We start from the raw sequence: 144,179 nt of genomic DNA on the forward strand, positions 1-144,179 counted from the left end.
AGATACTCAGAGTTAAAACTCTGGTGTATATACTCCCAACATACGTTACAAATATGTTGGATGACTTCTATGTGCCAAATATTTTACTGAGATTTTAACAGGTTTCATAATTTTATTTAATGTACAAAACATCTTTATATACTATAATGACAGAACAAACTTTTATATATATTTGTGAATGCGTGTGTATATATATGTGTATATATATACATACATGTGTGCATAAGTGACTATAAGTGTACATACATGTATATAAGATTTCGCTTTTATCATTGTCTTTTTATTTGTAATGAAATTTTTCAGAAAAGAAATTTATTTTTATTTGAAAAAAGCATATGTACTTATCATGTACAGCATATTATAAAATATGTGTACATTGACAAATGACTAATTTGAGCTAATTGACATACGCATTGCCATACATATATATCACTTTTTATAGTGAGAACTTATGAACTCTGCTGTCTTAGCAGTTTTCAACAATGCAATTCATGTTATTCACTCTAGAAACTATATTGTACAATACATCTCTTAAATTTATTTCTCTTATCTAAGCTAAAATGTTGTATCCTTTGACCAGTATCTCCCAACTACACCCACTTCCCTGCCCCAGGTAACCACCACTCTACTCTCTACTTCTTTTTTTTTTTTTGAGACAGAGTTTCACCCTTGTTGCCCAGGCTGGAGTGTAATGGTGAGATCTCAGCTCACTGCAACCTCCACCTCCCGGGTTCAAGCAATTCTCCTGCTTCGGCCTCCAGAGTAGCTGGGATTACAGGTGCCCGCCACCATGCCAGGCTAATTTTCATATTTTTAGTGGAGACAGGATTTCACCATGTTGGCCAGGCTGGTCTCAAACTCCTGACCTCAGGTGATCCACCTGCTTCAACCTCTCAAAGTGCTGTGATTATAGGCTCTACTCTCTACTTGTATGAGTTCAACTTTTTTAGATTCTGTGTATGAGTGAGATCATGTGGTATTTGTCTTTCTGTGCCTGGCTTGTTTCACTTAGCATAATATTCTTCAGGTCGGAAGTGACAGAATTTCCTTCTTTTATAATGCTGATCAGAATTTCATTGTGTATATATACCACATTTTCTTTCTCCATTCATCTGTTGACAGACACTTACGTTGATTCCATCTTTGTTACTGTAAATAATGCTGCAATGGACATGGGTGCAGATATTGCTGTGACATGCTGATGTTATTTCCTTTGGATATACACCCAGAAGGGAGATTGCTGGATCTAATGATAGTTCTATTTTTAATTTTTGGAGGAAACTCCATACTGTTTTCAATAATGGCTGTACTAATTTACATTCTTATCAACAGTGGGCATGGGTACTCTTTTCTCCACATCCTCTCCAATGCTAGTTAAATTTCCTCATTTTGGTAATAACCATTGTAACAGGTGTGAGATGATACCTCACTGTGGATTTAATTTGCATTTCTCTGATGAAAAGTAAGATTGGATTTTTTTATATGCCTACTGGCCATTTTAATGTCTTCTTTTGAGAAATGTCTATTCAGATCTTTAGCCCATACATCAATTGAGTTGTTGTCTTATAATTGAGTTTGAGTTCTTTATATGTTTTGTATATTGACTCCTTATCAAATGTATAATTTGCAAATATATTTTTCCCATTCTGTATGTTGTCTCTTCACTCTGTTGATTGTTTTCTTGGCTATGTATGTAATCACACATTCATTTCTATATCCACGAGAAACACACATGTAGAAGCTTTTTAGTTTGTTGTAATTCAATTTGTCTATTTTTGCTTTTGTTGTGTGTGCTTTGGGGCTCATATCTAGAAACTGATTGCCTAGACCAGTGTTACAGAACTTTTCTTCTAGTACTTTACAGTTTCAGATCTTACATTTAAGTCTTTAATCCATTCTAAGTTGATTTTTATATGTGATATGAGATGAAGGTCCAATTTTATTTCTCTATACATGGATATCCAGTTTACTCAATAACATTTTTGAAGAGATTGACTTTTCCCTATTGTGTATCCTTGAAACTTTTATCAAAGGTCAATTAACTGTAAATGTGTGAGTTCATTTTTATGGATTTGTCCCATATGGCATTTATTATGTTGAGGAAAAATCATCCTATATGTAATTCATTGACAGTTTTTATCATTTAAAAATGTTGAATTTTGTCATATGCATTTTTGGACCCTGTGTTGAGATGGTCATATGGTTTTTGTCCCTCATTCTGTTGATGTAGTGTATCACATTGAGAGATTGCTGAATGTCAAACCATCCTTGCATTCCTGGGATAAATCTCATTTGACTATGCGAAACCACACACAGGATTTTAAAAATACTTTTCCTATTATTCCCTTCTAACCTTTTTTTAGTCTATATGAAATGCACATTAAAGAGATGTTTGGTTTTCCCTGTTGCCCACACTCTCCCTTCTTTTTTACTTCTCTGATCTTACCCCTCAAAGTCCCCCAATCTGTTAAGGTAAGCAACAGACAAGCAAACTTCTGTCTTGGTAAAATGCATAGTCCCTCAAAATAGAACTTCTGTGCATTGCTGTATTAGTGTTCCCACTTTCATGAAGGGTAGGGGTGAGGAAGAAAGAAGTGGATAAAGTTACAGAAACTTCTGCCTATAGCATCTATGTCTATATAGTAACTATATCTATAGTTTCCTGAAGCTTCCAAACTTCAGGAAATCTACTGAGTAAAAATTTTACTTTCCTTTTTTTTTTTTTTCTGAGTCAAGGTCTCACTCTGTCTCCCAGGCTGGAGTGCAGTGTTGTGATCTCAGCTCAATGCAACTGCTGCCTCCTGAGTTCAAGCAATTCCCATGTTTCCACCTCCTGAATAGCTGGGACCACAGAGATATGCCACCACCCTCAGCTATTTTTTTAATTTTTATTTTTAGTAGAGATGGGGTTTTGCCCTGTTGGCCAGGCTGGTCTGAAACTCCTGACCTCAGGTATCTGCCCACCTCAGACTTCCAAAGTACTGGGATTACAGGCTTGAGCCACCATGCCTGGCCAACTTTATAATTTTTGAACACCCTCCATGTGGCAGACACTGTGGGAAACGTCTTACAGCTCTTACCTTCGATGATCATCATATCCAAGGTAGAGATTCTTGTCACCCCCTGCCCCCCACCACACATACACATAGATAAGGAAAGAGAAGCACAAAGCATTCCAAGGTCACTCATTGGTAACTGGCAGAGCTATGATTTGAGCTCAGGCACTCTTCATCTAGAGATCACAGGTTTCACCATTACTCTTCCCAAACACTTCTGGCCCTAATTCTATTCCATGAAATTTCTGCAGCTGCTGCTAGTGTGAGTGTGTGCAGGGGTGTGGTATGAGGAAGAGGATGTGTAGTTTTCTTCTCCTGGGCTCTTCTGCTTTCTGTGTGATTGCAAACTGATTTTTTCTTCACCAACTCATCTACATGGGAAACTTATTTTCTCCAAATTCAATGGAAACAATCCATTTAAAATAAAAGATTTCAGTCTCCTAAGACAGTATCCCACTCAGTAATTCACACATTATACACATATTTATTGGATATCTACTGTGTTCCAGGATCTGACATAGAAATGTGGGGTGCACTGGTGAATAAAATAGAAATAGTAGTTTTCCTTTTGTTCCTTATATCTGCTGGAGAATGACAGTAACCAATACCCATGATAAATAGGTAAATAAAATAGTAAATCAGACAGTGAATAGTAAAATAGTGCAAAAAACAACAAAGTATGAGTATATAATTTTTATAATTTTGAATGTTTTCATACATTCCTTTTATTGATTATTTTTGTAATAGGAAGATAGCCACATCTGTCAAATGCTTTTCTGCATCAAATGAGATTATCATGTGTTTTTCCCTTTATTCCATAAATATGGCATATTACAGTGTTGTCATTTGTTTACTGAAATATCCTTGGATTTCAGGAATAACTACTATCTGCTCATGGTGTATCATCCTTCTACTATGCTATTCAATTCAGTTTGCTAGTATTTGGTTGAGTATTGTTGCATTAACAAACCTAGTAGCAATAATGCCAACTGTCAACAGAATGGTGTGCAGCTGCACCTGGCAGTGATTTAATTTTGTGTTCTAGTGGAAGTTTAGGTTCCAATGGGCTTCATATCAGACGAGCAAAGCCTGGATGTCGGACAATTTATGGTTAATGATTGCAACATGAAAGTATGCCTCATAGATCTATACTCCAGACCGGGAGATCCCAGTAGGTAACCAGACATTCATTGTTTTAATAGAGTATAGCATGAGGCCAAGAGGGGCATTATTTTTGCATCAAAAGCCCTGGAGAAATTGATGGCTATCATGAGTGGTGAAGAGACTCCAACAGACATGAAAGAAGTTGATGAAATTTATATAGAGTAGGTATTTTTGTTTGTCTATTCATTTGAGGGCACTAACAAGAGTATTGTTTTTGATGATGTATAAAAGAATATGTTGCCACTAGCATTTAACAGAAACTTAAAGGTGTTGGATTATATGACATTAATAAGTGTGTCAAATGAATCTGCTTTAAAAATGTTGTTATCAATGTAATGTCATCTCTGCCCTCCTGAAGAAAGGTGGATGCCATTATTGATATTGAGACATGATCCCCACTTTAGGATGGAGAGTCTTGGTAGCATTCCCAAAAGGCAACACAAAGCTGAAGAAAGCAGAGTACAAGAAAGCCATCAGGGTAATAGCTCTTCCAAGTGGTAGAGCCCATCAGAGTAGCAAATTAGCAATCCATGAGCATTCAAAAGTTATCTCTTAGGAACTTTCCACCCTAGTTTAGAACGATCCCATTCTCATTGCCATTAGTGTTGAAAATGGTAGAGTAAGTCCTGCTGATTGGGTCTATAAAGAACACTCTAACATGGCTGTGAAAATTTCATTTGGAGAGGCATATGAAGATGAACAATTTATTCTACTCACAGTTCCCAGAGAGTGGGGTATGGCATGCCAGGTAGGAAGCCATATGGAAGGAGCTTCCAGGAAGCAGGCTCAACCAAGCAAATGGGGAAGCAAGAGAGATTGGAACCCCAGGCAAGTGTCTTACTGGGAGTTAGGGTGGAGGACACAAACAAAACCCATGATGGGATTTACTGGTATATTTTAATGTCACTACTTTACTAGGTCACAGTAGAGGAAGACAAAAAGGGGAATTGTGGCAGGGACCAGCTTTATCACACTGCTGTACCTGGTCATTTAGTAGGATGCTCACAGCTTGTTTCAGGGATGTTGAGGCATCAGGAAAGTATGAATTTTTTAAATGTACACCTAACTAGACATCTTTGTTTCTTCATACCACTTTGAGTGCCCTGTAGCATCCTTTCATTTCCACCCAAAGCACTCCTTTTAGCATTTCTTGTAAGTGAGGTTTAGTGGTCATAAACTCTCACCACACCAATTGGTGTGGTGGTGGGTGCTCATTTTCATGACCTGATGCCACCCCTTCTACAGATCAGGGAAGTTTGGGCCTGGAGACATCGTGCTATTCACTTAAGGATCCATGGCTGAGGATTTATCTGAGAATATCTTAGTTTCTCTCTTGTGTTTGAAGGACAGTTTGCCAGGTGTAGAATTCTTGGTTGATAGGGTTTTCCTCTTTCAGCATTTTAAACATATCATTCCTCTGTCTTATGACCTCCAGTGCTTCTGATAAGAACTCAGCTGATAATCTTATAAGGATCTCTCGTGTGAGAGGAATCGCTTCTCTTTTGCTGCCTTCAGAATTCTTTCTTTAATTGTCGACAGTTGAATTATAATGTGTCTTAACGTGGGTTTCTTTCTTTCTTTTTTTTTTTTTTTTTTTGAGACGGAGTCTCGCTCTGTCGCCCAGGCTGGAGTGCAGTGGCCAGATCTCGGTTCACTGCAAGCTCTGCCTCCCGGTTTACTCCATTCTCCTACCTCAGCCTCCCGAGTAGCTGGGACTACAGGCGCCTGCCACCTTGCCCGGCTAGTTTTTTGTATTTTTTAGTAGAGATGGGGTTTCACCATGTTAGCCAGGATGGTCTCAATCTCCTGACCTCGTGATCCACCCGTCTCGGCCCCCAAAGTACTGGGATTACAGGCGTGAGCCACCACACCCAGCCTAACGTGGGTTTCTAAGACTTTATTATTGAGTTAAATTTGGGTTTCCTTGGCATCTTAAGCTTGTAGATTCATGAATTTTATCAAGTTTGGGAAGATTTTGTTCACAATTTCTTCCAATAATCTTCTGCCCCTTTCTCTCTTCCTCTTTTCCCTGCTAGAACTCTAGTAATGTGTATTTTTATCAGTTTGATAATGTACCACCATTCCCTTAGATTCTATTATCTTTCATTTTTGTTGTATCTATATCTCACTCTCAATAATTTCTATGATTTCATCTTCCAGTTTCCTGATTTTTTCCCACCTGCTCACTTGTTGGAGAATCCCTTTAACAAACTTTTAGTTGTAACACTTTCAACTATTAAGTTCTCGTTTGATTTCTTTTTATAATTTCTCTTTATTAGAGTTCTTATTTTGTTACTGTATCATAATTCTGAATTATTTTAGTTGTTTGTCTATTGTTTCCTTTAGCTCTTTGAACATGTTAAAGACAGTGGTTTTAACATCTTGGTCTAGTATCAGGGTGGGCCCAATGTATCACATGAGTCCTTACAAGAAGGAAGAAGCAGGAGATTAGGAGTTAGAGAAGCACGTGTGAGGATGCAAGCCAGAGGCTGGAGTGATGGGAAGATGTAACTATGAGAAAAGAAATGTTACCAGCCTCCAGAATTAGTAAAGGCAAAGAACAGAGACTCCAGAAAACATATAGCTGTACTGATACCTTTTTAAAAATTGTGTATATCTGAGGCAGGAGAATGACATAAACCCGGGAGGCAGAGATTGCAGTGAGCTGAGATCCAGCCACTGCACTCTCCAGCGTGGGTGACAGAGCGAGACTCCGTCTCAAAAAAAAAAAATTGTATATATGTAAGGTGTACCACATGATGCTTTCATATACATATACATAGTGTAATGATTATTATAGTCAAGCAAATGAACATATCCATCATTTCACATAGTTACCCTGCATGTGGGTGTGTGTCAAGAGCCTGTGAAATATACTCTTTAAGCAAAAATACTAAACTCAATACAATATTATTAACTCTACTCGTTGATATATGGCATGTTCAATCTCTGGACTTCCTCATCTGACCTATCTTCAATTATGTATCTTTTGACCTGTATCTCACCATTACCTCCCTGCACTTCACCCTGGTCACTATCATTTTATTCTTCACCTTTACTTACTTGACTTTTCTTCTTTTCTTTTTGACTGTAATGCAGTCACACAACTTTGGGCTTCTGAACTCCAGAACTACAATATGATGTATTTCTTTTGTTGTAAGACACCAAGTTTTGGTAGTTAGTCACATCAGCATTAGAAAACTTACGCTATGGGTGAAAAACTCCCAGGGGCTTAAAACAATGTTATTTCTTTTTAAGCTGCATTTTCATTGTGTGTTGGGGATTTTGCATGTCACTGTCGCTCAGGAATCCAGGCTGATGGAGCAGACCCCATTAGAGCCTTGTGGGTCTCTGTGTAAGGGAGAAGGTGATCCATAGAGGTTCTTGCATTTGAATGCCCAGTCCACGTATTATACCCATCATTTCTACTTACAACTCAATGGTCTAAATCAGTTACATGGCCTCAGTCAATGAAATGGTTCAGAAAGTGCAACACTCCATATGGCCAGAAAGTGAAGGCAAAAATATTTAGCAAAGCATGACACTTTCAAGGAGGGCTCAGGAGCTCCATACGGGTCCTCAACCCAAAGCTGTATCATAAAATCGAACCTCTCTGTGCCTCATTGTCCTCACTTCTAATACAGTCTCATGTTACAGGCTTGTTGTGAAGGTTAAACGAGATAATATATGCAGTGGGCTGAGCTCAAGCCCTGCTCCTGATGTGCACCCAATCAATGAAAGTCTTTGATACACATAAGGAAACACACAGGATTATGTAAAGATGAATAAATGACTGCTTTGTTGTGAAAGTGAAAGCTAAGGAGGAGTTGCAGGTGATTCAGCCTGAGAAGTTCATGTCAGTCGCAGCTGGAGAGACGTCCGTTCTGCACCACACTGTGACCTCCCTGCTCCCTATGGGGCCTGTCCAGTGGTTCAGAGGAGCTGGACCAGGCCAGGAATTAATCTACAGTCCAAGAGAAGGCTGCTTCCCCCAGGCAACAACTATTTCAGACTAGACAAAGAGAAACAACACGGACTATGTTCGAGGAGCTAAATAAAAGCTTCTCAAACAGAACCACTGACCAGAGAGCCGGCATTTCTCCTTTTCATCAGTTTCCCAAGGGCTCAGAATGCACCTCATATTCAGACACTAAAGCCCATTGGTGGTTGGAAAAACTCTTCCAAATATAAGCCCTATCATTCCTTATTGATATTCCATGTCAGGACATAGAGAGTTGTTCCACTCTTTAATAGCTGCAGGGTGCTCCAATTTATGAAAATATCAAATTTGCTTTACAGTATTCTGTTGATAAATATGTAAGTTGCTCCCAATATTGAGCTATTAAGACAATCCTGCAGTGGGTGACCTTCTACATGTGTTATCCTACTCAGGTGACAAATGCCCACTGGAAGTGGCATGGCTAGGTCAGAGGGTGTGTGTGTTTTCATATATAAGAATACTGCCTAATTTCCTTCCTAGATGATTAGGAATCAAGGCTCCTAACAACCCTTAAACACAGATGGAGAAGGTAGCTTTATCCTGATTTTGCACTTATTACAGATAAAGACACAAGTTCCCAGCTGATGTGTTCCCACCCTAGGCAATCACGTCAAGTAAGTGGCTCAGGTGTGACCCCAATCTGCTACCTCCTAGTAAAGTGCTCACTCCTCTTTGTCTTATTATCAGCCTAATTGATGCACTGGATGAGAAAGGAGGGAGGCAGGAGGGAAGCAGGGAGCAGCAGCTGTGCCAGAGTCTCCTTATAACCAGTGCTAGGAAGGAGGAGCCATTTGTTGCTTCTTTTAACCCATTTACAAAGAAAAACAAAGTGCAGCTCCCTGCCAGAGCTCATTTAATTTTACATAAACATGCTCTCAGAGGTTGAAGTAAATCTGACTGATATTCAATGTGAAAATAAAATATAAAAACTGTTCTTGGAGTTATTTCTAAACAGAACTTGTCTCTAATTCTAATGTAACATTATATACATTTCTGTTACATTAGGATTAGAGACAAGAGTATTCTTGGGGCAAACAGGGTATGGGTTAAAGATGAGGCACTAAAGCTCAGAGAGGACACCTGAGAGGTGAGCAGGTCAGGGAGCCAAGGTCTGATCCCCACCAGTCTGACTCATAGCCCCTGTCTCTGCAACCCTCAGCTATGCTTTTTAAAGTGTGAAGAAATGCTCCAACCTCATTCTAAACTCTTGCATTGCTCTGTTCTACAGCGAAAAGCATTCAACATAAAACAAAAGTCCTGTAGGGGTAGGAGGGGCTAGCTTTACATTCTCTTTAGAAAGGTTCTGCAGATGGCTCATTCTATGTCATGCCTGTTCCTAAAGGACAGGTCTCAGCACACATGAAGCATTTAGGACTCTTCCCCCATGTTGTGCTGTTTCTCCTTCACTGAGCAGCATCTGTGGAGCAAAGTCAGGCCTCCTGCAGCCCAGCAGAGCATGTGCCCACCCCTTCTTGGTGCTGAGGACTAAAGATGAGGAGATGAGGTATTTCGTAGCGGGTGAGTGGGGCCACTGTGAGCAAGAGTTTCCATTCTCCCCTCGGGCTGTCAGGAGCCCACAGTGTTTTATGGCTACAGGGTATCTGGGCCTGGGTATCCAGGAGGCAGGCTTCTCTCTAGAATTGCATGAAGTCAAGAATCTCAAAGGGACAATTGGGTGTGCGGTCAGTGTTGGGACTCAAGAATTCAGGGCACTTACTTGCTCTGTTAATGGACATAAGTGCTTGGTGGGACACAGGAGGTGCCCACTGGGACACATGGAGGACAAGGAGGCAGCGCCTTCATTTCTCTCAGCCTCAGTTTCCTCATCTGTAAAATGGTGACCATCACGACTCCTTTAGGAAAGGGGATAGGATTTGAGGTTCTCTCTGTAAATCACCTAGCACATTGTAGGCACCCCTAAATCAAGCTGTTATTTCTTGTTATCTTGGGCCACTCTTGCCTTCCCTTGAGTCCTCAGTTTCCCCATATGCAATGGTGATAATCATGCACCAAACTCCCTCTGGGTTCTGTGAAGATGGGAGAGGATGTGCACAGCGTCCTGAATGGTGGTGGTGTTCAGGTTATTACTGAGTTTCCGCAGAACAGTGGTTAGTGCAGGGCAGACAGGAGCCCAACTGCCTGGGCCACTTCCGGGTTCTGATACTTCCTGGCTCTGTGACCTGGGACAAGGTGCTCTACCACAGTGAGTCTCAGTGTCTGCACCTGTTGATGATGACACTGACCTCACAGACTGGCGACAGAGACTGGAGGAGTGAAATCCTGTTCAATGCTCATAGCAGCACCTGGAGTGCAGTAAATATTCCATAAATGTGAACTATGTGATGCTGAAGCTATGAGACCTCAGATGGGTCAGTGCTCCTCTAGGCCTCAAGGATACATGGGGTTTGGGGTGGGGTCTGGTGGCTTTCCATCTTGGCTGCTCATTAGAATCATCTGGGAAATTTGAAAAACAAAAATTTAATCAAGCCCAAGGCTCCCTCCTTAAAAAATGCCAGTTTAATTGGTCTGATGTTAGCCTGGGCATCCAAAGTTCTTAATGACTCCAGAAGATTCTAATACACAGCCCCCTAGCAAAAGTGGTCCCCCATTTTGCTGAGCATTGAGAGCAGTTTTTCTGGGTGTGGATGCTTCAGAACAACATGGGCCAGAGACATCTCAGAAGGCCCCAGTGGCCTGGCCAGGACCCCTCCCATGGAGCAGGCCTTAGGGGCTGAGGAGGAGAAGCCTGGTTTAAGCTTCAGGTCCCAGCCTCAGTGTTTGGAACAATTTCAACATGTTTGTGTTTAAACAAGCACTGGAATCCCAGCAAATACTCACTCCTCAGCCCCAGGATCCTCCCTGCCCCCCACACACCAAGATGTCATGGAGGAGTCTGTTCCCTATGCCTTCCAAAATGCTTCCAGCTTCTGTAAATAGTTCCTCTGGAGAGAGGCATCTGTGATGTTGTTTGTGTTTTAAAAGCCAATTTGCCAAACTTGTTTCCTGAGGGGACTGTTCAGTAAAGGGGAGAGAATCCTCACTCGGTTTCTGCTCCTATTGTCATTTGGGTTTGTCATGAGCTGCAGGGAGCAGGGTTTCTTTGTTCTTCTGCCTAAAGGATAAATGTGTAGATTCAGAAGCAGTAATGACCAAACCTCCTGATAACAGTCACAGAGGTCATTTGTTAAGCACCTACTACATGCCAGGCTCTGTGCTTTTCATTTGTCTTCTCTTATCTTACCAGGGTGGGGTTTGTATCCACTTTTGGCCCTTGGCCAGCCAGGCCTCCTCTCTGAGCCTCATCCTATAAAGGGGCTCACACGAGGAGCCCCTCACACGGATGGAGGGGGATTAAAAAGATTAAAGAGAGGTATAGAGGCAGCAAGCGGCACTGGGCTCCCATAATTGGAAATTGATTACAGCCTGTCATCCCGCTAGGGTCCCCATGCTGGTGGTGTCTCGATAACTTCTCTTGTTCAAGTGACACCCTCCTTCCTGTGCCCTCAAAATGTTTGACACATGTTAGGGAGCAGGTTAATATGTGCAAAGGCAAATATGTGTGATATATGCTTCCTTGTGATTGTTGTAGAAGAGGTAGGGTAGTAATTAGCAATTTGGAGATGCCCTTTAGTACCTGTCTATGGAAAGAAGCTGCCCTCATTTTTCTGATTCTCTAATCTGTGTGCTTTCAGGGCGCAGGATGGGTTCCTGCCTGCTTAGATGGCCTGGGTCTGTGTTTCTTGTAATTAACTAATGATGAAAAAAGTAACCACCTTTGGCTTTCTCAGTACTCAGTAATCTTGTTTGTCAACCCAAACCTGACCCAACTGAAGACCCAGATTCCAAAAATGCTCCGTCTTTTGAAAGGCAGCACTTGGCACAGATTAGGCCTGCTAACAACAACTACAAAAAAATATTGGCAGAAAGGCCCAAAGAAATAGCATTTATTCGAGAAATAAAGAATTGTACTTTGTGTACACAGAGTCAGAGAAGCGCTGAATACAGTCTCATACGGCGGTGCAGGAAAGGTTTTATATAGGGGATTTTCAAAAAAGTTGGTTTTAGAGAGAGTTCATTGGCTGGGCAAAAATTCTAAACTGCAAACCTGTTTTCATTGGTTACTTAAAGTACTCCAGGATGAGAGAGATCAAAATCCAACATACCTTGACTTCAGTTGTTATTCAGATCTACGGCAACATCCTGTGGCTTGACCTTGAGCAGGTGTAGGTGCAATGCTCTTACAAACTCTTGGCTCTACATTAAAGCTTTAGCCTTAATTACTTCATTTTCTTTCACAGATCCTGCTGGAATATTTGTGAAAAGTATGAACTATATGGAACACATTAATAAATACCTAAGAGAGATCTCTGTGTATTCATGAAATTTGGGTTAAAGATAGAACTTTGTTCACTTATATGAAGCATCCTCTGTGTTTGATCCAAAGCAAACAGTGCCCCATTTAATCCTCACTGCATCCTTGGAAGCAGAAATGCTGTCCTATTTTACAGATGAGGAGCTGGGTGTGTCAGGCCACCCGTCTCCTGGGCTGAGCAGCCTGGTTCCAGCTCTCACAGTGGCACCACTTCACCATTGTTCCCTGTATTGGCTTCTGTAAATGCCCTCTCTTGTTGAGAACAGGCCCCCCAAAATCTGGCTATAAACTGGCCCCCAAACTGGCCATAAACAAAATCTCTGCAGCACTGTGACATGTTCGTGATGGCCATGATGCTCACACTGGAAGGTTGTGGGTTTACCGGAATGAGGGCAAGGAACACCTGGCCCACCCAGGGTGGAAAACAGCTTAAAGTCATTCTTAAACCACAAACAAGAGTATGAGTGACCTGTGCCTTAAGGACATGCTCCTGCTGCAGATAACTAGCCAGACCCATCCCTTTACTTCGGCCCACCCCTTTATTTCCCATATGGAATACTTTTTAGTTAATCCATAATCTATAGAAACAATGCTTATCACTGGCTTGCTGTCAATAAATATGTGGTAATATGTGGGTAAATCTCTGTTCAAGGCTCTCAGCTCTGAAGGCTGTGAGACCCCAATTTCCCACTCCACGCCTCTATATTTTCTGTGTGTCTTTAATTCCTCTAGTGCCCTGGGTTAGGGTCTCCCCAACCCAGCTGGTCTCAGCACTGTCTGAGATTGGCGAACTCTCCAGGGGAGGCAGGCTAGGACCAGTCAATACACAGAGGGAGACCAATCAGTAACTTTTTTCCTGTGCCCAGGGTGGAAGTCACCCTGTTTAGAGAGGAGAACTTTGAACTCAAGTCTGGACTTCCTCACCTCTCAGAGCCTTTCCAACCTGGTTTGTAAAATGAGGACCCCGCCCTCTCTGTATTATTAGAAGGATTAAACACTAATGTCCATGAAGGTTCTTAACATGTCACATGCTCATCATTGGTGATGGTCATCTCAGTCATGTCTCCTGTTTTTCGATGCTCCTTTTGTAGCCAAACCCTTTGCCTCCGTGGTATCATGCACTGCAGTGAGGACCACAGATGAGCACACAGTGAGCTTCACCTGTGAGTCCCACAGCTTCTCCCCCTGAAACATCACCCTGAAATGGTTCAAAAATAGAAATGAGCTCTCGGGCTTCCAGATCAACGTGGATCCTGCAGGAGAAAGTATGTCCTATAGCATCTGCAGCACAGCCACGGTGGTGCTGGCCTCTGGAGACCTTTGCTTTCAGGTCATCTGTGAAGTGGCCCATGTCACTTTACGGGGGGCCCTTTTTTGTGGGACTGAAAACTTGTCTGAGGCCATTTGAGGTAGAGAATCCTCACTCCTAGCCTCACCCCATATCTGGCTGCCAAGCCTGCTCCTCCCCTCTGGCTTTTATTCCAAGGCGTGGATTTCCTGGAATCTAATTCCTAACTGTGCTGCTCACCTTCCATGCACCTAGATGTACTGGTCACTTACTATCATTGTCATGGCAGCAGCTAGATGTCTACCCACAAGGTGCCAAGCTCTGTGCTAGATAGTTTCATTTATTTCACCAAGAGCAACTACAATTAATGAGCACCTGCTATGAGCCAAGCCCCTACGTGCTTGGTGATTTCATTGATTTTGCTGCAATTATGACATTTCAACTGTATGCCAGGGGTTGTGCTTGTAGATTTCACTCATTCTTAGCCTAGTAGGAGCTGCCAGTCCTTGAGCACCTACTATGTGCTGGGTGTTGTGCTTAATAATTTCACTCATATGCAAAGAGCGCCCTCAATGTCTGAGCACCTGCTGCCTGCCTAGCACTGTCCTGGTGAGGCCCTCGCCATGGTGGTGGGAGCTAAGTTATGAGCCCTCCCTGTGATCTGTCTGTGCCGCAGGATCAGAGCTTCTGCCCTGTCCTGTTTCAGTTCCACCCTTCTTGGATGTTACTCAACAGCCCATAAAGGCAGGGAACCAGGTGAACCTCACCTGCCAGGTGAAGAATTTCTACCCCTAGAACCTACAGTTGACTTGGTTGGAGAACAGAAACGTGTCCCAGATAGAAACAGCCTCCACCCTCACTGAGAATAAGGATGGCACCTACAACTGAACAAGCTGGCTCCTGGTGAACGTATCTGCCCACAGGGATGATGTGGGCAGCTGGTGGGCAGAAAAAGCCTTGCCTTAGAGGTCTCAGCCCAACAGAAGGAGCAGAGCTCAGAGGCCACTCTTGGTGAGGTTACTCCTGGTTTTAAAATTTTGTCTGTTTCCTTAATGTTAACAGTAATAGTCATGCTTATTATAAAATAAACTAGAAAATGTATAAATATAGAGTAGCTTTTTAAAGTCAGCTGTCTACCCCAAATCTCACACTCCAAGAGTTGCCATTACTAAGAGTTTGATGCAAAACTTGGTAGATCTTTTGACACAAACATATATTAAAGGAGGAAGAGGGATACAGGGAGATCATCTGTTCATGGAGTCCTGTGTTTTGCCTTCTGTCTCAGACGGTTACTTATGTTCTCCATTCCTTGTCAGATCAGCCTTCCTGCTGTTCTTTCTCTGCCTCATTTTTGTTCTGTCCTAAACTTTTCCATCACATCTGCGACCTCATCCCAGCAGACTCTGGCATCTGCTGTGTGAAAATCAGAAAAGGCATTTAAGACTGGACCAGGCCCCATGTGGACCATGACTGGTCACAGCATGAGCCTCTTCTCTGTCCTGATGCTGATATTTGACCAATAATAATCACGACATCCCTCTGCACATTTACTACGTGCAAATTTCTGTTCATCTATACTCTCCTTTCCTGCTTCAAACATCCAGTAGTTTGGAGTTTTACCGAAGGGAAACTCAGAACTTGAGGAGCAATGGGGGATGTTGAGACGTTGTTGAAGATGTCTCCTCATTAGACCAGGAGATTAGTCTAAACGAATCAAGGTAAATCTGAGTCGCTGAAGACAGGGCCAGTATCTGTCTATACAGCAAATCTGTGCTAATTAGAGAAATATTCCCTTCTGCTAGGCATTGTCCCAAGGACCTGAAGTTGGCCGATATTCCCCTCTCTCTGACCAAAATATGCCCTGTTTCCCTCTCATACAATACCAGGAGGGGTCTCTGCTCCAGAAGACTTTTCAAAGGCTCAGAGTCCTCCTGCATGCCGTAAGGCATTAGCCTCATCTGCTGGGTCCATGCTGGGTCACTGATTTGTCCATGTCCCTGCCCGCTGGAAGAGTGAAGACAGGAATTGGAGGACAAACAATTTCCCCTATAATCAGAGATGCATGGAAGGTGCATAGTCACGTCCACTGCTCACTCAGTCATGCATGCACCTGCAGTTGCAAATGGAGTCCATCCTGGGTGATCTGATGACTAAGGACGTTTTTCTACAAGATCAATATTGTTATCACAGCTAATAAAATTAACAAAAATTTCCTGATATCGTCTAAATTGGGTATATTTTACAATTTTCTCAAATCTCCTTCATTCCTGTTGTGTGTGTGTGTGTGTGTGTGTGTGTGTGTGTGCTACAATTGGTTTTAATTCCTCTTTAATTTTTTGGTAAAATATTCCTGTGAAAGGCCGGATGTGGTGGCTCACGCCTGTAATCCCAGCACTTTGGGAGGCCAAGACGGGTGGGTCATGAGGTCTAGAGATCGAGACCAGCCTGACAACATGGTGAAGCTAAAAATACAAAAATTAGCCGGGCATGGTGGGCATGTGCCTGTAGTCTCAGCGGCAGGAGAATCGCTTGAACCTGGGAGGCAGAGATTGCAGTGAGCTGAGATCATGCCACTACACTCCAGCCTGGGCGACAGAGCAAGACTCTGTCTCAAAAAAAAAAAAAGAAAGAAAAAGAAAAATAAATGAAGAAAGAAATATTCCTGTGAAAATATCTGGTCTTCAAGAAATATTTCAGAAGTGTTAAAATTATCAATTCAATTTCCTTAACATGTTCATGCATTTCATAATGAGGGGGATACATCCTGAGAAATGCGTCATTACCTTGAGGGAGGATAGGTAGTCAAAGAAGTGACCATGTTCTCATGATGCAGCAACAGTGGTGGTAGAACAGTCAATACAGTAAGACTCAGCACTGGCATTCTAACTGAGCTGATTGAAACAAAGCTATCTATAGTAGGGACTTCCCCTCTGTGCATTTTGATTTTATCTGTCCTCAAACTGACCCTTTTCTCATTATAATAGTAAAAAACACATCCCTGGGTGGAGATTTAAGATGCTAATGAGCTATGCAATGTATGAACAAGCATGTACAGCTACTACTCAGGTGCACCCAGAGGACCGCCCAGAACATGCTTACTTGCAACACCTCTTTCCACCTCCTTATGAATAATCATTGAAGACTCCCATAAACGGAGCCTTGCTAGTGCCAGTCTTTGTTGTCTTATCCTTATGAACAGCCCGTCTTGAATCCTCTCTCTCTCTCAGGAAGTACTGTCTATTCTGCACCTAACTTTCAAAATATTATTTTCCTTTTACAATAAATTACTCTGTGCTGCATCTCCTTTGCTGTGTGTCTCTTGTTTAAATTCTTTTAAACTTAGAAGACAAGAACCAAGGTCAAGGTCTCACAACAGCTTTCAACAAGCTAATTTGCTTTTGGTGTGACCATCACAGAGTGTGCTTACGCCAACCTAGACGGGATAGCCTACTATACACCTCGGCCATATGGTATGGCTCCTTGCTCCTAGGCCACAAACCAGTATAGCATTTTACTGTACTGAATACTGTAGGCAATTAGAACACAGTAGTATTTGTGTATCTAAACATTTCTAGCCAGATATTTTGGCTCACACCTGTAATCCCAGCACTTTGAGAGGCCGAGGCAGATGGATCACTTGAGCCCAAGAGTTCGAGATCAGCCCGGGCAACATGATGATGCCCTGTTTCTACAAAAAAAGTTTAAAATTAACTAGGTGTGGTGATGCACACCTGTAATTTCAGTTACTTGGAAGGCTGAAGTGGGAGGATCACTTGAGCTCAGGAGTTAAAGGGTGTGGTGAGCCGCGATCACACCACTGCACTCCAGTCGGGGCAACAGAACAAGTCTCTGTGTCAAAAAAAAAAAAAAGTAAGTAAATAAATATTTCTGAACATTAAAAAGTGCAGTAAATGTATGGTATAAAAGATTTTTTTATAATTTTTTAAAAGATTTTTAAGAATGGTGCACATGTATTGGGCACTTCTCATAAATGGAGCTTGCAGAACTGGTTGCTCTGGGTAAGTCAGTGAGCTAGTGGTGGATGAATGTGAAGTTCTAGGAAATTACCCTGTGTAGACTTTATAAACACCATACACCTTGGCCACACTGAAAGTATATACATTTTTTATTTTTAATTTTCTTGAAGAGCTGGGGTCTCGCTGTGCTGCCCAGGCTGGAGTGCAGTGACCACTCACAGGTGTGACTCCACTGCTGATCAGTACGACAGTTTTCACCTGCTCCGTTTTTGACCTGGGCTGGTTCACTCCTCCGTAGGCAGCCTGGTGCTCCCTTCTCTTACAGGAGGTCAGCACATTGATTCTGAACTTAGGGTACACACTCAGTCCAGAACTTCTGGGCTCAAGTAATCCTCCTGTCTCAGCCTCCTGAGTAGCTGGGACTACACACACGTGACACAATGCCTGGTCTAGGCTATGCTAAATTGATTTTTTAAATATTTTGCCTTGTTCAATAATATATTAACCTTAGCTTGCTGTAACATTTTTATGTTACAGAGTTTATAATTTTTTAACTTTTTTACTTGTTAGTAACAACACTCAGCTTAAAACAAGCACATTTTATAGTTGTACAAAAATATTTTTTCTTTACATCCTTATTCTATGAGGCTTTTGTTAGTTTAGAACTTTGTCTTTTGTTTTTCTTTTTTAAACTTTCTTTATTAAAAACCAAGACATCCCACATACATTAGCCTGGGCCAATACAGGGTCAGGATCATCAATAGTGCTGTCTTCCACCTTCGTGTCTTGTCCCACTGGAAGGCCTTCAGGGGCCACAACCTGCCTAGAACTGTCATCTCCTAGGAGCACAATGCCTTCTTCTGGAATCCCTCCTGAAGGACGTGCCTGAGGCTCTTCTTGAGGAGGCATCCCTCCTTTCAGAAACAAGTCCATGGCTTCCTTGCATTGTATGAATACCTGAGTACTAGCTCTCTCCGCCCTCTCCTTCCAGTAGGAGAGCCTGGCACCGGGAGATGGGATGACTGGGAAGAAGGAGCCTCTTTCCCCAGCTTCTGCCTTGGGTTGGATCCAGGGCATCCAGGGCAGGACTCAGATTCAAAAGTTTTGAAGCCTTGTTGGGCCCAGGTAGCCTTGAATGGGGTAAGTGGAGGTCCATCCCAGGTGGCCCGTCTCATGGCTCCTCCTGTCTCATGATTTCTAGGACTCATGCCAGCTCCTACTACCCCACTCCTTGTAGCTCTCCTCCTGGACCCCAGGGTGCTGCTTGGTGGTTGATGTCTCTGCCATCTAACATCCACTGAAGCAGAGGACTGACTATAAGTGTGGGGATAGAACGGCTGGCCAAGGGTTGCCCCACAAGGGCAAGGCCAGCCGGAGAGCCCAGCTCACATGCCTTGCAGCATCAGGTTCAGTGGAGTTTACAGAAGGTAACCGAGCTCCCTCCACACCCTCAGGAGTCTCAGGAAACCCTCTGAGAGGCTCCCAGCCCCAGGAAGTGTGTGGGTGCTGCAGGAAGTGGGTTACAGCAAGGCTGTTCAAAGGTGTCCACGGTGCCTTAGGGGCCTATGCGGGAGGTGAGAAGAAGGTGCTAAGTGAGGGGCAGCTCTGTGGGTGGTCCCTTACAGGCCATCTCCAGATTATTTGATGCTGAACTCCATTCTAAGGAATCCCCACTGTAATGTTGAGAAGCCCCAGATAGGCAACTCTGAAAGCTGTTCCCGCTCTATCCTCTGAATGCCTGAGTGGAAAGGATGCAGGAAGGGGTGCCAGGACTTAGGAGGAGGACTGAGCTGGCACAATCCTATGTCAGAGCTGCCTGTCCAACCACCACAGACATCTCAGGAGGAGACCAGCACCAGGAACATAACAGGCTCTCCGGAAACATTTCTTGAAGGATGAGCAGATGATTAAAAGTGGACATATTTCCCACAGCTCCTTCCTTCCTCCCCTGCCATGTGGAACCCTCAGTTTCTACCACCTTGATGCCCTAGAGTGGAGTCTTCACACATGGTACTGAGAAGGGGCCAAAGAATGGGGCTCTGGGCATTGACTCACAGCATCCCCCTAGAATGTGAGAAACACACCAAATCTGAACACACCAGGATTCCTCGCATCCATCACTTTGAGACAGGCCATAAACCAGACTCTCTCCAGCCTTTCAGTAGTTACTCTGTCTTCTGGATTCCCGCCTACTCCATCTCCCCAGCCTTGTTGAGGTTCTCTCTGTCCCCTGAATATCAGTGAACCCCCATACCAGTTTTAAGGAAAAAGACAATTCTCTTTCCTCTTTGTTTAAGCATCCAAGATAGTTTGAATATTTGTTTCCTTTAAATCCCATGTTGAAATTTGATCCCCTATGTTAGAGGTAGGGCCTGAAGGGAGGTGTTTGGGCCATGGGGGCAGGTACATCATGAATGACTTGGTGCTGTCTGCAATAATAATTGAATTCTTGCTCGATTAGTGTTCACAAGATTTGATTGTTACAAAGAGCCTAGCACCTCCCTCTTCTCTCTCTCTCTTCCTTCCTCTCTCACCATGTGATGCCCGTTCCTCTTTGTCTCCCACCATGAGTAGAAGCAGTCCAAGGGCCTCATCAGAAGCAGATGCTGACACCATGCTCTTGTACAGTCTGCAGAACCACAAGCCAAATGTATCTTTCCTTTATAAATTACCCAGCCTCGGGTATTTCTTTACAGCAACACACATGGACTAAGACAGTATCCTACTCCTCCCACCTACAAAGAAAGCAGTTCTCCCTCCTCTCTCTGGGATGGAAACACTAGTTGTTTCTGACAATCTGCAACTTTCCTAACCCTGTTGCTTATGGCAGGAATGCTGTGACAGTTCAAAAGCTTTGGAGTCCTCCTCGATTTCGTTTTCATTTACATGCAATATTCAATTCTGCTTCAAAATGCTTATGTCCACTGGTGAGATGACAAACGTATAACAGTTGACTCTTCAAAAGGATGAAGAAGGCTGATTTATAACGTTTGCCAATTTTGGTAGTGTAAATACTCCCAATATGGCCAATTTCAAGCTTCCAACAGTTTAGCAACCGGATTGCAAAATTCCTGAAAGTTTGACAATTGGCTCTCTTGAACCAGCCCAAGCCTGCTCCAGTATACCACTGAGTTGTGTTTATAACCTGTGTGCTTCTCACCTCCATCACTCCTTCCTGGTCCCAATCAGTATCATCTCTCAAACTGTTGCTATCGTCTCTACTGGATTGCAATTTTCAGTCACAATGATTTTTTTTGGAAAAGTCAAATCGTATCATTCCTCTGCTTCTTCCCTAAAACAGCTACATGGCTCACTCTCTTCTTTCCTTTAAGTAAGTTTCTGTTCAAATTTCACTTTATTAAAGACACATTTTGTAAACCACGGTTACGAAAAATAGTCATTTTCCTCTCTTATTCTAGAATTTCAGTTCCTCTTATCCTGATCAGTTTTTCTACTTAGCACTGTATTATATTACCACGTGTGCTTATTCTGCGTGTTCTTACTTTGCATGGCAGTGCAGGATTGTAAAGATAACTGGAAACCACGAAGTCCTGGAAAACAACTCTACATTCAATGGGAAAAATAGTGGTTGTTCTGTGATCCTCATACTTTTTGTCAAAATATTAGAAACTGTCATATTGTCAGTTAGAAATGTAGCAGGAAGTTCAAACAAATATTTAGTACACTAGAATTCAAAGCATTGGAAACATTGAGTGTCAAATTGTTTTATTTCTTTGTAAAAATGTATCAACAGTAATTGGAACAGTGTTGCCTTTGTCTTGTGTATTTACTATATGGAACAAGCGAAAGAACAACAGGACACTCTGGTATATTTTTAAATGATTGCTTTTCCTCTCCGTGTCCTGGGAGCACAAGTGAGTATTTCTCCCATATTCACTCTGAGGAGCTAATCAAGTTCCCAGAGGTAAAACTCACAAAAGTGTGGGAGACCTCCATTATTGGGTCCTCCTGGAGTCTGTTTCTAAGACTGGCCCACACTGAGCCTCAAGAAATTCTTCAATTGCAGTGCAGCTTTTCCTCCCCGGTACTGGTTCCCACAGAGGCTTTGGCTTTAGGAAGTTGTGATTCTCTATATCACCCTGCCCAACTCCCCAGTTCTGGGGACAGTGGTTTGCCCTGTGACCTCATTTTTTCTGACAGATCTAAGAAGAATTGTCATTTTTGATTTGCTCAGCTTGTTCCTTGGTGTTGGCTTAAGGGACTTTTGCAGGGGTTGTCCAGGGGATTTGGTTTCATCCCAGAAGGTTACTACAGCCACAAGCCCTCAAATGTGCCACACCTAGAATTATGGTCTCTGAAGCTGCAAGCTCAGTCCTTAGCTGCAGAGCCCTCTTGGTCTGGGCTGTCAATGAGGAAGGGTCATGGGACCCCTGGCATGAGATGAGTGCCTCTGAAACAGAGAGCAGGTTGTGGAGCAGTTGACCTCTCTCCAGTACTAGCTAATGCTCCCCAGGCCTGGGAACCCCAAGCACAGACATTGACAACTTCCCAGAGGTGGCAACTGTGTCCGCTTCCTCTTTCCCAATGGAGGATGGTCTCAGTCTCATGGTCCTTTCTCCCTACAGCTACCTCACTCCTCAGACGACATAGCAGGTGAGCAGATGCCCTCCTTTCCTGCAGAGCAGAGTCTGGGTTCTCTCCATGAGACACAGTCTGACAGGGCAGGCCATGTCTATCCCTGTCTCCCAGCCCATCTGGACAACCCCTGCCACTTCCTCTGCTGCCAGGACTCACAGGTGAGTGCAGCCTGCTCTACACGGATGTATTTCTACATGATGCCTCCTCACCCTCTCAGCCCATCTCACCTGCTCCTATTGATTTCCATTTGGGAGCATGTCTTCTCTCACATCCCAGCAGGAGACAAGATTTGGAACAGCTTTTCCATGAGCATTTGCGTAGACCCTTATTGGGGTCATATTGATTCCCCCAGACATCATGCCTGTACCATGCCCCTGGTGCTAGTAATGACTCTATGATTCTAGGGCTGGGCATATGACCTCAGCTCATTGTCGTGGTACTCCACCTCCGCCAGCCACTGGCCAAGGTTGTCACACTGCATCATAAGTGCTTGAGGGCAGAGGATCTGTTTTTTAAAATTGTTGCAATAACCAAAACACTACCTAATCACAATAATATTTAACTACTATTTATAATGATAAAGGTAATACTGAATATATAACTTTTGGGGGACACGGTCAGATAGTATTAAGTAATTTGCGTATATTGGTTCATTTAATTCCCATGACAAACTTATGAAGATGGTATGATTATTCTCTCCGTTGTACACTTGGGGAAACTCAGGAAACAGGGAGGTTAATACTGACCCCAAGATCACACAGCTGGGACCTGTTAGAGCTGGATTTCAGACTAGGAAGTTTTGATTCCTAAGCCCACAGTCTTCCATCTTTAGTCTTCTGGAGCATCCAGCTCCCAGTTTCTCATGTGTCCCATAGTCGTCCCTGGTTATCTGCACGTGCTGTGACGAGTCGGGGTGAAACATGGCAGACAAAGAAGAATTTTAGCTCATGGACTCCCAGGCTCCTGGTCTTCTCAAACATTCAGATTTTATCCATGCTTCCCCAAGTCAACCTAAATTGAAAACTCAATTCTCCACATGATTTCCACAAAAATTGTAAGCATCTATTTACTTAGTTGATCTTTACTGAAGGATTGAAGTTCACAAGAAGGCATTTGCTGCTCTAAGCACAGATTCTGCCATCTTCCTGACACCATTCTATGTATTTTTGAGTCATATATTCCCAATTCTTATTTTTGGAGACATAATACTTTATGACTCACACCTCTCAAGGTAATGTAGTAATGTGGCTAGGTAAAAATAGAGCAGTAGGAAAAGATATACCACAGTATTGTGGTATATTTTTACCTATCCACGTTACTTTGTTTGGTTGTCTCTGTGCTGTATCACAGGAGATTTCCCCTACATAATCACCCAGTTTACTAACTTACTATTACACTTATTTATGTATAGTCAGCTAGTCAACCTATTAAGTTTTTTTTTTTTAATGTCAGCACTGATTATGTTTTCATTTCCAAAGTCTGTGTTTTGGTATTTTTTCAAGAGGATTGTTGTTACTTCATGCCCGCCTATTTCTGTTTCATATTAACACATGCCTGATGTTGGTTTATGAATTTACTTCCCTCTTCTTTTCCTTATAAGATCATTAAGTATACAAATTTTAAAGAACTTTACACATTTTATTTTTTCATATTTGCTCATGTGTGAAGTTCTTTTGATTGCCATTTGTTTTTGAGTTACTGTTTTTCTTGAATTTGTTAGCTGCAGTGCTGTTCCTCAAATCTTTGGTGATTCTTGCTTGCACTGCAATCTTCCCAGGAATAATTCCTCACGTGATCATGGATTGTCAGGGCCTCATGGAGCATTGCACCTGCCCCAGCCTCACTGCGAGGGCTGCTCCTAATTGAGACTATGGCTTCTTCTCTGCTTTCTTCCTGAGGGATGCCTCTCCCTTCCTATGAGAGGTATCATAGTACAACCATTAAAAGTGAAGGCTGTGGAGTGTGCCAGCCTATGTTCCAGTTCTAAAAGCTGGGTGATCTTGAGCAAATTCATTACTCTCCATATGCCTTGGGTTTTCTCACCTGTGAAAGGAAGTTAATGGTTGAGCTTACCTCATGGGGTCAGAGCAATGATTTAATGACATTACCAATGGAAAAATGCTTGGCACCATATCTGGAGCACAGGACACTCTCAATAAATGATAGCTGTTGTAATTCCTTCATGTCATATAGAGGCCAATTGCTTGTATTCAAGTGTAACTAGACATTGATTCATATATTCTTTTCATTTTGTGTTTTCATTACTGTGGATGTGGAGAAAGAGGGGAAGATTTCACCCTGTATACATCTGCCACATTAAAACAGAACTTTCAATTAAAACACGATAACATTTACAATTTGATTTGACAATTATTCATGACAGATTAAGGATCTAAAACCCACATGTGAAATAAGGATTCTGGACAGGTCTTTCTTAGTCATAGATGCTGGAAGAGAAATCATTTATTTTAACAAGGTGGCTTTTCTAAAGCACAACCGTGGCAGAGAACCAGTGGACCCTTACTGTACACAGAAAATAATTATAGCCACTTTTTTGCTTATAATTAATTATGATTCAAGCATTCAGTATGGCTTATATTATTCCTACCATAGCTCTACAAGGTGCATATTCTAACCTTTATTTACGTATAATCAAACTAAGGCTCAGAAAAGTAGTGTCTTTTTGAAAATCATACAGCTGGAAATTGTAAGAGGAGCAATTAATCTATGGATGAACAAGGAGCAGGATTTAGAGAATCCAGAGGAAGACATTGATTTCAAGGTGGCAGGGGTAGTCCAAATATACCATATAAGCTGTGTCTCAGGAGGCCTGGGTTGCTGGGAGAAGGTCACTGGTGGGTAACTCAGCATGCAGTAGGGATCCACTCAAAAACAACATTTGAGTGCCTGCTCTTCACCTGGCACCGTGAGTATCAATAATGACCTACTGGGTTTCAGGCATGATATAGTCATTATCTCTTTCATCGTCACTAAAACACTGCAAAAAAAGACTTACTATTCCCAGTTTAGGAGACTGAAACTGAGCATAGAAGGGCCCAGCGACTTCCCCAACTCCTTGGCACACACTCTTGGAGGGAGCATGGATTTTTCCTTTTTCCTTATTTCCTATCTGAACTCAGTGGTGAATGAAATAGGTGCTCTGTAGGTAGAAGAAAGGGTATTGAAATTGATGTGACAGCCCCAGGAACCTGCCCACCATAATCTTCCCTCATCGTAACCCTATCCCCTTTCCAGAACCCACAATGCCCACCTCACTCCACAAATCAGTTGATTATTACCCCAAACCCAGTTTCTCTCCTGGAAGGAGTCAAGAAATAATTCCTTCTGCTGGGTGCAGGTAAATGAAAGTGCTAAGGTCCTCAAGAGACTGAATTTGGGCTAAGTTTTGCCAATTATAGGAATAAAAGGTTGGAATAGAAAATCATTTCAGGAGAAGATCTGGTTCCTCTCCAGTGTTGAGCAGGTCCTGTGAACACTTCTCCTACCTCCAGCTGAATGGCATTTGGTTGAGGCTGGTGCAGAACGAGACCACAAGCCAACCACATCCTAGGGTCTTAAAATAAAGACTTTAGAAAACAGTTCCTAACAACAGATCTTTCTTGGCTTAAAAGCCCCTAATGGCAAATCACCAAGAAGACCTGAAAATGAGGTTGGGGTCATGAGGAGGGAACACAGGCCCCAGGCAGGCAGGAAGCATTATTTCTGCTAACCCTGTCTGATTCTCCTGAAAATGGAGCACGAGTAACTCCTTGCTTTGTAGCTGCCTGCTGTGCCTGATTTGTATGTCACAATCTAGAAGCAGGTTACTGTTGCACTCCATCACAGCCACTTCCTCTTGAATTGAGGGAGGCAGGGCTTGTCTTCTCTCTTCAGAGCAGGGCCTGAGATCTCCCCAGAACAGACGTTTGAACAGAGCAGGCTTCTGAGGTCTCCAGGATGCCTGTCCCAGCCTCCTGGCCCCATCCTCCTGGTCCTTTCCTGCTTCTGACTCTACTGCTGGGACACACAGGTGAGCATTGCCTTGGGCTAGAACCCTTTCTCCCTGCCTTCTGGACCTAGCCTTGCCCCTGGACTTGCAGCGATTTCAGATCAGCACAAGCACTGCCAAGGAAAGTCAAGGACTGGACATTGTCCAAAAGCAGAAGATCAGGGAGCTGAGCACTTTCTCTGTGGATCTGCAGTTGGCTACCAGAGGCATCAAACCTTGTGATGCTTCTGCCACCATCACAATTACTTACATTTTTATAATATTTTATTTGATGAACACAGAAGAATCATTATTAAATCTTTACCTGTCTTGAGTCCTCCCACCCATTTTTCTAGGCCCTCCTCCTCTTTAAGAAGTTCCACATTTTGTGCTTACAGCGCCCTATATTCCTTTCCTAGGGCTTCCATAACAAAGCACCACAGGCTCAGTGACTAAAGCAATAGACATTTGCTTTCTTTCCTTCAGTTCTGGAGGCTGAATTGCAAAATCAAAGTGCCAGCAGGGTTAGTTTCTACTGAGGTCTTTCTCCTTGGCTTGTAGAAAGCTATCTCCTCCATGTGTCTTACACATGGTCTTCCTCTGTATGTGTCTGTATTCTCATTTTCTCTTATGAGAACATCAGCCATATTGGATTAAGGCTCCCCGCCAATGACCTCATTTAACTAAATTGCTTTACCTATTTATGCCTAGTGCTCCATTATTGGATCACTAAGCTTGCGGGAGTTATTTACATCCTACTGCTCAAGGGCATCGCTAAGTTCTGATTTTTCAAATTAAAAAAATTGCGACCTCAGGCATAAATGGATTAAAGACCTTGTCTCCAAATATGGTCACATTCTAAGGTGCTGGGGACTGGGGCTTCAACCCATTTGCTTTGGGGACACATTCAGCTCATAACAGGCACCACAAACTCCCTTAGTCATCTTGACTTTCCTCTGGAGAATTTATTTTCCCTTCCCCCAGGCAGACAGGATTGGGAGGTCTTTTCTGGTGCCACTTGGGAGAGCCCTGTTCACTGCTCCCAGACAGGCTGCCTGTCCTCACCCCTTTTCAGACCATGCAGCTGACCCCTGGTCACAGGACTGGGCACAATAGCCTCTCAGTTGCCCAGTGGGCCTTCCTGTGATATCACCTCACAGGTCTTAGAGGGCAAGGGTCTCACTGTTCAAATTATTTTTCTTACACATACACTGTACCCAAATGACAGCAGTAATAGTTCAGCAATTGCTCTCTTCCTGTAAGGTAGACACACTTATCATTTTGCCTGTATGAAGTCAACTAATCCTCACAACATCCCTGTGTGAAAGCTACAACTCTTGCGCCCTATTTGCAAATGGGGAGTGAGGCAGAGGGAGGAACTTGTTCATTGTCCCCTACCTCAGTCCATGGAGCAGTTGGGATCAAGTCCAGGTTGACCAGCTCCAGAGTTTATCACCCTTTTAGCCATGTTATGCTATGTGCATAAATATTAGAAAATGCAGGGAAGCAAACATTAGATTAATAGTCACCCATCACGCCAGTCAGAAACAATCAGAGGTAAAATGCTAGCATATGTATGTATTTCCAAAATGTTGTTAAAAATATGTTGGAATATTTCTATGTGCCAAATATTTTACTGAGATTTTTATATTTGTAATAACTGTAATTAATGCACAGAACAACCTTATGTACTAACATGATAGGCCAAACTTTTATATATATTTGTGTACACATTACATATACACATATATATATGCACATGTGCATATGCATGCACATATGAGATTTCATTTTTAATCATTGTTTCTCCAACTTTTTATTTAATTTTCTGTTTTCAGTGAAATTTTTAACAAAATAAATATTTTATTTTATTTTTATTTGACAAAAGTATGTATACTTACGTACAACATATTATGAAATATGCATTCATTGTGGAATGACTAATTTGAACTAATAAACATATGCATTACCTTATATATTTATCATTTTTTATTGTGAGAACTTGTAAACTCTGCTATCTCAGCAGTTTTCAAGAATACAACTCATATTATTAAGTATAAACACCACATTGTACAATAGACATCTTGAACTTATTTCTCTTATCTAAATTGAAATTTTGTATCCTTTGACTAATATCTCCCCAACTGCATCCCCTCTCTAACTCTGGATAAATACCATTCTACTTTCTACTTCTATGAGTTCAACTTTTTAGATTCTACATATAAGTGAAATCGTACAGTGTTTGTCTTTCTGTGCCTGGCTTATTTCACTTAGCAGAATGTCCTCCAGGTTCATCCACGTTGTTGCAAATGACAGGATTTCCCTTTTTGTAAGGCTGATTAGAATTCCATTGTGCATATATACTACATTTTCTTTCTCCATTTACCTGCTGATAGAAACCTAGGTTGATTCCATATCTTTGCTATTGTAAATAATGCTGCAATGGACCTGGAAGTGCAGATATCTCTGTGACATGCTGATGTCATTTCCTTCGGATATATGCCAGTAGTGAGATTGCCAGATCAGATAAGAGTTACATTTTTAATTTCTTGAAGAACCTGCATACTGTTTTCACTAATGGCTCTACTAATTTACATTCCCACCAACTGTCTGCAAACGTTCGCTTTTCTCCACATCTTCTCCAACACTAGTTAAATTTCCTCTTTTTGATAATAGCCATTCTTACACGTGTGAGATGACAGCTCACTGCAGTTTTAATTTGCATTTATCTCATGAATAGTAAGGTTGGATATTTTTAATATGCTGACTTGCCATCTTAATATCTTCTTTTGAGAAATGTCTATTTGGATCTTTGGCCCATATTTTAATAGTTGTTTTCTTATGGTTGAGTTGTTTGACTTCCTTATATATTTTGTGTATGGACTCCTTATTAGATGTATGCTTTGCAAATGTCTTCTTCCATTCTGTAGAATGTCTCTTCACTCTTGATTGTTTCCTTGGCTGTGTATAAGCTTTTTTAGTTTGTTATTAATGCCATTTGTCTGTTTTTGCTTTTGTTGCCTGTGCTTTGGGGCTCAAATCCAAAGACGTATTGCCAAGACCAATGTCACAAAACTTTTCTTCTAGTTCTTATACAGTTTCAGATCTTACATTTAAATCTTTAATCCATGTTGAGTTGTTTTTGTATGCGGCATGAGAAGATGGTCTAATTTTATTCTCCTACACATGGATATCCAGTTTTCCTAACACCACTTTTTGAAGAGACAGATCTTTCACCATTGTGTTTTCTTCACACTTTTGTCAATAGTCAATTGAGTGTGAATGTGTGAGTTTATTGCTGGGTTCTCTGTTCTGATCCATTGGTCTAAATGTCTCTTTTTATGCCAGTGCCATGCCTTTTTGATTACTTTGACACTGTAGTCAATGTTGAAATTAGGCAGCGTGGTGCCTCCATCTTTTTTCTTTTTTTTTTTTTTTTTTTTTTTGAGACAGAGTCTCGCTCTGTCACCAGGCTGGAGTATGGTGGCACAATCTCGGCCCACTGCAATCTCCACCTCCCGGGTTCAAGGGATTCCCCTGCCTCAGCCACCTAAGTAGCTGGGACTACAGGTGTGCACCACCATGTCTGGCTAATTTTTTGTGTTTTTAGTAGAGACAGGGTTTCACCATGTTGGCCAAGACGGTCTCGATAGCCTAACCTCGTGATCTGCTTGCCTCAGCCTCCCAAAGTGCTGGGATTACAGGCATGAGCCACCATGCCTGGCCCCATCTTTGTTCTTTTTGCTCAAGATTGCCTTGACGTAGCATATCACATTTGTAGATTTATGAATGTTGTACCACCCTTGCATTCCTGAGATAAATCTCATGTGACCATGCTGAAACACACACAGGATTTTAAAAACACTTTCTTTACTATAACCTTCAACTCATTTTTTCAGTCTACATGAAATGCACATTAAAGAGATGTGTGGTTTTCTCTGTTGCCCAGCCATTCTGCCTCCTTCCTATTTCTCTAATCTTATCACTCAAAGTCCCCCAATCTGTTAATATAAGCAACAGGTAAGCAAACTTCTCCCTTGGTAAAATGCTTTTCCCCTCAAAACTGAATTTCTGTGCATTTCTATTCTGAAATTTCCTCTTCCATGAATGGTAGAGTTGAGGAAAAAAATGTGGGGATACAAGTGACACAGATCTGCCTATATTACCTATAATTATAGTCATATTTATATCTGTATCCATATCCTTATCCTTATCCTTGTCATCTAATGTCCACTGAAGCCTCCAAGCCTTAGGAAATCTACCAGGCAATAACTTCACAATTTTTGAACATTCACCATGTGACAGACACTGTTGGAAATGCCTTACATCTTTTTCTTCATGTGATCATTATATACAAAGTAGATATTCTTGTCACATTCCCTAACATAAGAAAACGGAAGCACAAAGTGCTCCAAGCTCACTCATTGGTAACTGGTAGAGCTATGATTTGAACTCAGGCACTCTGACTCTAGAGGTCACAGGTTTCACCATTACTCAAACACTTCCGGCCTTGATTCTATTCCATGAGATTTCTGCAGCTGCTGCTCTTGGGAGTGGAGTGGGCGATGTAGTGTGAAGGAGGATTGTGGTTTTCTTCTCTGGGCTCTTCTGCTTTCTATATGTTTGCAAATTGATTTTTTTTTTTTTCACTAAGTCCTCTACGTGGGAAACTCATTTTCTGTCAAATTCCACAGAAGTAAACCACCTAAAATAGAAGAGTTCAGTCTTTGAGGGAAATGTCCCACTGAGCAATTCAAACATTATACACATATCTATTGGATACCTATTATGTGCCAGGATCTGACATAGAAACATGGGGTACTTCAGTAGAATAAAAAAGAAAAAGTAAGTGCCCTTTTGCTGCTTGCATCCACTGGGGAGAAAGACAGTAATCAACACACATGGTAAATAGGTGAATGAAAAAATTAATTTTTGGCAATGATCAGTACAATAAAAAGAAAGTATGAGTATGTGAATGTTAATCATCTTGTGAAAGTATTCATATACCCCTTTTATTGATTGTTTTCATCATACATAGATGTACAAATTTATCAGATGCTTTTCTGCATCAAAATAGATGATCATGTTTTTATCATGATCAAAATAGATGTTTTGATCAAAACAGATCAAAATTTTATCAGGATCAAAATAGATGTGTTTTCTATTTGTTCTATAAATATGGCATACCATATTGTTTGTTTGTCATTCGTATATTGAAACATACTTGTATTCCAGGAATAAATACCACTTGCTCATGGTTTATTATCCTTCTAATATGCTGTTCAATTCAGTTACCTAGTATTTGGCTGAGGATTGTTGCATCAACAAATCCAGTAGTAATAAGGCCACTGTCAACAGAAAGGTGTGCAGCTGTACCTGACAGAAATTTAAATTTTGTGTTTCAGTAGAAGTTTAAGTTCCAATGAGAGCCATTTCAGATGAGCAGGGACTGGCCTGTGAGACAACCAGTGGTTAATGCTTGCAACAGAAAGTATTCCTCCTAGATCTGGAACACAAGCCAGTAGATTCTAGTCATTTTTTGTTAGAATGAAGTAAAGAACAAGGCAGAGAGGGGCTTTTTTGTTTTGTTTTATTTTATTTTTTTTGCGTTAGAAGCCCTGGGGAAGTTTATGACCATCAGGAGTGGTCTAGAGATTCCAAGAGGAGTGAAAATCCTTGCCAAAGTCTCTAGAGAGAAGAGGTATTTTTGTTTGTTTGAAAGCACTAAAAGGAGTGCCTGTAATTTTAATTTGTAAGTAAAATTTGTAAATGAAGAATACATTGCCACTGGTACCTCAGAACAACTTAGAGATTCTGGATTATGTGACATTATTGTAAGTATCATATGAGTCTTCTTTGAAGAGGTTGCTATATCATCCTGTGCTCTGAAGAAATGCGGCTGTCATTATTGATATTGAAATAGGATACACACTTTAGGATAGAGAGCTTTGGCAGCACTCCAGAAGGCAACACATAACTGTGCATAGCACAGCACAGGAAAGCCATCAGGGTAAAAAGCCTTCTCAAATTCATGGAGCCAGTAAGTAGCAAATTAGTAAGCCATGAACAGTCAAAGTGCATCTCCTAGGAACTTTCTACCCCGGTTTAGAATAATCCCCTCTTCATTGCCACTAGTGGTGAAAATGGTAGAGTAAGTCCTGCAGGTTATGTCTTAAAGGATCACTCTACCATGGTTATGAAAATTTCATCTGGAGAGGCATAGCGGGATAGGGCATGCCACACAGGAAGCCACATGGGAGGAGCTCCCAGGTCGAAGGCTCAACCAAGCAGATGGGGAAGCAAGAGAGATGAGAGATGGGAAGCCATTGCCTTTACTGGAAGTCAGGATGGATGACACAAAGAAAAAGCATGATGGGTTTTACTAGAATGTTTCAGTATCACTAGGTCACAGTAGAGGAGGACAAGAAGAGGAATTGTGGCTGGGACCAGCTTTATCACAGTGTTGTACCTGGTTTGGCAGGCTGCTCACAACTTGTTTGTGGGATGTTGAGGTATCAGGTAAATATGATTTAAAAAAAAATACATATAACTGGACATCTTTATTTCTTTATATAACTTTGAGTTGCCATATGGCATCCTTTCATTTCCACCTGAAGCACTCCCTTTAACATTTCTTGTAAGGAAGGTTTTGTGGTCATGAACTATCTTAGTTTTTGTTTATCTGAGAATGTCTTAATTTCTCCCTTGTGTTTGAAGGACACTTTCGCCAGGTATAGAATTCATGGTTGACAGGTTTTTCCTCTTTCAGCCTTTTGAACACATCATCCCTTGGTCTTCTGGCCTCCAGTACTTTATATAAGCGCTCAGCTGATAATCTTACTGAGGGTCTCTTGAATGCGAGGAATCGCTTCTCTCCCACTGCTTTCAGGATTCTTTGAATTTAGTTTTTGACAGTTGAATTATAATGTACCTTAGTGTGGGTCTCAGATTCTATCCTTGAGTTAAACTTGCATTTCTTCAGTGTCTTTAAATTTGTACATTCATGTATTTTATTAAGTTTGTGAAGGTTTTGGCCATGATTTCTTCAAATAATCGTCTGCTCCTTTTTCTCTTCCTCTTCTTTTTCCCCCTGGGACTCTAATAATGTGTATTTTAATCCATTTGATAGTGTCCCAGAATTCCTTTAGATTCTGTTCTCTATACTTTATTCCATTTTCCATCCATATCTCAGTCTTAATAAGTTTAATTATTCCATCTTGCAGCTTTATGACTTTTCTTCCACCTGCTCACACCTGTTGGGGAACACCTCTACTGAACTTTCAATTGTTGTATTTTCAACTTCAAAGTTTCTATTGGATTTCTCTTTATAATTTCTCATTCTGGCTGTTCTTATTTTGTTAATGTGTTTATATTCCTGCTGTTTTAGTTCTTTGTCCATTGTTTCCTTTACTTTCTTCAGCATTTTTAAGACAGTGGTTTTAATACTGGATCTAGTGTCAGAGTGGACCCAATGTATCAGAAGGGTCCTTATAAGAAGGAGGAAGGAGATTAATTATTTGAGAAGGACATGTGAGGATGCAAGCAAGATGTTAGAGTGATGGGAAGATGTGACAGTGAGAAAGGAATGTGGGCAGCCTCTAGAATTTGGAAAGGCAAAAAACAGCCTGCAGAAGACACATAGCTTTACTGACAGCTTTTAAATACACGCATACACACATATATAATATATTATATATTATATATAATATATGCATATATATAATATATTATATTATATATATAATATACATATGTGTGTGTGTATATATATGCATGTGTATGTGTGTGTGTGTGTGTGTGTGTATATATATATATATATAAACATTTCAAAGTAGAGTTCAGGAGTTCTACTCAGGTCCTCAACCCAAAGCTCTACCTTGAAATTGAATCCCTTGGCTGGGCTTGATGGCTCTCACCTGCCATCCCAGCACTATGGAAAGCCGAGGCAAGTGGATCACTTGCACTCAAGTAAGAGCAACCTGGGCAGAATGGTGTGACCTGTTTCTACAAAAATACAAAGATTAGCCTGGCATGGTGGTGTACACATGTGGTCCTAGCTACTCTGGAGGCTGAGGTAGCAGGATGGCTTGAGCCTGAGAGGGTGAAGTTTCAGTGAGCCATGATTATGCCTCAGCACTCCAGCCTGGGCAACAGAACAGGACCCTCTCTCAAAAAAAAAAAAAAAAATTGAAACTCTCTGTGCCTCAGGGCTCAGTGCCCTCAATTGTAATATGACTTCATGTTATAGGCTTGTCGTGAGGGTTAAATGAGATAATACACGCAGTGTGCTGAGATCAAGTCCTGCTCCTGATTCCTGATGTGCACCCAGTCACTGAATGTCTTTGATAAACACGAGGAAATACAGGATTATGTAAGGATGAAAAAATGATTGCTTTGTGCTCCTTTCCAGAAGTGACAGGTGAAGAGGAGCTACAGATGATTCAGCCTGAGAAGCTCCTGTTGGTCGCAGTTGGAGAGACGGCCACTCTGCACTGCACTGTGACCTCCCTGCTTCCCGTGGGACCTGTCCTGTGGTTCAGAGGAGTTGGACCAGGCCGAGAATTAATCTACAATCAAAAAGAAGGCCACTTCCCCCGGGTAACAACTGTTTCAGACCTCACAAAAAGAAACAACATGGACTTTTCCATCCGCATCAGTAGCATCACCCCAGCAGATGTCGGCACCTACTACTGTGTGAAGTTTCGAAAAGGGAGCCCTGAGAACGTGGAGTTTAAGTCTGGACCAGGCACTGAGATGGCTTTGCGTGGTGAGTACAGCATGGATCTCCCTCATCCCTTGATGTGTGACAATAACTCAATAATAGCACCTTCCATTCTTTGAGCAACAATCAGGTGTGGTGGTGGGTGCTCATTTTCATGACCTGATGTCACCCCCTTCTACAGATCAGGTGAGTTAAGGCCCAGGGACATCATGCTATTGCTCAAGGTTCCATGGCTGGTAAATGATGGGAAAGACTGCATTTCCAATCTGTCTGGCTCTACAGCTCTTTTCCTTCCCAATCTGGCCCAGCCCTTTAGTTCCACGAATGAGGAAACTGGTAGATTGAGTGATTTGCCCAGGTACAGAGCCAGAGCTCACCTGCTGCCTCCAAAGAGTGCTTCTGTTTCAGGCTGGCCGAGTCTCTTCTTTATGCAACAAGCACTCACTGAGAACCCACTGTGTGCCAGACTCCACCCTGGATGTTGTGCAAACAGCAGTGAATGAAACAGCCAATAGCTCTTCCTCCACCAAGCTTACATTCTCTTCCATTCTAATGAGGAGAAATTCATCCAGGGGATGGAGAGTGTAAATCGTGTTTTTCTTTATTTAATCTTCAGAAACATCACACAGGGAAGATTCCTGGGAGGCACAGATTCACTCTTCAGTCTGCTGGCCTGGTGGGAGGAGATGCCAACAAGTTTGGTGTTTGCTGTGGGTCTATTTGAAGTCTTGTGTGATTTAAGGGCTGAATCACACAGTCACTGTGGGCTCTGAGCAGAGCTGGGTCATCTCAGAATATCCCTCACCTCAGGAAAGAGGTCATACATATGGCTGGCTCAGGGGTGCCCAATTTAAGGCAGCAATAAAACCTATTTGGGGTTTCCAGTCAGAGGCCCAGAATCCTCATCCTACCTCCTGAATCCTGACATTTCAACATGGGAAAGACCTTCAGGCTTTCAGCCCAGCTCCCCTTTACAGATGGGGGACTTAAGCCAAAAGATGACAGGGGCCTTGTCCACAGTCACAGGGCCAGTTATTGATGGAATCAAAGCTAGAGTCCAGGTCCGGATCGAGGCAGGCTCCTTCCTTCCCAAGCATTTGTTAAGACACTGTCTTCATAGAAGAACCTGGTGCATCACAGGTGCTAAATAAAAGCTCTTCAGACAGAACCATGGATCAGGGAGCCAGGATTTCTTTTTTCATCCATTTTCCAAAGGTTCAGAATGCACCTCACATTCAGACACTAAAACCCACTGGTGGCTGGAAAACTTCCTCCAAACATAAGCCCTATCATTCCATATTGAGATTCCACGTCAGGACATAGAACTGCTCCACTCTTTAACAGCTGCAGAATACTCCAATTTATGGAAATACCAAAATTTATTTCACAGCATTCTGTTGATGGATACGTAAGTTGTTCCCAAACTTGAGCTACTAACAATCCTGCAGTGGATGGCTTTGTACATGTATCACCCCACTCAGGTGGGAGACACCCACTGGAAGTGACATTGCTAAGTCAGAGGGTGTGTGTGTTTTCATATAAGAGAATATTGTCTAATTTCCCTCCTAGATGGTGTAGTAACAGGGCTTCCCACAACCCTTGAATATAGATGTGGAAGTGGCTTTATCCTGATTGTGCAGATAATATAGGCAAAGACACTGAAGTTTCCAGATGGTGCCTCCCCAGCCCAGGCAATCACAGCCAGAAAGTAGCTCAGGTGTGACTCAGATCTGCTAACTCCTAGTAGGGTGCTCACCCCTGTTTGCCATGCTCTTAGCCTAAATGATGCCCTGGATAACAAAGGAGGGAGGCAGGGAAGGGGGCCAGGGAGCTGCAGTTGTGCCAAAGTCTCCTTATAACCAGCGCTATGAGGGAGGAACCATTTGTTGCCTCCTTTAAAGATGAGGACACTGAGGCTCAGAGAGGAGACCTGAGTGGTGAGCAGGGCAGGGAGCCAAGGTCTCCTCCCCACCAGCCTGACTCACCGCCCTTGTCTCCGCAGTACTCACTCAGCTCTGGTTTTTCAAGTGTGGAGAAATGCTCCAACCTTCTCTTTCCAAACTCTGGCATTGTCCAGTTCTATAGCAAAAATCACTAAAAACAAAACCGAGGCTGGGTGCAGTGGCTCACGCCTGTAATCCCAACACTTTGGGAGGCCAAGGCCGGTGGATCACCTGAGGTCAGGAGTTCGAGACCGCCTGATCAACATGGAGAAACCCCGTCTTTACTAAAAGTACAAAATTAGCCAGGCATGGTGGCACGTGCCTGTAATCCCAGCTACTGGGGAGGCTGAGGCAGGAGAATCGCTTGAACCCGGAAGGTGGAGGTTGCAGTGAGCCGAGATCGCAGCATTGAACTCCCACCTGGGCAACAAGAGTGAAACTCTGTCAGTCAAACAAACAAACAAGCAGACAAACAAATTGAAGAAAAAAAAAGCCCTGAAGGGGCAGGAGGGGCTAGCTTTACACTCCCATCAGAAAGGTCCTGCATGTGTCTCATATATCAAGCCTGTTCCTAAAGGACAGGTCTCAGCATACATGAAGCATTTAGGACTCTCCCCCCGTGTTACACTGTTTCTCCTTCACTGAGCAGCATCTACGGAGCAGAGTCGGGCCTCCTGCAGCCCAGCAGAGCACGTGCCCACCCCTTGTTGGTGCTAAGGACTAAGGATGAGGAGATGACGTATTTCCTACGGGGTGCGTGAGGCCCATAGGAGCGAGTTTCCATGCTCCCCTCGGGCTGTCAGGAGCCCACAGTGTTTTATGGCTACAGGGTATCTGGGCCTGGACACCCAGGAGGGAGGCTTCTCACTAGAATTGCACGAAGTCAAGAATCTCGAAGGCATAATTAAGAGTGTGGTCAGTGTTGGGGCTCAAGAATTCAGGGCACTTACTCTGTTGATGGACAGGAGTGCTTGGTGGGACACAGGAGGTGCCCACTGGGACACATGGAGGACAAGGAGGCAGCGCCTTCATTTCTCTCAGCCTCAGTTTCCTCATCTGTAAAATGGTGATCATCACGACTCCTTTAGGAGAGGGGATAGGATTTGAGGTTCTCTCTATAAATCACCTAGCACATTCTAAGCATCCCCAAATTGAGGTGCTATTTCAAGGTTGTGTAATCTTAGGCCAGTCTTGCCTTTCCTTGAGTCCTCAGTTTCTCCATCTGTGTGATGCTGATAATCATGGCCCCCACTCTAGGTTCTGTGAGGATTGGAGAGGATGTGCACAGAGCCCGTAAAGGTGGTAGTGTTCAGGTGATTACCGAACTTCCACAGAACAGTGGTTAGGACAGCATGGGCAAGATCCCAACTGCCTGGACCACTTCCCGGCTCTGCCACTTTCTAACTTTGTGACCTGGGACAAGGCAACCACCACCGTGGGCCTTGGTGTCCTCGCCTGTTGTTGATAACACTGACATCACAGACTGGGGACAGAGCTGAAGGAGTTAAATCATGTAACATGCTCAGAGAAGCACCTGGAGTGCAGTAAATGTTCTATAAGTGTGAACTGTGTGATGCTGAAGCCATGACACTTCAGATGGGTCAGTGCTCCTCCAGGCCTCAAGGATACATGGGGTTTGGGGTGGAGTCTGGTAGCTTTCAATCTCGGCCACCCATTAGAATCACCTGGGAAATTTTGACAAAAATGTTTACAAACCTGGACTCAGGATCCACCCTAAAAATGCCAATTTAATTGGTCTGACATGGGCCTGGACATCTGAACTCTTCATGACTCCAGAAGATTCTCATACGCAGTCCCCTGGCAAAGGTTGTGCCCCCTGGGGTTGGGGCTTTGAGAACAGCTTTTCTGGGGGTGGATGCTTCAGAAAAAAATGTGGTGGAAACATCTCAGGAGGCCTCAGTGCCCTGGCCAGGACCCCTCCTACAGTACAGGCCTCAGGATCCAAGATAGAGTTTCTGGATAAAGCCCTGCTCAGATCCAGCCTCAGTGCTAGAGGACTTTCCATTGTGAAAACATTTGTATCTAAAAAAGCACTGAAATCTCAGTGCTCCTCAGCCCCAAACGCCTCCCTGCCTCAAAACACCAAGATGTCACAGCAGGGCAGAACCAAGATGGCTGACTGGAAGCAGTAGTAATCGGAGGCTCCCATGGAAAAGAATCATAAAAGTGAGCAAATCCCACAACACTAACTGAAGTATCCAGGTTCTGACATTAGAATTGACTAGGCAGCTGGCGAGACCCACGGAGACCAACTTGTTGGCCACAATCAAGTTGGCTTCATCCCTGGGATGCAAGGCTGGTTCAACATATGCAAATCAGTAAACGTAATCCATTACATAAACAGAACCAATGACAAAAACCACATGATTATCTTAATAGATGCAGAAAAGGCCTTCAATACAATTCAACACTGCTTCATGCTAAAAACTCTCAATAAACTAGGTATTGATGGAACATATCTCAAAATAAAAAGATATTGGTTGTGGGTTTATGACAAACCCACAACCAATATCTTAATGAATGTGCAAAAGCTGGAAACATTCCCCTTGAAAACCAGCACAAGACTAGGATGCCCTCTCTCACCATTTCTATTCAACATAGTATTGGAAGTGCTGGCCAGAGCAATCAAGCAAGAGAAGGAAATAAGGAGTATTCAAATAGGAAGAGAGGAAGTCAAATTGTCTTTGTTTGCAGATGACATGATCCTATATTTAGAATGCCCCATCATTTCAGCCCAAAACTCCTTAAGCTGATAAGCAACTTCAGCAAAGTCTCAGGATACAAAATCAATGTGCAAAAATCACAAGCATTCCTATACACCAACAACAGACAAGCAGAGAGCCAAATCATGAATGAACGCCCATTCACAATTGGTAAAAAGACAATAAAATACCTAGGAATACAACTTATAAGGGATTTGAAGGACCTCTTCAAGGAGAACTACAAACAACTGCTTCAAGGAAATAAGAGAGGACACAAACAAATGGAAAAGCATTCCATGCTCATGGATAGGAAGGGTGAATACCATGAAAATGGCCATACTGCCCAAAGTAATTTATAGATTCAATGCTATTCCCATCAAATTACCATTGACATTCTTCACAGAATTAGAAAAAACTACATTGAATTGTATATTGTACCAAAAAAAGAAGCCAGTATAGCCAAGACAATCCTAAGCAAAAAGAACAAAATTGGAGGCATCACGCTACCTAACTTCAAATTATATTACAAGGCTACAGTAACCAAAACAGCATGGTACTGGTACCAAAACAGACATATAGATCAATGGAATAGAGCAGAGATCTCGGAAATAACACTGTACATTTACAACCATTTGATCTTCAATAAACCTGAGAAAAACAAGCAATGGGGAAAGGATTCCCTATTTAATAAATGGGGCTGGGAAAACTGGCTAGCCATATACAGAAAACTGAAGCTGGACTCCTTCCTTACACCTTATACAAAAATTAACTCAAGATGGATTAAAGACTTAAACATAAAACCCAAAACCATAGAAACTCTAGAAGAAAACCTAGGCAATACCATTCAGGCATAGGCATGGGCAAAGACTTCATGACGAAAATGCCAAAAGCAATTGCAACAAAAGCGAAAGTTGACAAATGGGATCTAATTAAACTAAAGAGATTCTGCACAAGAATATAAACTATCATCAGAGTGAACAAGCAACCTACAGAATGGGAGAAAATTTTTGCCATCCACCCATCTGACAAAGATCTAGTATCCAGAATCTATAAGGAATGTAAACAAATTCACAAGAAAAAAACAAACAACCCCATCAAAAAGTATGCAAAGGATTTGAACAGACACTTCTCAAAAGAAGACATTTATGTGGCCAACAAACATATGAAAAAAAGCTCAACATCACTGATCATTAGAGAAATGAAAATCAAACCCACAATGAGATACCACCTCATGCCTGTCAGAATGGCGATTATTAAAAAGTTAGGAAACAATAGATGCTGGTGAGGCTGTGGAGAAATAGGAATGCTTTTATATTCTTGGTGGGAATGTAAACTAGTTCAATGATTGTGGAAGACAATGTGGTGATTCCTCAAGGATCTAGAACCAGAGATACCATCATTATTGGGTATGTACCCAAAGGAATATTACTCATTCTACTATAAAGACACATGCACATGTATGTTTATTGCAGCACTATTTACAGTAGCAAAGACATGAAACCAACCTGAACGCCCATCAGTGATAGACTGGACAAAGAAAATGTGGTACATATACACCATGAAATACTATGCAGCCATAAAAAAGAATGAGTTCATGTCCTTTGCAGGGTCATGGGTGAAGCTGGAAGCTATCATCCTCAGCAAACTAACACAGGGACAGAAAACCAAACACCACATATTCTCACTCATAAGTGGGAGTTGAACAATGCAAACATATGGACACAGGGAGGGGAACAACACACACCAGCGCCAATCAGGGGGTGGGGGATGAGGGGAGGGAGAGCCTTAGGACAAATAGCTAATGCATGCAGGGCTTAAAATCTAGATGTCAGGTTGATAGGTGCAGCAAACCCCCATGAAACACATATACCTATATAACAAACCTACACATTCTGCACTGTATCCCAGACCTTAAAGTAAAATAATAATAATAAAAAGATGTCACAGAGGACTCTGTTCCCTCCTCCTTCCAAAATGCTTCCAGCTTTACCTATGATCTTACTTGTTTTTTGAAAGCCAATTGTCCAGACTTGGTGGTTTTGCTTCTATTATCATTTGAGTTTTTCATGAGCTGCAGGGAGCAGGATTTGAGCCTTTTCTTGGTGTTTCTACTCCTCTGTGTTCTGCTGCCTAAAGAATAAATGTGTAGATTCAGAAGCAGTAATGACCAAACCTCTTGATAACAGCCACAGGGCTCATTTATTAAGCATCTGCTACATACCAGGCTCAGTGCTTGCATTCATCCTCCCTCATCTTACCAGGGTGGGATTTTTATTCACTTTTGGCCCTTTGCCAGCTGGGGTCCCCTCAGACCCTGGTCCTATAAGGGACTCACACGAGGACCCCCTTGAGGCAATGAAGGGAGGATTAAAGAGCTGAGAGGTGCAGAGGGAGCAGCCAGCTCCTGAGAAGCCCTCAACAAATGGGAAATGATTGCAGACTCTCAGCCCTCTAGGGATGCCCAATGCTGCTGGTGTCTTGAAGACTTGACTTCTTCAAGTGACACCCTTCTTACTGTGCCCATAAACTATTTGCATGTGGTTGGGAGCAAGTTAATATTTACAAATGCAAGTATGCCTAACACGTGTTTCCTGGTGACTGCTATAGGAGGAGCAGGGTAATAATTAGCAATCTGGAGACACGTTTAGGACTCATCTACAGGGAGAAACTACTCTCATTTTTCTGATTCTCCAGTTTGTGTGCTTTCAGGACCCAGGATAGATTTCTGCCTGTTGGGGTGGCCTGGATCTTTGTCTCTTGTAATGGATTAACGATGAAGAAATCACCTGCCTTTGGCTTTCTTAGTACTCAGTGATCATTGTTTTTGACCCCAAACTGGCCCAACTGAAGACCTAGATTCCAAAAAACCTTCCCTCTTTTCAAATTTGGGACTTGTCACAGATTAGACCTGCTAACTAAAAAAAAAATAATGATTGATAGGAAGGCCAAAGGAAATAGCATTTATTTGTGAATTAAAGAGTTGCAATTTGGGAACCCCGAGTCATGGCAGCCCTGAATAGTGTCCCATAGGGCAATGCAGGAAAGGTTTTTTACAGGGGACTTTCATAAAAGGTTATTTTTGAAAACAGTTCATTGGCTGGCAGAAATGCTAAACTGCAAACTCGTATTCTTTGGTTACTTAATTAGGACACTCCAGGATGAGAGTGATCAAAATCCCATGTACCTTGACTTCAGTGCGTTGTTATCCAGGTCTACAGCAACATCCTGTGGCTTGACCTTTAGCAGGTGTGAGTGCGATGCTCTTACGAACGCTTGACTCCATGTTAAAGTTTTTGCCTTAACTACTTCATTTTCTTTCAAAAACTCTACTGGAATATTATGAAAAGAATGAAAAATATGAAATAAAATCATAAATACACAAAGAGACAGCTCTGGGTGTATATAAAGTCTGGGTTAAAGACAGATCTGTGTTTATTTTTATGAAGCATCTTCTGACTGATCAAAAGCAAAACTTTTTCCATTGCCTCATTTAATTCTTGTTGCATCCCGGGAAGAAAAAATACTGCTGTCCCATTTTGCAGATGAGGAGCTGGGTATGCCAGGCCAACCCCTCTCATGGGCTGAACAGCCTGGTTGCAGGTCTCACGGTGGCGCCACTTTGCCATTGTTCCCTACTTTGACTTCTGTAAACACCGTCTCTGAGGTTGGTGAGCTCTCCTGGGGAAACAGGGTAGGACCAGTTAATACACAAAGGGAGACCAATCAGTAACTTTGTTCCTGTGCCCAGGTTGGTGGAAGTCACCCTGTGTGGAGAGGAGGACTTTGAACTCAGGCCTGGACCTCCCTCTGGGACCTTCCCCTACACTGTCTGACCTGGGGCTGGTCCTCACCTCTTCCAACCTTTGCATCCTGCTACGTAAAATGAGAATAAGAACACCGTCCTCTCCACATTATTAGAAGGATTGAAATTAATGTATCTGAAGGTTCTTAACAGTGTCACACACTCATCATTAGTGATCATCATCTCAGTCATGTCTCTTGTTTATCGATGCTCCTTTTGTAGCCAAACCCTCTGCCCCCGTGGTATCGGGCCCTGCGGCGAGGGCCACACCTGAGCACACAGTGAGCTTCACCTGCGAGTCCCACGGCTTCTCCCCCAGAGACATCACCCTGAAATGGTTCAAAAATGGGAAGGAGCTCTCAGACTTCCAGACCAACGTGGACCCTGCAGGACAGAGTGTGGCTTACAGCATCCGCAGCACAGCCAGGGTGGTTCTGGCCCCCTGGGACGTTTGCTCTCAGGTCACGTGTGAGGTGGCCCACGTCACCTTGCAGGGGGACCCTCTTCGTGGGACTGCAAACTTGTCTGAGGCCATCCGAGGTAGAGGACCCTCACACCCAGCCCAAGCCCACATCTGGCTGCCGTACCCACTCCCCTCTCCCCAGGCTATTATTGCTCCAGAGTTTGAATGGCCCGGAATCTATTCCCTAATTGTACTGCCCACCTCCCATGCACCTAGGTGTGCCAGTCACTTACTACCATTTTATTGGCAATAGTCATGGGACCAAGGGGACCGGTGACCTTGGCACTTGGTCACGTGCCAAGCTCTCCACTAGAGAGCTTCATTTATCTCACCAAGAACAACTACCATTAGTGAGCACCTACTATGAGCCAAGCCCCTATGTCCTTGGTGGTTGCACTGATTTTGTTACAGTTACAACATTCCAACTGCATGCCAGGGGTTGTACTTGTAGATTTCACTCAATCTTACCCTAGTAGGAGCTACCAGTCCTATGGCACCTACTGTGTGCCAGGCATTGTGCTTTGTAATTTCACTCATATGCAAAGAGCGCCCTCAATGTCTGAGCACCTGCTGCCTGCCTAGCACTGTCCTGGTGAGGCCCTCGCCGTGGTGGTGGGAGCTACGTTATGGAGCCCTCCCTGTGATCTGTCTGTGCCACAAGGTCAGAGCTCCTGCCCTGTCCTGTTTCAGTTCCACCCACCTTGGAGGTTACTCAACAGCCCATGAGGACAGGGAACCAGGTAAACATCACCTGCCAGGTGAGGAATTTCTACCCCCAGAGACTACAGCTGACCTGGTTGGAGAATGGAAACGTGTGCCGGACAGAAATGGCCTCGACCCTTACAGAGAACAAGGATGGTACCTACAACTGGACAAGCTGGCTCCTGGTGGACACACCTGACCAAAGGGATGATGTGGTCCTCACCTGCCAGGTGAAGCATGATGGACAGCTGGCAGTCAACAAAAGCCTTGTCCTGGAGGTCTCAGCCCACCAGAAGGACCAGAGCTCAGATGCCACCCCTGGTGAGGTTATTCGAAAATTTTAAATTTTGTCTCTTTCTTTCATGTTAAAAGTAATATCCATGCTTGTTACAAAATAAGCTAGAAGTCTATGAATACAAAGTAAAATTTTAATGTCAGCCCCATCCCCCCAAATCCCACATACCAAGAGTCACCACTAGTAAGAATTTGATGCACAAGTTAGTAGAACTTTTGACATAAATATATATTTAAGGAGCAAAGAGGGAGGCAGGGGGAACCATCTTTTCATAGAGTCCTTTGCCTTTCCTTATTCCCTGAGAGTTGTTATGTCCCTGTTTCTCATCAACCCACCCTCATGCTCCCTACTTTTTCTAACTTCTGCTTTGTTTCTGTTTCATCCTAAACTTTTCCATCCACATTTACGACCTCATCCCAGTACACCCTGACATCTGCTGTGTATATATTTCAGAAAGACAAATGTAGTTTAAAACTGTACCAGGCCTGCAGGTGACCATGAATGGTCACAGAACCGACCTCTTCTGTGTCCTGATTGTGATATTTGAGCAACAATAATTACAACCTCCTCTGCAAATTTACTAAGTGCAAATTTCCATTCATCTATGATCTCTGTTTTTGCTTCAATCACCCAGTGAGTCTGGAGTTTTAAAGAAGGGGAAACCAGGACTTGGGAAGTCATGGGGGATGTTGTTGAAGACCTCTTGCCTTTAGATCAGGTGATTGGTTCAAACTAATTAAAGTAAATCTGGGTCCCTGAGGACAAGGTCAGTATCAGCCTAAAATGCAAATTTGTGCTAGTTAGAGAAACATTCCTCTTCTGCTGGGCATTGTCCCGTGGACCTGAAGTTGGCCTGTATTCCCCTCTCTATGACCAAAATATGTCTCACTTCCCTCTTAGGTAATACCAAGAGGGGTCTTAACTCCAGGAGACTTTTCAGAGGCCTAGGTTCCTCCCACATACCTTATGGTGGTTAGTCTTATCTGCTGGGTCAGTGCTAAGTCACAGATTTGTCCACGTCCCTGCCTGCTGGAAGAGTAGATGTAGGAAATGGAGAGCAAACAATGTCTTCTATAATCAGAGATGTATGGAAGGCGTGCGATCACGTCCACAGCTAACTCAGTCATGCGTGTACACTCAGTTGCAAATGGAATCCATAGCTGGGTGATCTTATGACTAAAGACAGCTTTACAAAACCAGTATCATTATTATAGTTATATATATAATAGATATAATATTATAATATATAATATATATTATGTTATTTCAAATTTTTAATCACTGAATTTCATAAAATTATTAAAACAATTCCCTTATATCATCTAAAATGGAGTATACATGCAAATTTTCCTCAAATTTCTGTTATGACTATTTTTCTGTGCACTAAATTTGGATTTAATTCATCTTTAAATGCTTTGCAGTATTTTTCTCTGAAACACTTCAGTCTCAAGAATTTTGGGGGGTGTTTTAAAATGGTGAATTCAATTTCCTCAATAGATTAGGGTTACTCATATTACTCATTTCATATTGGGTGAGTTCCGGTAAGTGGTGCTTTTTGAAGAAGTTTGTGTCCATTTTATCTAAGTTGTCATATTTTTGTGTGTACAATTGTTCATAATATCTCCTTATTATCTTTTTGGTGTCTGAAGGGTCTATGGTGATATCCCCTGTTTCAACCTGATATTGAAAATATGCCATTTCTGTTTTCTTCTTCATCAGCCTTGCTATAGTTTTTCCCCCCGTTTTATTGATCTTTTCAAAGGACCACTTTGTTTCAGTGAGCTTTTAAATTGTTTTTCTGTTTTCAGTTTATTAATTTTTTGCACTCTTCTTTGTATTAATTCCTGTCTCCTGCTTGCTTTGAGTTTATTTTGTTCTACTTTTTCTAGTTTCTTGAAGTGGTGGATTTAATTGACTTGAGGCTTTTGCTCTTTTCTATGTCATTCCTTTGCCTCTGTTTATGGCTGGGGCTGGTATTGGGGGGTGGGTTCCAGGTGCCTGGCTGCAGGGCTGTCCCTCTGTCCTGAGGGCCCTAATCAGTCTCCCTTCTTCCTCTCCCACCTTGAAATTTCTCCTATTCCTGTTCCTTGTGATGTTTCTAAGGTTCATAGTTTTACTTCTCAGGGAGGTAAAACTGCACCATCAAGACTGGACTGCATTTGCTTTTTAGTTATCCATCCACACTGGCTTGGACCAGGACCAGGGCTGCCATTTTTGGGTGCTTTCGGTTTGCCAGATGTAGCATCTTTGCTCAGGTACTAAGGCTGGAAACGCATTTTAAGTTGTCTAGGCTGGCAGGTAAAGTGCAAGATGCCTTGTGATTACATAAGTGCTGCACCATTGGTGTGGGAGCCTGGTGACAGACTGTGCACTAGGGTTAGGTGAGTGTTCTCTTTTGACTCACAGTCATTTTGCAGTTTGGCCTTCTATCTTCAAGTAATACTGAGAGCAGGGTTGTGCAGAACTTACTATTTTGTTTTCATTTTTTATTTTGATTTGGGGAGGATATTTTGTAGAGATAAGTAGCTATGCTGCTGCAATTGTACCTGGCAGCTCCTACATCAACTGAAGATCTTTAAGTGCTTTGACCTGAATGTCCACTCCCACATCTCAGGGTCCCACAACTCCCCCATCAGGGCCCTACCCCAGCATAGCAACCGTTGAAGCTGAGATTCATCCTCCTCTGTGATTCTGCTACTCTTTTAATGATGTCCAGAGCCCAACTCTCTGTTCTTTCTGCCCTCTAGTCACAAGAGATAAGAAAGTACAGTGCTGCCAAGAAGTCCTCTTGCTTTCACAGTGAATCTTAACTCATAATCAATCACTCTTAGCTTCTCAGCATCTTTCCCCCAAAAATTGATGCCCAGTGATACCCATTGAACAACTTAGTCCTTATAACTACCATTTCCCAATCTGTTTCAAAAGCCTGATGCCAAGGAATTTCCTGCCTGTGGTTACACCATCCCAGTTTACTGCCAGTGAAAGTTTTATCAACTGCATCACAGCCACAAGCCATGGTGCCTAGCCCCACTCACTGCCAGCCCTGGGGTCCTCATTACGAGCTGATGAGTATACAGGTTTCAAACTTATATTTTAGAGTCTGTTTTCCAGACCATTTACCAAGGTCAGTTTCTCTGTAAGGCAGACTAGAGATGGATACAGGAATGCGAGAAGCTTCCTGAAGAGCTGTAGGGTCAACATGCCTCAGGAAATGGGGAGGCAGGACTGTAGGAGGAGGGAGATGCTGAGCTACAGTGCAGGTAGGACAAAGACCCAGCTGCTCCAGGGGAGATCCCAAGAGCTGAGAGGGTTTTTTAATTGAGGAGAGAGGCGTGGCCTTTCTATTTTCAATTCAGCCAATCTTTCTTGTGGGCTGTCCCTTAGAAGGAGGAGTGAACTTGGGTAGTGCAGCTCTCCTCAAGGGAGAAGTCCCAGAGAGCCACCCAGCCGAGAACTGCTGGCCTCTAACACCCCAGCAGCCAAAGATGCTGAGATTTCCATTTCTTCCTTAAGGACCCACCAGCACCATTTTATTTATTTAAAATACACTGTAATATCTTTAATGGCCCAAGGTGCTCGTGTTAAAAATGTTGATTTTAAAGCCCGAACTGCTCATGTTAAAAATGCAGAGTCCAAACATGTGCTTCCCCATAACTGAGTGTGCCCAACTAACAGAAAGATTTCAGATGACACCTGCACTGGGGTGGAGGTGGCCTAGGTGACGTCTGAGGCCCTCCCAAGCATGAGACCCATTTCCATGATTCACCAGGGTGTTTTCTAGCCAGATGGTTTCATTATGTCCAGCGCTCCACAGCTCCTCCAGGTTCTGAGAACACGGAGTCCTCCCCTTACTTCTGGGGCTAAACAGGGAACCTGCAACTCTCATTGTGAAGTCATCCTCAAGCCACCTGTCTACACTTTTACAGTCATTAAAACTTCCCTGGGAAGTTGGACTTGTTTTGCTCCAAAGGATACGGTCTCATGGATCATCCTAAGGAACACTAGTGATGAGCTTCTTTAGGTTTGAATGCAAGTAACCTTGTGACCCTCCCTAAAATCCATGGGCCTCAGTTTCCCTATCAGAACGGAATGATAGTCCCTGGTCCCACAGGCTTGTGAGGGTCAAGTAAGGAACCCAGTTGCCACATGTATGAATACCTGAGTACACGCTCCCTCCACCTCTTCCCTCCAGGAGAATAAGCTGGCAACCCGGGACAGGATGAGTGAGAATAGGGAGCCTGTTTCTGTGGCTTCTGCCTTGTGCTGGAGTGAGGATAGCCAGGGCAGGATGCAGGTTGAAAAGCGGGGCATAGATGGGCCCAGGCAGCCTCAGATGGGATAAGTGGAGGCAGAGGCCCCTACAATGGCCTCCCAAGTGGCCTCTCTCATAGCTCTGCCTCTTCCCTGAGTTCCAGGCCCGGCATCCTCTCTTACTGTGCTGCTCCTCATAGCTGTCCTCCTGGGCCTCATCTACGTCCCCTGGAAGCAGAAGACCTGACTGTAAGTACAAGGAAGGGAGGACCGATCAAGGGCTATTCCAGAAGGGCAAGGCCAACAGGGAGGCCCAGCCCACATGCCATGCAGCATCAGGGTCCATGGAGTTAAGCTTCCTCCGCACCCTGGGAAGTCTTGGGGAACCCTCTAAGAGGCTCCCAACCCCCAGAAATTATGTGGGTGGTATACGATGTGGGATGCTTGAAACATGTTCAAAGGTGTCCACAGTGCCCTAGGAGTTTCATGGAGGCAGTGATGAGTGGGTGGTTCCTTCCAGGCTATCTGTAGATTATTTGAATGCTGGGACTCGATGGGGTCAGACGAATCCACATTGTAGACCAATGATGAGAAGCCCAGATGAGAAGCTCTGAAGGCTATTCGTGCTCTGACCCTCTGTGTGTCTGAGTGGAAGGAATATGGGAAAGGGCATCAGGACTTGGCAGGATGGCTGAGCACGCAGAGTTCTATCTCAGGTCTGCCTGTCCACCAGTGACAGGCATCGCAGGAGACCAGCCCCGGGAACATAACAGACTCTCAGGAAACATTTCTTATATGATGAGCAGATGACTAAACGTGGATGTGTTTTCCCACAGCTCCTTCCTTCCTCCCCTGCCACGTGGGAGCCTCATCTCTGCTGCCTGCTTCCTTTCTTGAGAGACTCGGCTTGAGACAATGAGTCAGTGAGAAGCTTCTCTAGACTTGGCTCCAAACGCCTCCCCTCCCAAGACATCTGCCTGCCCACAGGCTCCTGTTGCTCCTTCACACAGACCTTGATGCCCCAGAGCAGGGTGTTCATTCACGGTTCTGAGCAGGGGCCATGGGACTGGGCTCTGGGCACTGACGTATGACACCTCCCTAGAATGTGAGAAACACGCCATATCTAAACACACCAGGACTCCTCCCATCCATCGCCTTGGGACTGGCCATAAACCACAGACTCTCTCCAGGCTTTCAAGAGTTATCCTGTCTTCCAGATTCCTGCCCACTCCAACTCCCCAGCCTTGTCGAGGTTCTCTATTGCCTCTTGAATACAAATGCACTCCCAAAGTGGTTTTAAGAAAATAAAAATATTCTCCTTCCTCTTTGTCTAAGGGTCCTACTCCTCACACTCAGAAACAAAGAAGCTCTCCCTGCTCTCTCTGTGATGGGAACACTAGCTCTAGCATCCTGCAGGCTTCCCAGCCCTGCTGCTCATGGCGGAAATGCTGCCACAGTCCAAAAGCCTCCTTGACTCCTGGAGTCCTCCCTGATGTCTCTTTACACCCCATATTCAATTCTGCCTTCAAAATACTTATGATCACTCATGAGATGGTAAGTGTTTAAAAACGGACTCTCTTAATTCTTTTCATTTAAATGAAAAAAAAATAAAAACTGATTCGTTGTGCTTGACAATTTCTGTGGTGTAATCACCCCCAACATGGCCAGTTTCAAGCTACTAGAAGTTTAACAACTGGATTGCAAAATTCCTGAAATTTAACGGTTGGCTTTCAGGGGCCAGTCCAAGCTTGCTGCAGGACAACACCGAGTTCCATCCCTAACCTGAACACTTCTCACCTCCACCACCCCTCCCTGTCCTGGTCAGCATCATCTCTTCCGGGAACACTTCTGTAGCCTCTGTTGGCTTTCATTTTTTAGCTACAGTGATTTTTGGAAAAGTCAACTTGTTGCTTCGTCCCCAACACAGCTGCATGGCTCCCTTCATCCCTCCTTCAAGCCTCTGCTTAAGGTCACTTTATTAAAGGCACCTTTTGCAAACCACCCTGTACATAGTATCAATTCTCCCGTCTACCTCGACATTTTAATTTCTCTTATCCTGATTAATTTTTATTTAGCATTTATTACCATAAGCATTATACCAAATACAGGCAGCCCTAACTTTTCATGGCAGTGCAGGATTGCAAGAATGACTGTGCATCCAGAAACCCAGGAAATCAATCTCCACATCCAATCAGAAAAACAGTGATCATTTTGTGACCTTTACAATTTTTTGTCAAAATATCGGAAACTCTCATACTGTCAGTTACAAATGTAGAAGGCAATAAAAAATAATAAATGAATATTTATTAGTACACCGTAATTCAAAACATTGGAAACATCGAGCATTCAAGTATTTTATTTCTTTGTAAAAATGTTTCAAGAGTAGTTGAAAGAGTGCTTACCTCCTTCTTGTACACTTCTGATATGGAGCAAGCATCCTTTCTACCTGGGTGTTTTATCACCTTCCTCTCTAAGTTTGGATTTGTTTCTAGCACCTTAGCATTTGCATTTTCAGTGTGGTGAAATCTCTGCAAAAGTTCCTTTCATGTGAAGATTTTTGCTGTTGTCACATCCTCAGGGACACCTGCACCCTATTTGTCAGCACCCCATCCCATATCTATTAAATTCACCATCTCTAAGTCCTGCAGGCTGCCTATCTGAAGCTTCTCAAACACTACCAGGATCTACGTTGCCTCCACCAGCTATTTATGCTTCTATAATGCCACTGACATTCAATTTGAACCTTACCTCCAGCATTTTCACTGCTCATTTATTCACTGCATTTTCACTGTGGTTGTCCAATCTGTCTTTCAATTACTTGTTTCCCGAAAATGTCATGTGGGCTCATCACCAGTTACATGAGGTTGCAGTCTTGTGTGAGCCTGTGCCCCTGGCCCGTGGACTTCACAAGTGCCTCTCAGTTTTTCCCCCTATGGTGAGACAGGATGGCTAGAGGGGACTGGAGTTGGGTGCTTGCCTTCCCCAGGTAGGCTAGGCTCTGATCGAAGTCCAGCAGATTAGGCTCTGGTAAAATAGTTTCTCCTGAGAGCTGGGCTTGGTAAGAAGAAAGAACACTCTGGTGTATTTCAAAATGGTTCACTTTCCCCTCCCCACCCCACAGGAAGCATAACTGAATATTTCTCTCATATTCACTCTGAGGACCTAATCAAGCTCCTGGAGGTAAAACTCACAACAGTGTTGGAGTTCCCTGTGACTGGGTCCTCCTGGAATCTGTTTCTCAGAGTGGCCCACGCCAAGTCTCTAGCAATTCTTCAATTACAGTGCAGGTTTTCCTACCCTGGCACTGGTTCCCGTGGAGGTTTTGGCTTCAGGAAGTTGTAATTATCTATATCATTTTGTCTAACTTCCAGTGTTGGAGACAGTGGTCTGTTCTGTGACCTCATTTCTCTGACAGACCTAAGAAGAGTTGTTATTTCTTATTTGCTCATCTTGTTACTTGATGTTGGCTCTAGGGACTTTTTGCAGGGGTCATCCAGGAGTTTTGGTTCCATCCTTAAAGGCTACTACAATAACAAGACCTCAAACTTTCCACACCCAGAATTTCAGTCTCTGAAGTTCCAAACTCAGTCCTTAGCTACAGGGCCCCATGGATCAGGGCTGTCCAATGAGGAAGGGCCATGGGAACCCTGGCATGAAGGGAGTGCCTCTGGGACAGACAGCAGGCCTGGGGCAGTCAAACTCTCTCCACTACTGTCCAAGGCTCCCAGGTGTGGGAACCCCAAAGTGGATATCAGCAACTTCCCAGGGGTGGCAACTGTGCCTGCTTCCTCTTTTACTATGAGGCTGTGCCAGTCTCGTGGCCTTTTCCTTCCATGGCAAATTCCCTCCTCAGATATCATGGCAGGTGGGGCTTCTCCTTTCCTGCAGGACTTAGAGGCTGGGGTCTCCCCACGATAAACCTTTGAACAGAGCAGGCAATGGCCATAGCTGTCTTCCAGCCCACCTGGACAACCCTTGCCTCTTTATGCTGTTGGGACTCACAGGTGAGTGCAGCCTGTTCTACAAAGGTGTATTTATATGTAATGTCTCCTCACCCTCTCAGCCCATCTCACCCGTTTCTATAGATTTCCATTTGGGAACATTTTCTTCTCTCCCATCCCAACAGGAGACAAGATTTGGAACACCTTTTCCATGAGCATCTGTGCAGACTCTTACTGGGATGTGCCTTTCCCTAGTCATAGTGATTTTCTGAGGCCATGCTTGTACCATAACCCTGGTGCTAGTAATGACTTCTGACTATAGGACTGGACACATGACCCACACTCATCATGTGGTGGTACCTGCACACCCCCCAGCCATTGGCCAGGGTTGTTGCAACTGCATCATAAATCCTCTAGGACAGAGAGTCTGTTTTTTAAAGGTATTACCAAAACACCACCTAATAACTATAACATCTAACTTTCGGAGGACAGTCAGCAATTATTAAGGAATTTGCATATGTTAATCCATTTTATCACCATAGCAAACCTCTGAAGTTGATATGATTATTATTTCCATTTTATATTTGAGAGAACTCAAGAAGCAGAGATGTTAAACAGGTTCCCTTAGGTCACACAGCTAGAACTGATAGAACTAAATTCAAATCTAGAAGTTCTGATTCCTAAGCCCACAAGCTTAACCTTTGCTCTTCTCAAACATCCACCGACTCCTCACTTGTCCCACAGCCTTATCTCATTATCTGCACCTTGTGTCATGAGTGCAGGGCTATACTTGACAGAAAGAGAATTTTAGTTCATGGTTCCCCAGGCTCCTGGTTTTCTCAAAAATTCAGGCTGTATCTGTACCGCACAAAGTGAACCTAAATTTGAAATTCAATTCTCCACATGATTTCCACAACATTTTTCACTCAGATTGTATCTATACATCTAATAGATCTTCAATGAAGGATTGGAGCATCTTGCTGCTTTAAGTAGAGATTCTGCCAAAGTATGGAAACTATTCTGTCAATATTTGAGTCATATATTTCAAATTATAATTTTTGAAGGCATAATATTTTGTGACTCATCTTTCAGGTTAGCTATTACTTTCATAAAAGGAAACATTTCTCTTTCAACTATTTGTGCTTTTTACCTTAAACTATACTTCTTAAGATAGTATTTCTATTGCAACATTTTCAAACTATTTTGTGTTATAGTTTTTGCCATTGCTATATTTATACCTATTGTCATTAGTTTGTTTTTTTTAATATTTTATTATAATTTAAGTTCTAGGGTACATGTGCACAATGTGCAGGTTTGTTACATATGTATATATGTGCCATGTTGGTGTGCTTCACCCATTAACTCGTCATTAGGTATATCTCCTAATACTATCCCTCTCCCCTCCCCCCACCCCATGACAGGCCCTGGTGTGTGATGTTCCCCTTCCTGTGTCCAAGTGATCTCATTGTTCAATTCCCACCTATGAGTGAGAACACGTGGTGTTTGGTTTTCTGTTCTTGCGATAGTTTGCTGAGAATGATGGTTTCCAGCTGTATCCATGTCCCTACAAAGGACATGAACTCATCCTTTGTTATGGCTGCATAGTATTCCATGGTGTATATGTGCCACATTTTCTTAATCCAGTCTGTCATTGATGGACATTTGGGTTGGTTCTAAGTCTTTGCGATTGTAATTAGTGCCGCAATAAACATACATGTGCATGTGTCTTTATAGCAGCATGATTTATAATCCTTTGGGTATATACCCAGTAATGGGATGGCTGGGTCAAATGGTATTTCTAGTTGTAGATGCTTGAGGAATCACCACACTGTTTTCCACAGTGGTTGAACTAGTTTACAGTCCCACCAACAGTGTAAAAGTGTTCCTATTTCTCCACATCCTCTCCAGCACCTGTTGTTTCCTGACTTCTTAATGATCACCATTCTCTCCCTTCAAAGGAACACAGCTCCTCGCCAGCAACGGAACAAAGCTGGACGGAGAATGACTTTGACGTGTTGAGAGAAGAAGGTTCCAGACGATCAAACTTTTCCGAGCTAAAGGAGGAAGTTTGAACTGTTAAAAGTGAAGGCCATGGAGTGTGACAACCTGTGTTCTAGTTCTAAAAGCTGGGTGATGTTGAACAAATTTATTATTGCCTGCATGCCTCAAGTTTCCTCACCTATGAAATAAAGGTTAATGGTAGTGCTAATTTCCTGGGACCAGACTGATGAATTAATAAGGTAACTGACATAAAATGCTTGGCACAATATCTGGAGCACAGGACATCTACAATAAACACAACAGCTACTACCCTTCATGTCATCTAGAGACTAGTTTCTTGTTTTAAAGTGTAATTTGGCATCGATTAACATGATTCTATCATTTTTATATTCATTTCTGTGATTGTGGAGAAGGAGGTGATGATTTCACCCTCTGTGCATCTGCCACATTGAAACAGAAATTTGGGTGGAAATGTGATGACTTTTACAATTTCATTTGACAATTACTCATGATAGGTGAAGGATTACAAGCCCAGCATGGGAAAGAGAGGCTTCCAGACAGGTCTTTCTTAGTCATAGATGATTCAGGAGAAACCATTTCTCCTACCAAGGAAGTTTTTCTGAAGCACAAGCATATCAGGGAAGCAGTGAACCCTTCCCATACACAAATGTAATTACAGCCACAATTTTTTGGTTATAATTAAATATGAATCAAGCCTTCTGTATGGTTTATATTACTCCTACCACATCACTACAAGGTGCATGTTATAACTTCCATTTACATGTAATTAAGTTAGGGCTTAGAGAAGTCAAGTGTCTTGCTGAAAGTCACGCAGCTGGAGATTGTAAGAAAAGGAATTCATCTACAGATGGACAAGAAGCAGGGTGAAGAGGATCCAGAGGGAGTGATTGATCTCAGAGTGGCAGGGGTAGACCAAGTACACCACATAAGCTGGGTCCCAGAAGTCCTGGGAAGCTGGGAGAAGGCCACTGGTGGGAAACTCAGCATGCAGTAGGAATGCATTTAAAAGCAATATTTGAGTTCCCTCTTCACCTGGCACCATGAGTATCAATAATAACCTACTGAATCTCAGGGATATATAGTCATTATCTCTTTTGATGCTCACCAAAACATGGCAGTGAGACTTATTATCCCAAGGTTAGAAGGCAAAACTGAACCTAGGTAGGCCCAGTAACTTCCCCAATTCCTTAACACATCTTCTTAGCCAGGGTATTTATTCTCCCACCCTCCTCAGTTCCCATCTGAACACAGTGACGAATGGAATAGGTGTTCTGTGTACAGAGCAAAGAGTATTGAAATTGATGTGACTGCCCCAGGAATCTGCCCTCCAAATTCTCCCCCATAATAAGCCTATACCCTTTCCATAACCCATAATCTCCACCTCACCCCACAAAACAGATCCTTATTACCCTAAGCCCACTTCCTCTCCTGGAAGAAGTCAGGAAATAATTCCTTCTTCTGGGTGCAGGCACATGAAAGTGCTAAGGGCCACCTGAGACTGAATGTGGGTGAAGTTTTGCCAGTTATATTGATAAAGGTTTGGAATAGGGAACCATTTCAAGAGCAGACCTGGTTCCTCTCCAACACTGAGCAGGTCCTGTGATCCCTCCTCCTGTCCCCAAATGAGTAGTACTTGGTTGAGGCTGGTGCAGAATGAGACCACAAGCCAACCACATCCTGGGGTCTTGAGATGGAGAGTTTAGGAAACATTTCATAACTACAGGTCCTTCTTGGCTTAACAGCCCCAAATGGCAAATCACCAAGAAGACCTTAAACTATACTTCTTAAGTATTTGGATTTTCAAATTATTTTTCTCACACGTACACTGTACACAAATGATAAAGGTGGGGTTAGGAGTCATGTGGAAGAAAATCAGACCTCAGGTGGGAAGGAAGCATTATTTCTGCTAAGCCTGCCTGATTGTCCTGAAATGGAGCATGAGTAACTGCTTGCATTGTAGCTGCTTGCTGTGCCTGACTTCTATTTCACAATCCAGAAGCAAGTTACTACCTCACTCCATCACAGCCACTTCCTCTTGAACTCAGGGAGGTAGGGCTTGTCTTGTCTCCTCAGAGCAGAGTCTGCGATCTTCTCAGCACAGACGTTTGGACAGAGCAGGCTCCTAAGTTCTCCAGAATGCCTGTCCCAGCCTCCTGGTCCCACCTTCCTGGTCCTTTCCTGCTGATGACGCTACTGCTGGGGGCACTCACAGGTGAGCATTGCCTTGGGTTAAAATCTTTTTCCCTGCCCACTGAGACATGGCCTACCCTTGGACTTCCAGGGATTCCAGACAATGACAAGGGCTGCCAAGAAAGGCCAAGGATTAGGCCTTGACTGAGAGCAGAAAATCAAGGAGCTGAGTGCTTTCTCTGTGCATCTGCAGCTGGCTACCAGAGGCATTGAACCACAGGATGATTCAACCACCATTACAACAATTACTTACATTTTGATAGTATTTCAACTGACAAAGCAGAGAAGAATTATTATTTAAATCCTTACCAGTGCTGAGGCCCTAGGGCCAAGTGACATGCCCAAGGCCACTGAGTGAGCTCAGAGACAGCCTAACAGGGTTATGTGGCTCCAGGCCCAGCCTTCTCTCTTCACTAAACTGAGGATGTGAAGTCTGTAATGGTGCTCACTTGAGTAGGGCAGTGGTGCAGTGTGTCCTGGGAATGTTCAGCCACCGTCCTATCTAAGGGTGCTCCTTACTTTGTCTTCTGTTCCCCCATGCTCCTCCCTCCCCTGTGACGTGATTCTTACCACCCTTTTCTCTGTGACCTCTTCCTCTTTAAGAAGTTCCACATTTGCTGCTTACTGGGTCCTATATTCCTTTCCTAGGGCCTCCATAACAAAGAACTGCCTGCTGGGCAGCTAAAACTACAGACATTTACTTCCTTGCAGTTAGGGAGGCTGTAGTCCAAGATCAAGGTGTCAGCAGTGTTAGTTTCTACTGAGATTAGTTTCTACTAACTAAACCTACTGAGGTTAATTTCTCCTTGGATTGTAGAGGGCCATTTTCTCTCTCTGTCTTAACACATGGTCTTCCTCTGTGTGTGTCTGTGTCCTCATCTCCTCTTCTTATGAGAATATCAATCATGTTGGATTAAGGCCCACCCCAATGACCTCATTTAACTAAATTACTTCTTGAAGACCCTGTCTCCCAAACTGTAACATTCAGAGGTGCTGGGGATTAGAGCTTCAACACGTGCATTTTGGGGGGCACATTCAGCCCATAACAGGTACTACAACCTCCTTGGTTCTCTTAACTTTCCCATGGATAATTTCTTTCCCCTTCCTCAAGACAGGCAGGATTGGAGGGCCTTTCCTGGTGCAGCCCGGGAGAGCCCTGCTCACAGCTCCTGGGCAAGTTACCTGTCCTGATCGCTTCTCAGGCCATGGAGCTGACCCCAGAATCACAGGGGTGGGCACAGCAGCCTCTCAGTTCCCCACTGGGCCCTTCTGTGATGTCACCTCACAGGCCCTAGAGGGCAGGGGTCTCACTTTTCAAATTATTTTTCTCACACGTACACTGTACCCAAATGATAGCAGTAAGAGTTTAACAATTGAGCTCTTCCTACCATGTAGACACAGTTATTAGCATTTTGCCTGTTTTATCTCCACTAATCCTCACAACATCCCTGTGTGAAAGCTACAACTATTATCCGCTATTTGCAAACAAGGAGTCAAGTGGAGGGAAGAACTTCTCCATTCATTGTCTTCTACCTCAGTCAGTGGAGCAGCTGGAATTCAAGTCCAGGTCAACCAGCTCCAGAGTTCATTCTTTTCCTCATGTTATGCTACTAGCAGAAATATTAGAAAATGCGAGGAAGTAAACATAGAATTAATTATTGCCACCTCCGCCTCGCCCCCCTGGCTACTGGGAGCCATGGTGGACTCATAGCCTGTTTCCGATATTCTGAGTAATATCATCTCCCCCTCTGGAAATTATGAACTCTTTCATAGACGGTTGTACACCCCCAGTGTACACACCCTCAGAGGGTGTACACCCCTCTGTATTAGGAGTCATATCGTCCTCTTCCTCCCTGAATATTAAGAACAGTATCCCAGGAGTGTTTCTACTCCCTGTGATGTTGGGTGTCATATCCTCTTCTCCCAAGCGGAAATTCGAAACAATATCACTGGGGGCGTGTACACCTTCTGTGATATATAACTTAATATCATTCTCTCCCCGGTAGATATCAGGAACAAGTCTATTAATTATTAATATTAATAAATATAATAATTAATACTAATTGTAGATATTAATGATCACAATAAAGATAGTAAAAATTAATATTGGTTTAAAATTTTAATGATTTGTAATAATAATTAATAGTAATATCACTAATAATAATAAAATAATGATATCAGCAATTCATGTTACTTAAATCAATACAAAGTGAGGCTGGTAATAAAATAATAATTAGCATTAGGGACTAATAATGTTGTTAAATGACATTAATATTAATAATTAATTTAAAGTATGCATAATCATGTATTTAAAATAATTATCCATAATTAATAATGGTATCCTATTAATTATTAGTATCATTGATAATTACTAAAATCAATCATTGATGTTTAATAATCATGTTATTACTCCTAATACCACAGGGAGTGTACACCTACCTGTGATGCTGTGTACAGAGCAAAGAGCAGAGCTCTCCAGGGACGGAGAGCATGATTTTAGTTTTAACATCGCAGTAGGTTCGCATTCACCCCGTGACACTGATCCTAATATAAAGGGGGGTAGAGTATGACACGACTCCAAACATAGCAATGAATGGACAGCCACGAGGTAATATTGCTCCTAATATTCCCGGAAGAAGCCTATGCTATTACTCCCAATATCGCAGGGAGGGTACAGCTCTTCTGTGATTTTGTTCCTGGTATCCGGAGGCAGAGAGGATGATAATAATTCACAGGCTGTGTTCACCTGCCCTGTGATAGTGTAATTAATAACCTGGGAGGGAGAGGATGATATTACACTCTGTATAGCAGGAGGCGTACACCCAGCCTGGGATATTGCTCCTAATATCCATGGAGGGGAGAAGCTGATATGACTCGCAATATGGCAGAGGGTGTACATCCACTCTGTGACATTCTTCTTCATATTCCAAGGCCGAGAGCTTGATATTACTCCCAGTATCGCAGACACTGTACAACCCCTTGTGATACTCTTCCTGATATCCGGAAGGGGAGAAGATGGTATTACTCCCCATATGGCAGGAGGTGAACACAAACTCTGTGATATCGGTGAGGCACCCCCCGCGATGTGGTGACTAAGAGCCAATCCCTCTCCCCCCTGGCTATTGGGAGCCACATCGCCGAGAGGTGAGGCACGCCCCCCTATCTGGCTCCCAGTAGCCACCCGCCCACTCGCCCCCCTGGCTATTGGGAGCCACCCCCGCCTCCCCCTCCCAGCTACTGGGAGCCCCGTCGCTGGGGTGTCAGGCACCCACAATTCCCTTAGATTCTATTCTCTTTATCTTATTCTTTTCATCCATACCTCAGTATCAATAATTTCAATTAACCCATCTTCCAGTTTTCTGATATTTTTCTACCAACTTACACCTGTTGTGGAATCCCCCTAGTGAACTTTATTTGTTGTAGTTTCAACTCCTAAGTTTCCATTTGATTTGTTTTTATAATTTTTATTTCTTGATTATCTGATTTTGTTAATGCATGTGTCATCCTATGATTTTAGTCTTTTGTCCATTGTTTCCTTTACCACTTCAAAGTGTTTTCTTTTTTTGGCGGGGGTGGTGGGGGACTGAGTCTTGCTCTGTAGCCCAGGCCAGAGTGCAGTGGCACGGTGTCGGCTCACTGCAAGCTCCGCCTCCCGGGTTCACGCCATTCTCCTGCCTCAGTCTCCCGAGTAGCTGGGACTACAGGTGCCTGCCACCACACCGGGCTAATTTTTTTTTTTTTATTTTTTGTAGAGACGGGTTTTTTTGTTTTTTTTTGTTTTTTGTTTTTTGTTTCTTTTTGAGATAGAGTTTTGCTCTTGCTGCCCAGTCTGAAGTGCAATGGCATGATCTCTGCTCGCCACAACCTCCGCCTCCTAGGTTCAAGCGATTCTCCTGCCTCAGCCTCTCGAGTAGCTGGGATTACAGACATGAGCCACCATGCCTGCTAATTTTGTATTTCGTCGAAATGGGGGTTTCTCCATGTTGTTCAGGCTGGTCTTGAACTCCCGACTTCAGGTGGTCTGCCCGCCCCGATATCCCAAAGTGCTGGGATTACCCCAAAGTGCTGGGATTACAGGCGTGAGCCACCGTGCCCGACCCCACTTCAAACATTTTTAAGACAGTGATTTTAACATCTGGGTCTAGCATCAGGGTAGACATAATATGCAAGAACGGTCCTTATAAGGAGGAAGGAGATTAATGCCTAGAGAAGGACATGTGAGGATGCAAGCAAGAGATTAGAGTGATGGGAAGATGTAAGTGTGAGAAAGGAACGTGGGCAGCCTCTAGAATTTGGAAAGGCAAAAAACAGAGCCTCCAGAAGACACATAGCTTTACTGACAGCTTTTTTAAAAATGTGTATATGTAAAGCATAAAACATGATGCTTTCATGTAAGTGTATTTAGTGAAACAAATGGACACACCCAGCATCTCCCATAGTTACCCTACACGTGTGTGTATGTTAAGAGCACATAAAATATGCTTTTAACAAAAATACTGAATTCAACACAACATTTTTAATTGGAGGCCTCATACTGTACCTTCTTTTTCTGGACTTCTTTATCCACCTATCTGCAACTTTGTATTTTTTGACCTACATCTCCCCATCACCTCCCACTACTTCACCCCTAATCATCACTGTTTTATTCTCTACCTTTGTGTATTTTTCTTTCATCATAATTTCTTGGTACCCCAGTAGCACCATTTTGGACTCCTGACCCCTGGAACTATAATATGATAGATTTCTTTTGTTTTAAGACACTAAATTTTGGTAACTTGTCACATTAGCATTACGAAATTAACACAATGTGATTAAGCTATGGGTGAGCAATCCCTGGAGGCTTAAAACAATGTTGTGTTTATATTTTAAGCTGAATGTTCAGTGTGGGTGAGGATTCTGCAGGCTATGGTCGTTCATGCATTCAGGCTGATGGAGCAAACACTGTCAAAGACTTGTGGGTCTCTATGGAAGGCAAAGGTTAATCCATAGGTGCTCTTGCAGTTGAATATACAGCCCACAAATTATATCCATCACTTCTGCTCACAACTCAATGGACTAAAGAAGTCATATGGCCTTGTATGATCAATGCAATGGTCCAGAAAGTGCAACACTCCATGTGGCCAGAGAGTGGAGGATCATGTATTTGCCAAAGCATGACACTTCGGAAGAGGGCTCAGGAGCTCCACTCAGGTCCTCAATCCAAAGCACTACCTTGAAATCGAACCTCTCTGTGCTTCGTGTCCTCAGATGTAATACAGTCTTATGTTACAGGCTTGTGATTAAACGACATGATACACCCTGTGTGCTGAGCTCAAGGCCTACTCTTGGTGTGCACCCTATCTACGAAAGTCACTGATAAACACTTGAGGAAAAACATGGGATCACGTAAGGATGAAAAAATGACTCCTTTGTGCTCCTTTCCAGGAGTGGTGGGTGAGGAGGAGTTGCAGGTGATTCAGCCTGAGAAGTCCGTATCAGTTGCAGCTGGAGAGTCGGCCACTCTGAACTGCACTGTGACCTCCCTGATCCCTGTGGGGCCCACCCTGTGGTTTAGAGGAGCTGGACCAGGCCGGGAATTAATCTACCATCTGAAAGAAGGCCACTTCCCCCGGGTAACACCTGTTTCAGACCCCACAAAGAGAAACAACATGGACTTTTCCATCCGCATCAGTAACATCACCCCAGCAGATGCCGGCACCTACTACTGTGTGAAGTTCCGGAAAGGGAGCCCCGACGTGGAGTTGAAGTCTGGAGCAGGCACTGAGCTGTCTGTGCGTGGTGAGTACAGTGTGGGCCTCCTTCGTCCTCTGGTGTGACATTAAGTCAATAATTACATTATCCATTCTTGGAGCAACAATCAGGTGTGGTGGTGGCTGCTCATTTTCATGATCTGATGTCACCCCTTCTCCAGATCACATGAGTTGAGGCTTGGAGATGTCACGGTAGTCGCTCGAGGGTCCACGGCTTATATTTGATGGAAAAGACGGCATCCCCAGTCTGTGGCTCCACAGCTCTTGTGTTTGCAAAGCTGACCCAGCCCTTTGGTTCCACAGATGAGGGAACTGACAGACTGAGTGACTTGCCCAGGCACAGGTCTGGACCTTGCCTTCTGCTTCCAGAGAAGGCTTCCCCCTCAGGGTGGCCGGGTCTCCTCTTTATGCAGCAGGCACTCACTGAGACCCCACTGTGCACCAGGCTCTGCCCTGGATGCTGTGCAAACAGCAGTGAATGAAAAAGCCTAAAGCTCTTCCCCATCAAGCTTACATTCTCTTCCCTTCTAATGAGGAGAAATCTATCCAGGGCATGGAGAGTGTAAATCGTGTATTTCTTTATTTAATCTTCAGAAACATCACAAGGGGAAGATTCCTGGGAGGCACATTCACTGCTGAATCTGATGGCCTGGTGGGAGGAGATGCCAATAAGTTTGGCATTTGCTGTGGATCCATTTGGGAAACTCTTATGTGATTTGGGGACTGAGTCACACAGCCACCATGGGCTCTGAGCAGAGCTGCGTCATCTCAGAATGTCCCTCAGCTCGGGAAAGAGGTCCCACAACTGGGTGACCTAGGGGTTCTCCATATAAGGCAGAAACAATGCGTATTTGGGGTTTCCTGCTGGAAGCCCAAGAGCCACATCCTAACTCTGAATTCTGGAACGTCAGCACAGAAAGGATCTTCAGACCATCTAGCCCAACCCCCTTTACAGATGGGAGACTGAAGCCAAGACATATCAGGGGCCTTGTCCATGGTCACAGGGCCAGATAATGACAGAATTGGAGCCAGATTCCATGTCTGAATCGAGGCAGTCTCCTTCCTTCCCCTGTGTTAGACACTGTCTCCACAGAAGAGCCTGGTGCATCATAGGCACTAAATAAAAGCCCCTCAAACAGAACCCTGGGTCAGAGAGCCAGCATTCCCTTTTTCATTAATTTCACTAAGGTTCAGAATGCACCTCACATTTAGGTGGTTTTCTTCTCCTTGACTCTTCTGATTTCCGCATGTATACAAGTTGATTTTTTTTCACCAATTCACCCACATGGGGAACACATTTTCTGGCAAATTTCATAAAAGCAATTCACTTAAAATACAATATTTAGTCTCCTTGGAAAGTGTTCCACTGAGCAATCCACACATTACACACATATTTAATGAATACCTACTATGTGCCAGGACCTAACAAAGAACGTTGTTGAATAAAAGAGAAAAAGTACGTGCCCTTTTGTTGCTTGTCTCCCCTGGGGAGAATGACAGTAACCGATACACATGGTAAATAAGCAAATAAAATAGTATATTAGACAGTGATAAGTGAAAATAAAGTATGTGTATATGACTTTTATTATTTTATAGAAGTTTCATATGTTCCTTTCATTGATGGTTTTTGTCATAAAAAGATCTCCAAATTTGTCAAATGGTCTTCAGTATCAAATGAGTTAATCATCTGTTTCTTCTCTTTCTTCTATAAATACGATATATTACATTGTTTGTCATTTGTGCATGGAAACATCCTTGTATTCCAGAAATAAATATCGCTTGCTCATGCTGTATAATTTTTCTAATATGCTGTTGAATTCAGTTTGCTAGTATTTGGTTGAGGATTGTTGCATCAACAGACCAAGTAGTAATAATGCCAACTGTCAACAGAAAGGTGTGCAAGTGTACCTGGCAGCGATTTTAATTTTGTGTTGTAGTGGAAGTTTAAATTCCAATGGGTGTCATTTCAGATGAGCAGAGCCTGGCCTGTGGAGCAATTTATGGTTAATGATTGCAACAGGAGAGTATTATCCTTTAATCTGGACTCCAAGTCAGGAGATTCTAGTAGGTAACCAGTTGGTTGTTTTAAAGGAGTATAGCCTAGGCCACAAAGAGCATTATTTTTGCATCAAGGCCCTGAGGAAATACATAGCCATCATGAGTGCTCTAGAGACTCCAAGAGGCATGAAAGACATCGCCAAAGTCTCTACAGAGAAGAGATATTTTTGTTTGTTAATTCATTTAAAGACACTAGCAGGAGTGCCTGTTGATTTTAATTTGTAAGTAAAATTTGTAAATTAAGAATATGTTGCCATGGGCATCCCAAAAAAAACTTACAGATGCTGGATTATGTGACATTAATATGCATATCACATGAATCTTCTTTGTAGAAGTGTTACCAATATTATATCATCTTGTGCTCTTGAAGAAAGGTGGATGTCATTATTGATATTGGAACAGGATCCTCGCTTCAGGATGGAGAGCCATGGCAGCACTCCAAAAGACAACACAAAGCTGTACATAGCATAGTACAAGAACGTCATCAGGGTAAAAAGCCTTCTCAAATTGTGGAGCCAGTCAGAGTAGCAAATCAGTAAGTCATGAGGAGTAAAAGGCATTGCCTAGGAACTTTCCACCCGAGTTTAGAATGATCCCATCCTCATTGCCATTACTATTGAAAATGTTAGAGTGATTCCTGCTGGTTAAATCTTAGAGGATCACTCTAACGTGGCCATGAAAAGTTCATATGAAGAGGCATACTCACAGTTCCTGGAGATGGAAGTAGGGCAGGCCATGCAGGAAGCCATGTGGGAGGAGCTCCCAAGGAGCAGGCTCAATCAAGCAGCTGAGTAGGCAAGAGAGATGAGATTCCTGGGCAAGTGCCTTTACTGGCAGTCAAGGCTGAGGACATACGTAAAAACTATGATGGGTTTTACTAAAATGTTTTAATGTCACTAGGTCACAGTAGGGGAGGACAAGAAGAGGAATTGTGGCAGGGACCAGCTTTAAAATACTGGTTACCTGGTCACCTGGGCAGGGTGCTCACAGCTTGCTTGTGGGATATTGATAAATGATTTTTTAAAAATGTACACATAACTGGACATCTTTATCTCTTCATACCACTTTGAGTTACCATGCAGCATCCTGTCATTTCCACCTGAAGCACTCCCTTTAGTATTTCCTGTAGGTAAGGTTTAGTGGTCATGAACTCTGTTAGCTTTTGTTTATCTGAGAATATCTTAATTTCTCCCTTGTATTTGAAGGACACTTTGCCAGGTATAGAATTCATGATTGACATGTTTTTCCTCTTTTAACGTTTTGAACTTACCATCCCTCTATCTTCTGGACTTCAGTGCTTTGTATAAGAGCTCAGGTGAAAATCTTATTGAGGGTCTCTTGTATGTAAGGAATCGCTTCTGTCCTACTGCCTTAAGGATTCTCTCTTTGACTTTAGTTTTCAACAGGTGGATTATAATGTGTCTTAGTGTGGGTCTCTGAGTTTATTTTTTAGTTCAACCTGCATTTCTTCTGTGCCTTAAATTTGTAGATTCCTGTATTTTATCAAGTTTGTGAAGATTTTTGTCCACTGTGTCTTCAAATAATCTTCTATTCCTTTCTCTCTTTCTCTTTTTTCTCCCTGGAACTCTAGTAAGGTGTATGTTGATACATTTGATAATGTCTCACAGTTCCCTTAGATTCTGTGCTCTAGACTTTATTCTGTTTTCCACCCATACTTCAGTCTCAATAATTTCAATTATTCCATCTTCCAGTTTTCTGATTATTCTTCCACCTGCTTAGACCCATTGGGGTACCCCTCTAGTGAACTTTTAGTTATTGTACTTTCAATTCTTAAGTTTCTGTTTGATTTATTCCTATAATTTCTCTTTCTTTATGTTCTCATTTTGTTAAGACATTTACATTCCTTTAACTCTTGGTCCATTGTTTCCTTTACCTCAGCATTTTTAAGACAGTGATTTTAACATCTGGGTCTAGCATCAGGGTGGAGCTAACACATCACAAGGGTGATTACAAGAAGCAGGAAGAAAAGTAATTCTTAGATAAGGACATTGAAACATCCTTGTATTCCAGGATGTTTGCATGTGAAGATGCAAGCAAGAGGTTAGAGTGGTGTGAAGATGTAACTGTGAGAAAGGAATGTGAGAAAACTCTAGAATTTGGAAAGGCAAAAAACAGAGCCTCCAGAAGACACATAGCTCTGCTGAAAGTGCTTTAAAAATTGTCAAAATGTAAGGTGTAAAACATGATGTTTTCATATACATATACATACACATACACATACATATATACATATACATATACATATACGTAGTGAAATGATTATTAAAGTTAAGCAAATGGACACATCCATCATCTCCCATAGTTATGCTGCATGTGTTTTATGTCAACAGCACCTGAAATGTGCTCTTTAAGCAAAAATACTGAATTCAATACAACATTATTGACTAGAGTCCTCAGATTGCACATTCATTCTCTGGACTTCTTCGTCAGACTTAGTGCAATTTTGTATCTTTTGATCTCCCCATCACCTCCCACAAGTTCATCCCTAGTCACCACTGTTTTATTCTCTATCTTTGTGTGTTTGACTTTCATCGTTTCTTCTTAATTATACCCCAGCAACACTATTTTGGACTTCTATCCTCCAGAACTATAAAATATTACATTTCTTTTAAGACACTAAGTTTTGGTAATTTGTCACATCAGCATTAGGAAACTTATGTAACTTAGGTGATTGTGCTATGGGTGAAAAATTACCAGGGGCTTAAAACAATGTTGTATTTCCACTGGAAGCTACATATTCAGTGTGTATTGACAGTTCTGCATGCAACGGTCATTCACACATCCAGGCAATGGAGCAGGCCCCATCAGAGCCTTGTGAGTCTCTGGAAGGGAGAAATTGATCCATAGAGGCTCTTGCAGTTAAACACACAGCCCACAAATTATACTCAACACTTCTGCTCAAAACTCAGTGGTCTAAAGAAGTCACAGGGTCCCACCCAATCCAGTGATACAAAAAGTGCCACACTCCATGTAGCCACAGTTGGAGGCCATATTTGGCAAAACATGGCACTTCCAAGGAGGACTCAATAGTTCTACTCAGGTCCTCAACCCAAAGCTCTACATTAAAATTGAACCTCTTGGCCAGGCGTGGTGGCTCACATCTGTAATCCCAGCAGTTTGGAAGGCCAAGGCAGATGGATTGCTTAAGCCCAGGAGTTAGAGACCAGTCTGGGCAAAGAGTAAAACTGTGTCACTACAAAAAATATAAAAATTGACCAGGTATGGTGGAATGCACCTGTGGACCCAGCTACTTGGGAGGCCAAGGTGAAAGGATCACTTGGGCCTGGGTGGTTGAAGCTACAGTGAGCTGTGATTGCACCACTGCACTCCAGCCTGGGCAGCAGACAGAGCAAGACCCTGTCTCAAAAAAAAAAAAAAAAAAAAAAAAAAAAAGAAAAGAAATAAGAAAAAAGAAAAGAAAAGTAAAGAAAGCAAACATAAAGACAAAAGACAGTAAGGAAAAGGAAAGTGAACCTCTCTGCCTCAGTGTCCTCGCTTATATTTCAGTCTTATGTTATAGGCCAGGTGTGTGAGGGTTAAATGAGAACATACCTGTAGTGGGCTGAGCTCAAGGCCTGCTCCTAGTGTGCACCCAGTCAATGAAAATCATTGATAAACACTTGAGGAAACACAGAGGGTCATGTAAGGATGAAAAAATGACTCCTTTGTGCTCCTTTCCAGGAGTGGTGGGTGAGGAGGAGTTGCAGGTGATTCAGCCTGAGAAGTCCGTATCAGTTGCAGCTGGAGAGTCGGCCACTCTGAACTGCACTGTGACCTCCCTGATCCCTGTGGGGCCCATCCAGTGGTTCAGAGGAGCTGGACCAGGCCGGGAATTAATCTACCATCTGAAAGAAGGCCACGTACCCCGGGTAACAACTGTTTCAGACCCCACAAAGAGAAACAACATGGACTTTTCCATCCGCATCAGTAACATCACCCCAGCAGATGCCGGCACCTACTACTGTGTGAAGTTCCGGAAAGGGAGCCCCGACGTGGAGTTGAAGTCTGGAGCAGGCACTGAGCTGTCTGTGCGTGGTGAGTACAGTGTGGGCCTCCTTCGTCCTCTGGTGTGACATTAAGTCAATAATTACATTATCCATTCTTGGAGCAACAATCAGGTGTGGTGGTGGCTGCTCATTTTCATGATCTGATGTCACCCCTTCTCCAGATCACATGAGTTGAGGCTTGGAGATGTCATGGTAGTCGCTCGAGGGTCCACGGCTTATATTTGATGGAAAAGACGGCATCCCCAGTCTGTGGCTCCACAGCTCTTGTGTTTGCAAAGCTGACCCAGCCCTTTGGTTCCACAGATGAGGGAACTGACAGACTGAGTGACTTGCCCAGGCACAGGTCTGGACCTTGCCTTCTGCCTCCAGAGAAGGCTTCCCCCTCAGGGTTACCCAGTCTCTTCTTTATGCAGCAGGCACTCACTGAGACCCCACTGTGCACCAGGCTCTGCCCTGGATGCTGTGCAAACAGCAGTGAATGAAAAAGCCTAAAGCTCTTCCCCACCAAGCTTACATTCTCTTCCCTTCTAATGAGGAGAAATCCATCCAGGGCATGAAGAGCGTAAATCGTGTTTTTCTTTATTTAATCTTCAGAAACACCCCACGGGGAAGATTCCTGGGAGGCACATTCACTGCTGAATCTGATGGCCTGGTGGGAGGAGATGCCAATAAGTTTGGCATTTGCTGTGGGTCCATTTGGGAAACCCTTGTGGGATTTGGGGACTGAGTCACACAGTCACCATGGGCTCTGAGCAGAGCTGCGTCATCTCAGAACGTCCCTCACTTCAGGAAAGAGGTCCCACAACTGGGTGACTTAGGGGTTCCCCATATAAGGCAGCAAAAAGACTTATTTGGGGTTTCCTGCCAGAGGCTCAAGAGCCTCGTCCTAACTCCTGAATTCTGGAATGTCAGCACAGGAGGGATCTTCAGACCATCCAACCCAACCCCCTTTACAGATGGGAGACTGATGCCAAGACATGACGGGGGCCTTGTCCATGGTCACAGGGCCAATTACTGACAGAATTGGAGCCAGAGTCCATGTGTGAATCGAGGCAGTCTCCTTCCTTCCCCTGTGTTAGACACTGTCTCCATGAAGAGCCTGGTGTATTATGGGTGCTAAATAAAAGCTTCTCAAACAGAACCACAGGTCAGAGAACCAGCATTTCTCTTTTCACCCATTTCCCAAAGGTTTACAATGCACCTCACATTCAGACACTAAAGCTCGTTGGTGATTGGAAAGCTTCTCCCAAACTCAAGCCCTGTCATTCCATATCGAGATTCCACATCAGAACATAGAGAGCTGCTCCAGTTTTTTACAGCTGAAAAATACTATAATCTATGGAAAATCAAAATTTATTTTACAGTCTGTTGATGGATATGTAAGTTATTCCCAACCTTAGATACTAAAACAATCATGCAGTGGATGACCTTGTACATGTGTCAAGCTGCTCAGGCAGGAGACACCCACTGGAAGTGACTTTCCTAGGTCAGAGGATAGTGTGCTTTCATATTTGAGAATATTGCCCAATTTCCCTCCTAGATGATGCAGCAATCAGAGATTACAGGCATAAGCCACCACGCCTGGCTAATTTTGTATTTTGTAGAGACAGGGTTTCTCCATGTTGTTCCAGGCTGGTCTCAAACTCCTGACCTCAGGTGATCCACCTGCCTTCGCCTCCCAAAGTGCTAGGATTAAAGGCATGAGCCATCATGCCCAGCCCCACTTCAAACACTTTTAAGACAGTGGTTGTAACATGTGGCTCTGGCATCAGGGTGGACACAATATATAAGAAAGGTCCTTACAAGAAGGAGGAAGGAGACTAATTCTTAGAGAAGGACTTGTGAGGATGCAAGCAAGAGGTTAGAGTGATGGGAAGATGAAACTGTGAGAAAGGAACGTGGGCAGCCTCTGGAATTTGGAAAGGCAAAAAACAGAGCCTCCAGAAGACACATCGCTTTACTAACAGTTTCTTTTTTTAAAAAAATGTGTATATGTAAAGCATAAAACATGATGCTTTCATGTACATGTGTGTACATGAAAATGTACATTGCCCAGTAATGACTGAAATCAGCTCCCCATAACCGTTCAACTTAGACATGGAAGGTGACTTCATCCTGATTGTGCAGATAATATTGGTAAAGACACTGAAGTTTCCAGGTGGTGCCTCCCCAGCCCAGGCAGTCACAGCCAGTGGTGGCTCAGGTGTGACTCAGATCTGCTAACTCCTAGTAAAGTGCTCACTCCTCTTTGCCATGCTCTCAGCCTAAATGATGAGCTAGATGAGAAAGGAGGGAGGTGGGGAAGGAGGCCAGGAAGCAGCAGCTGTGCCAGAGTCTTCTTACAACCAGTGCTATGAGGGAGGAGCCATTTGCTACCTCCTTTAAAGATGAGGACACTGAGGCTTTGAGAAGAGACCTGACTTGTGAGCAGGTCAGGGAGCCAAGGTTCTAACCCCCCAGTCTGACTCACAGCCCTTGTCTCTGCAACACTCAGCTGTGGTTTTCCAAGTGTGGAGAAATGCTCCAACCTTCTCTTTCTAAATTCTTGCAGTGTTCAGTTCTACAGCAAAAAGTGTTAAAAACAAAACAATAACCCTGTAGGGTCGAGGGGCTGGCTTTACACTCCCATCAGAAAGGTCCTGCAGGTGTCTCATGATATGCCAAGCCGGTTCCTAAAGCACAGGTCTCTGCACACATAAAGCATGTAGGATTCTCCCCCCGTGCTGTGCTGTTTCTCCTTCACTCAGCAGCATCCATTGAGCACAGTCAAGCCTCCTGCAGCCCAGCAGAGCATGCATCTGCCCGCTCATGGCGCTGAGGACTAAGGATGAGGAGATGAGGCATTTCCTAGAGAGTGTTTGGCGCCCATGTGAGCAAGAGTTTAGGTTCTCCCCTCCGGCTGTCAGGAGCCCACTGTCTTTTGTTTATGGCTGCAGGGTAAGCAGGCCTGGGCACCCAGGAGGGAGACTTCTCCCTAACATTGCATGAAGTCTAGAATCTCAAAGGGACAATTGAGGTGGCAGTCAGTGTTGGGGCTGAAGAAGTTAAAACACTTGCCCTGTTAATGGACATAACTGCTTGGTGGGACACAGGAATGCCCACTGGGACACATGGAGGATGAGGAGACAGTGCCTTCATTTTGTTCAGCCTCAGTTTCGTCATCTGTAGAATAGAGATAATCATGGACTCCTTTAGGAAAGTGGTAAGGTTAAGGTTCTCTCTGTAAATCACCTAGCACACTGTAGGCACCCCCAAAGTGAGGTGTTATTTCAAGATCATGTGATCTTCAGCCAGTCTTGCCTTCCCTTGAGTCCTTGGGTTCCCCCTCGGTGTGATGCTGATTATCATGGCCCCGTTCCGGGTTCTGTGAGGATTGCAGAGGATGTGCACAGAGTCCCTCATGCTGCTGTTGTTCAGGTTATTACTGAGCTTCTGCAGAACGATGGTTAGGAGAGCACGGGCAGTATCCCAGCTGCCTGGGCCTCTTCCCGGCTCTGACTCTTCCTGGCCCTGCCACCTGGGACAAGGCACTTTGCCACCATAGGCCTCGATGTCCTCACCCTTTTAATGGTAACACTGACCTCACAGACTGAGCAGCGTCTGAAGAAGTGAAATCGTGTTAAATGCTTAGGGCATCAACAAGCATACAGTAAATGCTCAATAAATGTGAGCTTGTTAGGGTGAAGCTGTGTGACCTCAGACAGGTCAGGGCATCACTAGGCACCAAGTATAAATGGGGTTTGGGTTGGGGTCCAGTGGCTTTCAACCTTGGCTGCTCATTACAATCACTGGGAAAACTACCAAAAAAAAGTTAACAAAGCTGGACCCAGGATCCCCCTAAAAATGCCAGTTTAATTGGTCTAACGTGGGCCTGGCATCTAAAGTTCTGAATGGCTCCAGAAGATTCTCACACACATCCCCCTAGCAAAAGTGGTGCCCCAGGTTCTGGGGCTTTGAGAACAGCTTTTTGGGCCATGGGTGCTTCAACACAGACATGCTGGGAACATTCTGGGAGGCCCCAGAAGCCTGGACAGGACCCCTCCCATGCTACTGGCCTCAGGGCCCAAGATAGGAGACTGGGACAAAGCCTTGCTCAGATGCAGCCTCAGTGCTGGGGAACCTTCTGTCTTGAAAACGTTTGTATCTAAGCAGGTGCTGGAGTCCTAGCACATCCTCACTCCTCAGCCCCAGAAGCCTCCCTCCTTCAGCACTCCCAGATGTCACTGAGGTACGTTTTCCCTCCTTCTTCCAAAACGCTTCCAGCTTCACCTGTGATCTTACCTGAAAGCCAGTTCACCAAACATGGTGGTTGCTGCTCCTTTTATCATTTGGGTTTTTCTGGCAGCTGCAGTGAGTAGGGTTTGAGCCTTTCCTTGGTGTTTCTGCTCCTCTTTGTTCTGTTGCCTGAAGAACAATTATGCAGCTCCAGTAGCAATAATGACCAAACCTCATGATTACAGTCACAGGGGTTATTTATTAAGCACCTACTACATGCCAGGCTATGCACTTGCATTTACCCTCGTTCATCTTCCCAGGGTGGGGTTTCTATCTACTTTTGGTCCTTGGCCAGCAAGAATCCTCTCACAGTCTCACCGTACACAAGGGCTCACATGAGGACCCCCTCTAAGAAATGGAGGGAGGATTAAAGTGCTGAGAGGTGTAGAGAGAGCAGCCAGCGTCAGGCGGCCAAGAAGCCCTCAATAGATGGGAACTGAAGACAGCCTCTCAGCCCTCTAGGGACACCCATGCTGCTGGTGGCTCAAAGAGTTGACATCTTCAAGTGACACCCTCTTTACTGTGCTCTCAAAATATTTCACGCATATTAGGGAGCAAGTTAATATTGGCAAAGGCAAACATGTGTAATACGTGCTTTCTAAGATGACGGCAGAAGGTTCAAGGTAACAATCAGCAATTTGCAGACACCCTTAAAACTCATCTACAGGGAGAAACCGCCTCATTGTTCTGATTCTCCAATTTCAGGGCCCAGAATTGGTTTCTGCCTGTTGGTGTGGCCTAGGTCTTTGTCTCTTGTGATTAATTAATGATGAAAAAGTTAATCACCTTTGGCTTTCTTAGTACTCAGTGATCCTTGTTTTGGACCCAAACCTGACCTAACTGAAGATACAGATTCCAAAAACAAATTTCCTCTTTTCAAATGTAGGACTTGCAGCAGATTAGAGCTACTAACAACAACAACAACAACAATGATTGTTAGGAAGGCCAAAGGAAAGAGCATTTATTGGAAAAATAAAGAGGTGCAATTTGAATACACTGAGTCAGCAAAACCCTGAATAGTGTCCCGTACGGAAACGCAGGAAAAGCTTTTTATAGGGGATTTTCACAAAAGGTTGTTTTCGGAAACAGTTCATCAGCTGGTCAAAAATCCTAAACTGCAAACTGTTCTCACTGGCTATTTAATTAAAGTACTCCAGGTGAGAGAGATCAAAATCCCACGGACCCTGGCTTCAGTTAGTTGTTATCCAGGTCTACGGCAACACACTGTGGCTTGACCTTTAGCAGGTGTCATTCCAATGCTCTTACAAACTGTGAGCTCTACGCTAAAGCTTTATCCTTAATTAATGCCTTTCATGTGACAGAATGAAATATTTGTGAAAAGAATAAAAATATAGAATAATTCATATTTGTATAATACCTAAAGAGAGGCCTCTGTGTATCTGTAAAGTCTGGGTTAAAGATAGATCTGTCTTTAATTTCGAGAAGCATCTTCTGTGTTTGATCCAGAGCAAAACTGCTTCCATCACCCCATTTAATCCTGGCGACATTCCAGGAAGTAGAAATGCCATCCTCCTATTTTGCAGATGAGGAACTGGGTGTGCCAGGCCACCCCTCTCCTGGGCTGAGCAGCCTGGCTGCAGCTCTCACGGTGGTGCCACTTTGCCATTGATCCCTGTACTGGCTTCTATAAATGTCCTCTCTGAGGCTGGTGAGCTCTCCGGGGGAGGCCAGCTAAGACCAGTTATTAACAAGCAGGGAGCCCAGTCAGTAATTTTGTTCCTATGCCAAGATTGGTGGAAGTCACCCTGTGTGGAGAGGACTGTGAACTCAGGCCTGGACTTCCCTCTGGGACCTACCCCTACTCACTGTCTGACCATGGGCTGGTTCTCACCTCTCAGAGCTGTTGTGTCCTGATCTGTAAATTGAGAAAAGGAGACTGCCTTCCCGACATTATTAGAAAGGTTAAAAACTAACGTCTCAGAAGGTTCTTAACATGTCACACGCTTATCGTTAGTGATTGTCATCTCAGACATGTCTCCTGTTTATCGATGCTCCTTTTGCAACCAAACCCTCTGTCCCCGTGGTATCCGGCCCCACAGCAAGGGCCACACCTGAGCACACAGTGAGTTTCACCTGCGAGTCTCACGGCTCCTCCCCCAGAGACATCACCCTGAAATGGTTCAAAAATGGGGATGAGCTCTCAGACTTCCAGACCAACTTGGATGCTGCAGGACACAGCGTGCCCTACAGCACCCACAGCATAGCCAGGGTGGTGCTGATCCCCATTGACATTCTCTCTCAAGTCATCTGTGAGATGGCCCAGGTCACCTTGCAGAAGGACTTTCTTTGTGGTACTGCCAACTTGTCTGAGGCCATCTGAGGTAGAGGACCCTCACACCCACCCCAAGCTCACACCTGGCTGCCAAGCCCACTCCCCACTCCCCAGGCTACTGCTCTAGATCTTGAATGGCCTGGAATCTAATCTCTGATGATGCTGCCCACTTACCATGCACCTAGGTGTACTGGTCACTTACCATCATTTAAATGGCAGCTGTCAGGGGACCACCAACTGTGTGCCAAGCTCTGTAGCTAGAGAGTTTCATTTATTTCACCAAGAGCAACTACAATTAGTGAGCACCTACTAGGAGCCAGATCCCTATGTGCTTGGTGATTTCACTGATTTTGCTACAGTTCTTACCTTCCAACTGTATGCCGGGGTGGTGCTTGTAGATTTCACCCATTCTTAGCCTAGTAGGAGCTACCAGTCCTTCAGCACCTGCTGTGTGCCAGGCACTGTGCTTAGTAATTTCACTCATATGCAAAGAGAACCCTCAATGTCTGAGCACATGCTGCCTGCCTAGCACTGTCCTGGTGAGGCCCTCACCATGGTGGTGGGAGCTACATTATGCAGCCCTCCCTGTGATCTTTCTGTGCCACAAGGTCACAGCTTCTGCCCTGTGCTGTTTCAGTTCCACCCACCTTGGAGGTTACTCAACAGCCCATGAGGGCAGAGAACCAGACGAACGTCACCTGCCAGGTGAGCAACTTCTACCCCCTGAGACTCCTGCTGACCTGGTTGGAGAATGGAAATGTGTCCCAGATAGAAACAGCTTCGACCCTCACAGAGAACAAGGATGGTACCTACAACTGGACGAGCTGGCTCCTGGTGAACACCTGTGCCCACAGGGACGATGTGGTGCTCACCTGCCGGGTGGAGCATGACGGGCAGCCAGCGGTCAGCAAAAGCCATACCCTGGAGATATCAGTGCACCAGAAGGAGCAGGGCTCACATGTCACCCAGGATGGGGTTACTTCCCATTTTTAAATGTTGTCTTTTTCTTTAACGTTAAAAGCAATATTCATGCTTGTCATAAAATAAGCTGGAAGTCTATAAATACAAAGTAAAATTTTAAGGTCAGCTTCATGCCCCCAAATCCTACACTCCACAGGTCACCACTACTTAGAAGGTTCAAGGTAGCAATTGACTATTTGCAAACACCCTTAAGACCCATCTACAAGGAGAAACTGTGCGTCAAGAGTTTGATGCACAACTTAATCGATCTTTTGGTGTAAATATACATTAAAGGAAAAAGGAGAGAGGGACGCGATGCATTTGTCTATGAAGTCCTGTGTCTCGCCTTCTTCTGCATGTCTCATCAGTGCACCACTTTCCCTTTCACTCTTTCTAACCTCTACCTTGTCTGTGTTCTATTCTAAACTTTTCCATCCGCATCTGTGACCTCACCCAGCAGTCTCCGGCATCTGCTGGAGAAAGACAAGTGAAGTTGAAGCCTGGAGCAGGCCCCCAGGTGACCTGGTCACAGCACAGGCCTCTTCTGTGTTCTGGTGGTGAGATTTGACCAACAATAATCCCAGTCACTCTGCACATGGACCATGTGCAAATTCCTGTTCATCTCTCATCTCCTTTCCTGCTTCAAACACCCAGTGACTTTGGAGTTTTACCAAAGGGGAAACCAGGACTCAGGAAGTAATGAGGGATGATGTTGAAGACTTCTGGCCATCACATCAGGTTATTGATCCAAACTAAAGATGGTAAATCTAGTCCCTGAGGACAGGCTCACTACCAGGCTATAATGTGAATTTGTGCTAATTAGAGAAACTCTCCCCTTCTGCTGGGCTTTGTCCCAAGGACCTGAATTTGGCCAGTGTTTACCTTCTGTATAACCAAAATATGTCTTATTTCCCTCTCATATAATACCAGGAGGGGTCCCTCTCCTCCAGTTGAATGACAATCTTTGAGTGCTTTGACCCAAATATCTCCTCCCACTTCTCAGGGTCCCACAACTTCCCTGTCAGGGCCCAACCCCAGCAAAGAAGCCACTGAAGCTGAGATTCATCCTCCTTTGTGATTCTGCTACTCTTCCAATGATGGCCGGGGCCCAATCTTCTATTCTTTCTGCCCTGAGGTGCCAGAAAATAAGAATAAGGACTCAGCTTCCTTCCAAAACACCCTGTGATGTTTGCATCATCTCCTGGGTCAGTGCTGAGTCACTGATTTGTTCATGTCCCTGCCTGCTGGAAGAGTAAAGAGAGGACATAGAAGACAAACAATGTCCCCAATCATCAGAGATGTGTGGAAGGTGCATAGTCACGTCCGCTGAAAACTTGCTCACGCATGCACCTGCAGTTGCACATTGAGTGATCATGTGATCAAGGACATTTTTCACAAAACCAATGTCATTGTCTAATTAAATTTTAAGCATTTAAATTACTGTTTCATAAAGTTATTAAAATAATTTCCACATGTTATCTAAAATGGAGCATGCATTCAAATTTTACCAAAATATTTTAGATCCGTTTCCCTGTGTATTAAATTTGGTTTTAGTTTCCCTTTAAGTGTTTGTGTTTTCCTGTGAAAGATCTGGGCCTCGGGAATATTTTTGGATGTTTTATAATCATAGATTCAATGTCGTTAACAGTTTAGGGGTATTCACATTTTTTGTTTCCTATTGAGTGAGTCCTGGTAAGTTGTGTTTTGAATAATTTTTGGTCTGTTTTATCTAAGTTGTCACATTTCTGTGTGTAGAGTTGTTCACAATATCCTCTTATAACCCTTTTGGTGTCTGCAGGGTCTGCAATGGTATCCCACGTTTCATCCTGATACTGAAAATGTGCCATTTCTCTTTTCTTTTTCATCAGTCATGCTAGAGTTTTTCCCATTTTATTGATGTATTCAAAAGATCCACTCTGTTTCAGTGGTTTTTTGTATTGTTTTTGTGTTTTCAGTTTCATTGATTATCTGCTCTCTTTTTTTTTTTTTTTTTAAATTACTATCACCTGCGTGCTTTAGGTTTACTTTGCCCTACTTTTTGTAGTTTCTTGAAGGGGGGTTTATATTTATTGACTTGAGACTTCCTCTTTTCTATGTCCTCCCTTCATGACTTTCCATGGCTGGGGGCTGGTATCTGGGGGTAGAGTCCCCGGTGTCTGACTGCTGGGCTGTTTCTCAGTCCTCAGGTTCTTAACCTTGCTCTTCCACCTTGGAAGTTCTCCTATGCCTGCTCCTCATGATATTTCTCGGGTTCACAGTTGTACTTCTTAAGGAGGCACAGGATGAGATGATTCTGTACCATCCGGACAAGGTTGAATCTTTTCTTAGACTTTGATCCACCCACTGGCACTCAGACCAGGGCTGCCATTTTTGGGTGCTTTCAGTGTGTCTGACATAGCATCCTGGCTCATATGCTAAGTCTGGAAATGCATTTTAGATTGTCTAGGCTGGCAGGCAAACTGCAGGATGCCTTCTGTGACGTGCTGCATCAGTGGCGTGGGAGCCTAGTGAGAGACTGTGCACTAGGGTTAGGTGAGTGTTCCCTTTTGACTCACAGTCACTTGGCAGTTTGGCCTTCTCTCTTCAAGTAATATTTAGAGCCTGGATTGTGTAGAGTTTACTTTTCCTTTGTTGTTTCTTCTTTTGGCTTGGGGAGGATATTTATAGAGACAAGTAGCTATGCTACTGCAATTGTCCCCAGCAACTCCTAAGTTAACTGACAATCTTTGAGTGCTTTGACCCAAATGTCTCCTCCCACATCTCAGGGTCCCACAACTTCTCCATCAGGGCCCTACCCTAGCATAGCAGCCATTGAAACTGAGATTCATCCTCCTCTGTGATTCTGCTACTCTTCTATGATGCCCAGGACCCGATCCTCTATTCCTTCTGCCCTGTGGCTCCAAAAAATAAGAATCTACACTGCTGCCAAGAAGTCCTCTGGCTTCCACACTGAACCTTAACTCATGATCAATCACTCTTATCTTCTCATTGTCTTTCTCACAAGGATTGATGCCCAGCAACAGCTGACACCTTATTTCTTATAACTACGATTTCCCAATCTGTTTTCAAAAGACTGATGGCAAGGAATTTCCTTCCCGTGGTTACACTATCCCAGTTTACTGCCAGTGAAAATGTTATCAATTGCAACACAACAGCAAGTCAGGGCTTCTCCAGCTCCACTCACCACCACCCTTGGGGTCCTCATTACCAGCTGATGAGTAATCAAATTGCACACACACTTATATTTTAGAGTCTGCTTTCCAAACCACTTCCCAAGGTCAGTTTCTCTGGGAGGCCAACTGGGGATGGATAAAGGAATGTGGGAAGCATCCTAGAGTGCTGTCAGGGCCAACAAGCCTCAGGGAATGAGGAGGCAGGAGTGTAGGAGGAGGGAGGTGCTGAGCCACAGTGCAGGCAGGACAAACGCAGAGCTGCTCCTGCAGAGAGGCCAAAGGCTGGAGGGTCCTGTAGAGTTCTTTTAAATTGAGGGGAGGGGCTGGCCCTTCGTATTCCCAATGCAGTCTATCTCTCACGTGGGCTGCCCCCTAGAAGGAGTAAACTTGGGCAATGCAACTCTCCTTAAGGGAGAGAAAGCCCCAGCTGAGAACTGCCAGCCTATAACACTCCAGCAGTCACAGTTGCTGAGGTCTCCATTTCTCGCTTAAGGACCCACCAGCACCATTTTTTTATATATATATAAAAATTAATACCTTTATTTGTTGCTTTTAACATCCAAATCCCTTTACTTAAAAAATGCAAACAGTCCAAACATGTGCTTCTGTAGATCTGACTCTCTGTGTCCATCAGAAAGATTTCAGATGACATCTGCACTGGAGTTGAGGTGGGATAGATGATGTCTGAGGCCCTCCCAAGCATGATACCCATTCCCTGACTCACCAGGGAATTTTCCAGCCAGCAGGTTTCATTGGGTCTTGTCCCTGGAGGGCTCCCTGAGATCATGAGAATATGGAGTCATCCCCATACCTCTGAGGCTAAGAAGGGCAGCGTGCAACTCTGTCACTCTGAATCCATCCTCACACCACCTGCCCACCCTTTCCTAATCATTCTTATGACCCTGGGGTGTTGGACTGGTCTTGGACTCAGGAGTCACCCTTGGGGACATAATGATGGGCTCCCCTAGATTTGGATCCCACTAATCTCCGGGCACTCCCTAAACTCTCTGGCCTCAGTTTCCCCATCAGAATGGAATAATAATCCCTGCCCCACAGGCTTGTGAGGATCAAGTGAGGAACCCAGTTGCCATACATATGAACACCTGAGTATACACTCTCTCCATCTTTTCCCTCCAGGAGGATAAGCTGACAGCCTGGGACAGGGTGAGTGAGAATGAGGAGCCACTTTCCCTGGCCTTTGCTTTTGGCTAGAGTCTGGGAAGCCAGAGCAGGATGCAGGTTCAAAAGCTTCAGAGCATTGATGGGCCCAGGTAGCCTCAGATGGGGTAAGTGCAGGCCCCTGAGATGAGCTCCCAGGTGGCTCTTCTCATGGCTCCTCCTCTTCCCTGATTTCCAGGCCTGGCACTGGCTCCTACTGCTCCACTCCTCATAGCTCTCCTCCTGGGCCCCAAGCTGCTACTGGTGGTTGGTGTCTCTGCCGTCTACATCTGCTGGAAACAGAAGGCCTGACTGTAAGTGTGGAAGAGGGAGGACTGACCAAGGGCTGCCGAGAAGGGCCAGGCCAGCAGGAGGGCCTAGCTCACTTGCCATGCAGCTTCAGGGTCAGTGAAGTTTACAGAAGGTGACAGGGCTCCCTCAGGATACTCAGGAGTCTCAGGGAACCCTGTATGAGGCTCCCAACCCCAGGAGGTGTGCAGGAGGTGAGATGTCTCAAGGGTGTTACAAGAGGTGGGATGCTCAAGGGGGTTCAAAGGTATCCCCAGTGCCCTAGGAGTCCCATGGAGGAGGCGGACAGAGGGGTCTAAGCGAGGGACAACTGAGTGGGTGGTCCCTTCCAGGCCACTGCTGGGACTCCAGGGGGTCCTCCCCACTATAGAGTAATGTTGAAAAAGCCCTGATGGGTTGCTCTGAGGGCTGCTCTTGCTCTGACCCTCTGTGTGCCTGAGTGGAAGGGAGGGAGGAGGGAGCATCAGGACTTGGGAGGAGGGCTAAGCTGGCAGAGTCCTATCTCAGGCCTGCCTGTCCACCCAGAACAGTCATCCCAAGAGGATACCAGCACCAGGGACATATCAGGCTCTCAGGAAACATTTCTTGAATGATGAGCAGATGACTAAATGTGGATGTGTTTTCCCACAGCTCCTTCCTTCCTCCCTTGCCATGTGGGACCCTCAGTTTCTGCTGCCTTTTTCCTTTCTTGAGAGGCTCAGCCTGAGAGAAGGAGCCAGCAAGAACCTTCTCTAGACTCAGCTCCAAACGCCTCCAATCCCAGGACGTCTGCCTGCCCACAGGCTCCCGTTGCTCCTTCACAAGACCATGATGCCCCAGAGCAGGGTCTCCATTAATGGAGACCTGAGCAGGGGCCATGGGATTGGGCTCTGGGCACTGACTCACGGCACCTGCCTAAAATGTGAGAAACACACCCAATCTAAACACACCAGGACTCCTCCTATCCATCACCTTTGGACTGGCGATAAACCATAGACTCTTTCCAGGCTCTCAAGAGTTATCCCATCTTCCGGATTCCTGCCCACTCCAACTCCCCAGCCTTGTTGAGGTTCTCTGTTGCCTCCTGAATACACATGAATCCTTATACTGTTTTTAAGAAAGAAAAAAATGATTCTCCTTTCTCTTTGTCCAAGCGTCCTTCCCCTCACACCCAAAGAGAAAGAAGCTCTCTCTTCTCTCTCTATGATGGGGACAGTATTTCTTCTAGCATCCTGCAGTCTTCCCAGCCCTGCTGCTCATGGTAGAAATGCTGCCACAGTCCAACATCGAGGAGTCCTCCTTGACTTCCCTTTACACCTCGTATTCAGCTCTGCCCCAAAATGCTTATGTCCACTTATGTGAGATGGTAAATGTTTAACAACGGACTTCGTGAAAGGGAAAAACCAAAACCTGTTCTGTAGTGCTTGCCAATTTCTGTAGTGTAATAGCTCCCAACATGGCGAGTTTCAAGCTACCAACAGTTAAACAACCAGATTGCAAAATTTCTGAAATTTAAAAATTGCTTTTCAGCTCCAGTCCAAGCCTACTGCTGGACACCTCTGAGTTACATTCCTAATTTGCACACTTCTCATCTCCACCACCAGTCCCTGTGCCAGCCAGCATCATCTCTTTGGGGACCACTCCTCTGGCTTTCATTTTTCAGCCACAGTGATTCTTTGGAAAAGTCACATCATATCACTTCTCTGCTTCTTTCCCAACGCAGGTGCATGGCTCCCACTCTCCCTCCTTCAAGTCTCTGCTCAATGTCACTTTATTAAAGGCACCTCGTGTAAACGACCCTGTAGAAAATATCATTTCTTTTCTCTATCCCGGCATTCCAATTTCTCTAATCCTAATTAATTTTTAGCCCTTATTTCCATAAGTATTATGCTGAATACAGGCACCCCTCACTTTTCATGTAGGTGCAGGATTGCAAAAATGACTGTGCAACCTGAAACCCAGGAAAGTAGTCTCCATATCCAATCAGAAAAACAATGATCATTCTGTGACCTTTACCATTTTCTGTCAAAATGTTAGAAATTCACACTCCCAGTTAGAAATGCAGAGGACAATGAAAATACAATGAAATAAATATTTATTTGTGTACTGCAATTCAAACTATTAGAAACATTGAGAGTTCAAGTGTTGTTTCTTTATAAAAATGTATCAAGAGTAGTTGGAAGAGTGCTTGCCCTTTTCTTGTATATTTCTGATATAGAATGATATGGTTTGTCTCTGTGTTCCCACCCAAATCTCATCTGGAATTATAATCTGCATGTGTTGTGGGAGGAGCCTGGTAGGAGGTAACTGAATCATGGGATCAGACTTCCCCGTTGCTGTTCTTGTGATAGTGGGTTCTCGTGAGATCTCAGTGCATCCTCAAGAGATCTGGTTTTTTGAAGTGTGTGGCATTTTCCCCTTCGCTCTCTCTCTCTGTCTCTCTCCTGCCACCATATGGAGAACTCCCTGCTTCCTTTTCTCCTTCCACCATGATTGTAAGTTTCCTGAGGCCTCCCAGTCATGATTCCTGTTAAGCCTGTGGAACTGTGAGTCCATGAAACATTGAAGTTGAAAGTGACAATTTACAGTATCTGTTGGAAGAAACTTCTAAGCAGCAAAGCATTCCAAAAGTGAGCTGGCTGCTTCTAACAGCATAATTCATACATGTAAGCACAGAAATGACTTGAAACTTGAACTTATATTTAAAAGGGAAGCAAAGCATAAAAGTTTGGAAAATTTTCAGCCTGGCCATGTGGTAGAAAAGAAAAGCCAATTTTCAGGAGAGGAATTCAAGCAGGCTGTGAAAATATCATAAATAAAAAGAAGCCTAATGCTAATATCCAAAACAATGGGAAAAGGCTTTAAAGGCATTTCAGAGACCCTCTCATTACAGGCACAGAGGCTTAGAACAGAAGAATGGTTTTTAGGGCCTTGCCTAGGACCCACTGCCCTGTGCAGCCTTGGGACATAGCTCACTGCATCCTATTCACTCCAGCTCCAGCCTTGGCTCAAAGGGGCTCCAGTATATCTTGGGCTATGGCTTCAGAGAGTGCCAACCATGAGCCCTGGTGGCTCCATGTGGTGTTAAGCCTGCAGATATGCAGAGTACTAGAGTTGAGGCTTGGAAACCTCTGCCTAGATGTCAGAGAATATATGGAAAAGCCTAGATATCCAGGCAAAAGCCTGCAACAGGAGTGATTGTAGTTTGCAATGCTATAAGGACATAATATTTGAAAGTGGGCAGGAGAAAATGTTGGAGGTAGCACCTGGTGGGAGGTGACTGGGTCTTTGGGTCACATTTCCCTATTGGTTTTGTTCTCATGATACTGAGTGAGTTCTTATGATATCTGTTTGTTTAAAAGTGCGTGGCACCTCTTCACTCTCTCTTTCCCTTCTGCTCTAGCCATATACCATATGCCCACTTCCCCTTCACCTTCTGCCATTTTTGTAAGTTTCCTGAGACCTCCAAGAAGCTGATACCATTATTATGCTTCCTGTAAAGCCTCTGGAACCATGAGCCAATTAAACCTCTTTTCTTTATCAATTATCCAGTCTCAGGTATTTTATTATAATAATTATAGCAAGAATGGATTAATTCATCAACCTATTTATTTTTTAAACAACTTAGCACTAATTATATTTTTTCAAAATTCTCTGTTTTGTTACTTTTCTCAGATACCTGTTGTTACTTCATGCCTACCTATTCTTGTTTCATACATGACTGATGTTGTTTTATGAATTTACATTCCTTTTGTTATCTCTATATGGTTACTAAATATGCTAATGTTAAAAACCTCTACATATTATTTTCTGAGCTATTAGTCTCATTGCTGTTTTTGTTTTTGAGTTATTGTTCTTGAATTTATCATTTATCTTTCATGATGCCACTCTTGACCACTTGTTTAGTGATTACTCCTTTCACTGTCATCTTTCCAGGAATAATACCCTGAGTGATCATGTGTTGTCAGCACTTTGTGGAACATGGCACCTATCCCAACATTGCTGTGGAGGCTGCTCCTAATTGAGATCATGGCTTCTTCTCTGCTTCCTTCCTGAGAGATGTCTCTCCCTTCTTATGAGAGGTGTCATAGTACAACCATTAACAGTGAAGGCCATGGAGTATGACAACCTGTGTTCTAATTCTAAAAGCTGGGTGATGTTGAGCAAATTTATTATTGCCTATGTGCCTCAAGTTTCCTCACCGGTAAAAGAAAGTTAATGGTAGTGCTAATCTCATGGGGTCAGAGTGAGGAATTAATGAGGTAACTGACATGAAATGCTTATTACAGTAACTGGAGCACAGGACATCTGCAATAAACAGTAGCTGCTACTACTCTTCATGTCATATAGAGACTAGTTTCTTGTTTTAAAGTGTAATTTGACATCGATTACCATGATTTTATTATTTTTATATTCACTTCTGTGGGTGTGGAACAGGAGGTGATGATTTCACCCTCTCCGCATCTGCCACATTGAAAAAGAAATTTGGATGGAAATGTAATGACGTTTAAATTTTCATTTGACAGTTACTCGTGATAGGTGAAGGACCATAAACCCAGCCTGGGAAAGAGAGATTTCCAGACAAGTCTTTCTCAGTCATAGATGAAGGAGGAGAAACCATTTCTCCTAACAAGGTAATTTTTCTAAAGCACAAGCATATCAGGAAAACAGTGAACTCTTCCTGTACACAAATATAATTACAGCCACAATTTTTTGGTTACAATTAAATATGAATCAGGCCTTGTGTATGGTTTATATTACTCTTACCATATCACTACAAGGTGCATATTATAACATACATGTACACATATTTAAATTAGGGCTTAGAGAAGTCAAGTGTCTTGTTGAAAGTCAAACAGCTGGAGATTGTAAGAAAAGGAATTCATCTACAGATGGACAAGAAGCAGGGTGAAGAGCATCCAGAGGGAGCAATTGATCTCAGAGTGGCAGGGGTAGTCCAAGTACACCATATAAGCTGGGTCCCAGAAGTCCTGGGAAGCTGGGAGAAGGCCACTGGTGGGAAACTCAGCATGCAGTAGGAATCCATATAAAAGCAATATTTTGAGTTCCTCTCTTCACCTGGCACCGTGAGTATCAATAATGACCTACTGAGTCTCAGGCATGTATAGTCATTACCTCCTTTGAAGTCCACTAAAACATGGCAGTGAGACTTATTATCCCAAGGTTAGAAGGCAAAACTGAACCTAGGAAGGCCCAGTAACTTCACCAACTCCTTAGCACACCCTTAGTCAGGATATTTATTCTCCCACCCTCCTCAGTTCCCATCTGAACATAATGATGAATGGAATAGGTGTTCTGTGTACAAAGAGTATTTTTTTTTTTTTTTTTTTTTTTGTTGAGACGGAGTCTCGCTCTATCACGCAAGCTGGAGTGCAGTGGCCGGATCTCAGCTCACTGCAAGCTCCGCCTCCCAGGTTCCCGCCATTCTCCTGCCTCAGCCTCCTGAGTAGCTGGGACTACAGGCGCCCGCCACCTCGCCCGGCTAGATTTTTGTATTTTTTTTGGTAGAGACGGGGTTTCACCGTGTTAACCAGGATGGTCTCGATCTCCTGACCTCGTGATCCGCCTGTCTCGGCCTCCCAAAGTGCTGGGATTACAGGCTTGAGCCACCACGCCCGGCCAGAGCAAAGAGTATTGAAATTGATGTGACTGCCCCAGGAATCTGCCCTCCATATTCTCCCCCATAATAAGCCTATACCCTCTCCATAACCCATAATCCCCATCTCACCCCACAAAACAGATCCTTATTACCCTAAGCCCACTTCCTTTCCTGGAAGAAGTCAGGAAGTAATTCCTTCTTCCGGGTGCAGGCATATGAAAGTGCTAAGGTCCACATGAAACTAAACTTGGGCAAAGTTTTGCCAGTTATATTGATAAAAGTTTGGAATAGGGAACCATTTCAAGAGCAGACCTGATTCCTCTCCAACACTGAGCAGGTCCTGTGATCCCTCCTCCTCTCTCCAAATGAGTAGCATGTGGTTGAGGCTGGTGCAGAGTGAGATCACAAGCCAACCACATCCTGGGGTCTTGAGATGGAGAGTTTAGGAAAGATTTCATAACCACAGGTCCTTCTTGGCTGAAGAGTACCAAATGGCAAATCATCAAGAAGACATAAAGATGGGATGAGGAGCCATGTGGAAGGAAGTCAGACCCCAAGTGGGAAGGAGGTATTATCTCTGCTAAGCCTGTCTGATTCTCCTGAAATGGAGTGTGAGTAACTGCTTGCATCGTAGCTGCTTGCTGTGCCTTTTATCTATTTCACAACCCAGAAGCAGGTTACTGCCACACTCCATCACAGCCACTTCCTCTTGAACCGAGGGAGGCAAGGCTTGTCTTCTCTCCTCAGAGGCAAGTCTGCGATCTTCCCAGTACAGAAGTTTGGACAGAGCAGGTTCCTAAGGTCTCCAGAATGCCCATCCCAGCCTCCTGGCCCCACCTTCCTGGTCCTTTCCTGCTGATGACGCTACTGCTGGGGGCACTCACAGGTGAGCATTACTTTGGATTAAAGTCCTTTTTCCCTGCCCATTGAGCCATGGCCTGCCCCTGGACTTCCAGGGATTCCAGACAATGACAAGTGCTGCCAAGAAAGGCCAAGGATTAGGCCTTGATTGAGAGCAGAAAATCAGGGGGCTGAGCACTTTCTCTGTGGATCTGCAGCTGGCTACCAGAGCCATTGAACCACAGGACGATTCAACCACCACTACAACAATTACTTACATTTTGATATTTCAGTTGACAAAGCAGAGAAGAATCATTATTTAAATCCTTACCAGTGCTGAGGCTCTAGGGTCCAGCAACATTCCCAAGGCCACAGACTGAGCTCAGAGGCACCCTAACAGGGTTATGTGGCTCCAAGCCCAGCCCTCTCTCTTCACCACTGTGAGGAGGTGAAGTCTGTAATGGTGCTCACTTGAGATGGCCAGTGGTGCAGTGTGTCCTGGGAATGTTCAGCCATGGTTCTACCTAAGAGTGCTCCTTACTTTGTCCTCTGTTCCCCCATGCTCCTCCCTCCCCTGTGACCTGATTCTTACCACCCATTTCTCTGTGACCTCTCCCTCTTTAAGAAGTTCCACATTTGCTGCTTACTGGGTCCTATATTCCTTTCCTAGGGCTTCCATGACAAAGACCTGCCTGCTGGGCAGCTAAAACTACAGACATTTACTTCCTTGTAGTTAGGGAGGCTGTAGTCCAATATCAAGGTGTCAGCAGGGTTAGTTTCTACTGAGGTCTCTCTCATTGGATTGTAGAGGGCCATTTTCTCTCTGTGTCTTAACATATGATCTTACTGTGTATGTGTCTGTGTCCTCATCTCCTCTTCTTTTGAGAATATCAGTCATGTTGGATTAAGACCCACCCCAATGACCTCATTTAACTAAATTCCCTCTTAAAGACCCTGTCTCCCAAACTGTAACATTCAGAGGTGCTGGGGATTAGAGCTTCAACACGTGCATTTCGGGGAACACATTCAGCCCATAACAGGTACTACAACCTCCTTGGTTCTCTTAACTTTCCCATGGATAATTTATTTCCCCTTCCCCAAGGCAGGCAGAATTGGAGGCCCTTTCCTTGTGCAGCCTGGGAGAGCCCTGCTTACTGCATCCAGGCAAGTTACCTGTCCTGATCCCTTCTCAGGCCATGGAGCCGACCCCAGAACCAGAGGGCTGAGCACAGCAGCCTCTCAGTTTCCCACTGGGCCCTGCTGTGATGTCATCTCACAGGCCCTAGAGGGCAGGGGTCTCACTTTTCAAATTATTTTTCTCACACGTACACTGTACACAAATGATAGCAGTAAGAGTTTAACAATTGAGCTCTTCCTACCATGTAGACACAGTTACTAGCATTTTGCCTGTTTTATCTCCACTAATCCTCACAACATCCCTGTGTGAAAGCTACAACTATTATTCCCTACTTGCAAACAAGGAGTCAAGGAGAGGGAAGAACTTCTCCATTCATTGTCTTCTACCTCAGTCAGTGGAGCAGCTGGAATTCAAGTCCAGGTCGACCGGCTCCAGAGTTCATTCTTTTAGTCATGTTATGCTACTAGCAGAAATATTAGAAAATGCAGGGAAGTAAACGTAGAATTAATTATTGCCTACCACACTATTTAGCAACAACCAGAGTTACAATTGTGATGTATGTACTTTTAAGTTTGTTAATAACATGTTGGATGCTTTCTATGGGCCAAATATTTTCCTGAGATTTTAACGTGTGTTGTAATTTTATTTAACACACAAAACAAACTTATATACTATCACAATAGGTCACACTTTGATATATATTTGTGAATGTTTGTATCTATATGTGTGTTTATACATATGTATATATATGTATGTGTGTATATATATTTGCAAATGTGTGTATATATGTGTGTGTATACATATGTATATGCATGTGTGCATATAAGTAAGTGTACAGGCACACATAGGAGATTTCATTTTTTATCATTGTTTCTCCAAGTTGCTAATGTCAATGAAATTTTTAATAAAATATTTTATTTTTACTCGAGAAAACTATATATACTTATCATGTATATCATATTAATGAAATATGTGTACATTTCAGAATGACTAATTTGAGGTAATTAACGTATGAACTACCTTGTATATATGTCATTTTTGTGGTGAGATCTCTTAAAATCTGCTCTCAACAATTTTTGAGAATACAAATCTTGTTATGAACTCAAGACGCCATATTGTACAAAATTGCGGAACTAATTTCTCCTAACTAAACTGAAATTTTGTATCCTTTGACCAATATCTCCCAAAATGCACCCCCTGCCTAGTGCCTGATAATCACTATTCTACTCTCTACTTCTATGAGTTCAACATTTTAAAATTCTACATATGAGTGGCATTATGCAATATTTGTCTTTCTGTGCCTGGCTTATTGTACTCAGCATAACATCTTCCAGGATCATTTATGTTGTTGGAAATGACAGGATTTCCTTCTTTGGTCAGGCTGATTAGAATTCCATTGTGTATATACCACATTTTCTTTCTCCATTTATCTACTGATGGACACCTAGGTTGAGTCAATATCCTGGTTATTATAAATAATGCTGCAATGGACATGGGAGTGCAGACATCTCTGTGACATGTTGATGTCATTTCCTTTGGATATATGCCCAGTGGTGAGATTGCCAGATCATATGATAGTTCTATTTTTAATTATTTGAGGAGCCTCCACCCTGTTTTCGCTAATGGCTCTACTAAATTACATTCCCACTAACTACATGCAAGAATCTCCTTTGCTCCACATCCTCTCCAAAACTTGTTATCATCTTTTTAATAATAGCCATTCTAATAAGTATGAGATGCTAGCTTACTGTGGTTTTAATTTGCATTTATCAGATGAATAGTAAGGTTGAGTATTTTTACAGGCCTGCTGGTCATTTTAGTTTATTCTTTTGAGAAATGGCTCTTAAGATCTTTGGCCCATGTTTTAGTTGGATTATTTTCTTAATATTGAGTTGTTTCACTTCTTACATATTTTGTATATTGACTTTTCATCAGATGTATGGCTATCAAATACCTTCTTCCATTCTGCTGGCTGTCTTTTCACTCTGTTGATTGTTTCCTTGGCTGTGTATAAGCTTTTTAGTTTGTTATAATTTGTTCATTTGTAATTTGCCATTTGTCTATTTTTTTGTTGTTGTTGCCTGTACTTTGGGATTCATATCCGAAAATTCATTGCCCACACCAGTGTCATGGCACTTTTCTTCTAGTACTTTAACAGTTTCAGATCTTACATTTAAGACTTTAATACATTTTGAGTTGATTTTTGTATGTCATATGAGACAAAGGTCTAATTCATTCCTCTACACATGGATATCCAGGTTTCCCAACACCACTTTTTGAAGAGACTGACCTTCCCCATTGTGTCTTCTTGACATTTTCATCAAAAGTCAATTGAGTGTAAATGTGTGAGTTTATTTCTGGGCTCCCTGGTCTGATCCGTTGGTTTATGTGTCTATTTTTATGCCAGTGCCATGCTGTTTTGATTACTATGGCATGGTAGTCAATTTTGAAATCAGGCAGTGTGATGCCTCCGGTCTTTTTGCTCAAGATTGCCTTTTCTAGTCACAATTTTCTATGACTAATGTGAACTTGAGGATTGTTTTATCCGTTTCTGAGGAAAACGTCATTAAAATTTTACTAATAATGAATTGAATCTGTAGATCTCTCTGGGTAGTACGTACACTTTTAACAAAAGTAATTATCTAATCCATAAGCATGAATATCTTTCCATTATTTGTCTTCTATTTATTTTTCATCAGGGTTTCACAGTTTTTTTGTGTGAGTTCTTTCATGTCCTTCGTTAAATTTGTTTCTCGCTATTTTAGCTTTGTTGATAGTAATTATGAATGAGATTATCTTACTGATTTCTTTTTCCAATAATGTCATAGTAATGACAGTAATATACATGATAAATAGGTAAATAAAATAGTAAATTAGTCAGTCATGAGTGAAAATAAAATAAGGTATGTGTATATAACTTTATTTACCTTAGAGAAGTTTTCATATATTCCTATTATTGATGTTTTTGTCTGGAAAAGATGTCCACATTTGTCAAATGCTGTTTTGCATCAAATGAGATAATCATGTGTTTCTTCTCTTTCTTCTATAAATATGGTGTACTACGTCATTTGTCATTTGTATATTGAAACATTCTTGTATTCCAGGAATAAATACCACTTGCTCATTGTATATATTCCTTCTATTATGCTGTTGAACTCAGCTAGTATTTGGTTGAGGATTATTGCATCAACAAATCCAGTAATAATAATGCCAACTGGTAACAGAAAGGTGTGCAGCTCTACCTGGCAGCGATCTTAATTTTGTGTTTTCATGGAAGTTTAGATTCTAATGAGCTCCATTTCAGATAAGCAGAGCATGGCTTTGGGACAATTTATGGTTAATAATTACAACAGGAGAGTATGCTCCTCAGATCTGGACTCTAAGCCAGGAGAGCCCAATAGATAACCAGAAATTTGTTGTTGTAATGGAGTATAGCAAAGGCTGAGAGGGACATTATATTTGCCTCAAAGGCCCTGGGGAAAATCATGAGTGGTTTAGAGACTTCAAGAGGCATGAAAGACATTGCCAAAATCTCTACTTTTAGGTTGATCATTTGAAGACACAAACAGGAGTGGTTGTTGCTTTTAATTTATAAGTAAAATTTGTAAAGAAGAATATGTTGCCACTGGCACCCCAAAACAACTTAGAGATGCTGGATTATGTGTCGTTAATATGTGTATCACTTGAATCTCCTTTGAAGAGGTTGTTATCAATTTATATCATCCCATGCCCTTGAAGAAACGTGGATGTCATTATCGATATTGGAATAGGTAGGATAGAGTCTTGGTCGCACTCTAAAAGGCAACACAAAGCTGTACATAGCACAGCACAGGAAAGCCATCAGGGTAAAAAGCCTTCTTAAATTAAAGTAGCCAATCAAAGTAGCAAATCAGTAAGGCATGAACAGTCACAGGGCTTCTCCCGGAAACTTTCCACCCCAATTTAGAATGATTCTATCCTCATTGCCGTTAGTGTTGAAAATGGTATAGTAAGTCTTGCTGGTTGAGTCTTAAAGAATCACTCTAACATGGCCATGAAAAGTTCTTGTAGAGAGGTATATGAAATGGAATGATTTATTCTATTCACAGGTCCTAGAGGGGGTGGGGCATGCCACACAGGAAGCCATATGGGTGGAGTTCCAGGGAGTAGCCTCAATCAAGCAGAAGAAGAGAGATGGGAAGCAATTGCTTTACTGGGAGTCATGATGGAGGACACAAAGAAAAAGCACGATGGGTTTTACTAGAGTGTTTCAGTGTCACTAGGTCACAGCAGAGGAGGACAAGAAGAGGAATTGTGGCAGGGACCAGCACTGTCACACTGGTTACCTCATCATGTGTTTAGAGTGCTCACAGCTTGTTTGTGGGATGTTGAGGCATCAGGAAAATATGATATTTTAAAATGTACACATAACTGGACACCTTTATTTCTTTATACAACTTTTAGTTGCCATGTAGCATCCTTTTATTTCCACCTGAAGCACTCCCTTTAGCATTTTTTGTAGGTAAGGTTTAGTGGTAATGGACTCTCTTTGCTTTTGCTTATCTAAGAATATCTGAATTTCTCCCTCATGTTTGAAGAACACTTGTCTTCCTAGGTATAGAATTTGTGGTTGACAGGTTTTTCCCACTTTCAGCATTTTAAACATATCATCCCACTGTCTTCTGGCCTGCAATGCTTCTGAAAAGAACTCAGTTGATAAATCTTATTGAGGGTTCCTTGTATATAAGAAATCACTTCTCTCTTGCTGTTTTCAGAATTCTCTCTTTGTCTTTGGTTTTTCAAGAGTTGGAATATGATATGTATTATTGTGGATCTTTGGGCTTGTCCTTGAGTTAAATTTGCATTTCCTCAGCATCTTAATTTCTAGATTTAAGAGTTTTATCAAGTTTGCAAACATTTTGGCCAATATGTCTTCAAATAATCTTCTGCTCCTTTCTCTCTTCCCTTTTTATTCCTCCTGGGACTCTAATAATGTTATTTTGATTCATTTGATTATGTCCCGCAATTCCCTTAGATTCTATTCTCTTTATTTTATTCCTTTTTTCATCCATACTTCAGTCTCAATAATTTCAATTATCCCATCTTTCAGTTTTCTGATTTTTTTCTACCAGCTCACACCTGTTGGGGAAATCTCTAGTGAACTGTATTTATTGTACTTTCAAATCCTAAGTTTCCATTTGATTTGTTTTATAATTTTTATTTCTTGATATTATTTTGTTAATGCATGTATAATCCTGTGGTTTTAGTTTTTTATCCATTGTTTCCTTTACCACTTCAATGGCGTGATCTCGGCTCACCTCAACCTCCGCCTCCCAGGTTCAAGCAATTATCTGGCCTCAGCTTCCCAAGTAGGGATTACAGGCATGCATCACCACGCCTGACTAATTTTGTATTTCATAGAAACGAGGGTTTCTCCATGTTGGACAGGCTGGTCTCGAACTCCCAACCTCAGGTGCTCGGCCCACCTCTGCCTCCCGAAGTGCTGGATTATAGGCATGAGTCACCGTGCCCAAAACCATTTCAAACATTTTGAAGACAGTGGTTTTAACATCTGAGTCTAGCATCAGGGCAGACACCATATGTAAGAAAGGTCCTTACAAGAAGGAGGAAGGAGATTAATTCCTAGAGAAGGACATGTGAGGATGCAAGCAAGAGGTTAGAGTGATGGGAAGATGTAACTGCAAAAAAGGAACATGGGCAGCCTCTAGAATTTGGAAAGGCAAAAAACAGAGCCTCCAGAAGACACATAGCTTTACTGACAACTTTTTTAAAAATTGCGCATATGTAAAGCATAAAACATGATGCTTTCATGTGCATGTATTTAGTGAAGCAATTGGAGACACCCAGCATCTCCTATAATTACCCTGCACATGTGTGTATGTCAAGAGCACATAAAATATGCTTTTAACAAAAATACTGAATTCAACACAACATTTTTAATTGGAGGCCTCATATTGCACCTTCATTCTCTGGACTTCTTTATCAACCATCTCCAATTTGTATTTTCTGACCTACATCTCCCCATCACCTTCCCCAATTTCACCCCTAGTCACCACTGTTTTATTGTCTACCATTGCGTATTTTTCTTTCGTCATTACTCCTTGGTTGTACTACAGTAACATTATTTTGGACTCCTGACCTCTGCAACTATAGTATGATAAATTTCTTTTGTTTTATGACCCTAAATTTTGGTAATTTGTCACATCAGCATTCGGAAATTAATGTAATCTGATTAAGCTATGAGTGAGCAATCCCTAGGGGCTTAAAACATTGTTGTGTTTACATTTTAAGCTGAATGTTCAGTGTGGGTGAGGCTTCTGCACACTATGGTCATTCATGCATTCAGGCTGATGGAGCAAACAAACACTGTCAGAGTCTCCTGGGTCTCTGTGGAAGGCAGAGGTTAATCCATAGGTGCTTTTGCAGTTGAATATACAGCCCACAAATTATACCCATCACTTCTGCTCACAACTCAGTGGTCTAAAGAAGTCTTATGGCCTTGTAGAATCAATGCAATGGTCCAGAAAGTACAACACTCCATGTGGCCAGAGAGTGGAGGATCATACATCTGCCAAGGCATGACACTTCCAGGAGGGCTCAGGAGCTCCACTCAGGTCCTCAAGCCAAAGTGCTACCTTGAAATTGAACCTCTGTGCTCCCATGTCTTTACATGTAATACAGTCATATGTTACAGGCTTGTTGTGAGGGTTAAATGAGATAATATACAGAGTGTGCTGAGCTCAAGGCCTGCTCTTTGTGTGTACGCAGTCAATGAAAGTCATTAATAAACACTTGAGGAAACACAGAGGATCATGTAAGGATGAAAAAATGACTGCTTTGTGCTCCTTTTTAGGAGTGTTGGGTGAGGAGCAGCTGCAGGTGATTCAGCCTAAGAAGTTCGTGTCAGTCGCAGCTGGAGAGTCGGCCACTCTGAACTGCACTGTGACCTCCCTGATCCCTGTGGGGCCCATCCAGTGGTTCAGAGGAGCTGGACCAGGCCGGGAATTAATCTACAATCAGAAAGAAGGCCACTTCCCCCGGGTAACAATTGTTTCAGACCCCACAAAGAGAAACAACATGGACTTTTCCATCCGCATCAGCGACATCACCCCAGCAGATGCCGGCACCTACTACTGTGTGAAGTTCCGGAAAGGGAGCCCCGACGTGGAGTTGAAGTCTGGAGCAGGCACTGAGCTGTCTGTGCGTGGTGAGTACAGCGCAGGCCTCCTTCGTCCCCTGGTGTGTGACAGTAAGTCAATAATTACATTATCCATTCTTAGAGCAACAATCAGGTGTGGTGGTTGGTGCTCATTTTCATGACCTGATGTCACCCCTTCTCCGGATCACATGAGTTGAGGCTTGGAGATGTCATGGTAGTCGCTCGAGGCTCCATGGCTTGTAAATGATGGAAAAGACGGCATCCCCAGTCTGTGGCTCTACAGCTCTTGTCTTTCCAGTCTGACCCAGCCCTTTGGTTTCACAGACGAGGGAACCGACAATTTGAGTGACTTGCCCAGGCACAGGTCTGGACCTTGCCTTCTGCCTCCAGAGAAGACTACCCCCTCAGGGTGGCCCAGTCTCTTCTTTATGCAGCAGGCACTCACTGAGACCCCACTGTGCACCAGGCTCTGCCCTGGATGCTGTGCAAACAGCAGTGAATGAAACAGCCCAAAGCTCTTCCCCACCAAGTTTTCATTCTCTTCCCTTCTAATGAAGAGAACTCCATCCAGGGCATGGAGAGTGTAAATCATGTTTTTCTTTATTTAATCTTCAGAAACACCCCACGGGGAAGATTCCTGGAAGGTATATTCACTGTTAAATCTGATGGCCTGGTGGGAGGAGATGCCAATAAGTTTAGCATTTGCTGTGGGTCCATTTGGGAAACCCTTGTGGGATTCGGGGACTGAGTCACACAGTCACCATGGGCTCCGAGCAGAGCTGCGTCATCTCAGAATGTCCCTCACCTCAGGAAAGAGGTCCCACAACTGGGTGACTTAGGGGCTCCCCATATAAGGCAGCAACAAGGCTCATTTGGGGTTTCCTGCTAGAGGCTCAAGAGCCTCGTCCTCACTCTTGAATTCTGGAACGTCAGCACAGGAAGGAACTTCAGACCATCCAGCCCAACCCCCTTTACAGATGGGGGACTGAAGCCAAGACATGACGGGGGCCTTGTCCATGGTCACAGGGTCAACTACTGACAGAATTGGAGCCAGAGCTCATGTCTGAATTGAGGCAGTCTCCTTCCTTCCCAAGTGTTGGATGCTGTCTCCATAGAAGAGCCGGGTGCATCATAGGTGCTCAATAAAAGCTCCTCAAACAGAACCACAGGTCAGAGAGCCAGCATTTCTCTTTTCATCAGTTTCCCACAGGTTCACAATGCACCTCACATGCAGACACTAAAGTCTGTTGGTGATTGGAAAACTTCTCCCAAACGTACACCCTATCTTTCCATATGGAGATTCCATATCAGGACATAAAGGCTTGCTCCATTGTTTAAAGCTGCAGAATACTCCAATTAATGGAAATATCAAATTTTATTTTACAGTCTTCTGTCAATGGATATGTAATTTATTCCCAACTTTGAGCTACTAGAGCAATCCTTCAGTGGATGACCTTATACATGTGTCACCCTCTTCAGATGGGAAATTCCAACTGGACATGACTTTCCTAGGCCAGAGAATATGTGTGTTTTCATATTTGAGAATATTGCCTAATTTCCCTCCTAGATGATGTAGCAATCAGGGCTCCCCACAACCCTTGAACATAGGTGGGGAAGGTGGCTTTATTCTGATTGTGCAGGTATCACAGGCAAAGGCACGGAAGTTTCCAGGTGGTGCCTCCCCAGCCCAGGCAATCACAGCCAGTGGCTCAGGTGTGACTCAGACTAGCTAACTCCTAGAAGGGTACTCACCCCTCTTAGCCATGCTGCTGGCCTAAATGATTCTCTTGATGAGACAGGAGGGAGGCAGAGGGAGGCCAGAGACCAGCAGTTGTGCCAGAGTCTCCTTAAAACCAGTGCTATGGGGGAGGAGCTATTTGTTGCCTCCTTTAAAGATGAAGACACTGAGGCTCAGAGAGGAGACCTGAGTGGTGAGCAGGCTGGGGAGCCAAGGTTCATCCCCACCAGACAGACTTACAGCCCCTGTCTCTGCAGCATGTACTCAGCTTTACTTTTTAAAGTGTGGAGTAATGCTCTAACTTTCTCTTTCCAAACACTTGCATTATTCAGTTATACAGCAAAAACTATCAAAAGCAAAACAGACTGAATTATTGGTGAAAAGAATAAAAATATGGGATAATTCACAAATACCTAAAGAGAGACCTCTGTGTATCTGTAAAGTCTGGGTTAAAGATAGATTTGTGTTTATTTTTGAGAAGCATCTTCTGTGTTTGATCCAAAGCAAAACTGCTTCCATTGCCCCATTTAATCCTGGCTACATCCCAGGAAGTAGAAATGCTGTCCTCCTATTTTGCAGATGAGGAACTGGGTGTGCCAGGCCACCTGTCTCCTGAGCTGAGCAGCCTGGTTGCAGCTCTCACGGTGGTGCCACTTTGCCATTTTTCCCAGCATTGGCTCTATAAATGCCCTCTCAGAGGTTGGTGAGCTCTCCGGGGGAGGCCGACTAGGACCAGTTATTAACATGGAGGGAGACCAGTCAGTAATTTTGTTCCTATGCCAAGATTGGTGGAAGTCACCCTGTGTGGAGAGGACTGTGAACTCAGGCCTGGACTTCCCTCTGGGACCTGCCCCTACTCACTGTCTGACCATGGGCTGGTTCTCACCTCTCAGAGCTGTTGTGGCCTGAGCTGTAAAAGGAGAATAAGGAGACTGCCCTCCCAACATTATTAGAAAGATTAAAAATTAATGTCCATGAACATCCTTAACATGTCACACGCTTATCGTTAGTGATTGTCATCTCAGTCATGTCTCCTGTTTATCGATGCTCCTTTTGCAGCCAAACCCTCTGCCCCCGTGGTATCGGGCCCCACAGTGAGGGCCACACCTGGGCACACAGTGAGCTTCACCTGCGAGTCCCACGGCTTCTCCCCCAAAGACATCACCCTGAAATGGTTCAAAAATGGGAAGGAGCTCTCAGACTTCCAGACCAACGTGGACCCCGCAGGAGAGAGCGTGCCCTACAGCATCCGCAGCACAGCCAGGGTGATGCTGACCCGCGGGGACGTTCACTCTCAAGTCATCTGTGAGGTGGCCCACGTCACATTGCAGGGGGACCCTCTTCGTGGGACTGCCAACTTGTCTGAGGCCATCCGAGGTAGAGGACCCTCAAACCCAGCCTAAGCCCACTTCTGGCTGCCAAGTCCACTCCCCTCTCCACAGGCTACTGCTCTAGATCTTGAATGGCCCGGAATCTAATCCCTGACGATGCTGCCCACCTGCCATGCACCTAGGTGTGCCGGTCACTTACCATCATTTAAATGGCAGCTGTCAGGGGACCAGCAATCACGTGCCAAGCTCTGTAGCTAGAGAGTTTCATTTATTTCACCAAGAGCAACTACAATTAGTGAGCACCTACTGGGAGCCAAATCCCTATGTGCTTGGTGATTTCACTGATTTTGCTACAGTTCTTACCTTCCAACTGCATGCAAGGGATTGTGCTTGTAGGTATCACTCATTCTTAGCCTAGTAGGAGCTACCAGTCCTTCAGCACCTGCTGTGTGCCAGGCACTGTGCTTAGTAATTTCACTCATATGCAAAGAGCACCCTCAATGTCTCAGCACATGCTGCCTGCCTAGCACTGTCCTGGTGATGCCCTCATCGTGGTGGTGGGAGCTACATTATGGAGCCCTCCCTGTGATCTGTCTGTGCCACAGTGTCAGAGCTTCTGCCCTGTGCTGTTTCAGTTCGACCCACCTTGGAAGTTTTTCAACAGCCCATGAGGGCAGAGAACCAGGCGAACGTCACCTGCCAAGTGAGGAAGTTCTACCCCCAGAGACTACTGCTGACCTGGTTGGAGAATGGAAATGTGTCCCGGACAGAAACAGCTTCGACCCTCATAGAAAACAAGGATGGTACCTACAACTGGATGAGCTGGCTCCTGGTGAACACCTGTGCCCACAGGGATGGTGTGGTGCTCACCTGCCAGGTGGAACATGATGGGCAGCCAGCGGTCAGCAAAAGCCATACCCTGGAGGTCTCAGCCCACCAGAAAGAACAGTGCTCAGATACCACTTCTGGTAAGGTTACTTCAAATTTTTAAATTTTATCTTTTTCTTTGATGTTAAAATTAATATTTATGTTTGTCATAAAATAAGCTAGAAGCCTATAAATATAAAGTAGAATTTTAAAGTCAGCATCATTCTTCCAAACCTCACCCTCCAAGAGTCATCACTATTAAGAGTTTGAGGTACAACCTGACAGACTTTTTGACATAAATGTATACTGAATGAGGAAGAAAGGAGGCAAAGGGATCATGTGTTTGTCGCATTCTGCATCTTGCTTTTCACCCCTGACAGTTATTACGTTCCCGTTTCTCATCAGCCACCCTGTCTCCTTCCTACTCCTTGTGACTTCTGCCTTGTCTGTTCCTTCCTAAACTTTTCCATTCATATCTGTGACCTGCCCCCAGCAGACTCCCGCATCTGCTGTATGAATTTCAGAAAGACATGTGGAGTCTAAGCCCGGACAAAGCCCCCAGGTGACCATAAGTGGTAAAAGCATGGGCCTCGTTTGGGTCCTGATGATGATATTTGACTAATAACAATCACAACAGCTCTCTGCAGATTTATTATGTGCAAATTTCTGTTCATCTATGATCTCCTTTCCTGCTTCAACCATCCAGTGAGTCTGGAGTTTTACAGAAGGGGAAACCAGGACTTGGGAAGCAATAGGGGATATTGTTGAAGACAATTAGATCAAGGCATTAGACCAGATGACTGGTCCAAACTAATCAAGGTAAGTCTGAGGTCCTGAGGACAGGGTCACTACCAGCCTATAATGCAAATTTATGCTAGTTTGATAAATGTTCCCTTTCTGCTGGGACATAAAATGTCCCAAGGATGTGAATTTGGCCAGTGTTCCCCCATCTACGACCAAAATAGATCTTATTTCCCTCTCATATAATACCAGGAGGGGTCTCTATTCCAGAAGACTTTTAGAAGGCCCAGGTTCCTTCCCACATACTCTATGGCATTGGCTTTATCTACTGGGTCAATGCTGGGTCGCTCATTTGTCCATGTCCCTGCCTCCTGGAAGAGTGGAGACAGGAAGTGGAGGACAACAATGTCCCCTATAATCAGAGATGTATGGAAGGTGCATAGTCGCGTCCACTGCTCACCCAGTTATGTGTGCCCATGTAGTTGCAAGAGGAGTCCACAACTGGGTGATCTGATAATTGAGGACATTTTTTACAAAAACAATATTATGAACTTAATAAAATGTGAAATTTTTATACCATTAAATTTCATAAAATTGTTAAAATAATTCTCTCACATCACCTAAAATGTAGCATACATTCAAATTTCCTCAAATTTCTTTTGTAACCATTTTTCTGTGCACCAAATTTGGTTTTAATTTATCTTTAAATGTTTGGTAGTATTTTTCTATGAAGTATCTGTACCTCAAGAATATTTTGGGGTACTTTGAAATTATGAATTCACTTTCCTCAATAGTTTAGGGCTATTCACATTATTCATTTCATATTGGGTGAGATCTGGCAACTTGTGCTTTCCAAAGAGTTTTTGGTCCATTTTATCTATGTCATCATATTTCTGTGTGTAGAGTTGTTTATAATATCTCTTATGATCCTTTTGATGTCTGCAGGGTCTGTAGTGATAGCCCTCGTTTCATCCTGATATTTAAAATGTGCCATTTCTTTTTTCTTATTCATCAACCTTGCTATAATTTTTCCCATTTTATTGATCCTTTCAAAGGATCAGCTGCTTCAGTTGGTTTTTGTATTTTTTTATATTTTAATTTCATTAATTTTCTGCTCCCTTCTCTTTTTATTAATTCTTATCTCTGGCTTGTTTCGGGTTTATTTTGCTCTACTTCTTGTAGTTTCTTGAAGTGGGGATTTATTTTATTGAATAGAGACGTTTTCTCTTTTCTGTGTCTTTTTTTTTTGGTCATGTTCTATGGCTGGGAGCTCATACTGAGGGGATGGGTCCCAGGTACCTGGCCTCAGGGCTGTTCCTCAGTCCTCAGGTCCCTAACTAGTCTGCCTTCCTTTTTCACCTTGGAAGTTCTCCTATGCCTGCTCCTCATATTTCCAGAGTTCTTAGTCTTGCTTCTCGAGGAGGAGTGGGAAGAGATGAATCTGCACCATCTGTCTGAAGCGGAATTTGCTTTTTAGGCTTCCATCCACTCAGTGGAGCTCCGACCAGGGCTGCCATTTTTGGGTGCTTTCAGTGTGCTGGATGTAGCATCCTTGCTCAAGTGCTATGGCTGGAAATGCATGTTAGGTTGACTAGGCTGGCACACAACATGCAAGATGCCTTTTGTGATGTGTTGCACCAGCAGCGTGGCAGCCTAGTGAGATTGTGCACTAGGGTGTGGTGAAGGTTCTCTTTTGACCCACAGTCATTTTGCAGTTTGGCATTCTTTGTTCAAGTAATACTCAGAGCCAGGTTTGTGCAAAACTTACTTTTCCTTTTTTGCTTTTTCTTTTGGTTTGGGGAGGTTAGTTATAGAGATAATTAGTTATGCTGCTGCAACTATCCCCAGAAACCCAGAATATGACTGATGATCAAAAGTTCTTTGACCCAAACGTTCCCTCCCACATCTCAGGGTCCTGCAACTTCCCCATCAGGGCCCTAGCCCAGCACAGCAGCCTGTTGAAGCTGAGATTCATCCACCTCTGTGGTTCTGCTACTCTTAAAATGATCCAGAGCCCAATCTTCTATTCTTTCTGCCCTCTGGCCCCAGGAGATAACAATCTACACTGCTGCCAAGAAGTCCTCTGGTTTTCACACTGAGCCTTAATTCATGATAAGTTACCTTTAGCTTCTCATCATCTTTCCCCCAAAGAATTGATGCCCAGCAACAGCCATCAAACATCTTAGTCCTCATAACTACCATTTCCCAATCCAGTTTCAAATGGCTGATGCCAAGGAATTTCCTTCCTACTTCACTGCCAGCGAAAGTTGTATTAATTGCACCATAGCTGCAAGCCAGGGCCAGCCCAGCTCCACTCACTACCAGCCCTGAGGTCCTCATTGCCAGCTAATCTTGATGAGCGGTCAGTTTCCAAACTTACATTTTAGAGTCTCCTTTTCAGACCATTTCCACTGTCAGTTTTGCTAGGAGGTCAACTGGAGGTGGATACAGGAATTCAGGAAGCATGTTAGAGTGCTGTCAGGGTCAATATGCCTGAGGGAGTAGGGCAGAAGTGTAGGAAAGGGACATGCTGAGCCACAGTGCAGGCAGGACAAAGACCCAGCTGATTCTTCAAAGAAGCCAAGGGCTGAGAGAGTCCCTTAGAGTTGTGTTAATTGAGGAGAGCGGCGTGGCCTTCCTATTTTCAATTCAGCCAATCTTTCTATGGGCTGCCCCATAGAAGGAGGAGTGAACTTGGAGAGTGCAACTCTCCTCAAGGGAGACAAAGTTCCAGAGAGCCACCCAGCTGAGAACTGCCGGCCTCCAACATTCCAGCCACAGATGCTGAGATCTCCATTCCTTCCTTAAGGACCAATCAGCACCATTTTATTTCCCAGAAAACATACATGAAAACAGAAGTAAACATAACTTCATTTGTTTGCTTTTAACAGCAAAAAAAATGCTCATTGTAAAAATGCAAAGAATCCAAATGTGTGCTCCCCCAGACCTGACTGTCTGTCCAGCAGAGAGATTTTAGATGGCACCCGCTCTGGGGTCGAGGAGAGCTTGATGTCTGAGTCCCTTCCAAGCATGAGAGTCATGCTTTGACTTACCAGGGTGTTCTCTATCCAACACAGTATATTAGGCCCAGCCCCTCAAGGGCCTCCCCAGCTCTCAAAAACATGGGGTCCCCCCTCACTGCTGGGGCTAAACAGGGCAGCCTGCAAATCTTTCACTTTGAAGCCATCCTCATATAAACAAAAAGCATGTTAGTTGCTTGCTGCATGTAGAATCCAATCAAGGAGAGTGAGGTCTGATACAAAAAAAAGTGAATTTATTCCAAGGCTAGGCTGGGGAAAGGGCACAAAGTGTCGTGTCCTGCCTTTAAATGTGCCACTTCCCCTTTGGAGCAGAAAGCAGACCCTTTCATAAGGTAATGGGGATGGGACCAAGGGCAGGGGTCCCTCTGCTAGTGCCTGGTGACTTAGCTACCCGACAGTTGAGTTGGCGCCATCCTGGGCAGAAGTCAGTTGTAAAAGTGGCCAAGGGGGTATGCTTTCCATATGCCCTCTTGGTGGATGAAAGTCTGGAAGCTACCCCTGGAGGTGAAGTTTCCGTGGTGGGTATGCTTTGGTGTGCCAACTTGCCAGGAGAGATCTGTCTTGGAGCACACAGAAGAACTTGCCCTGCAGGGAATATCTGGTGAGGGGGAGGTGAAAGGTTATATTTGCATTTCTGAAGGGCTAAGTAGGAAACTGGGAGCAGGGGGAAACAGGAAAGAAAACAAAGAGAAAATAAACTACCTCTTAGCAAACTGGGGGTACCCGGTTATACTCATGACCCCTACCTGCCTTTTCATAATTGTTCCTATGACCCTGCAAAATTGGACTTGTCTTGTTCAAAAGGACACAGTCTCAGGAATCATCCTAAGGGACATAATGATGGGCTTCCGTAAGTTTGGATGCAAGTAACCTTGTGACCCTCCCTAAATTCTCTGAACCTCAATCTCCCCATCAGAATGGAATAATAAACTCTGCCCTACAGGCTTGTGAGGATCAAGTGAGGGACTCAGGTGCCACACATATGAATACGTGAGTACACATTCTATCCATTTTGTCCCTCCAGGAGGACAGCCTGGCAGCCTGGGACAGGGTAAGGGAATGAGGAACCTCTTTCCCTGGCTTCTGCCTTATGTTGCAGCTAAGGCAGCCAGGGTAAGATGCAGTTTCCAAAGATTTGGAGCAGTGACAGTCCCAGGTAGCCTCAGATGGGGTAAGTGGGGTCCTCTGGGATGGCATCCTGGGTAGTCTCTTCCTAACTTCTCCTGTCTCCTGATTTCCAGGCCCAGTACTGGCTCCCACTGCTCCACTTCTCATAGCTCTCCTCCTGGGCCCCAAGGTGCTGCTGGTGGTTGGTGTCTCTGTCATCTATGTCTACTGGAAGCAGAAGGCCTGACTGTAAGTGTGGGGGATGGAGGCCTGACCAAGGGCTGCCCCAAAAGGGCAGGGCCAGCAGGAGGGCCCAGCCCACATATCATGCAGCATCAGGGTCAGTGGAGCTTAGAGAATGTGACAGAGCTCCCTCCACATCCTCAGAACGCTCAGGGAACCTTCTAAGAGGCTCCCAAACCCCAGTAAGTATGTGGGTGCTTGAGGAGGCATAAGCCAGGGTGTTCAAATGTTTTTACAGCACCCCAGGGGTCCTATGAGGAGATGAGAAGAGGAGCCTGAATCAGGGGCTACTGAGTGGGTGGTCCCTTGCAGGCCATCTCTAGATTATTTGATGCTGAACTCCATGGGCCCAAAGGAATCCCCACTGTCAAGTAATGTTGAGAAACCGCAGATGGGCAGCTCTTAGGGCTGTACCCATTCTGACCCTCTTTATGCCTGAGTGGAAGCAATGAGGGAAGGGACACCAGGACTCAGGAAGAGGGCTGAGCCAGCAGAGTCCTGTCTCAGGGCTGCCTGTCCACTTGCAATAGGCATCCCAGAAGGAGACCAGCACCGGGAATATAACAGGCTCCCAGGAAATGTTTCTTAAATGATGAGCAGATGATTAAATATGGACATGTTATCCACAGCTCCTTCCCTCCTCCCCTGCCTCATGGGACCCCCCAGTCTCTGCTGCCTCCTTCCTTCCTTGAAGGGCTCTGACTGAGAGAAGGGGCTGGTGAGAAGCTTCCCCAGACTCAGCTCCAAATGCCTCCCCTCCCAGGACATCTTCCTGCCCACAGGTTCCTGTTGCTGCTTTGCAGAGTCCTTGATTCTCCAGAGCAGTCTTCATTCATGGTCCTGAGCAGAGGCCATGGGATGGGGCTCTGGGGAGTGACTCATGACACCTCCCTAGGATGTGGGAAACACGGCAAATCTAAACCCATCAGGACACCTCTCCTCCATCGTCTTGGACTGTCCATAAGCCACAAACTGCAGTTCAGATTCTCAAGAGTTATTCTACCTTCTGGATTCCTGCCTACTCAATTACCCAGCCTTGTTGAGATTCTCTATCGCCTGCTGAATACAAATTAACACTCATCCTGGTTTTAAGGAGAAAAAATGATTCTCCTTCCTCTTTGTTTAAAGATATGATATAGTTTGGATATTTTCCCCCTACAAATCTCAATGTGAAATTTCATCCCCTACGTGGGAGGTGGGGTCAGATGGGAGGTGTTTGGGTCATGGGGATGGATTCATCATGAATGACTTGGTGCTATCTTGGTCTATTAGTACCCACAAGATCTGATTGTTTGAAAGTGCCTAGCAGCTCCCTCTTCTCTCTTTCTCTTCCTCTCTCCCCATGTTATGCCAACTCCACTTCACTGTCCACTGTGAGTAGAAGCACTCTGAGGCCCTCCTCAGCAGCAGATGCAAGTACCATGCTTCTTGTACAGTCTGCAGAACCAAAAGCCAAATAAACCTCTTCTTTATAAATTACCCAGCCTCAGGTATTCTTTTATAGCAACACACATCGACAAAGACAGTGTGCTACTCCTCACACCTAGAAAGAAAGCAGCTCTCCCTCCTCTCTCTGTGATGGAAACACTAGTTTTTCTATCATCCTGCAACCTTCCCAGATCTGTTGCTCATGGTAAAAATACTGTGACAGTCCTAAAGCCGTGGAGTCCTTCTGGATTTCTTCTTTGTTTATACCTCATATTCAGTACTGCTTCAAAATGCTTACGTCCCCTGGTGAGATGGTAAGTGTTTGACAATTGACTCTTCGAAAGAAAAAAGAAGGCTGAATTGTAGTGTTTGTCAATTTCTGTGGGGTGAATACTCCCAACATGGCCCATTTCAAGCTTCTAACACTTTAACAACTAGAATACACAATTCCTGAAAATTTAACAGTTGGCTCTCCTGAGCCAGTCCCAGCCTGCTCCGGCACACAAAGGAGTTGTACCCATAACCTGCACACCTCTCACCTCTACCACTCCTGCATGGTCCCAGCCAGCATCGTCTCCTCCTGGACCACTTACAGAGCTTCTGCTGGATTGCATTTTTCAGCATCAGTTATTTTTTGGAAAAGTCAAATCCTGTCATTCCTCGGCTTCCTCCCCACGACAGCTGCATGGCTCACTCTCTTCTGTCCTTCAGTTTATTAAAGGTAACTTCTGTAAACCACCCTACATAAAATATCCATTTTCCTCTCCACCCTAGCACTCCAATGTCTCTTAACCTGATTAACTTTTCTCCCTAACACTGTATTATATTATTACATATATTATACTAAATACAGGGCAGTCCTTACTTTGCATGGCAGTGCAAGATTATAAAAATGACTGAAAACACTGAGACCCTGGAAAGCAACTCTACATCCAAAGGGGAAAATAATGACTCCTCTGTGATCCTCATAATATTTATCAAAATATTAGAAAATATAATACATCAGTTGCAAATGTAGACAGAAGGGAAAAATATTTAGTTCATGGTAATTCAAAGGATTAGAAACATTGAGGATTAAATTATTATTTCTTTGTAAAACATAGCAAGGATAGTTGGAACAGTGCTTGTCTTCTTGTATATTTCTGCTGTGGAACAAGCATAAGATGATGAGAACACTGGTATATTTTGAAATGGTGTCCTTTCCCCTTCCTCTTTGGGAAGCACTACTAAATATTTCTCTCATACTCACTGTGAGGACCAATCAAGCTGCTGTGGGTAAAATTCGCAGAAGTGTGGGAGCTCCCATGACCGGGTTCTCCTGAGTTTTTAACTCAGACTGGCCCTCACTGAACTTACAACAATTCACCATTCAGGGTGCAGGTTTTCTGACCCCAGCACTCATTCCCGTGGAGGTTTCCAATTCAGGAAGTTGTAATTCTCCATATCACCCTGTCTGTCTCTCTAATTTTGCCCTGTGACCTCATTTCTCCGACAGATCTAAGAGGAATTGCTGTTTTTTGATTTGCTCAGCTTGTTACTTGATGCTGGTTTGAGAGACTTTTTGTAGGGGTCACCCAGGAGATTTGGTTCCATCCCCAAAGGCTTCCGTAGCCACAAGCCCTCAAATGTGCCACACCTGGAATTATGGTCTCTGAAGCTGCAAGCTCAATCCTTGGCTACAGAACCCTATAGGTCTGAGCTCTCAAATTAGGAAGGGTCATGGGACCCCTGGCATGAGATGAGAGTCTCTGGGATATAGAGCAGGCTCTGTGGCAGTCAACCTCTCTCCAGTACTGTCCAAGGCTCCCAGGTCTGGGAACCCCAAGCACAGATGTCAGCAACTTCCCAGCAGTGGCAACTGTGTCCACTTCCTCTTTCACAATGGAGGATGGCCCCAGTCTCATGGCCTCTTCCTCCCACAGCAACTTCCCTCCTGGGGCATGATGGCAAGGCGAGGCTTCTCCTCCCCTGCAGAGCACAGAGTCTGAGGTCTCTTCATGACAGTCATTCAGACAGATATCCCCAGCCCTGTGTCCCAGCTCGCCTGGACAGGCCCTGCCACCTCCTCTGCTCGTAGGACTCACAGTTGTGTGCAGCCTGCTCTACACAGGTGTATTTCTATGTGATGTCTCCTCTCCCTCTCAGTCCATCTCACCTGTTCTTCTAGATTTCCACTTGGGAGCATTTTCTTGTCTCTTATCCCAGCATGAGGCAAGATTTGGAGCACTTTTTCTATGAGCATCTATGTAGGCTCTAATTAGGATGCACCTTGCCCTAGTCATAGTGATTCCCCCAGAGGCCATGGCTGCACCTTGACCCTGGTGCTGAGCACACGACCTCAGCACCCATGATTCTAGGGCTAAGCACATGACCTCAGCTCATCACCATGGTACCCCCACCTCCCCTAGACACTGGCCGAGGTTGTCACACTGCATCATAAATCCTTGAGGGCAGAGGATCTGTTTTTTAAAATTGTTACTATTACTAAAACTCTACCTAATAACAATAATGTCTAACTAATATCTATAATAATAATAGCAAAACTGAATATCTAGGTTTGGGGACACAGTCAGGTATTATTAGGCACTTTGCATATATTAGTTCATTTAATTCCCATAACAATCTTAGGAGGTTGGTGTGATTATTATGTCCATTTTACAGTTGAGGAAACTCAAGAAACAGAGAAGTTAATAGTATCCCCAGGGTCACACACTTGGGAGCTGGTACAGCTTGATTTCAGACTAGGAAGTTTTAATTCCTAAGCCCACAGTCTTAATCTTTAGTCTTCTGGAGGAAGCATCCATGGGCTCCCAGTTCCTCATGTGTCCCAAAGTCTTCCCTGGTCTTCTGCACCTAATGTCGTGAGTCGGGGTGAAATATGGTAGATGAAGGGGGAATTTTAGCTCACTGATTCCAGGCTCCCAGTTCTTTCAAACATTCAAATTTTATCCATGCTGTACCAAGTCAACCTAAAGTTGAAACTGAATTCTGCATGTGATTTCCACAAAAATTTTTTACTTGAATAAGCATCGATGGATCTAGCATATCTTTATTGAAGGATTAGAGTTCCTTGAGAACTCCTTGACAGTTCCTTCCTTGGGAAGGCAACTTGCTGCACCAAGCACAGATCCTGCCATCTTCTGACACTATTGCATCAATTTAAAAAAAATTTGTTGTTGTTTTTTTTTTTGAGACGGAGTTTTGCTCTTGTTGTCCAGGTTGGAGTGCAATGGCGCAATCTTGGCTCACTGCAACCTCCACCTCCCGGGTTCAAGTGATTCTCCTGCCTCAGTCCCCTAGTAGCTGGGATTACAGGCATGCGCCACCGTGCCCGGCTAATTTTGTATTTTTAGTAGAGCCATGGTTTCTCCATGTTGGTCAGGCTGATCTTGAACTCCTGACCTCAGGTGATCCACCCGCCTTGGCCTCCCAAAGTGCTGGGGTTACAGGCGTGAGTCACTGCACCTGGCCTATTGTATCAATTTTGGAGTCCTATATTCCAAACTATGATTTTTGGAGGCATGAAACTTTATGTCTCACGCCTTCCAAGCCAATTGCTATTTTCATGGAAGGAAATATTCCTCTTTCAACCACTGGTGTGTTTTACCTTAAACTATGTATATTTAGATATTAATATTTCTGGGTTTTTCTTTCTTTTTTGCTTTGTAAACAGTACACTTTTATACAAATATAAAGTTTTGCACCTTCAAAGTTACCACTCCAATGAAGACATCTGTTAAAATCAGCAAAACATCTTGAAATATATTTTAACAATGTACAAATGTATTCACAACATAATATCCTGATTAAGAGACTCCACTAAGTTTATAGTACCTACAACACAATTTACAGATGCCTACAATAGTTTCTAGGTTGGTCTGGTTTATAATTAAATCTACTACTTTAAGAAATACCATTAATACAAATGCATAATCTATAACATTCTCATTATAGTAAGAAAAAATATAGATTCATGAAACAAAATGTCTTTACCCGTTATGTGAAGTATGTAAATGATTATTCTCATTAAAATATAAGAATAATGTGTTTTTAGTAATAAAAGATAAATTTCATTAGGTCAAAGAGCATTAAAGAGCTCCAGGAGGTTCCAAAGTAAAATCTGGTTACCCTCTTATAAAATAAATAGAACAGCACAATTTCTGAGTATTTCTTAAACACAAACTATGATAATTTCATTTATATTAATTGGGCCTTAAGTAAATGACTTCTTACAAATGAAAATAAACAAAACTTTAGAAACTAGGTAATACCAATTCACTAAATTTGGTTTTTACTCATTTGTGTATGTCTAAGAAATTTTACCATGAAGTACATATTAAAAATTAACAATTATTTCTAATTTACACATAAGTCATTGTGCTCACTCATACCATGGAAACAAAACTTGCTTCTGAAAACAATCTACAGAAATAATATGTAAACACATAAAGTTTTGAGATACACTAAGAACATCCTACGTTCTATGGATCAAATAGCAAAGGCCTTCATTACATATATCAATAAACACACTTTGGTTAATTTGGGATATATTGATATTACATGACCTTGTGCATACCTCTGTATACCATTAAATAAATTTGGACATTTGTAGTGACAACACACTTTCTAGCCCCCAGTGCTGGAAAGAAAATAAAAACTTAATATGAAAACTACTTTCATTTGTTTCAAATAAAGTTATCAAGTGAGAAAAAGCCAATGCTTTTTGTTGCAATATAAACTGAGATCTGAAAGGTTCAGAGTCAAGAATCTCTTAGGTTGCACCCCAACATCATAAAACACATAAACTTTCTCCCTCTATTTAAGAAATCCCATCATGTCTAGTGTTTACTCTGAAGGAGAAGAGGGCACCGTATTAGTCCGTTCTCACACTGCTATAAAGAACTACCTGAGGCTGGGTGCAGTGGCTCACACTTGTAATTCCAGCACTTTGAGAGGCTGAAGTGGGAGGATTACCTGAAGTCAGGAGTTCAAGACCAGCCTGGCCAACATGGTGAGACCCTGTCCCTACTAAAATACAAAAATTCGCCAGGCATGATGGTGGGTGCCTGTAATCCCAGCTACTCAGGAGGCTGAGGTGGGAGAATCGCTTGAACCCAGGAGGCGAAGGTTGCAGTGGGCCAAGATCATGCCATTGCCCTCCAGCCTGGGTGACAGAGTGAGACTCCATCTCAAAAACAAACAAACAAATGAAAAAACAAAACTACCTGAGACTGGGTAATTTATAAATAAAAGATGTGTAATGGACTCACAGTTCTGCATGGCTTGGGAGGCCTGAGGAAACTTACAATCATGGTGGAAGGTGAAGGGGAAACAAGGAATGTCTTACATGGCAGCAGAAGAGAGAAAGTAAGGGGAGAACTGCCGAACACTTTTAAACCATCAGATCTTGTGATAACTCACTCACTATCATGAGAACAGCATGGGGGAACCACTCACATGATCCAATCACCTCCCACCAGGTCATTCCCTTGACAAGTGGAGATTGTAATTTGAGATAAGATTTGGGTGGGGACACAGAGCCAAATCAAATCAGACACTAAAGGCAAATACCACTCACAGCATGGACAGGCCATTAGTCCCAACCAGAAGATTCTTATTTCAGCCTCGAAGACAGTTTTACTCTCTTAAGAGGATGCCTTCCAAGATTCAAATGCCCAATGGCCCTTTCCATTGTCATCAATGTGATTCCACCAACGTAGTCCAATCATTACTCTGCCGGTGACATTCTTCACTGCACAAAAGCCACCTGACAAAGAGATCATTGTCACCACACAGTCAAGAAAGCTACTTCTGGGCAGTTCATGGAGAAAATAGATGGCGATTGCACTGACTCAAAATAATTAAAGAAAAAGTGATGCCATTGGATATCTGAGTTTAGATTTCCTTGGTCTATTAGTTGTCTACCTTCTAAATCAAACAGTGAAATATCTTCAGTATAATCATTACTGTGCCTTCAGAGCCAGCCCTGGGCACCGCCACCCTCTCTGCAAGCGCTCAACTCCTCAGTTGTTTCTGGGAACTTTTTTGACACGTTTTGTGAGATATCTTTTGTTATTCCTATATTTACACCTATTTACATTACTCTCTTTAGGTGTGTCTGTGCGGAATCCTAAGGGATTGCCCCACATGATCCCCCAACCCAATAACTTACTACTTACGTATATATTGTCACCTAGTCAACCTATTACATTTTTTAAAACTGTCCTCAGTAATTATGTTTTCATTTCCAAAGTCTCTTTTTTGGTTATTGCTCCAAGAAACCTGTTACTTCATGCCTGATTATTCCTGTTTCATACATGCCTAATGTTGTTTTATGGATTTATTTCCCTTTTGCTATCTTTATAAGATTACTATATATACTAATTTTAAAGACCTTTTTATATTTTATTTTTTCAAATGTTCTCAGTTGTGAAGTTCTCTTGATTGCTGTTAATGTTTTTGAGTTATTGTTGTTCTTGGATTGGTTAGCTATCTCTCATGGTGCTACTGTTCCCCAAATCTTCAGTGATTCCTTCTTGTGCTGCCGTCTTTCCAGAAATAATGCCCCACCCCATGTGATGGGGTTATCAGGGCCTCCTGGAGCATGGCACCTGCCACAGCCTCACTGTGGGGGCTGTTCCTAATTAAGGCTATGGCTTCTTCTCTGCTTCCTCCTGAGGGATGTCTCTCCTTTCATATGACAGATGTCATAGTGCAAACATTAAAAGTGAAGTCTGTGGCATGTGGCAACGTATGCTCTAGTTCTAAAAGCTGAGTGATCTTGAGGAAATCCATTATTCTCTGTGTACCTCGGGTTTCCTCACTTGTGAAAGGAGGTAGGTTAATAGCAGTGCTTACCTGATGGAGTCAGAGTGATGAATTAATGAGGTAACTGACATAAAATGCTTGACACCGTTTCTGGGGCACAGAACATCCTCAGTAAATGATAACTGCTACTATTCCTTCACGTCACATAAAGACGATTGTCTTGTTTTTAAGTGTAATTTGACATGGATTAACACAATTTTATCCTTTTTCATTTTCATTTTTGTTGGTATAGAGTAGGATGGGAAGATTTCACCTGTGCACATGTGCCACATTGAACAGAACTTTGAATGAGAATATGATAACCTTTACACTTTCATTTGACAATAACAGATGAAGGACCTAAAACCCAGCAGGTGACAGGGAGGCTTCCAGACAGGCCTTTCTTAGTCATAGATAATACAACCATTTCTCCTAACAAGGTGGTTTTTCTAAAGCACAACTGTGGCAGGCAAGCAGTGAACCCTTCCCATAAAAAAAAAAAATTATAGCCACATTTTTTGGTTAAAATTAATTATGAGTCAAGCACTCATTATGGTTTATATTATTCCTACCACATTTCTACAAGGTGCATGTTGGTGCATGCTATAACTTCCATTTACCTACAATCAAAATAAGGCTCAGAGAAGTCAAGTGTCTTCTTGAAAGTCACACAGCTGAGAATAGTGAGAGAACAAATTAATTTGTAGATTATAAGGAGCAGGATTCAGAGAATCCAAGAGAAAACAATTGATCTCAGAGTGGCAGGGATAGTCCAAGTACATCATATAATCTGGGTCTCAGGAGGCCTGGGTTGCTGGGAGAAAGCCACTGGTGGGCAACTCACCATGCAGTAGGGATCCATTCAAAAGAACCATTTGAGTTCCCGCTCTTCACCTGGCACCATTAGCATCAATAATAACCTACTGGTTTTTAGGCATGGTACAGTCATTATCTCCTTTAATCGCCACTAAAACACTGCAATGAAATACTTATAACGCCCAGTTTAGAGACTAAAACTGAGTGTAGGTGGGTGCAATGACTTCCCCAACTCCTTAGTACACCCTCTTGGTCAGGGCAATTATATTTCCTCTCTCCCCATTTCCCATCTGAACACAGTGGTGAATCCTGTAGGTCCTCCGTGCAGAACAAAGGATATTAAAGTTGATGTGATGGCCTCAGGAACCTGTCCGCCATATTCTCCCCCAATCATAACCCTATCCTTTTTCCATAACCCACAACCCTCACTTCACCCCACAAAACAGATCCTTACTAAATTAAAACTACTGGCTCTCCTGGAAGAAGTCGGGAAATGATTTCTTCTACTGGATTCAGGCCCATGAAAGTGCCAAAGTCCAGATTAGACTGAATTTGGGCTACGTTTAGCCAGTTATATCAGTAAAAGCTTAGAATAGCCGGGCGCGGTGGCTCAGACCTGTAATCCCAGCATTTCGGAGGCCGAGGCCAGCAGATCAGGAGGTCAGGAGATCAAGACCATCCTGTCTAACACAGTGAAACCCCATCTCTACTAAAAATACAAAAAATTAGCCGGGCGTGGTGGTGGGCGCCTGTAGTCCCAGCTACTCCGGAGGCTGAGGCAGGAGAATGGTGTGAACCTGGGAGGCAGAGCTTGTAGTGAGCGGAGATGGGACCACTGCACTCCAGCCTGGGCGACAGAGCAAGACTCCGTCTAAAAAAAAAAAAAAAAAGTTAGAATAAAGAATCATTTCAAAAGCAGACCTGTTTCCTCTCCAACATCAAGAGGGTCCTTGTGATCCCTCCTGCTGCCCTTTGCTGAATAGCACTTGGTTGAGGCTGGTGCAGAAGGACACTCCTATGAGAATCCTAGGGTCTTAAGATGGAGAGTTTAGGGCACAGATCACAACCACAGAACTTCTTGACCCAAGACCCTCAGCTGGCAAATCACCAAGAAGACCTGAAGATGGGTAAGGGGGCCATGTGGAGAGAACGCAGGACTCAGTTGAGGAGGGAGCATTATTTTTGCTCAGCCTGTCTGATTCTCCTGAAAATGGAGCATGAGTAACTCTGTGCTTTGTATCTGCCTACTGTGCCTGATTTCTATGTTACAATCTAAAAGCAAGTTATTGTCTCAACCATCATAGCCACTTCCTCTTGAATCGAGGGAGGCAGGGCTTGTCTTCTCTCCTCAGAGCAGAGCCTGACATCTCCCCACCACAGACGTTTGAACAGAGCAGGCTCCTGAGGTCTCCAGGATGCCTGTCGCAGCCTCCTGGCCCCACCCTCCTGGTCCTTTCCTGCTGCTGACTCTACTGCTAGGACTCACAGGTAAGCATTGCCTTGGGCTAGAACCCTTTCTCTCTGCTGCCGTGGCAATGCCCTGCCCCTGGACCTTTGGGGATTCCATACAACCACAAGTGCTGCCAAGGAAGGCCAAAGATGGGGCCTCAGAGCAGGAAATCAGGGAGCTGAGCACTTTCTCTGTGGATCAGCGACTGGCTACCAGGGGCAGCTGGCTACCAGAGTCACAGGATGGTTGAATCACCACCACCACAATTACTTACATTTTGATCTATTTCATTTGACTAACACAGAACAATCATTATTTAAATCCTTACCAGTCTTGAGACTCTGGGGCCAAACAAGCTACCCAAGGACAGAGCAAGCTCAGAGACAGCCTGAGAGGGCTGTGTGACTCCAGACCCAGCCTTCTGTATTCAACACCCAGAGGAAGTGATGTCTGAAATGGTGCCTTCTTGAGTTGGGCAGAGGTGCAGTGTTTCCCAGGGATGTTCAGTCGCCGTCCTCCCTAAGGGTACTCCTTACATTGTCCTGTGTTCCCCCGTGATCCTTCCTCCCCTGAGACTTGAGTCTTACCACCTATTTTCCGGTCGCCTCTTCCTCTTTAAGAAGTTCTGCATTTGCTGCTTATTGGGGCCTATATTCCTTTCCTAGGGCTTCCGTAGTAAAGAACCACAGATTGGGTGGCTGAAACTAGACATTTACTTCCTTGTAGTTGTGGAGGCCAAAGTCCAAGATCAAAGTGTTGGCAGGATTAGTTTCTACTGAGGTCTTTCTCCTTGGCTTGTAGAAGACATCTCCTCCTTGTGTCTCAACCCATGGTCTTCCCTCTGTGTGTGTGTCTGTGTCCTCATCTCCTCTTCTTATGAGACTGTCACTCATATTGGATTAAGGCCCACCCCAATGACTTCATTTAACTGAACTGCTTCTTAAAAACCCTGTCTCCAAATACAGTCACATTCTGAGGTACTAGGGTTGGAGCTTCAACACATGCATTTTAGGGGACACATTCTGCCCATAACAGATACCAACACACACACACACGTGTGCAGTGGTCCCCAATCCTTTTGGCACCTGGGACTGGTTTCATGGAGGATAATTTTTGCAAGGACCTAGAGTGGGTGGGTGGGGTGGACGGTTTTGGGATGAGACTGTCCCATCTCAGATCATCAGGAATTAGTTAGATTCTGATAAGGAACACACAACCTAGATCCTTCACATGCACAGTTCACAATAGGGTTGACACTCCTATGAGAACCTAATGCTGCTGCTGATGTGACAGGAGGCAGAGCTCAGGCAATAATGCTCACATAGTGGCTGCTCACCTCCTGCTGTGCAGCCCAGTTCATAACAGGCCACGGACCTGTACCCAACCACAGCCTGGGGGTTAGAGATCCCTGCATGTGTACATATAAGTGATTGTAAGTGTGTACACACACACACGTGAGATTTCATTTTTTATCAGTTTCTCCAACTTTAATTTCAATTAAAGTTTAAGAAAATGTTTTTTATTTTGATTTGAGAAAAGTACACTTCTCATGTACAACATGTTATGATGTGTACATTTCTGGATGACTAACTTCAGCTAATTAACATATGCATAATCTTACACACTGGCAATTTTTATGCTGAGAACTCCTAAAATTTGTGCACTTAGCAATTTTGAAGGATATAAATCATCTTATTAACTATAGACTCCATATTGTACAGTAGATATCTGGAGCTAATTTCTCGTATCTGAACAAAAATTTTGTGTCCTTTGACTAATACTTACCCAGCTGCACCCCTTGTCTAGCCCTGGTAACCACCATTCTACTCTAGTTCTTTGAGTTCAACTTTTTTAGATTCCATATATGAGAGAGATCATGCGGTGTTTGTCTTTCTGTGCCTGGCTTGTTTCACTTAGCATAATACCATCCCGGTTCATTCATATTGTTGTAAATGACGGGATTTCCTTCTTTTGTACAACTGATTAGAATTCCATTGTGTATGTATGTAGACCACATTTTCTTTATCCATTTATCTGTTGATACACACCTAGGTTGATTCCATATCTTGGCTATTGTAAATAATGCTGCAATGGACATGGGAGTGCAGATATCTCTGTGACATGCTGATGTCATTTCCGTTGGATATATGCTCAGTAGTGAGATTGCTGGATCCTATGATAATTATATTTTTAAATTTTTGAGGACACTCCATACTGTTTTCACTAATGGATGGCCTAATTTTCATTCCCACCAACTGTGTGTAAGGGTTTCCTGTTCTCCACATACTCTCCAACACTAGTTATCATCTTTTTAATAATAGTCATTCTAACAAGTGTGAGATGATAGATCACTGTGGTTTTAATTTGCATTTATCTTAAGAATGGTGAGGTTGGATATTATTTATATGTTGACTGACCATTTTAATGTATTCTTTTGAGAAATGACTATTTGGCTCATATTTTACTCCAGTTGTTTTCTTATGATTGAGTTGTTTGACTTCCTTACATATTTTGCATATTAACTCTTCGTCACATGCATGGTTTGAAAATATCTTCTCCCATTTTGTAGGTTGTCTCTTTACTTTGTTGATTGTTTCCTTGGCTGTGTAGAAACTTTTTAGTTTGTTGTAGTGCCATTTATTTATTTCTGCTTTTGTTGCCTGTGTTTTGGGGGTCGTATCCAAAAATTCATTGCCCAGACCAACGTCATGGAACTTTTCTTCTAGTACTTTTACAGTTTCAGATCTTACATTGAAGTCTTTAATACATTTTGAGTTGATTTTTGTATGTGGCATGAGATGGAGGTCTAATTTCATATCTCCATACATGGATATTCAGGTTTCCCAACACCCCTTTTTGAAGAGACTGACCTTTCCCCATTGTGTCTTCTTGACCTTTTTGTCAAAAGTCAATTGAGTGCAAATGTGTGAATTTATTGCTGGGCTCTCTGGTCTGGTCCATTGGTCCATGTGTCTCTTTTTGTGCCAACGCCCTGCTGTTTTGATTACTATGGCACTCTAGAAGATTTTGAAATAAAGCTGTGTGATGCCTCTAGCTTTGTTCTTTTTGCTAAAGCTTGCCTTAGCTATTCATGGTTTTCTATGGCTAATATGAACTTAAGGATTGTTTGGTCCATTTCTATGGAATTTCATTGAAATTTTGCTGATATTGAATTGAATCTGTGGATCTCTTTGGGTAGTATGAACATTTTACAATAGTAATTCTCCAATCCACAAACATGGGTATCTTTCTGTTATTTTTTTTCTATTTTTTTAATCTGGGTTTTATAGTTATTCAGTGTGCAGGTATTTCAGTTCCTTGATTAAGTTTATTCCTAGCTATCTTACCCTTTTTGGTAGCAATTGTAAATAAAATTGTTTTACTGATTTCTTTTCCCAATAATTTGCTATAAGTGTATGAAACTACTGACTTTTGCTCATTGATTTCACATGTTATATCTGTGGCCTATTTGTTTGTTGATTCTAAAAGTTTTTAGAGATTTTAGGGTTTTCTCCATATAAGACAGTGTCATATGCAAACAGGGACAATTTATCTTCTTCCTTTTTGATTTGAATGACTTTTATTTACTTCTTTTGTGCAATTATTCTGGATAGAACTTCTGATACTATATGTTGAATAGAGATCTTGAGAGTGGACATCTCTGTCTTATTCCTGATCTTAGAGTAAAAGCTGACAACTTTCGTATGATGTTTGCTATGGATATGTCCTGTATGGCCTTTATTGTGTTGAGGAACATTTATTTGATATCTAATTTCTTGAGAGTTTTTATCATTAAAAAATGTTAAATATTGTCAAATGCTTTCTTTGCCTGTGTTGTATGGTCATATGGTTTTTGTCCCTTGTTCTGTTGAAATAGTGTATCACATTTAGAGATTTATGAATGTTGTACCATCCTTGAATTCCTGGGATAAATCTAACTTGATCATGTGGAGACATAGAGCAGTAGTAGTACTAGTAGTAGTAGTAGTAGTAGTAGTAGTAGTAGTAGTAGTGGTAAGACTTCCCTTACTGTAATCTTCAACTCATTTTTTAGTCTACAGGAAAGCACATTAAAGGGATGCTTGATTTTCTCTGTTGCCCAGTCATTCTCCCTCCTTTCTACCTCAGTCACCTTACCCCTGAAAATCCCCCAATCTGTTAAGCTAAGCAACAGGTAAGCAGACTTCTTAGTAAAATACACTTTCCCTCAAAACAGAACTTTTGCGCATTCCTCTCTTGGAGTTTGCTCTTCTATTAATGGTAGGGGTGAAGAAGAAAGAAGGGGATAAAAGTAACAGAGAATCATGCCTATATTATCTATATCTATCATTATATTCATATCCGTGTCCACATCCATATCATCACCTAATGTCCATTGAAGCCTCCAAGCCTCAGGAAATCTACCAAGTAATAACTTTACAATTTTTGAATACCCACCATGAACCAGATACTGTGGGAAATCGCTTACATTTCTGACCTCAGGTAACCACTATATCCAAGTTCACCCTCCAACACAAATAAGGAAACAGAAGCACAAAGTGCTCCTAGGTTACTCATTGGTAACTGGTAGAGCTACGATTTGAACTCAGGCACTTTGACTCTAGAGATCACAGGTTTCACCATTGCTCTTCTCAAACACTTTTGGTCTTGATCTTATTCCATGAAATTTCTGCAGGTGCTGCTCATGAGGGTGAGAAGGTGATGTGGTGTGAAGAGGGTTTGTGGTTTTCTTCTCCTTGACTCTTCTGATTTCTGCGTGTATACAACTCAATATTTTTTCACCAATTCACCCACATGGGAAACACATTTTCTGGCAAATTTCATAAAAGCAATTCACTTAAAATACAATATTTAGTCTCCTGGGAAAATGTTCCACTGAGCAATTCACACATTATACACATATTTAACGAATACCTACTATGTGCCAGGACCTAACAAAGAACATTGTTGAATGAAAAAGAAAAAGTACATGCCCTTTTGTTGCTTGTCTCCCCTGGGGAGAATGACAGTAATCAATATACATGATAAATAGGCAAATAAAATAGTATATTAGACAGTGATAAGTGAAAATAAAGTATGTGTATATGACTTTTATTATTTTATAGAAGTTTCATATATTCATTTTATTGATGGTTTTTGTCATAAAAAGATCTCCAAATTTGTCAAATGGTCTTCAGTATCAAATGAGTTAATTATGTGTTTCTTCTCTTTCTTCTATAAATATATATATTACATTGTTGGTCATTTGCGCATGGAAACATCCTTGTATTCCAGAAATAAATATCGCTTGCTTGTATTGTATAATTCTTCTAATATGATGTTCAATTCAGTTTGCTAGTATTTGGTTGAGGATTGTTGCATCAACAAACAAAGTAGTAATAATGCCAACTGTCAACAGAAAAGGTGTGCAGCTGTACCTGGCAGCGATTTTAATTTTGTATTGTAGTGGAAGTTTAAATTTCAATGGGTGTCATTTCAGATGAGCAGAGCCTGGCCTGTGGGACAATTTATGGTTAATGATTTGCAACAGGAGAATATTATCCTTAAATCTGGACTCCAATCCAGGAGATTCTAGTAGGTAACCAGTCAGTTGTTTTAATGGAGTATAGCATAGGCCACAAAGAACACTATTTTTGCATCAAGGCCCTGAGGAAATATATAGCCATCATGAGTGGTCTAGAGACTCCAAGAGGCATGAAAGACATCGCCGAAGACTCCACAGAGAAGAGATATTTTTGTTTGTTAATTCATTAAAAGACACTAACAGGAGTACCCATTGATTTTAATTTGTAAGTAAAATTTGTAAATATGTTGCCACGGGCATCTCAAAAAAAACTTACAGATGCTGGATTATGTGACATTAATATGCATATCACATGAATCTTCTTTGAAGAGGTGTTACCAATGTTATATCTACTTGTGCTCCTGAAGAAAGGTGGATGTCATTATTGATGTTGGAACAGGATCCTTGCTTCAGGATGGAGAGCCATGGCAGCACTCCAAAAGGCAACACAAAGCTGTACATAGCATAGTACAAGAACGTCATCAGGGTAAAAAGCCTTCTCAAATTGTGGAGCCAATCAGAGTAGCAATTCTGTAAGTCATGAGGAGTCAAAGGCATTTCCTACGAACTTTCCACCGGAGTTTAGAATGATCCCATCCTCATTGCCACTACTACTGAAAATGTTAGAGTGACTCCTGCTGGTTGAATCTTGGAGGATCACTCTAGCATGGCCATGAAAAGTTCATATGAAGAGGGATATTCACAGTTCCTAGAGAAGGGAGAAGGGCAGGCCATGAAGGAAGCCATGTGGGAGGAGCTCCCAAGGAGCAGGCTCAATCAAGCAGATGGGTAGGCAAGAGAGATGGGATTCCTGGGCAAGTGCCTTTACTGGGAGTCAAGGTGAGGGACACAAGCAAAAACCATGATAGGTTTTACTAGAGTGTTTCAATGTCACTAGGTCACAGTAGGGGAGGACAAGAAGAGGAATTGTGACAGGGACCAGCTTTAAAATACTGGTTACCTGGTCACCTGGGCAGGGTGCTCACAGCTTGTTTGTGGGATATTGAAGAATGATTCTTTAAAAACGTACACATAACTGGACATCTTTATTTCTTCATACAACTTTGAGTTACCATGCAGCATCCTGTCATTTCCACCTGAAGCACCCCCTTTAGTATTTCCTGTAGGTAAAGTTTAGTGGTCATGAACTTTGTTAACTTTTGTTTATCTGAGAATATCTTAATTTCTCCCTTGTATTTGAAGGACACTTTGCCGGGTATAGAATTCATGATTGACATGTTTTTCCTCTTTTAACGTTTTGAACTTACCATCCCTCTATCTTCTGGACTTCAGTGCTTTGTATAAGAGCTCAGGTGAAAATCTTATTGAGGGTCTCTTGTATGTAAGGAATCGCTTCTGTCCTGCTGCCTTAAGGATTCTCTCTTTGACTTTAGTTTTCAACAGGTGGATTATAATGTGTCTTAGTGTGGGTCTCTGAGTTTATTTTTTAGTTCAACCTGCATTTCTTCTGTGCCTTAAATTTGTAGATTCCTGTATTTTATCAAGTTTGTGAAGATTTTTGTCCACTGTGTCTTCAAATAATCTTCTATTCCTTTCTCTCTTTCTCTTTTTTCCCCCTGGAACTCTAGTAAGGTGTATGTTGATACATTTGATAATGTCTCACAGTTCCCTTAGATTCTGTGCTCTAGACTTTATTCCATTTTCCACCCATACCTCAATCTCAATAATTTCAATTATTCCATCCTCCAGTTTTCTGATTATTCTTCCACCTGCTTATACCCATTAGGGAACTCCTCTAGTGAACTTTTAGTTATTGTACTTTCAATTCCTAAGTTTGTTTAATTTCTTCATATAATTTCTCTTTTTTACATTCTCATTTTGTTAAGACATTTATATTCCTTTAGTTCTTCATCAGTTATTTCTTTTACCTCTCAGCATTTTTAAGACAGTGATTTTAACATCTGGGTTTAGTATCAGGGTGGAGCTAATACATCACAAGGGTGCTTATAAGAAGGAGGAAGGAGATTAATTCCTGGAGAAGGACATTGAAACATCTTTGTATTCCAGGATGTTTGCATGTGAAGATGCAAGCAAGAGGTTAGAGTGGTGGGAATATGTAACTGTGAGAAAGGAATGTGAGAAAACTCTAGAATTTGGAAAGGCCTCCAGAAGACACATAGCTCTGCTGAAAGCTCTTTAAAAATTGTCAAAATGGAAGGTGTAAAACATGATGCCTTCATATACGTATATGTATATGTAGTGAAATGATTATTAAAGTTAAGCAAATGGACACATCCATCATCTCCCATGGTTATGCTGCATGTGTTTTATGTCAACAGCACCTAAAATGTGCTATTGAAGGAAAAATACTGAATTCAATACAGCATTATTAACTAAAACCCTCAGATTGCAAATTTATTCTCTGGACTTCTTTGTCAGACTTACTGCGGTTTTGTATCTTTTGACTTCCCCATCACCTCCCTCAAGTTCACCCCTAGTCACCACTGTTTCATTCTCTATCTTTGTGTATTTGACTTTTATCATTTCTTCTTGATTGTACCCCAGTAACACTATTTTGGACTTCTAACCTCCAGAACTATAAAATGTTACATTTCTTTTAAGACACTACGTTTTGGTAATTTGTCACATCAGCATTAGGAAACTTAGGTAATGTGATTATGCTACGGGTGAAAAATTACCAGGAGCTTAAAACAATGTTGTATTTCTACTGAAAGCTACATATTCAGTGTGTATTGGCAGTTCTGCGTGCAACGGTCATTCACGCATCCAGGCAATGGAGCAGGCCCCATCAGAGCCTTGTGGGTCTCTGAAAGGGAGAAATTGATCCATAGAGGCTCTTGCAGGTGAATGCACAACCCACAAATTATACCCATCACTTCTGCTCAAAACTCAAGGGTCTAAAGAAGTCACAGGGCCCCACCCAATCCAGCGATACAAAAAGTGCCACACTCCATGTAGCCACAGTTGGAGGCCATATTTGGCAAAACATGGCACTTTCAAGGAGGGCTCAATAGTTCTACTCAGGTCCTCAACCCAAAGCTCTACATTGAAATTGAACCTCTTGGCCAGGCGCAGTGGCTCACGCCTATAATCTCAACAGTTTGGAAGGCCAAGACAGATGGATTGCTTGAGCCCAAGAGTTAGAGACCAGTCTGGGCAACATGGTGAAACCGTGTCTCTACAAAAAATACAATAATTGGCCAGGTATGGTGGAATGCACCTGTGGTCCCAGCTACTTGAGAGGCCAAGGTGAAAGGATCACTTGAGCCTGGGAGGTTGAGGCTACAGTGAGCTGTGATTGAGCCACTGCACCCCAGCCTGGGCAGCAGACACAGCACGACCCTGTCTCAAAAAGAAAAGAAAAGAAGAGAAAGCAAACAGAAAGAGGAAAAGAAAATAAGGAAAAGGAAAGTGAACCTCTCTGTGCCTCAGTGTCCTCGCTTCTATTGCAGTCTTATGTTACAGGCCAGTTGTGAGGCTTAAATGAGATAATGCATGTAGTGGGCTGAGCTCAAGACCTGCTCCTAGTGTACACCTAGTCAATGAAAGTCATTGATAAACACTTGGGGAAACACACAGGATCACATAAGGATGAAAAAATGACTGCTTTGTGCTCCTTTCCAGGAAGGTTGTGTGAGGAGGAGCTGCAGGTGATTCAGCCTGAGAAGTCCATATCAGTTGCAGCTGGAGAGTCGGCCACTCTGAACTGCACTGTGACCTCCCTGATCCCTGTGGGTCCTATCCAGTGGTTCAGAGGAGCTGGACCAGGCCGGGAATTAATCTACAGTGGGAAAGAAGGCCACTTCCCCCGGGTAACACCTGTTTCAGACCCCACAAAGAGAAACAACATGGACTTTTCCATCCGCATCAGTAGCATCACCCCAGCAGATGCCGGCACCTACTACTGTGTGAAGTTCCGGAAAGGAAGCCCCAATGTGGAGTTGAAGTCTGGAGCAGGCACTGAGCTGTCTGTGCGTGGTGAGTACAGCGCAGGCCTCCTTCATCCCCTAGTGTGTGACAGTAAGTCAATAATTACATTATCCATTCTTAGAGCAACAATCAGGTATGGTGGCGGCTGCTCATTTTCATGATCTGATGTCACCCCTTCTCCGGATCACATGAGTTGAGGCTTGGAGATGTCATGGTAGTCGCTCGAGGCTCCATGGCTTGTAAATGATGGAAAAGACGGCATCCCCAGTCTGTGGCTCTACAGCTCTTGTCTTTCCAAAGCTGACCCAGCCCTTTAGTTTCACAGACGAGGGAACCGACAATTTGAGTGACTTGCCCAGGCACAGGTCTGGACCTTGCCTTCTGCTTCCAGAGAAGGCTTCCCCCTGAGGGTGGCTGAGTCTCTTCTTTATGCAGCAGGCACTCACTGAGACCCCACTGTGCACCAGGCTCTGCCCTGGATGCTGTGCAAACAGCAGTGAATGAAACAGCCCAAAGCACTTCCCCACTAAGCTTACATTCTCTTCCCTTCTAATGAAGAGAAATCCATCCAGGGCATGGAGCGTGTAAATCGTGTTTTTCTTTATTTAATCTTCAGAAACACCCCACGGGGAAGATTCCTGGGAGGCACATTCACTGCTGAATCTGATGGCCTGGTGGGAGGAGATGCCAATAAGTTTGGGATTTGCTGTGGGTCCATTTGGGAAACCCTTGTGGGATTCGGGGACTGAGTCACACAGTCACCATGGGCTCCGAGCAGAGCTGCGTCATCTCAGAACGTCCCTCATCTCAGGAAAGAGGTCCCACAACTGGGTGACTTAGGGGTTCCCCATATAAGGTAGAAACAAGGCTTATTTGGGGTTTCCTGCCAGAGGCTCAAGAGCCTTGTCCTAACTCCTGAATTCTGGAATGTCAGCACAGGAAGGAACTTCAGACCATCCAGCCCAACCCCCTTTACAGATGGGGGACTGAAGCCAAGACATGACAGGGGCCTTGTCCATGGTCACAGGGCCAGTTAGTAACAGAATTGGAGCCAGAGTCCATGTGTGAATCGAGGCAGTCTCCTTCCTTCCCCAGTGTTGGATGCTGTCTCCATAGAAGACCCTGGTGCATCATAGGTGCTCAATAAAAGCTCCTCAAACAGAACCACAGGTCAGAGAGCCAGCATTTCTCTTTTCACCCGTTTCCCACAGGTTCATAATGCACCTCACATTCAGACACTAAAGCTCGTTGGTGATTGGAAAACTTCTCCCAAACGTACACCCTATCACTCCATAGCGAGATTCCACATCAGGACACAGAGAGCTGCTCCAGTTTCTTTACAGCTGAAAAATAATTTATGGAAGTATCAAATTTTATTTTACAGTCTTCTGTTGATGGATATGTAAGTTATTCCCACCTTGGCCACTAAAATAATCATGCAGTGGATGACCTTGTACATGTGTCACCCTACTCAGGTGGGAGACACCCACTGGAAGTGGCATTCCTACGTCAGAGGGGAAGAACTTAGACAGGGAAGGTGACTTTATCCTGATTGTGCAGATAATATTGGCAAAGACACTGAAGTTTCCAGGTGGTGTCTCCCCAGCCCAGGCAATCACAGCCAGTGGTGGCTCAGGTGTGACTCAGATCTGCTAACTTCTAGTAAAGTGCCCACTCCTCTTTGCCACACTCTCAGCCTAAATGATGAGTTAGATGAGAAAGGAGGGAGGCAGGGAATGGGGCCAGAGAGCAGTGGCTGTGCCAGAGTTTCCTTGTAACCAGTGTATGAGGGAAGAGCCATTTGCTACCTCCTTTAAAGATGAGGACACTGAGGATCAGAGAGGAGAACTGACTTGGGACCAGGTCAGGGAGACAAAGCTGGAACCCCGCAGCCTGACTCACAGCCCTTGTCTCTGCAACACTCAGCTGTGGTTTTTCAAGTGTGGAGAAATGCTCCAGCCTTCTCTTTCTAAATTCTTGCATTGTTCAGTTCTATAGCACAAAGCATTAAAAACAAACCAATATCCCTGTAGGGGTAGGAGGGGTTGGCTTTACACTCCCATCAGAAAGGTCCTGCATGTGTCCCATCATATGCCAAGCTGGTTCCTAAAGCACAGGTCTCAGCATACATGAAGCATTTAGGACTCTCCCCTCATGTTATGCTGTTTCTCCTTCACTCAGCAGCATCCATTGAACAGAGTAGAGCCTCCTGCAGCCCAGTAGAGCATGCATCTGCCCGCTCATGGCGCTGAGGACTAAGGATGAGCAGATGAGGCGTTTCCTAGAGAGTGTTTGGGGACCATGTGAGCAAGAGTTTAGATTCTCCCCTCTGGCTGTCAGGAGCCCACTGTCTTTTGTTGATGGCTGCAGGGTAAGCAGGCCTGGGCACCCAGGAAGGAGGCTACTCCCTAACATTGCATGACATCTAGAATCTCAAAGGGACAATTGAGGTGGCAGTCAGTGTTGGGGCTCAAAAACCTAAAACACTTGCTCTGTTAATGGACGTAACTGCTTGGTGGGACACAGGAAATGCCCACTGGGACACATGGAGGATGAGGAGACAGTGCCTTCATTTTGTTCAGCCTCAGTTTCCTCATCTGTAGAATGGAGACAATCAAGGACTCCTTTAGCAAAGTGGAAAGGATTTAAGGTTCTCTCTGTAAATCACCAAGCACACGGTAGGCACCCCCAAAGTGAGGTGTTATTTTCAAGATCATGTGATCCTGAGCCAGTCTTGCCTTCCCTTGAGTCCTTGGGTTCCCCATCGGTGTGATGCTGATTATCATGGCCCCATTCCGGGTTCTGTGAGGATTGCAGAGGATGTGCACAGAGTCCCTCATGCTGCTGTTGTTCAGGTTATTACTGAGCTTCTGCAGAACGATGGTTAGGAGAGCACGGGCAGTATCCCAGCTGCCTGGGCCTCTTCCCGGCTCTGACTCTTCCTGGCCCTGCCACCTGGGACAAGGCACTTTGCCACCATAGGCCTCGATGTCCTCACCCTTTTAATGGTAACGCTGACCTCACAGACTGGGCAGAGTCTGAAGGAGTGAAATCGTGTTAAATGCTTAGGGCATCACCAAGCGCACAGTAAATGCTCAATAAATGTGAGCTTGTTAGGGTGAAGCTGTGTGACCTCAAACAGGTCAGGGCATCACTAGGCCGCAAGTATAAATGGGATTTGGGTTGGGGTCCAGTGGCTTTCAACCTTGGCTGCTCATTACAATCACTGGGAAAACTATCAAAAAAAAAAAGTTAACAAAGCTGGACCCAGGATCCCCCTAAAAATGCCAGTTTAATTGGTCTAACGTGGGCCTGGCATCTAAAGTTCTGAATGGCTCCAGAAGATTCTCATACACATCCCCCTAGCAAAAGTGGTGCCCCAGGTACTGGGGCTTTGAGAACAGCTTTTTGGGCCATGGGTGCTTCAACACAGACATGCTAGGAACATTCTGGGAGGCCCCAGAAGCCTGGACAGGACCCCTCCCATGCTACTGGCCTCAGGGCCCAAGATAGGAGACTGGGACAAAGCCTCGCTCAGATGCAGCCTCAGTGCTGGGGAACCTTCTGTCTTGAAAACGTTTGTATCTAAGCAGGTGCTGGAGTCCCAGCAAATCCTCACTCGTCAGCCACAGAAGCCTCCCTCCTTCAGCACTCCCAGATGTCACTGAGGTACGTTTTCCCTCCTTCTTCCAAAACGCTTCCAGCTTCACCTGTGATCTTACCTGAAAGCCAGTTCACCAAACATGGTGGTTGCTGCTCCTTTTATCATTTGGGTTTTTCTGGCAGCTGCAGTGAGTAGGGTCTGAGCCTTTCCTTGGTGTTTCTGCTCCTCTTTGTTCTGTTGCCTAAAGAATAGCTATGCAGCTCCAGTAGCAGTAATGACCAAACCTCATGATTACAGTCACAGGGGTTATTTATTAAGCACCTACTACATGCCAGGCTATGCACTTGCATTTACCCTCGCTCATCTTCCCAGGGTGGGGTTTCTGTCTACTTTTGGTCCTTGGCCAGCAAGGATCCTCTCACAGTCTCACCGTACACAAGGGCTCACATGAGGACCCCCTCTAAGAAATGGAGGGAGGATTAAAGTGCTGAGATGTACAGAGAGAGCAGCCAGCGTCAGGCGGCCAAGAAGCCCTCAATAAATGGGAACTGAAGACAGCCTCTCAGCCCTCTAGGGACACCCATGCTGCTGGTGGCTCAAAGAGTTGACATCTTCAAGTGACACCCTCTTTACTGTGCTCTCAAAATATTTCACGCATATTAGGGAGCAAGTTAATATTGGCAAAGGCAAACATGTGTAATATGTGCTTTCTAAGATGACGGCAGAAGGTTCAAGGTAACAATTAGCAATTTGCAGACACCCTTAAAACTCATCTACAGGGAGAAACCGCCTCATTGTTCTGATTCTCCAATGTGTTTGCTTTCAGGACCCAGAATTGGTTTCTGCCTGTTGGTGTGGCCTAGGTCTTTGTCCCTTGTAATTAATTAACAATGAAAAAATTAACCCCCTTTGGCTTTCTTAGAACTCAGTGATTCTCGTTTTTGACCCAAACCTGACCTAATTGAAGATCCGGATGCCAAAAACAAATTTCCTATTTTCAAATAGGAAGTAGGACTTGCAGCAGGTTAGAACTACTAACAACAACAACAACAACAACAATGATTGTTAGGAAGGCCAAAGGAAAGAGTATTTATTGGAAAAATAAAGAGGTGCAATTTGGGTACAGTGAGTCAGCAAACCCCTGAATAGTGTCTGGTACGGAAACACAGGAAAGGTTTTTTATAGGGGGCTTTCACAAAACATTGTTTTCGGAAACAGTTCATTAGCTGGTCAAAAATCCTAAACTGCAAACCTGTTCTCACTGGCTATTTAATTAAAGTACTCCAGGTGAGAGAGATCAAAATCCCACGGACCCTGGCTTCAGTTAGTTGTTATCCAGGTCTACGGCAACACACTGTGGCTTGACCTTTAGCTGATGTCATTCCAATGCTCTTACAAACTGTGAGCTCTACGTTAAAGCTTTATCCTTAATTAATGCCTTTTATTTGACAGAATGAAATATTTGTGAAAATAATAAAAATATGGAACGATTCATATTTGTATAATACCTAAAGAGAGACCTCTGTGTATCTGTAAAGTCTGGGTTAAAGATAGATTTGTGTTTAATTTTGAGAAGCATCTTTTGTGTTTGATCCAGAGCAAAACTGCTTCCATCACTCCATTTAATCCTGGCGACATCCCAGGAAGTAGAAATGCCATCCTCCTATTTTGCAGATAAGGAACTGGGTGTTTCAGGCCACCCCTCTCCTGGGCGAAGCAGCCTGGCTGCAGCTCTCATGGTGGTGCCACTTTGCCAGTGTTCCTGACATTGGCTTCTATAAACGCCCTCTCAGAGGTTGGTGAGCTCTCCAGGGGAGGCCGGCTAGGACTAGTTATTATGAAGGAGAGAGACCAGTCAGTAATTTTGTTCCTATGCCAAGATTGGTGGAAGTCACCCTGTGTGGAGAGGACTGTGAACTCAGGCCTGGACTTCCCTCTGGGACCTGCCCCTACTCACTGTCTGACCATGGGCTGGTTCTCACCTCTCAGAGCTGTTGTGGCCTGAGCTGTAAACGAGAAAAGGAGACTGCCTTCCTGACATTATTAGAAAGATTAAAAACGAACGTCTCAGAAGGTTCTTAACGTGTCACACACTTATCGTTAGTGGTGGTCATCTCAGTCATGTCTCCTGTTTATCGATGCTCCTTTTGCAGCCAAACCCTCTGCCCCCGTGGTATCGGGCCCCACAGTGAGGGCCACAGCTGAGCACACGGTGAGCTTCACCTGCGAGTCCCACGGCTTCTCCCCCAGAGACATCACCCTGAAATGGTTCAAAAATGGAAATGAGCTCTCAGACTTCCAGACCAACGTGGACCCCGCAGGAGAGAGCGTGTCCTACAGCATCCGCAGCACAGCCAGGGTGATGCTGACCCGCGGGGACGTTCACTCTCAAGTCATCTGTGAGGTGGCCCACGTCACCTTGCAGGGGGACCCTCTTCGTGGGACTGCCAACTTGTCTGAGGCCATCCGAGGTAGAGGACCCTCAAACCCAGCCTAAGCCCACTTCTGGCTGCCAAGCCCACTCCCCTCTCCACAGGCTACTGCTCTAGATCTTGAATGGCCCGGAATCTAATCCCTGACGATGCTGCCCAACTCATGCACCTAGGTGTGCTGGTCACTTACCATCATTTAAATGGCAGCTATCAGGGGACCAGCAACCATGTGCCAAGCTCTGTGCTAGAAAGTTTCATTTATTTCACCAAGAGCAACTACAATTAGTGAGCACCTACTGGGAGCCAAATCCCTATGTGCTTGGTGATTTCACTGATTTTGCTACAGTTCTTACCTTCCAACTGCATGCAAGGGATGGTGCTTGTAGATATCACCCATTCTTAGCCTAGTAGGAGCTACCAGTCCTTCAGCACCTGCTGTGTGCCAGGCACTGTGCTTAGTAATTTCACTCATATGCAAAGAGCACCCTCAATGTCTCAGCACATGCTGCCTGCCTAGCACTGTCCTGGTTACGCCCTCACCGTGGTGGTGGGAGCTACGTTATGGAGCCCTCCCTGTGATCTGTCTGTGCCACAAGGTCACAGCTTCTGCCCTGTGCTGTTTCAGTTCCACCCACCTTGGAGGTTACTCAACAGCCCATGAGGGCAGAGAACCAGACGAGGGTCACCTGCCAGGTGACGAAGTTCTACCCCCAGAGACTACAGCTGACCTGGTTGGAGAACGGAAACGTGTCCCGGACAGAAATGGCCTCAAGCCCTCCAGAGAACAAGGATGGCACCTATAACTGGACAAGCTGGCTCCTGGTGAACACCTGTGCCCACAGGGACGATGTGGTGCTCACCTGCCGGGTGGAGCATGACGGGCAGCCAGCGGTCAGCAAAAGCCATACCCTGGAGATATCAGTGCACCAGAAGGAGCAGGGCTCACATGTCACCCAGGATGGGGTTACTTCCCATTTTTAAATGTTGTCTTTTTCTTTAACGTTAAAAGCAATATTCATGCTTGTCATAAAATAAGCTGGAAGTCTATAAATACAAAGTAAAATTTTAAGGTCAGCTTCATGCCCCCAAATCCTACACTCCACAGGTCACCACTACTTAGAAGGTTCAAGGTAGCAATTGACTATTTGCAAACACCCTTAAGACCCATCTACAAGGAGAAACTGTGCGTCAAGAGTTTGATGCACAACTTAATCGATCTTTTGGTGTAAATATACATTAAAGGAAAAAGGAGAGAGGGACGCGATGCATTTGTCTATGAAGTCCTGTGTCTCGCCTTCTTCTGCATGTCTCATCAGTGCCCCACCTTCCCCTTTACACTTTCTAACCTCTAGCTTGTCTCTGTTCTATTCTAAACTTTTCCATCCACGTCTGTGACCTCACCCAGCAGTCTCCGGCATCTGCTGTATAAATTTCAGCAAGACAAGTGAAGCTGAAGCCTGGAGCAGGCCCCCAGGTGACCTGGTCACAGCACAGGCCTCTTCTGTGTTCTGGTGGTGAGATTTGACCAACAATAATCCCAGTCACTCTGCGCATGGACCATGTGCAAATTCCTGTTCATCTCTCATCTCCTTTCCTGCTTCAAATACCCAGTGACTTTGGAGTTTTACCAAAGGGGAAACCAGGACTCAGGAAGTGATAAGGGATGATGTTGAAGACTTCTGGCCATTAGATCAGGTTATTGGTCCAAACTAATGATGGTAAATCTAGTCCCTGAGGACAGGCTCACTACCAGGCTATAATGTGAATTTGTGCTTATTAGAGAAACTCTCCCCTTCTGCTGGGCTTTGTCCCAAGGACCTGAATTTGGCCAGTGTTTACCCTCTGTATAACCAAAATATGTCTTATTTCCCTCTCATATAATACCAGGAGGGGGACCCTCTCCTCAGTCAAATGACAACCTTTGAGTGCTTTGACCCAAATATCTCCTCCCACATCTCAGGGTCCCACAGCTTCCCCAACAGGGCTCTATCCCAGCATAGAAGCCACTGAAGCTGAGATTCATTCTCCTTTGTGATTCTGCTACTCTTCCAATGATGGCCGGGGCCCAATCTTCTATTCTTTCTGCCCTGAGGTGCCAGAAAATAAGAATGAGGACTCAGGTTCCTTCCAAAACAGTATGATGTTTGCATCATCTCCTGGTCAGTGCTGAGTCACTGATTGGTTCATGTCCCTGCCTGCTGGAAGAGTAAAGACAGGACATAGAGGAGAAAAAACATCCCCAATCATCAGACATGTGTGGAAGGTACATAGTCACATCCACTGAAAACTTTCTCACGCATGCACCTGCAGTTGCACATTGAGTGATCATGTGATCAAGGACATTTTTCACAAAACCAATGTCATTGTCCACTGACATTTTAAGCATTCAAATAACTAAATTTCATTAAATTATTAAAATAATTTCCTCATATCATCTAAAATGGAGTATACATTCAAATTTTACCAAAACTTTTCAGCTCCATTTCCCTGTGTATCAAATTTGGTTTTAATTTATCTTTAAATGCTTATGTTTTCCTATGAAAGATCTGGGCCTCAGGAATATTTTTGGGTATTTTAAAATCATAGATTCAATTTCCTTAATAGTTTTGGGTTATTCACACTTTTCATTTCCTATTGAGTGAGTCTTGGTAAGTTGTGTTTTGCATAATTTTTGGTCCATTTTATCGAAGTTGTCACATTTATGTGTGTAGAGTTGTTCACAATATCCTCTTATAACTCAATGGTATCTGCAGGGTCTGCAATGGTATCCCACGTTTCATCCTGATACTGAAAGTGTGCCATTTCTCTTTTCTTTTTCTTCAGTCATGCTAGAGTTTTTTCCCATTTTGTTGGTGTTTTCAAAAGATCGACTCTGTTTCAGTGGGTTTTTGTATTGTTTTTGTGTTTTCAGTTTCATTGATTATCTGTTCTGCTCTCTTTTTTTTTTTTCTTTTTTTTATTAATTCCTATCACTCCTGCTTGCTTTAGGTTTACTTTGCCCTACTTTTTGTAGTTTCTTAAAGTGGGAGTTTATGTTTATTGACTTGAGACTTCCTCTTTTCTGTGTCCTCCCTTCATGACTTTCCATAGCTGAGGGCTGGTATTTGGGGGTTGGCTCTCTGGTGTCTGGCTGCTGGGCTGTTTCTCAGTCCTCGGGTTCTTAACCTTGCTTTTCCACCTTGGAAGTTCTCCTATGCCTGCTCCTCATGATATTTCTTGGGTTCATAGTTGTACTTCTCAAGGTAGCACAGGATGAGATGATTCGGTACCATCTGGACAAGGTTGAGTTTTTCCTTAGACTTCCTACCACCCACTGGGGCTCAGACCAGGGCTGCCATTTTTGGGTGCTTTCAGTGTGTCTGACATAGCATCCCGGCTCATATGCTAAGTCTGGAAATGCATTTTAGGTTGTCTAGGCTGGCAGGCAAACTGCAGGATGCCTTCTGTGACGTGCTGCATCAGTGGCGTGGGAGCCTAGTGAGAGACTGTGCACTAGGGTTGGATGAGTGTTCCCTTTTGACTCACAGTCATTTTGCAATTTGGCCTTCTCTCTTCAAGTAATATTTAGAGCCTGGATTGTGTAGAATTTACTTTTCCTTTTTTATTTTTTCTTTTGGCTTGGGGTGGATATTTATAGAGACAAGTAGCTATGCTACTGCAATTGTCCCCAGCAGCTCCTAAGTTAACTGACAATCTTTGAGTACTTTGACCCAAATGTCTCCTCCCACATCTCAGGGTCCCACAATTTCCCCATCAGGGCCCTACCCTAGCATAGCAGCCATTGAAACTGAGATTCATCCTCCTCTGTGATTCTGCTACTCTTCTATGATGCCCAGGACCGGATCCTCTATTCCTTCTGCCCTGTGGCTCCAAAAAATAAGAATCTACACTGCTGCCAAGAAGTCCTCTGGCTTCAGCACTGAACCTTAACTCATGATCAATCACTCTTAGTTTCTCATTGTCTTTCTTCCAAGGATTCATGCCCAGCAACAGCTAACACCTTAGTTCTTATAAGGACCATTTCCCAATCTGTTTTTAAAAGGCTGAGGGAGGCCGGGTGCGGCGGCTCAAGCCTGTAATCCCAGCACTTTGGGAGGCCGAGACGGGCGGATCACGAGGTCAGGAGATCGAGACCATCCTGGCTAACACGGTGAAACCCCGTCTCTACTAAAAATACAAAAACTAGCCGGGCGAGGTGGCGGGCGCCTGTAGTCCCAGCTACTCGGGAGGCTGAGGCAGGAGAATGGCGTAAACCCGGGAAGCGGAGCTTGCAGTGAGCTGAGATCAGGCCACTGCACTCCAGTCCGGTCGACAGAGCGAGACTCCGCCTCAGAAAAAAAAAAAAAAAAAGGCTGAGGGAAAGGAATTTCCTTCCTGGGGTTACACCATCCGCCCCACTTACCACCAGCCCTGGGGTCCTCCTTGCCAGCTGATGAGTAATCAGATTCCAAACTTATATTTTAGAGTCTGCTTTCCAGACCACTTCCCAAGGTCAGTTTCTCTGGGAGGCCAACTGGGGATGGATAAAGGAATGCGGGAAGCATCCTAGAGTGCTGTCAGGGCCAACAAGCCTCAGGGAATGAGGAGGCAGGAGTGTAGGAGGAGGGAGGTGCTGAGCCACAGTGCAGGCAGGACAAACGCAGAGCTGCTCCTGCAGAGAGGCCAAAGGCTGGAGGGTCCTATAGAGTTCTTTTAAATTGAGGGGAGGGGCTGGCCCTTCATATTCCGAATGCAGTCTATCTCTCACGTGGGCTGCCCCCTAGAAGGAGTAAATTTGGGCAGTCCAGCTCTACTCAAGGGAGAGAAAGCCCCAGAGAACCACCCAGCTGAGAACTGCCGGCCTGCAACACCCCAGCGGCCACAGATGCTGAGGTCTCCCTTCCTTCCTTAAGGACCCACCAGCACCATTTAATTTAAAAAAAAGAGAAAAAATTAATACCTTTGTTATTTTAACAGCCAAAACCCCTTATTTAAAAAATGCAAAGTCCACAAATGTGCTTCTGTAGATCTAACTCTCTGTGTCCATCAGAAAGATTTCAGATGACATCTGCACTGGGGCTGAGGTGGGATAGGTGATGTCTGAGGCCCTCCCAGGCATGAGGCCCTTTCCCTGACTCACCAGGGAATTTTCCAGCCAGCAGGTTTCATTAGTTCTTGTCCCTGGAGGGCTCCCTGAGATCATGAGAATATGGGGTCATCGGCCTACCCCTGGGGCTAAGAAGGGCAGCGTGCAACTCTCTCACTCTGAATCCATCCTCACACCACCTGCCCACCCTTTCCTAATCATTCTTATGACCCTGGGGTGTTGGACTGGTCTTGGACTCAGGAGTCACCCTTGGGGACATAATGATGGGCTCCCCTAGATTTGGATCCCACTAATCTCCGTGCACTCCCTAAACTCTCTGGCCTCAGTTTCCCCATCAGAATGGAATAATAATCCCTGCCCCACAGGCTTGTGAGGATCAAGTGAGGAACTCAGTTGCCATACATATGAATTCCTGAGCACATACTCTCTCCACCTTTTCCGTCCAGGAGGATAAGCTGACAGCCTGGGACAGGGTGAGTGAGAATGAGGAGCCACTTTCCCTGGCCTTTGCTTTCGGCTGGAGTCAGGGAAGCCAGAGCCGGATGCAAGTTCAAAAGCCTCAGAGCATTGATGGGCCCAGGTAGCCTCAGATGGGGTAAGTGGAGGCCCCTGAGATGAACTCCCAGGTGGCTCTTCTCATGGCTCCTCCTCTTCCCTGATTTCCAGGCCTGGCACTGGCTCCTACTGCTTCACTCCTCGTAGCTCTCCTCCTAGGCCCCAAGGTGCTACTGGTGGTTGGTGTCTCTGCCGTCTACATTTGCTGGAAACAGAAGGCCTGACAGTAAGTGTGGAAGAGGGAGGACTGACCAAGGGCTGCCGAGAAGGGCCAGGCCAGCAGGAGGGCCCAGCTCACTTGCCATGCAGCTTCAGGGTCAGTGGAGTTCACAGAAGGTGACAGGGCTCCTTTATGACACCTAGGAGTTTCAGGGAACCCTGTGTGGGACTCCCAACCCACAGGAGGTGTGCAGGAGTTGGGATGCTTCAAGGGGGTTCAAAGGTGTCCCCAGTGCCCTTGGAGTCTGATGGAAAAGGTGGACAGAGGGGTCTAAGTGAGGGGCAACTGAGTGGGTGGTCCCTTCCAGGCCACTGCTGGGACTCCATGGGGCTAAAGGAATCCCCACTGTAGAGTAATGTTGAGAATCCCCAGATGGGCTGCTCTGAGGGCTGCTCCTGCTCTGATCCTCTGTGTGTCTGAGTGGAAGGGAGGGAGGAGGGGGCATCAGGACTTGGGAGGAGGACTGAGCTGGCAGAGTCCTACCTGAGGCCTGCCTGTCCCCCTACAACAGGCATCCCAAGAGACCAGCCCCAGAAACATAACAGACTCTCAGGAAGCATTTCTTGAATGATGAGCAGATGAATAAATGTGAATGTGTTTTCCCACAGCTCCTTTGCTCCTCCCCTGCCATGTGGGACCCTCAGTCTCTGCTGCCTCCTTCCTTTCTTGAGAGGTTCAACCTGAGAGAAGGAGCCAGTGAGAAGTTTCTCCAGACTCAGCTCCAGACGCCTCCTCTCCCGTGACGTCTGCCTGCCCACAGGCTCCTGTTGCTCCTTCACAAGACGTTGATGCCCCAGAGCAGTGTCTCCATTCATGGTCCTGAGCAGGGGCCATGGGATTGGGCTCTGGGCACTGACTCACAGCCGCCTCCCTAGAAGGTGAGAAACACGCCAAATCTAAACACACCAGGACTCCTCCCATCCATCGCCTTGGGACTGAACATAAACCACAGATGCTCTCCAGGCTCTCAAGAGTTATCCCATCTTCCGGATTCCTGCCCACTCCAACTCCCCCAGCCTTGTTGAGGTTCTCTATTGCCTCCTGAATATACATGAACTCCTATACTGATTTTAAGAAAAAAATGATTATCTTTCCTCTTTGTCCAAGCATCCTATCCCTCAAACCCAAAAAGAAAGAAGCTCTACCTTCTCTCTCTGAGATGGGAACAGTATTTCTTCTAGCATCCTGCAGACTTCCCAGTCCTGCTGCTCATGGTAGAAATGCTGCCACACTCCAACATCGAGGAGTCCTCCTTGACTTCCCTTTACAACTCGTATTCAATTCTGCCTACAAAATGCCTATGTCCGCTTACATGCGATGGTAAATGTTTAACAGTGGACTTTCTGAAAGGAAAAAACCAAAAGCTGTTTTTGTAGTGCTTGCCAATTTCTCTAGTGTAATAACTCCCAACCTGACCAATTTCACACTGCCAACAGTTAAACAACCAGATTGCAAAATTCCTGAAATTTAACAATTGGTTTTCAAGGGCCAGTCCAAGCCTGCTGCAGGACACCTCTGAGTTACATCCATATCTGCATACTTCTCACTTCCACCACACTCCCTGTCCCAACCAGCATCATCTCTTTTGGGACCACTCCTCTGGCTTTCATTTTTCAGCCACAGCAATTCTTTGGAAAAGTCAAATCATATCACTTCTCTGCTTCTTACCCAACACAGCCGCATGGCTCCCACTCTCCCTCCTTCAAGTCTCTGCTCAATGTCACTTTGTTAAAGGCACTTTCTATAAACTACCCTGTAGAAAATATTATTTCTTTTCTCTGTCCCAGCATTCTCATTTCTCTTATCCTAATTAATTTTTCTTTAACCCTTATTTACGTAAGTATTATGCTGAATACAGGCAGCTCTCGCTTTTCATGGCGGTGCAGGATTGCAAAAATGACTGTGCAACTTGAAACCTAGGAAAGCATTCTCCATATCCAATTAGAAAAACAATTATGTTTGTGACCTTTACCATTTTTTGTCAAAATATTAGAAACTCTCACACTCTCAGTTACAAATGTAGAGGACAATGAAAATATAATGAAGTAAGTATTTATTTGTGCACTGCAATTCAAAGCATTAGAAACATTGAGAGTTCAAGTGTTATTTCTTGGTAAAAATGTATCAAGAGTAGTTGGAAGACTGCTTGCCTTTTTCTTGTATATTTCTGACGTGGAGTGATATGGTTTGGCTCTGTGTCTCCATCCAAATCTCATCTCAAATTGTAATCTGCGTGTGTTGTGGGATGGGCCTGGTAGGAGGTGACTGAATCATGGGGGTGGACTTCCCCCTTGCTGTTCTCATGACAGTGAGTTCTCGTAAGATCTCAGTGAGTTCTCATGAGATCTGGTTTTTTGAAAGTGTGTGGCATTTCCCTCTTCGCACTCTCTCTCTCTCTTCTGCCACCATGTGAAGAAGGTCCCTGCTTCCTTTTCTCCTTCCACCATGATTGTAAGTTTCCTGAGGCCTCCCAGTCATGCTTCCTGTTAAGCCTGTGGAACTGTGAGTCAATTAAACCTCTTTTCTTCATAAATTATCCAGTCTCCGGTAGTTCTTTATAGCAGTGTGAGAGTAGGCCAATACATGGAGCAAGCATCATTTCTTTTTATTTATTTATTTTATTTATTTATTATTTTTTTGAGATGGAGTTTCACTCTTATTGCCCAGGCTGGAGTGCAATGTCGTGATCTTGGCTCGCTGCAACCCCCACCTCCCTGGTTCCTGCGATTCTCCTGCCTCAGCCTCCTGAGTAGCTGGGATTGCAGGCATGCATCCCCACACCCAGCTAATTTTGTATTTTTAGTAGAGATGGGGTTTCTCCATGTTGGTCAGGCTAGTCTCGAACTCCTGATCTCAGGTGATCCACCTGCCTTGGCCTCCCAAAGTGCTGGGATTACAGGCATGAGCCACCATGCCCAACCAGGAAGCATCATTTCTATTATACCTTTGTGTTTTGCCATCTTTCTAAGTTTGGACTAGCTTCCAACATGTTATCCCTTGCATTTTCAATATTGTGAAATCACTCCAGAAGGTCCTTTCATGTGAAGATTTTTGCTGGTATTTCAACCTTTGGGACATCTTCAGCCCTTTTATTACCACTCCTCCCCCATTTGTGGGAGTTTGTCTTTACTACCTCCCTCTGGCTGCCTATCTGAAGTTCCTGCATCAGGGTCTACATTGCCATGGTCAACTATTTGTACTTCTAGAATTCCACTCACATTCAATTTGAACCTCACTTGCAGCATTTTCACTTCTCATTTCTTCACTGTAATGTCATCTTCATTGCAAAATTCCTCTTTCAATTATTCATTTCTGTAAAATGTCATATGGGCTCATCACTGGGAGACAAGGAGGCAACCCAACTATAGGCTTTGTTGTATAAGTAGGAGATTCATAAGGACCAATCACCAACAGACTTTGAAAGACGCAACATGACTGGTTACTGATCATGACAAGCTTTTGTTATTTCCATGGTGATTTGTGGACTGAAGAGCTAGCCCAGAAATTTGCAGTCTATGCAAATTACAGTAAATTTACTATGGCACCTAAATTTTGAGACTTGTGTTGTGGGACTGATGTTACTTAACTAAACTATGGTAAGTGAAATGCATGCAAGTCAGCACCAAAGTGAGAGCTGCCTGTATTTGTCTATCTTACACAAACAGAATGTCAGTTCTATCATGGCGGGTTGGGGGTGGGGGAGGATTATCTGGATCCTCAGTTGCCAGAACTGTGTCTGCCATATAATAGGCTGTCAATTTTTTAGAATGAGTGAATACATCATTGAGACCATTGGTTTCTACTAGGTGTTGGATTTCAAAAGAAAACTTCTCTTCATTTGATCACTTGGCTTGTGTGCTATATTCTCAAGTTATTTCTTTAAAGACTGCTCTCTCTTCTTTCTGTTTAAAACAGTCCATCAAAAATTAAACATCCTCTAGAAAGTAAGAAAGTGCTAAAAAGAAAACAAAGTCAACCCCAAAACCAAAACCCACGGTGACTGGAGTACATCAAAGGGGCACAGGAACCAACTGAAAGAGCTCCCAAAGGACAAAACTGGAATACTTTCCACAAAAAAATAAGTAAAGTAGTGATGAGTTATAATCCAAAGTATAAAATAAATATCTGAGTCCATACCGATATAGAGAAATGATTGAATAAATTAATGGGGAAGAAGAGAAGAATCTCCAGTGCAGAAAAGTCCCAGATAATTTATTTATACACTCCCCCCTAAAGGAGGTGGAACATAACTTCCACTCCAGAAGTGTGGGCTGTGCGTTGTGACTTCTTTGCAAAGAGTACAGCATGAAAAAAAGGAGAAAAAATAACTTTCCAGTGGAAAAACCCGACAAATACAGCTTCAGCCAGGTGATCAAGAGTTCATCAACAGTTATAAATCAACATTAACAATCATAAATCATGTCACTAATATGTACCTTTAATATGATGTGATGAAGATGACACTTTTCCTCTGTTACCTTCCCCCCAAAACTCACATCCCCAATCTAATCATGAGGAAAACATCAGACAAATTTCAATAAGGAGGTATCCTGTAATATCGGGCCCAGAACTCCTCAAAATGGTCAAGGTCATCAAAATCAGGGAAAGTCTAAAAAACTGTCATAGCCAAGAGAAGCTTGAGGAGATATGACAAGTAAATGTAACAGGTATCCTGGATGGGATGCTGGAACAGAAAAAGGACATTAGGTAAAAAGAAAAGATCTAAATAAACTATGGACTTTGATTAATCATAATGTATCAATATGGGTTCATTGATTACAATAATTTATCATACTAATGTAAGATGCTAATGATAGGGCTCAATTTTTCTGTAAATCTAAAACTGTCCTTAACAAATTAAGTCTATTAAAAAAAATTAACGTCTTGTCCTCAGCTAGGTTTTATTTGCCTCTTGCACCCCGTGGGGAGCAATGCAAAGAAATGTGTGGTAGGGAGACTTTGTTAATATTCCAAAGTTTTATCTCACTTCACAAGCCTGAGGTTTCCTTTCCTCTCGTCCTTCCTCTGTCCCCTACCAGAGCTCACCCCAGACCTAGGCACTCAGATCCCAGAGGAAGTGGTTTCTCAATCCCCCGTGATGCTCACCCTAAACTTTTCCCATTAGTAAAACCCAGGTCAGACCATGTGAGATCAGAAAACTCTGGGTTATGTGAGTGAGCTGGGATAGCTCTGAGGACCTGACTATGAGTGAGTGAATAATGTCCTGAGCCCAAGTCTTCACAGGAACAAGTTGTTCCCAAGAGGAGTGTAATGGACGCTGAGAGGCATCTGGCTGTGGAGGTGGTCCTCAGCATCAGCCCTATTGGGGATTGTCTCAGCTGAAGGGAGCACCCTTGCTTAGGTCATATCTGGGAACAGACCACATCTCATCAGACTCATCAACCTAGTCGTATAAAGGCCCAGCTCTCTTATCCTAACTCAGAGCAACTCTGGAGGAACGTCTTAGTACCAGGCTCCATGCAAGGACAGCTGAGGTCTTCACTGGGACTTCATTGCAGCCCACCTTCTTTTTCTACCCAGTCCTGCTTCCCTCTTCTCCCATTCACAACTGTTGATCCTAAAAGTACTCCCTGAAAAAACACCTACTTGCTCATCTTCACCCCAGAGTCTGTCTCCCAGGAAAGCCAACGTGGGACAGTGAGGCTGTGCTACATATCAGAAAAGTGGGGATCCCTTCATCTCTAAGGGGCAAGTCAGTCACGGAAGAAGGCCTTGTTTATAGTACTTCCAGGTTAATGAGAATCCACAAACATGTTTATTCAAGACAGGGACATAATTAAATCTATGTTGTAAAAAGACCAGTCTGGCTGAAGAAGGAGAAGGAGATTATAGGGGGCAAATAAAAATGGGGATACTCTAGTGAGAAGGCAATTGTTTTATTCAGGCGAGAGATGATAGAGATGAAGAAAGAGATTAATTCAGAAGGGATTTAGGAGGTAAATCCAATAGGGCCTAGCAGGGGCAAGATATGAGTGTGAAACTATGCCCCCAAAGAGTTAAAGAAACCAATTACTAACAGAAATTCTTGAGTTTACAGGATAGCAGATAAGAAAAAAGAAAAAAAAAACTTGCTAAACTGCTGAAACTTCCTCCACTTGTAAGATAACAAAACTGACTAAAATCTGTTGGAACCAATATGGCCAACTGGATTTTGCTCAGAATGAGCTTGCTGATGTCATAGCCTGAATTTCTACCACATATTTCATAATAATGCCCCAGGGTTTTGCACGTGGGACCTGTGAAGTGGCATGGAGAGATAACCGTACCTGCCCAAGCACTTTCCAGGCCTCCCTTTCCTTTCATAAATCATACTAATCCCAGAATCCACCCCCTCAACTTTTTCTAATAAAGCTACTGCCTTGAAGCTAGCCCATGGAGCTAGATTTGAGCTAGACTCCTGTCTTCCTGTTAGTCAATTTGCAATAAAAATCATTTCGTTTCTCAAAAGCCTGGTTTCACAGTATTGGCTTCTAGCACATCAGGAAGCGACCCCCTTTTACTTGGTAGCAAGTGGATAAGTGAGGGTACAGAGCATGAGTCCCTTCCTGGTCTGACAAACTGCATAGACGATGGTACCAAATACCAAACAGGCATGGTGTGGGAGAAGATAAGGTTTGTGAGTGCAGATCTGAAACACAAACTTGAATATTTAAGGTATACAAAGGGGCCAGGCACAGTGGCTCATACCCTCACACCTGTAATCCCAGCACTTTGGGAGGTGGAGGCAGGTGGATCACCTGAGGTCAGGAGTTCAAGACCAGCCTGACCAATATGGTGAAACCCTGTCTCTACTAAAAATACAAAAATTATCCAGGCAAGATGGTGGGTGCCTGTAGTCTCAGCTACTCAGGAGGCTGAGGCAGGAGAATTGCTTGAACTCGGGAGGCAGAGGTTGCAGTCAGCCGAGGTCATACCATTGCACTCCAGCCTGGGCAACAAGAGCGAAACTCCATCTCAAAAAAAAAAAATATATATATAT

The 144,179-nt window shown here is 43.7% G+C and overlaps 3 protein-coding genes, 1 long non-coding RNA gene and 2 pseudogenes across 10 annotated transcripts; 5 read left to right on the plus strand and 1 right to left on the minus strand.

The window, feature by feature from the left end:
• Nucleotides 1-14,846, plus strand: part of LOC105512808 — a 58,268-nt pseudogene extending 43,422 nt beyond the window's left edge.
• Nucleotides 14,847-26,345: 11,499 nt separating this feature from the next.
• On the plus strand, nt 26,346-50,668 carry SIRPG (signal-regulatory protein gamma). 4 transcript variants are annotated; one of them, XM_011943374.1, is made up of 6 exons: nt 26,346-26,486; nt 34,855-35,211; nt 43,857-44,174; nt 44,788-45,120; nt 49,510-49,594; nt 50,182-50,667. In XM_011943374.1, exons 1-5 carry the CDS (start codon nt 26,414-26,416, stop codon nt 49,590-49,592), a joined length of 1,164 nt encoding a protein of 387 aa, XP_011798764.1. In that variant the 5' UTR covers nt 26,346-26,413; the 3' UTR covers nt 49,593-49,594; nt 50,182-50,667. The 4 variants fall into 4 exon arrangements, with proteins under 4 accessions (XP_011798764.1, XP_011798766.1, XP_011798767.1 ...); XM_011943375.1 differs by lacking the exon at nt 26,346-26,486 and adding an exon at nt 32,810-32,963 and having other exon boundaries at nt 50,182-50,668; XM_011943376.1 differs by lacking the exon at nt 44,788-45,120 and having other exon boundaries at nt 50,182-50,668.
• LOC105512774 lies at nt 35,744-48,873 on the minus strand. The gene is made up of 4 exons (XR_001001914.1): nt 48,861-48,873; nt 46,058-46,270; nt 43,017-43,161; nt 35,744-38,191 (listed from the first exon to the last, which is right to left on the minus strand). It is a non-coding gene; the product is annotated as an uncharacterized LOC105512774 (long non-coding RNA).
• A 6,776-nt stretch (nt 50,669-57,444) lies between the features above and the next one.
• Nucleotides 57,445-81,505, plus strand: LOC105512776 (annotated as a pseudogene).
• Nucleotides 81,506-87,804: 6,299 nt separating this feature from the next.
• On the plus strand, nt 87,805-106,785 carry LOC105512777 (signal-regulatory protein beta-1). 3 transcript variants are annotated; one of them, XM_011943378.1, is made up of 6 exons: nt 87,805-87,987; nt 95,933-96,286; nt 99,036-99,353; nt 99,943-100,275; nt 105,198-105,312; nt 105,837-106,785. In XM_011943378.1, the coding sequence occupies exons 1-5, from the start codon at nt 87,912-87,914 to the stop codon at nt 105,308-105,310; spliced, it is 1,194 nt and encodes a 397-aa protein (XP_011798768.1). In that variant the 5' UTR covers nt 87,805-87,911; the 3' UTR covers nt 105,311-105,312; nt 105,837-106,785. The 3 variants fall into 3 exon arrangements, with proteins under 3 accessions (XP_011798768.1, XP_011798769.1, XP_011798770.1); XM_011943379.1 differs by having other exon boundaries at nt 105,936-106,785; XM_011943380.1 differs by lacking the exons at nt 99,036-99,353; nt 99,943-100,275; nt 105,837-106,785 and having other exon boundaries at nt 87,819-87,987; nt 105,198-105,310.
• An 8,922-nt stretch (nt 106,786-115,707) lies between these two features.
• Nucleotides 115,708-137,183, plus strand: LOC105512778 (signal-regulatory protein beta-1-like). Of its 2 annotated transcripts, XM_011943381.1 has the most exons (5): nt 115,708-115,845; nt 124,977-125,330; nt 131,040-131,357; nt 131,944-132,279; nt 137,074-137,183. In XM_011943381.1, exons 1-5 carry the CDS (start codon nt 115,773-115,775, stop codon nt 137,181-137,183), a joined length of 1,191 nt encoding a protein of 396 aa, XP_011798771.1. In that variant the 5' UTR covers nt 115,708-115,772. The 2 variants fall into 2 exon arrangements, with proteins under 2 accessions (XP_011798771.1, XP_011798772.1); XM_011943382.1 differs by lacking the exons at nt 131,040-131,357; nt 131,944-132,279 and having other exon boundaries at nt 137,071-137,183.
• The last annotated feature ends 6,996 nt before the right edge of the window (nt 137,184-144,179 follow it).

Source organism: Colobus angolensis, unplaced genomic scaffold (assembly GCF_000951035.1).
Source record: "Colobus angolensis palliatus isolate OR3802 unplaced genomic scaffold, Cang.pa_1.0 Scaffold219, whole genome shotgun sequence".
In the NCBI taxonomy this organism is placed as follows: domain Eukaryota; kingdom Metazoa; phylum Chordata; class Mammalia; order Primates; family Cercopithecidae; genus Colobus; species Colobus angolensis.

Bases quoted from the DNA above. Each gene is read 5' to 3' on its own strand.
- SIRPG (XM_011943374.1), top strand. From the start codon at position 26,414: ATGCCTGTCCCAGCCTCCTGGCCCCATCCTCCTGGTCCTTTCCTGCTT. The intron at 35,212-43,856 runs GTGAGTACAGCA...CTCCTTTTGTAG, and splicing joins CACTGAGATGGCTTTGCGTG to CCAAACCCTCTGCCCCCGTG. The intron at 44,175-44,787 runs GTAGAGGACCCT...GTCCTGTTTCAG, and splicing joins CTTGTCTGAGGCCATCCGAG to TTCCACCCACCTTGGAGGTT.
- LOC105512777 (XM_011943378.1), top strand. From the start codon at position 87,912: ATGCCCATCCCAGCCTCCTGGCCCCACCTTCCTGGTCCTTTCCTGCTG. The intron at 87,988-95,932 runs GTGAGCATTACT...GCTCCTTTTTAG, and splicing joins ACTGCTGGGGGCACTCACAG to GAGTGTTGGGTGAGGAGCAG. The intron at 96,287-99,035 runs GTGAGTACAGCG...CTCCTTTTGCAG, and splicing joins CACTGAGCTGTCTGTGCGTG to CCAAACCCTCTGCCCCCGTG.
- LOC105512778 (XM_011943381.1), top strand. From the start codon at position 115,773: ATGCCTGTCGCAGCCTCCTGGCCCCACCCTCCTGGTCCTTTCCTGCTG. The intron at 125,331-131,039 runs GTGAGTACAGCG...CTCCTTTTGCAG, and splicing joins CACTGAGCTGTCTGTGCGTG to CCAAACCCTCTGCCCCCGTG. The intron at 131,358-131,943 runs GTAGAGGACCCT...GTGCTGTTTCAG, and splicing joins CTTGTCTGAGGCCATCCGAG to TTCCACCCACCTTGGAGGTT.